This window comes from Coregonus lavaretus (assembly GCF_964263955.1).
Source record: "Coregonus lavaretus genome assembly, chromosome: 26".
Lineage (NCBI taxonomy): Eukaryota > Metazoa > Chordata > Actinopteri > Salmoniformes > Salmonidae > Coregonus > Coregonus lavaretus.
Window position 1 is genome coordinate 38,720,557 of NC_140013.1, and position 125,622 is coordinate 38,846,178.

At 44.4% G+C, this 125,622-nt stretch overlaps 5 protein-coding genes and 1 pseudogene across 6 annotated transcripts; 1 reads left to right on the plus strand and 5 right to left on the minus strand.

The window, feature by feature from the left end:
• Positions 1-1,718: 1,718 nt before the first annotated feature.
• olfcv3 (olfactory receptor C family, v3) lies at positions 1,719-12,223 on the minus strand (the record flags this gene model as incomplete). Its single annotated transcript, XM_084142484.1, has 8 exons — positions 1,719-2,617; positions 7,916-8,039; positions 8,325-8,543; positions 8,707-9,255; positions 10,042-10,233; positions 10,429-10,515; positions 11,348-11,636; positions 11,988-12,223. 8 exons carry the CDS (start codon positions 12,221-12,223, stop codon positions 1,719-1,721), a joined length of 2,595 nt encoding a protein of 864 aa, XP_083998610.1.
• Positions 12,224-13,023: 800 nt separating this feature from the next.
• On the minus strand, positions 13,024-24,917 carry LOC311102029 (extracellular calcium-sensing receptor-like; the record flags this gene model as incomplete). Its single annotated transcript, XM_084143246.1, has 6 exons — positions 13,024-13,919; positions 19,411-19,534; positions 20,034-20,258; positions 20,400-21,215; positions 23,990-24,278; positions 24,694-24,917. 6 exons carry the CDS (start codon positions 24,915-24,917, stop codon positions 13,024-13,026), a joined length of 2,574 nt encoding a protein of 857 aa, XP_083999372.1.
• Positions 24,918-27,499: 2,582 nt separating this feature from the next.
• Positions 27,500-31,851, plus strand: LOC311102030 (extracellular calcium-sensing receptor-like; the record flags this gene model as incomplete). The annotated part of the gene is made up of 8 exons (XM_084143247.1): positions 27,500-27,726; positions 27,824-28,148; positions 28,999-29,286; positions 29,366-29,914; positions 30,071-30,292; positions 30,505-30,628; positions 30,725-31,197; positions 31,426-31,851. The coding sequence occupies 8 exons, from the start codon at positions 27,500-27,502 to the stop codon at positions 31,849-31,851; spliced, it is 2,634 nt and encodes an 877-aa protein (XP_083999373.1).
• Positions 31,852-32,391: 540 nt separating this feature from the next.
• On the minus strand, positions 32,392-92,232 carry LOC311102031 (vomeronasal type-2 receptor 1-like; the record flags this gene model as incomplete). Its single annotated transcript, XM_084143248.1, is given in 17 exon segments — positions 32,392-32,481; positions 32,483-32,681; positions 46,619-47,028; positions 47,891-48,081; positions 61,082-61,990; positions 62,200-62,323; positions 62,588-62,815; positions 62,975-63,787; positions 63,963-64,251; positions 64,759-65,171; positions 83,536-83,569; positions 85,921-86,177; positions 86,436-86,716; positions 86,719-87,058; positions 87,296-87,488; positions 87,812-87,949; positions 92,222-92,232. Coding segments are annotated over 17 exon segments (4,920 nt in total).
• On the minus strand, positions 39,344-40,389 carry LOC311101464 (vomeronasal type-2 receptor 1-like; annotated as a pseudogene). Its single transcript has 2 exons — positions 40,138-40,389; positions 39,344-39,927 (listed from the first exon to the last, which is right to left on the minus strand). The product of its transcript is annotated as a vomeronasal type-2 receptor 1-like (transcript).
• Positions 92,233-93,133: 901 nt separating the features above from the next.
• On the minus strand, positions 93,134-109,609 carry LOC311102032 (uncharacterized protein; the record flags this gene model as incomplete). Its single annotated transcript, XM_084143249.1, is given in 13 exon segments — positions 93,134-94,050; positions 94,191-94,314; positions 94,546-94,695; positions 94,697-94,774; positions 95,007-95,807; positions 95,906-96,206; positions 96,492-96,763; positions 105,648-106,543; positions 106,952-107,075; positions 107,301-107,528; positions 107,930-108,754; positions 108,849-109,137; positions 109,398-109,609. Coding segments are annotated over 13 exon segments (5,217 nt in total).
• Between the last annotated feature and the right edge of the window lie 16,013 nt (positions 109,610-125,622).

A 125,622-nucleotide genomic window follows, 5' to 3' on the forward strand; every position in this document is an offset into this window, starting at 1 on the left:
GCTGGCTCTACGCAGTATTTCCATTACAGTCTAGTCCTCTTGGCACGCTGGCTCTATACAGTATTTCCTCTACAGTCTAGTCCTCTTGGCACGCTGGCTCTATACAGTATTTCCCTTACAGTCTAGTCCTCTTGGCACGCTGGCTCTACGCAGTATTTCCCTTACAGTCTAGTCCTCTTGGCACGCTGGCTCTATACCGTATTTCCCTTACAGTCTAGTCCTCTTGGCACGCTGGCTCTACGCAGTATTTCCCTTACAGTCTAGTCCTCTTGGCACGCTGGCTCTATACAGTATTTCCCTTACAGTCTAGTCCTCTTGGCACGCTGGCTCTACGCAGTATTTCCCTTACAGTCAAGTCCTCTTGGCACGCTGGCTCTACGCAGTATTTCCCTTACAGTCTAGTCCTCTTGGCACGCTGGCTCTACGCAGTATTTCCCTTACAGTCTAGTCCTCTTGGCACGCTGGCTCTATACAGTATTTCCCTTACAGTCTAGTCCTCTTGGCACGCTGGCTCTATACAGTATTTCCCAGAAAGTGTTGTTTTCTAAAGCCATGAATAGAATGTGAATCCTGAGTGATGCTCAAATGAAGTAGTTTGTAACCATAACAACTAGTTCATGATCATTCTGTGCTCTAATTTTTATATTTTCGATGAGGTTTTGATATTTTTGTATCCCAAGTGCACCAATTAATTAGAGTAACAACAATAACTCCAGATGAATAAATATACTTTTTTTTTATAACACCTAATATGCATGCAGCAAGATTCTACTCAAAGGTTGGTGGGTGGAAGATACAACTGTTAAACAACTTTTCCAACATAGTACATAAACAGAGTTTACCAAACATTAGGAACACCTTCCTGATATTGAGTTGCCCCCCCCCCCCCTCCCCCCTCCCCTCCCTTTGCCCTCAGAACAGCCTCAATTCGTCGGGGCATGGACTCTACAAGGTGTCGAAAGCATTCCACAGGGATGCTGGCCCATATTGACTCCAATGCTTCCCACAGTTGTGTCAAGTGGGCTGGATGTCCTTTGGGTGGTAGACCATTTTTGATAGACACAGGGGGCGGCAGGTAGCTTAGTGGTTAAGAGCGTTGTGCCAGTAACCGAAAGGTCGCTGGTTCTAATCCCCGAGCCGACTAGGTGAAAAATCTGTCGATGTGCCCTTGAGCAAGGTACTTAACCCTAATTGCTCCTGTAAGTCACTCTGGATAAGAGCGTCTGCTAAATGACTGAAATTTAAATGTAAAATGAAACTGTTGAGCGTGAAAAACCCAGCAGTGTTGCAGTTCTTGACACAAGCCGGTGCGCCTGGCACATACCACGTTCAAAGGCACTTCAATCTTTTATCTTCCCCATTCACCCTCTGAATGGCACACGTACACAATCCATGTCTCAATTGTCTCAAGGCTTAAAAATCCTTCTTTAACCTGTCTCCTCCCCTTCATCTACACTGATTGAAGTGGATTTAACAAGTGACATCAATAAGGGATCATAGCATTTCTCTGTAAGGTCTACACTTGTTGTATTCGGCGCAAGTGACAAATAACATTTGATTTGATTTGATTCACCTGGTTCGTCTATGTCATGGAAAGAGCAGGTGTTCCTAATGTTTTGTATACTCAGTGTGTATTGTAGCCTATATGATATATACTGTACATTTTATGTTACAAAAGCATATACATAAGGAAAAATACATTTTTCATTACTCATTAACTACTTTTTATTCCCCATGATATGTTGTTTAATGTTTCTCTCTGGTCTCAGGAGGATGATGTAACACTTCGGAGCAAACAGACAGAACAGCAGCCCAAAGCTGGAGGCCAGGATGGCAAAGATCTCTACAGCTACTGTGTACTTCCCAGGAGAGCTGACGTAGGCTGGGATGAAGGAGATCCACACGGCACAGAAGATCAGCATGCTGAAGGTGATGAACTTGGCCTCGTTGAAGTTGCCCGGCAGTTTCCGGGCCAGAAATGCCAGGATGAAGCACAGACAGGCCAAGAGGCCGATGTATCCCAGAACGCACCAGAAGGCCAGTGGAGAGCCCACACTGCACTCCAGAATAATCTTAGAGCGTTGGTCCTGGGTGTTTCTGGATGGGTAGGGAGGGGCAGTGATGAGCCAGGCAGCACAGATCAGCACCTGAACCAGGGTGCAGCAGAAGATGATGACCCTCTGCTGTTTGGGCCCCAGCCACTTCATGATGTTGTTCCCAGGCCTGGTGGAAGTGAAGGCAGCCAGGACCACCAGAGTTTTGCCCAGGATGCAGGAGATGCAGAGGGAGAAGGTGATGCTGAAGGTGGTGTGGCGCAGCATGCAGGACCAGGAGGTGGGCTCCCCGATGAACATCAGCGCACACAGGAAGCACAGGGTCAGGGAGAAAAGGATAAAGAAACTCAGCTCAGAGTTGTTGACGCGGACAATGGGAGTGGTCCTGTGATGGAGGAAGACCGCCAGGACGGACACGGTCAGACAGGCGCCCACTACAGCGATCACCGTCAGGGCTATCCCCATTGCATCATGGGAAAGGAACTCCACCACTTTGGGGATGCACAATGTTCCATCAGCGTTTGACCAGTAGTCCTCGGGACATTCTGTGCAGTCTATAGAATCTACACAGAAAAACAGAGAGAAAGAGATTAGGAATTGATCATTGATGGGTATGTAATGCAGTCGTGATATCCTACACATAAGTGACATTTGGCGGCAGAAGTGGAACTGGTGGGCAGAGGTTAACCCTTAAAGTACCAACAAGGGTCAATTCTTTTTTCTGAAATGTCAGGACTTTGTCAAGCAACTGGTTACCGAAGAAAAAACACAATTTACCATGATTTCTGTGTTAATAAAGAGAAATGAAAAATAATCTATATTTTGTATACTGGTGGTGTAAAATGAAAATACACAACAGAGGTAGATGTATATAGAAGTAGATGTATGTAGAGGTAGAGGTATATAGAAGTAGATGTATGTAGAAGTAGATGTATGTAGAAGTAGATGTATGTAGAGGTAGATGTATATAGAAGTAGATGTATATAGAAGTAGATGTATGTAGAAGTAGATGTATGTAGAAGTAGATGTATGTAGAAGTAGATGTATGTAGAAGTAGATGTATGTAGAAGTAGATGTATGTAGAGGTAGATGTATGTAGAGGTAGATGCATGTAGAAGTAGATGTATGTAGAAGTAGATGTATGTAGAAGTAGATGTATGTAGAAGTAGATGTAGAAGTAGATGTATGTAGAAGTAGATGTATGTAGAAGTAAATGTATGTAGAGGTAGATGTATGTAGAGGTAGATGTATGTAGAGGTAGATGTATGTAGAAGTAGATGTATGTAGAAGTAGATGTATGTAGAAGTAAATGTATGTAGAGGTAGATGTATGTAGAGGTAGATGTATGTAGAAGTAGATGTATGTAGAAGTAGATGTATGTAGAAGTAGATGTATGTAGAAGTAGATGTAGAAGTAGATGTATGTAGAAGTAGATGTATGTAGAAGTAAATGTATGTAGAAGTAGATGTATGTAGAAGTAGATGTATGTAGAGGTAGATGTATGTAGAGGTAGATGTATGTAGAAGTAGATGTATGTAGAAGTAGATGTATGTAGAAGTAGATGTATGTAGAAGTAGATGTATGTAGAAGTAGATGTATGTAGAAGTAGATGTATGTAGAAGTAGATGTATGTAGAGGTAGATGTATGTAGAGGTAGATGTATGTAGAAGTAGATGTATGTAGAAGTAGATGTATGTAGAAGTAGATGTATGTAGAGGTAGATGTATGTAGAGGTAGATGTATGTAGAAGTAGATGTATGTAGAAGTAGATGTATGTAGAAGTAGATGTATGTAGAAGTAGATGTAGAAGTAGATGTATGTAGAAGTAGATGTATGTAGAAGTAGATGTATGTAGAAGTAGATGTATGTAGAAGTAGATATATGTAGAAGTAGATGTATGTACCCTGAAAAGATATACAGTGCATTCGGAGAGTATTCAGATCCCTTGACTTTTTCCACATTTTGTTGCATTACAGCCTTATTCTAAAATTGATTAAACAGTTATTTTTCAATCTACACACAATACCCCATAATGACAAAGCAAAAACAGGTTTTAGAAATGTTTGCAAATGTATTAATAATAAAAAACTTAAATATCAAATTTACATAAGTATTCAGACCCTTTAGTTAGTACTTTGTTGAAGCACCTTTGGCAGCGATTACAGACTTGAGTCTTCTTGGGTATGACGCTACAAGCTTGGCACACCTGTATTTGGGGAGTTTCTCCCATTCTTCTCTGCAGATCCTCTTAAGCTCTGTCAGGTTGGATGGGGAGCATCACTGCACAGCTATTTCTGGTCTCTCCAGAGATGTTCGATCGGGTTCAAGTCTGGGCTCTGGCTGAGCCACTCAAGGACATTCAGAGACTTGTCCCGAAGCCACTCCTGCGTTGCCTTGGCTGTGTGCTTAGGGTCGTTGTCCTGTTGGAAGGTGAACCTTCGCCCCAGTCTGAGGTCCTGAGCGCTCTGGAGCAGGTTTCATCAAGGATCTCTCTGTACTTTTTTCCGTTAATCTTTCCCTCAATCCTGACTAGTCTCCCAGTCCCCGCCCGCTGAAAGACATCCCCATAGCATGATGCTGCCACCACCATGCTTCACCATAGGGATGGAGCCAGGTTTCCTCCAGAAATAACACTTGGTATTCAGGCCAAAGAGATCAATCTTGGTTTAATCAGACCAGAGAATCTTGTTTCTCATGGTCTGAGAGTCCTTTAGGTGCCTTTCGGCAAACTCCAAGCAGGCTGTCATGTGCCTTTTACTGAGGAATGGCTTCTGTCTGGCCACACTACCATAAAGGCCTTATTGGTGTAGTGCTGCAGAGATGGTTGTCCTTCTGGAAGGTTCTACCATCTCCACAGATTAACTATGGAGCTCTGTCAGAGTGACCATCGGGTTCTTGGTCACCTCCCTGACCAAGGCCCTTCTCCCCCGATTGCTCAATTTGGCCGGGCGGCCAGCTCTAGGAAGAGTCTTGGTGGTTCCAAACTTCTTCCATTTAAGAATGATGGAGGCCACTGTGTTCTTGGGGACCTTCAATGCTGCAGAAATGTTTTGGTACCCTTCCCCAGATCTGTGCCTCAGCACAATCCTTTCTTGGATCTCTACGGACAATTCCTTCGACCTCATGGCTTGGTTTTTGCTCTGACATGCACTGTCAACTGTGGGACCTTATATAGACAGGTGTGTGCCTTTCCAAATCATGTCCAATCAATTGAATTTACCACAGGTGGACTTCAATCAAGTTGTAGAAACATCTTAAGGATGATCAATGGAAACAGGATGCACCTGAGCTCAAACCATTTACTTGTGTTACAAAGTGTTAATCAAATAAAAAGTGTTACTGCTTGACAGAAAGCGGCACAGGTCCTAATCCAGGCACTTGTCATCTCCCGTCTGGATTACTGCAACTCGCTGTTGGCTGGGCTCCCTGCCTGTGTCATTAAACCCCTACAACTTATCCAGAATGCTGCAGCCCGTCTGGTGTTCAACCTTCCCAAGTTCTCTCACCTCACCCCGCTCCTCCGCACACTCCACTGGCTTCCAGTTGAGGCTCGCATCTACTACAAGACCATGATGCTTGCCTATGGAGCTGTGAGGGGAACGGCACCTCCTTACCTTCAGGCTCTGATCAGACCCTACACCCAAATGAGGGCACTACGTTCATCCACCTCTGGCCTGCTACTTCCCCTACCTCTACGGAAGCATAGTTCCCGCTCAGCCCAGTCAAAGCTATTCGCTGCTCTGGCACCCCAATGGTGGAACAAGCTCCCCCATGACGCCAGGATAGCGGAGTCACTGACCACCTTCCGGAGACACTTGAAACCCTACCTCTTTAAGGAACACCTGGAATAGTATAAAGTAATCCTTCTACCCCCCCCCCCCCCATAAAAAAAAAGTGGTTGTCCCACTGGCTTTCATAAGTTGAATGCACCAATTTGTAAGTCGCTCTGGATAAGAGCGTCTGCTAAATGATGTAAATGTAAATGTTGACAGACAGTGTCTCTTTGCAATCATTACCAATTTGGGGTAAATTAGGGTATTACCAGTTGGCACTATTCAACCAAAAATACGTTGGTGCTTTTAATGTTAAAGGAGGCTACAGGAATAAGACAAGTGGAGGAGGACATGCTCCTGGACAAAACAAGGCCCTTTCTGTCAGCATCAACACAACACATGGACAAGATGAGCATAGTGCACTCATCTGTATCTAGGGTAGAGAGTCAGAGTCCTCACCAAATCAGAGTCCTCACCTGTCTGATTACTAATCTACAGATAAGTCATTCTATTGATTAGGGTATATCAGAGTCCTCACCTGTCTGATTACTAATTTACAGATAAGTAATTCTATTGATTAGGGTAAATCAGAGTCCTCACCTGTCTGATTACTAATCTACAGATAAGTCATTCTATTGATTAGGGAATATCAGAGTCCTCACCTGTCTGATTACTAATCTACAGATAAGTCATTCTATTGATTAGGGTATATCAGAGTCCTCACCTGTCTGATTACTAATCTACAGATAAGTCATTCTATTGATTAGGGTAAATCAGAGTCCTCACCTGTCTGATTACTAATCTACAGATAAGTCATTCTATTGATTAGGGTAAATCAGAGTCCTCACCTGTCTGATTACTAATCTACAGATAAGTCATTCTATTGATTAGGGTAAATCAGAGTCCTCACCTGTCTGATTACTAATCTACAGATAAGTCATTCTATTGATTAGGGTATATCAGAGTCCTCACCTGTCTGATTACTAATCTACAGATAAGTCATTCTATTGATTAGGGAATATCAGAGTCCTCACCTGTCTGTTTACTAATCTATAGATAAGTCATTCTATTGATTAGGGTATATCAGAGTCCTCACCTGTCTGATTACTAATCTACAGATAAGTCATTCTTTTGATTAGGGTAAATCAGAGTCCTCACCTGTCTGATTACTAATCTATAGATAAGTCATTCTATTGATTAGGGAATATCAGAGTCCTCACCTGTCTGATTACTAATCTATAGATAAGTCATTCTATTGATTAGGGTATATCAGAGTCCTCACCTGTCTGATTACTAATCTACAGATAAGTCATTCTATTGACTAGGGAATATCAGAGTCCTCACCTGTCTGATTACTAATCTACAGATAAGTCATTCTATTGACTAGGGAATATCAGAGTCCTCACCTGTCTGATTACTAATCTACAGATAAGTCATTCTATTGATTAGGGAATATCAGAGTCCTCACCTGTCTGATTACTAATCTACAGATAAGTCATTCTATTGATTAGGGTATATCAGAGTCCTCACCTGTCTGATTACTAATCTACAGATAAGTCATTCTATTGATTAGGGAATATCAGAGTCCTCACCTGTCTGATTACTAATCTACAGATAAGTCATTCTATTGATTAGGGAATATCAGAGTCCTCACCTGTCTGATTACTAATCTACATATAAGTCATTCTATTGACTAGGGAATATCAGAGTCCTCACCTGTCTGATTACTAATCTACAGATAAGTCATTCTATTGATTAGGGTAAATCAGAGTCCTCACCTGTCTGATTACTAATCTACAGATAAGTCATTCTATTGATTAGGGTAAATCAGAGTCCTCACCTGTCTGATTACTAATCTACAGATAAGTCATTCTATTGATTAGGGTATATCAGAGTCCTCACCTGTCTGATTACTAATCTACAGATAAGTCATTCTATTGATTAGGGTATATCAGAGTCCTCACCTGTCTGATTACTAATCTACAGATAAGTCATTCTATTGATTAGGGAATATCAGAGTCCTCACCTGTCTGATTACTAATCTACAGATAAGTCATTCTATTGATTAGGGTATATCAGAGTCCTCACCTGTCTGATTACTAATCTTGCCGCTGTCACATGGTACACAGTCAAAGCAGCACAGAGGCTCCCCACGACGGACAGCCTTCCTGGATCCTGGAGCACAACTGGCGCTGCACACGGAGACCACCACCTGAATACCACAGAGACAACGCTGATTAGGCTGGTTCACCATGAACCATGAACCAGTTTAATACATTTAGCATAAAATGTATCGTTGTCTTCATTAATACAATTTTTTTTACTTAACACTATGTGAGAGGGAGACATTGCAAGACCAACATGCATCTTACATTGGAATCACAGTATTTCATCAAATCCCAACCTATCCCATTCCCCCTACTTACCTCCACCTCACCCTACAGAACGTCAACAGTTGGCATCTGATGTGGTTAAATACACAGTGTGAGCAGCTTGCCTTGCTCTGATGCCCCGCCCACACTATCTTCTCTTCCTGGATCACCAACTCCTTCCCAGAGTCCTTTGCACCGTCGAACAGACCCACGTTGATGAACTCCATGTTCCCACCTGAGCCTCTCTGCCAGTTGATGATGTCATAGTAGGGGATGGAATCCCCTTTCAGGTCAAAGTTCACCTCCTCCCCAGAAATGGAAAAGGCAACTTCCTGTATATAGTGCTGCAGCTTTGAAAAAAAAAGAGATGTGATATATTTGCAGAGTGGTATGAAGCCCTATAGCTGGCAGTTACCATATGGATGTGCTAGAGAAGACAGATTTTGAACAGTTACTGTACATGAGCTGTTGTATACTTTTTTCAAACGGTCCAGATAGTTACTATACCTGTACCTGCCAGGGTTGTACGTTGTTGCTGTGAGCGCAGGTGTGGTTGTTGAAGGGTCCTGCCCTTGGCTGGCAGTGGAGGAGGTTTTTCAGGGAGTGGGCGATGGCGTACACAGCCTTGTACACATTATAGGCCACCCTGGGGCTGGACGTGTTCATGTAGGCTGAGTGTTGCTTCAGGAGAGTCTCCTGCCCTGAGCAGGGGGGCAGCAGGGGGCTGGAGGGGGACAGAGAGGGAGAGGGAGAGCAGCCGTACAGAGCCTCCCACAGCTGCTGCACCAGGGGGTTAGAGGGGTACCTCCCGGGGTTCACCGTCTGCAGGTAGTCCCTGAGCCCTGGGACTTGTCCCGTCCTTATCCCAAAGCCAATGGTGCCCCCCAGGTAGGGGAAGTACTCGCTGGTGGTGAAGAGAGAGGCGGTGACCCAGGCCTCGCTGGCCACCCACTGGATCCCTGTAATGTTCTGTGCCATGTAGTCCTTCAGGAAGGGAGTCATTTCCCCCTCAGCAGAGAACACCACCACTACCCTGGCTGTGGAGCTACGCATGACCTAGAGAGAAGAGAGAGAGGGAGACAGGGGAATAGAGAGAGGGGAGAAATGAGAAGATAATGGAGGGTAGAGGTGGGAGAGATGGAGGAAGAATAGAGGGGAGAGGAAGGAGAGAGAAGGAGACAGGGTGAGAGGGGAGTTAGAAGGGGAGAGAGAGAAGGAGACAGGGAGAGAGAGGAGTTAGAAGTGGAGAGAGAGGAGTTAGAAGGGGAGAGAGAGAGGAGACAGGGAGAGAGAGGAGTTAGAAGGGGAGAGAGAGGGGAGACAGGGTGAGAGAGGAGTTAGAAGGGGAGAGAGAGGAGTTAGAAGGGGAGAGAGAGAGGAGACAGGGAGAGAGAGGAGTTAGAAGGGGAGAGAGAGGGGAGACAGGGTGAGAGAGGAGTTAGAAGGGGAGAGAGAGAGGAGACAGGGTGAGAGAGGAGTTAGAAGGGGAGAGAGAGGAGACAGGGAGAGAGAGGAGTTAGGAGGGGAGAGAGAGGAGTTAGAAGGGGAGAGAGAGGAGTTAGAAGGGGAGAGAGAGGGGAGACAGGGTGAGAGAGGAGTTAGAAGGGGAGATAGAGAGGAGACAGGGTGAGAGAGGAGTTAGAAGCGGAGAGAGAGAGGAGACAGGGAGAGAGAGGAGTTAGAAGGGGAGAGAGAGAGGAGACAGGGAGAGAGAGGAGTTAGAAGGGGAGAGAGAGAAGGAGACAGGGAGAGGTATTTTGTAAAGTACTAAGGTTGTTTTGAATATGCAAGACACATTTCCGTCAGGGACAGAACAGTCCCTCTCCCGTCCTCTCTTCGTACCTCTATGATCTCCAGCGCCCTCTGCTGGTTATAGAGTAGAGGGATCATCTCCTGGTAGGCCACACACACCCCCGTCCCCTCCAGCTCCCTCAGCAGCCCCTGTAGGGCGAAGTGCCCATATTCATGGTCCCCACGTACCACCCCCACCCAGCGCCAGTCATACCGCACCAGCAGCTGAGCCATAGCCTTCACCTGGGATGGGAGAAAGGAGGATCAGTCAGAAACTAGGCCATAACAGACCAGGAAGTGAACATACGTTGCTTCACTCCATTTAGTTGACTGCAGGGAGATCCATTTGGCTCCCACTTCAGAAAAATACTTCTTGAAGAGTCTTGAGATTTATGAGATCATTGCCTAATCCTTTTTGATTTAATTCCAGGCTTTCACCTGGTAGTCATCGTTGGGGATCACTCTGAAGAAGGTGGGGTACTCCCTCCTGTCACTGAGGCACGCACACGACGAGAAGTAGCTGATCTGAGGAAAGACATGGTTAGTGACACACTCCTTCTTTCTATAGCGCTCATATGAAGAGTTTCATTCCAAAACGCTATATATACATTTTCAGAAATGTTGGTAAATTAGCTTTTATTGTTGAAAGAAATGATGAAAGAGATTGGTGTGTTTTTTCACTATCTAATCATGGCATGGGGTTGTTCAATGACACATGTATTTGTTTAAAATCTATCACTTGTTTTTTTTGCTAAATGCTATACATCCGCCTCACTCTCAGAGAAATAAGTAGGACTTCTATGTTGTAGACAGTCATGTATATAATCATAATAATAATAATAATAATAATAATAATAATAATAATAATAATAATAATAATGATAATAATAATTCAATACAGTAATATGAGATCTGTATGTAAAACATTTATATTTTACATTTGAGTCATTTAGCAGATGCGCTCTTATCCAGAGTGACTTACAGTAAGTGCATTTATCTTAAGATAGTTCAGTGAGACAATCACATATCACAGTTAAATAGACATGATATGTACATTCCATTCCAGCTAAACAATGGATATATAGCGTTTTTCGAATAAACACATTTTCTCAAATCTATGAAAAAAAAAATTTGAGAACAGTAATATTTTACACACACATGAAGGTACCCATAAGCAATCATTTCTGATTTAATGTGTGGATATAGCATTTTGGAAATGACCTTTTCATATACATATTTACACACAGAGAATCAGAAAGGTTATACAGTATCCCAAGTCTGTAGTTGATCGATAAGTCAAATAATACAAAATAAAATAAAAATCCTTAACATAGCTGAACTCTCAGTGGAGCCCTACCATGGGTATTTTAAAGGGCTGCAGGATTCTGGACACAACAATAGACTGAGCAGAACCCGATTCTCCAATGACGGCCAGGAGAGGAGAGGCACCAGAACACATGTGACTGTGCGCCTGGTCCAGTCCGTTCAACACAGCCAGTGCAGCCCTCTGCCCCGTCAGAGGATAGGCACACGAGTCAAAGATCTTGTAGCCCAGCGTGTGGTTGGGCAGCAGCTGCTCATTCTGGTTGATCTCCTCCACTGCCAGCCTCATGGTCTGAGCCCAGCGGAACGCCCTCGGGTCAAACCTGAATACACAGAGAGAGAGAGAGAGAGAGAGAGAGAGAGAGAGAGAGAGAGAGAGAGAGAGAGAGAGAGAGAGAGAGAGAGAGAGAGAGAGAGAGAGAGAGAGAGAGAGAGAGAGAGAGAGAGAGAGAGAGAGAGAGAGAGAGAGAGAGAGTGACAAACAAAACAGAGTCATTAGTGAGAGAGTAAAGTAGACGGAGAGTGAGAGTAGGAGGAGGGGAGGAAGGATGAGGAGAGAGTGTTAGAAAAACAGAGAAAGTGACAATAAAAGGAGGGAAAAGAGAAAACTAGAAACTAGAAGAGGGAAAGATGGTTAAAGGTCAAATAGTCTATTACTGGTTAACACTGAAAACTCACCGTTGCACCTGACTGCTGTTGGTCTGTAGGTGTAGTTGACGTCTGGCATCTCCTGGTTGTAGTGCAGGGGGAAAATACCCCCAATGACAAAGTCACCATCAGCCACGAACACAGGCTCAAAGTCACTCTGCAGAACACACTCTGTGTCTGGGGCTAGGGTGGAGGAGGGGGTGAGTGTGAGGGAGAGGGAAGAGACTGAGGCAGATAGAGACCACAAGAACAGCAGAGACATCCTCACTCACACCTATCCCCTCTAACAGTCAGAGAGAGGGAAGGAGAGCAGTTATATATATAGCCCTATCGTATGTCTGCATCTCATTACTGACAAGACAGGCCCTGGATTGGACATCTGTTAAGAAGGCCTATGACATCGTCACAAACAATGCAACCCCCCCCCAAAGATGTTTGACTGACCAACGTTTGACAGATGTTTATGCTGTACCATAAAGTGGTATCTAGGCTAGAGATGAGGGTATGATTACAGTTTGTTTACCAACGCTACCACCTAGCATTAGTGTTATTGTGTTTACGTAAGACCTCTGGTAGCATGATTCAAATGCTGTAGCGTTTAATTATTTATTTGAAAATTTTCAGGATGAAAACTCTTTGAGATGCACCATTTTGTTTTTAAAGGACAAAAAAAGGAGAAACAAATGATGCTTAGTAACCAGAATAATATGACAAAAGGAAGGGGAAACAGTAAAATTACTAAATTAAAACAATAATTAAGATACTGCAAAAAACAATAACATCTATAATAACCACTGTCTAATGATAATGAAATAATCATTGTTAAAACAAAAACATAGCATGACTCTCTCTAGATACAGTAACCATAAAATTAGCTAATTTGGGTGAGCTATATCTTTGATCAGGAAAATGGTACAGTAATAAATCATAATTTCTAGCTTACCACATTCCACAAAAATGTCCCGAAGACACTATGAACATCTATTTCATTTATGGGTTTACGGTAGGTAAGTCAACTTAAAACTCTAACAATTAAAGGTGTCCTCATTGATCTATACATTTTTATTTCTTCCCCATGATATGTTGTTTAGTGTTCTTCTCTGGCTTCAGGAGGATGATGAAACACTTTGGAGCAAACAGACAGAACAGCAGCCCAAAGCTGGAGGCCAGGATGGCAAAGATCTCTACAGCTACTGTGTACTTCCCAGGAGAGCTGACGTAGGCTGGGATGAAGGAGATCCACACGGCACAGAAGATCAGCATGCTGAAGGTGATGAACTTGGCCTCGTTGAAGTTGCCCGGCAGTTTCCGGGCAAGAAATGCCAGGATGAAGCACAGACAGGCCAAGAGGCCGATGTATCCCAGAACACACCAGTAGGCCAGTTGAGAGCCCACACTGCACTCCAGAATAATCTTAGAGCGTTGGTCCTGGGTGTTTCTGGATGGGTAGGGAGGGGCAGCGATGAGCCAGGCAGCACAGATCAGCACCTGAACCAGGGTGCAGCAGAAGATGATGACCCTCTGCTGTTTGGGCCCCAGCCACTTCATGATGTTGTTCCCAGGCCTGGTGGAAGTGAAGACAGCCAGGACCACCAGAGTTTTGCCCAGGATGCAGGAGATGCAGAGGGAGAAGGTGATGCTGAAGGTGGTGTGGCGCAGCATGCAGGACCAGGAGGTGGGCTCCCCGATGAACATCAGCGCACACAGGAAGCACAGAGTCAGGGAGAAAAGGATAGAGAAACTCAGCTCAGAGTTGTTGACGCGGACAATGGGAGTGGTCCTGTGATGGAGGAAGACCGCCAGGACGGACACGGTCAGACAGGCGCCCACTACAGCGATCACCGTCAGGGCTATCCCCATTGCATCATGGGAAAGGAACTCCACCACTTTGGGGATGCACAATGTTCCATCAGCGTTTGACCAGTAGTCCTCGGGACATTCTGTGCAGTCTATAGAATCTACACAGAAAAACAGAGAGAAAGAGATTAGGAATTTATCAATGATGGGTATGTGATATAATAATAAAAATAATATGCCATTTAGCAGACGCTTTTATCCAAAGCGACTTACAGTCATGCGTGCATACATTTTTTTTTTGTGTATGGGTGGTCCCGGGGATCGAACCCACTACCTTGGCGTTATAAGCGCCGTGCTCTACCAGCTGAGCTACAGAGGACCACAGATGCAGTCGTGATATCCTACACATAAGTGACATTTGGTGGCAGAAGTGGAACTGGTGGGCAGAGGTTAACCCTTAAAATTCCAACAAGGGTCAATTGTCATAATTTCTAAACTCTTTTATTTTATCCTTCTGAAATTTCAGGACTTTGTCAAGCAACTAGTTACTTATTAGATTTCTGTGTTAGTATGTAAGAATGACAAATTATCTCTCTGTATACCAGTGGTGCGTGGCTAAGCTGAAAATGTGAACTAAAAAGTTAAACCTTGAAAAAATACATATTTACAATAGCTTCCAGTCAGTGTCTCTATACCAAGTCCAGAGTCTCATCTTTCAGATGCAATTGGAATGGAGTTGATAGCCCATAGCATTCCAAAGTTAGAGCTAAAAATCTGATGGCACCGGTGCTCAAATCGCCTATATCGCCCATATCAGTGGCCATCTTAAGTCGTACCGGTATGTCAGATTAGCTCAATCGGCAATTTCTCAGCCTCTGAGTATTACAGAACATTTTGAATGAATAACAGACAAATGTTCATAACAAGTGGCAATGGATGATATATATCAAATGTAAGCACACACAATCTACATGTTAACGTTTTTCAATGTAAATTGTAAAGTATTTTGTCTTTTTTTGTTATATGTCGGACCCCCAGTAAGACTAGCTGTCACCATGGGAATCCTAATAAATCAAATCAAATCAAATTAAAATATCTGTCCAAAACATAAAAAAATACCAAAACTTTTATTTTGAAAAGATGGGTAAAAATTTATAAATATACAGTTCCAGTCAAAAGTTTGGACACACCTACTCATTCAAGGGTTTATTCTTCATTTTGACTATCTTCTACATTGTAGAAATTTAGTGAAGACATCAAAACTATGAAAAAAAACATATGGAATTATGTGGTAACCAAAAAAGTGATAAACAAATTCTTCAAATAGCCACCCTTTGCCTTGATGACAGCTTTGCACACTCTTGGCATTCTCTTAACCAGCTTCATGAGGTAGTCACCTGGAATGCATTTCAATTAACAGGTGTGCCTTCTTAATGCGTTTGAGCCAATCAGTTGTGTTGTGACAAGGTAGTGGGGGAATGGAACACCCAGATTTACCTCTGCTGCAGAGGATAAGTTCATTAGAGTTACCAGCCTCAGAAATTGTAGCCAAAATAAATGCTTCACAGAGTTCAAGTAACAGACACATCTCAACATCAACTGTTCAGAGGAGACTGTGTGAATCATGCCTTCATGGTCGAATTGCTGCAAAGAAACCACTACTAAAGGACACCAATAATAAGAAGAGACTTGCTTGGGCCAAGAAACACGAGCAATGGATATTAGACTGGTGGAAATGTGTCCTTTGGTCTGGAGTCCAAATTTGAGATTTTTGGTTCCAACCGCCTTGTCTTTGTGAGACGCGGTGTGGGTGAACGGATGATCGCTGCATGTGTATTTCCCACCGTAAATCATGGAGGAGGAGGTGTTATGGTGTGGGGGTGCTTTGCTGGTGACACTATCAGTGATTTATTTAGAATTCAAGGCACACTTAACCAGCATGGCTACCATAGCATTCTGCAGTGATACGCCATCCCATCTGGTTTGGGTTTAGTGGGACTTTCATTTGTTTTTCAACAGGACAATGACCCAACACACCTCCAGACTGTGTAAGGGCTATTTTACCAAGAAGGAGAGTAATGGAATGCTGCATCAGATGACTTGGCCTCCACAATCACCTGACCTCAACCCAATTGAGATGGTTTGGGATGAGTCGGACCGCAGAGTGAAGGAAAAGCAGCCAACAAGTGCTCAACATATATGGGAACTCCTTCAAGACTGTTGGAAAAGCATTCCAGGTGAAGCTGGTTGAGAGAATGCCAAGAGTGTGCAAAGCTGTCATCAAGGCAAAGGGTAGCTATTTGAAGAATCTCAAATATAAAATATATTTGTATTTGTTTAACACTTTTTTGGTTACTACATGATTCCATATGTGTTATTTCATAGTTTTGATGTCTTCACTATTATTCTACAATGTAGAAAATAGTAAAATTAAAGAAAAACCCTTGTATGAGTAGGTGTGTCCAAACTTTTGACTGGTAGTGTAAGCTTATTTTAGATAATTGAAACAATTTTCTTGTGTTGCAAATAGTTAGTAAAATAAAAAGATGAGCATAGTGCACTCAACTGTGTCTAGGGTAGAGAGTCAGAGTCCTCACCAAATCAGAGTCCTCACCTGTCTGATTACTAATCTACAGATAAGTCATTCTATTGATTAGGGTATATCAGAGTCCTCACCTGTCTGATTACTAATCTACAGATAAGTCATTCTATTGATTAGGGAATATCAGAGTCCTCACCTGTCTGATTACTAATCTACAGATAAGTCATTCTATTGATTAGGGAATATCAGAGTCCTCACCTGTCTGATTACTAATCTACAGATAAGTCATTCTATTGATTAGGGTAAATCAGAGTCCTCACCTGTCTGATTACTAATCTACAGATAAGTCATTCTATTGATTAGGGTAAATCAGAGTCCTCACCTGTCTGATTACTAATCTACAGATAAGTCATTCTATTGATTAGGGAATATCAGAGTCCTCACCTGTCTGATTACTAATCTACAGATAAGTCATTCTATTGATTAGGGTATATCAGAGTCCTCACCTGTCTGATTACTAATCTACAGATAAGTCATTCTATTGATTAGGGAATATCAGAGTCCTCACCTGTCTGATTACTAATCTACAGATAAGTCATTCTATTGATTAGGGTAAATCAGAGTCCTCACCTGTCTGATTACTAATCTACAGATAAGTCATTCTATTGATTAGGGAATATCAGAGTCCTCACCTGTCTGATTACTAATCTACAGATAAGTCATTCTATTGATTAGGGAATATCAGAGTCCTCACCTGTCTGATTACTAATCTACAGATAAGTCATTCTATTGACTAGGGAATATCAGAGTCCTCACCTGTCTGATTACTAATCTACAGATAAGTCATTCTATTGACTAGGGAATATCAGAGTCCTCACCTGTCTGATTACTAATCTACAGATAAGTCATTCTATTGACTAGGGAATATCAGAGTCCTCACCTGTCTGATTACTAATCTACAGATAAGTCATTCTATTGATTAGGGAATATCAGAGTCCTCACCTGTCTGATTACTAATCTACAGATAAGTCATTCTATTGATTAGGGAATATCAGAGTCCTCACCTGTCTGATTACTAATCTACAGATAAGTCATTCTATTGATTAGGGAATATCAGAGTCCTCACCTGTCTGATTACTAATCTACAGATAAGTCATTCTATTGATTAGGGTAAATCAGAGTCCTCACCTGTCTGATTACTAATCTACAGATAAGTCATTCTATTGATTAGGGAATATCAGAGTCCTCACCTGTCTGATTACTAATCTACAGATAAGTCATTCTATTGACTAGGGTATATCAGAGTCCTCACCTGTCTGATTACTAATCTACAGATAAGTCATTCTATTGATTAGGGAATATCAGAGTCCTCACCTGTCTGATTACTAATCTACAGATAAGTCATTCTATTGACTAGGGTATATCAGAGTCCTCACCTGTCTGATTACTAATCTACAGATAAGTCATTCTATTGATTAGGGAATATCAGAGTCCTCACCTGTCTGATTACTAATCTACAGATAAGTCATTCTATTGACTAGGGTATATCAGAGTCCTCACCTGTCTGATTACTAATCTACAGATAAGTCATTCTATTGATTAGGGAATATCAGAGTCCTCACCTGTCTGATTACTAATCTACAGATAAGTCATTCTATTGATTAGGGAATATCAGAGTCCTCACCTGTCTGATTACTAATCTACAGATAAGTCATTCTATTGATTAGGGAATATCAGAGTCCTCACCTGTCTGATTACTAATCTACAGATAAGTCATTCTATTGATTAGGGTAAATCAGAGTCCTCACCTGTCTGATTACTAATCTACAGATAAGTCATTCTATTGATTAGGGAATATCAGAGTCCTCACCTGTCTGATTACTAATCTACAGATAAGTCATTCTATTGACTAGGGTATATCAGAGTCCTCACCTGTCTGATTACTAATCTACAGATAAGTCATTCTATTGATTAGGGAATATCAGAGTCCTCACCTGTCTGATTACTAATCTACAGATAAGTCATTCTATTGACTAGGGTATATCAGAGTCCTCACCTGTCTGATTACTAATCTACAGATAAGTCATTCTATTGACTAGGGAATATCAGAGTCCTCACCTGTCTGATTACTAATCTACAGATAAGTCATTCTATTGATTAGGGAATATCAGAGTCCTCACCTGTCTGATTACTAATCTACAGATAAGTCATTCTATTGATTAGGGAATATCAGAGTCCTCACCTGTCTGATTACTAATCTACAGATAAGTCATTCTGTTGATTAGGGAATATCAGAGTCCTCACCTGTCTGATTACTAATCTACAGATAAGTCATTCTATTGATTAGGGTAAATCAGAGTCCTCACCTGTCTGATTACTAATCTACAGATAAGTCATTCTATTGATTAGGGAATATCAGAGTCCTCACCTGTCTGATTACTAATCTACAGATAAGTCATTCTATTGACTAGGGTATATCAGAGTCCTCACCTGTCTGATTACTAATCTACAGATAAGTCATTCTATTGATTAGGGAATATCAGAGTCCTCACCTGTCTGATTACTAATCTACAGATAAGTCATTCTATTGACTAGGGTATATCAGAGTCCTCACCTGTCTGATTACTAATCTACAGATAAGTCTTTCTATTGATTAGGGAATATCAGAGTCCTCACCTGTCTGATTACTAATCTACAGATAAGTCATTCTATTGACTAGGGTATATCAGAGTCCTCACCTGTCTGATTACTAATCTACAGATAAGTCATTCTATTGATTAGGGAATATCAGAGTCCTCACCTGTCTGATTACTAATCTACAGATAAGTCATTCTATTGACTAGGGTATATCAGAGTCCTCACCTGTCTGATTACTAATCTACAGATAAGTCATTCTATTGATTAGGGAATATCAGAGTCCTCACCTGTCTGATTACTAATCTACAGATAAGTCATTCTATTGATTAGGGTATATCAGAGTCCTCACCTGTCTGATTACTAATCTACAGATAAGTCATTCTATTGATTAGGGAATATCAGAGTCCTCACCTGTCTGATTACTAATCTACAGATAAGTCATTCTATTGATTAGGGAATATCAGAGTCCTCACCTGTCTGATTACTAATCTTGCCGCTGTCACATGGTACACAGTCAAAGCAGCACAGAGGCTCCCCACGACGGACAGCCTTCCTGGATCCTGGAGCACAGCTGGCACTGCACACGGAGACCACCACCTGAATACAACAAAGACCAATATTTTCCTGCTACCTCAATACTCATAGTCCCTCCTATAGTTCAGTTGGTAGAGCATGGCGCTTGCAACGCCAAGGGTTGTGGGTTCGATTCCCACAGGGGGGGCAGTATGAAAAATGTATGCACTCACTAACTGTAAGTCGCTCTGGATAAGAGCGTCTGCTAAATGACTAAAATTTAAAATGTAATATTATACCAGCCACTAGAGGGCACTCAATATGAGATAATTTGAGAAATCTCCCTGACAGTGCATGGTCAGAGAATAACAAAGGAGAATCAAGCATTGGAACGCATAAACTGGGTTACCTGCAATACAAGCTTTGGAGAAACAAAAATATTTCAGGACAAATAAACCTGTTTAAAAAAAACTATAATAATGAGTTTACATTCACCATGCAGAGGCACTTACATAAAGGTCTCTCTACAGAACGTCAACAGTTGGCATCTGATGTGGTTAAATACACAGTGTGAGCAGCTTGCCTTGCTCTGATGCCTCGCCCACACTATCTTCTCTTCCTGGATTGCCAGCTCCTTCCCAGAATCCTTTGCGCCATCGTACAGCCCCACTGTGACAAAGCGGGGACCTCCGTTTGGCTCCCTCTGCCAGTTGATGAGGTCATAGGACGGGATGGCGTCCCCTTTCTGGTCAAAGTTAATATTTTCTCCTGATACAGTGAAGGACACGTCCTGGAGATATTGCTGGAGCTATGATAAGAGGAAAATAATTGTCTCATTCTTTAACAAATTACATTTGTTGACACACCTAAATCTTTTAAACATTCATCTGTTTAGTTATTTGCATAATTATATGCTTTTTTTCCCCCACTTTAATTAATTGACACATACCTGCCAGGGGTGTACGTTGTTGCTGTGAGCGCAGGTGTGGTTGTTGAAGGGTCCTGCCCTTGGCTGGCAGTGGAGGAGGTTGTTCAGGGAGTGGGCGATGGCGTACACAGCCTTGTACACGTTATAGGCCACTCTGGGGCTGGACGTGTTCATGTAGGCTGAGTGTTGCTTCAGGAGAGTCTCCTGCCCTGAGCAGGGGGGCAGCAGGGGGCTGGAGGGGGACAGAGAGGGAGAGGGAGAGCAGCCGTACAGAGCCTCCCACAGCTGCTGCACCAGGGGGTTAGAGGGGTACCTCCCGGGGTTCACCGTCTGCAGGTAGTCCCTGAGCCCTGGGACTTTCCCTGAGCGGATGGCGAAGCCAATAGTCCCATCCAGGAATGGATAAGTCTCTGCCAGCACATTGGCAGTGACCCAGGCCTCGCTGGCCACCCACTGGGTACCAGTGATGTTCTGCTTGACAAACTCCTTGAGGAAAGGGTATAACTCTCCCTCCCCAGAGAAGACTATCACCACACGCGCTGTGGAGCGCCTCATCACCTCCAGGATCTGCAGGACCCTCTCTCTGCTGTAGTCTTTAGGGATCATCTCATCGTAGGCCAGACACACATCTGTGTTCTGGATCTCCCTCTTCAGGCCCTGCAGGGCGAAGTGGCCGTAGTCGTGATCCTCCCGGACCACACCGATCCACTTCCAGCCGAAACGCTGGAGGAGCCTGGCGATGGCCTTCACCTGGTAGTCGTCATTTGGAACCACTCTGAAAAACGTTGGGTATTCTTTCCTGTTGCTCAGGCATGAGCAGGTGGAGAAATAGCTGATCTGAAAGAAAATATAACACCTATTTTAAGCAAATGTTAGTTACACTTTATTTCAAGGTGTGCATGTAAACCACTTATATACCATTATTACAAAATGTAAAATACATGAATATATACAGTGCCAGTCAAAAGTTTGGACACACCTACTCATTCCAGGGTTTTTCTTTATTTGTACTATTTTCTACATTGTAGAATAATAGTGAAGACATCAAAACTATGAAATAACACATATGGGATCATGTAGTTACCAAGTGTTAAACAAATCCAAATATATTTTCTATTTTTCAAAGTAGCCACTCTTTGCCTTGATGACAGCTTTGCACACTTTTGTCATTCTCTCAACCAGCTTCACCTGGAATGCTTTTCCAACAGTCTTGAAGGAGTTCCCACATATGCTGAGCACTTGTTGGCTGCTTTTCCTTCACTCTGCGGTCCGACTCATCCCAAACCATCTCAATTGGGTTGAGGTCGGAGGATTGTGGAGGCCAGGTCATCTGATGCAGCACTCCATCACTCTCCTTCTTGGTAAAATAGCCCTTACACAGCCTGGAGGTGTGTTGGGTCATTTTCCTGTTGAAAAACAAATGAAAGTCCCACTAAACCCAAACCAGATGGGATGGCGTATTGCTGCAGAATGCTATGGTAGCCATGCTGGTTAAGTGTGCCTTGAATTCTAAATAAATCACAGACAGTGTCACCAGCAAAGCACCCCCACACCATAACACCTCCATGCTTTACGGTGGGAAATACACATGCGGAGATCATCCATTCACCCACACCGTGTCTCACAAGACACGGCGGTTGGAACCAAAAATCTCAAATTTGGACTCCAGACCAAAGGACACATTTCCACCAGGCTAATGTCCATTGCTCGTGTTTCTTGGCCCAAGCAAGTCTCTTCTTCGTATTGGTGTCCTTTAGTAGTGGTTTCTTTGCAGCAATTTGACCATGAAGGCCTGATTCACACAGTCTCCTCTGAACAGTTGATGTTGAGATGTCTCTGTTACTTAAATTCTGTGAAGCATTTATTTGGTCTGCAATTTCTGAGGCTGGTAACTCTAATGAACTTATCCTCTGCAGCAGAGGTAACTCTGGGTCTTCCATTCCTGTGGCGGTCCTCATGAGAGCCAGTTTCATCATAGCGCTTGATGGTATTTGCGTGCACTTGAAGAAACTTTGAAAGTGTTTGAAATGTTCCTGATTGACTGACTTTCATGTCTTAAAGTATTGATGGACTGTTGTTTCTCTTTGCTTATTTGAGCTGTTCTTGCCATAATATGGACTTGGTATTTTACCAAATAGGTCTATCTTCTGTATACCCCACCTACCTTGTCACAACACAACTGATTGGCTCAAATGCATTAAGAAGGAAATAAATTCCACAAATTAACTTTTAAGAAGGCACACCTGTTAATTGAAATGCATTCCAGGTGACTACCTCATGAAGCTGGTTGAGAGAATGCCAAGAGTGTACAAAGCTGTCTTCAAGGCAAAGGGTGGCTATTTGAAGAATCTCAAATATGAAATATATTTTGATTTATTTAACACTTTTTTGGTTGCTAAATGATTCCATATGTGTTATTTCATAGTTTTGATGTTTTCACTATTATACTACAGTGTAAAAATAAAGAAAAACCCTTGAATGAGTAGGTGTGTCCAAACTTTTGACTGGTAGTATATACAAATAATGTATTATTTATGAGAGGGCTAATCATATTTACAGTAGTCATAAACAAAAGACAACATATTTAGTTGCTGAATTCAGTATTTAACAAACTATGTAATTATAGTTACAAGTTGTTAATAAGCACTTTTAAATATGTGTTCAGAGTCACAGACACACCTCCCTTTTGAATAGTAGATTAGCTATTTACACTAAAATAATTCAACAGTTTTGAATTAGAAAACGGATCCACAGCTTCTGAATTTTATTTTATTCTAGTTCCCCTTATTTCAGCAGTGGATCTTAACTTAAAAACAATAAATGCCTTTTCATCTGCTCCAGTGGTGTAGTGGCATTTTCTGAGGTACCGGAGCCCACATCTAAGGAAATTAAGTCATCATTTCTCAATCAAAGTTTGTACCGACAGATGTAGACTATTGAATATTATTTTTAGAATATGCATAAAATGCATCCTCCAAATGCAATGTCTGTTCACACCCACACATATTGTCTCAATAAATTGTTCTGTTTTTAATACCATCAAACACCAAATTAGACATGCCTAATTTTAAAATAGGCCATCTGTCAATCGTAAATAATGATTATTCTCGTTTTCCCGGTGAAATGCATCTCCAGCCAATCATTTGAGCTTAATCAGTTTCATGGGAATATGCATTTAGATCTTCTTGAATGATGTAGGCCTAACTATGGTTTCTTGAGCGAATGGGAGCAGATGGTGGTAACAAATAGCATAGGCTTATTGTACCTGGATTTTGTTTCAATCAAAGCACATATTTTGCCACTCAATGTTGAGTTTTGGCCGCATGAGAAAGAAAAATGTGACCACTCAGCTTATCATCCTAAAATCTCATGAGAAATGAAGTCGTGTTTTTTGATCTAACAGTCATGTTATACTACGCTATTCAGTTCTGTTATATAGAATACTAATAGAACATTACTTTAATTTTCAGACGTCGATTCAGATTTGATCTAACTGTGGTAAACAGGCACCACTGTGAGAAGTGGCAGAGCAATGCTCCGGTGCACTCTGGCAGCACTACAACCCTGATCTGCACCCTGCAAAAACATCTCCTCAAAACATTGTCACTTACCATGGGGATTCTGAAGGGCTGCAGAGTTCTGGACAAAACGATGGACTGTGAGGAGCCAGACTCCCCTACCATGGCTATTAACGGGCTGGCACCGGAACACATAGGGCTCTGTTCTTCACCCTGTCCGTTCAGCACCGCCAGGACTGCTCTCAGAGCCGTGACTGGCGTGGCACACGAGTCAAAGATCTTATAGCCCAGCGTGTGGTTGGGCAGCAGCTGCTCATTCTGGTTGATCTCCTCCACTGCCAGCCTCATGGTCTGAGCCCAGCGGAACGCCCTCGGGTCAAACCTGAATACACACACAGAGAGAGAGAGAGAGAGAGAGAGAGAGAGAGAGAGAGAGAGAGAGAGAGAGAGAGAGAGAGAGAGAGAGAGAGAGAGAGAGAGAGAGAGAGAGAGAGAGAGAGAGAGAATGTATCCCCGTTCCACTTCCACTGGTGGGCAGCCTGGTCTGAACAATACAACTAGACAGAGAAATATGACCTCAATGAATGTGGCAACAATCCCAGCACAGGACACGGTGTTAAGGGATTAGGAGGAAAACACAGAAAAGGAGAGAAGAGGAAAAGCCATTAGACTAGAGTTCACAGTAGGGGTCAAAGGCCCCCAATGGGACGTGACAATCAGAACCTATCCACTACATACTCTTGTTTTCTACAGTAGGACTTGAGCCACACATCCATGCCCCCTGTGACTCGGCTTACCCTTCACACTGTGCTGCCAGGGGCTGGTGGGTGTAGTCCGTCCCAGGCAGCTCCACCCGATAGTGAAGGGGAAAGATCCCCCCCATCATGAAGTCACCCTGGGCTGAAAACCCAGGCAGCTCAAAGGCCCCCTGCGGGGAGCAGGCAGGCTGGGTAGAGGTGGCTTCTGTCAGAGGGGAAATAGAGACGGGGCAGTACAGGGACCACCACAGAAGAAGAGACATCCTCAGACTGGTCCGATAGATGCAGAGAGATCCTCCTGTTCATAGACAAGCTGATATCCTCCCACACAGACTGGTCCAGTATAGACGGACTGTTCAGGTTGTTCAGTTTTATACTCCTTGGTCTCGTCATCATTTCATCTGGTTTAATTTGGTATCTCCCTGGATTTCACGTGATCCTCACCCCTCCCTCCCAAACACTCACAGTGGCTTGGAGAAGCACACTGGGACTTTTATGGTAGACAATATGTGTGATAGGTAATAAGAATCCCACTCAATATAACACACTTCACATTGTGTTTTAAGTGATTGTAATTTGTTTCATGATATTTTAGTAGGATGCCTATACAAAGGTATTTTGAATCCCTTTCCTGCATTCGAATGACCAAATCGCCCTTTAGTGGCCTCATGGGTGGAATGTTAGTAATATTCTTCCTAATTTCCTAATTAATAAACATTATATATTTTAAAATAATAATCTGGTGTTTCCATGTCGAGCGGTTTTGTTATATTTCAGTCTTCTGTGATGTACAGTACCAGTCAAAAGTTTAGACACACCTACTCATTCCAGGGTTTTTCTTTATTTTTACTATTTTCTACATTTTGTAGAATAATAGTGAAGACATCAAAACTATGAAATAACACATATGGAATCATGTAGTGACCAAAAAAGTGTTAAACAAATCAAAACTAATTTTAGATTTTAGATTCTTTAAAGTAGCCACTCTTTGCCTTGATGACAGCTTTGCACACTCTTTGCATTCTCTTAACCAGCTTCACCTGGAATGCTTTTCCAACAGTCTTGAAGGAGTTCACACATATGCTGAGCACTTGTTGGCTGCTTTACCTTCACTCTGCGGTCCAACTCATCCCAAACCATCTCACTTGGGTTGAGGTCGGGTGATTGTGGAGGCCAGGTCATCTGATGCAGCACTCCATCACGCTCCTTATTGGTCAAATAGCCCTTACACAGCCTGGAGGTGTGTTGGGTCATTGTCTTGTTGAAAAACAAATGATAGTCCCACTAAGCGCAAACCAGATGGGATGGCGTATCGCTGCAGAATGCTGTGGTAGCCATTCTGGTTAAGTGTGCCTTCAATTCTAAATTAACCACCAACAGTGTCACCAGCAAAGCACCATCACACCTCCTCCTCCATGCTTCGTGGTGGGAACCACACATGCAGAGATCATCCATTCACCTACTCTGTGTCTCACAAAGACACGGCGGTTGGAACCAAAACTCTCAAATTTGGACTCATCAGACCAAAGGACAGATTTCCACCGGTCTAATGTCCATTGCTCGTGTTTCTTGGCCCAAGCAAGTCTCTTCTTCGTATTGGTGTCCTTTAGTAGTGGTTTCTTTGCAGCAATTCGATCATGAAGGCCTGATTCACGCAGTCTCCTCTGAACAGTTGATGTTTAGATGTGTCTGTTACATGTTAATTGAAATGCATTCCAGGTGACTACCTCATGAAGCTGGTTGAGAGAATGCCAAGAGTGTGCAAAGCTGTCATCAAGGCAAAGGGTGGCTACTTTGAAGAATCTCAAAAAAATGTTGGTTACTACATGATTCCATATGTGTTATTTCATAGTTTTGATGTCTTCACTATTATTCTACAATGTAGAAAATAGTAAAAATAAAGAAATACCCTTGAATGAGTAAAAGTGTCCAAACTTTTGACTGGTACTGTATATAAATAATGTGTGATTTTGGGATGCAAACTCAAAATGTAATACATTTCAACTCTATATCTGACATGGTACAGATGTCTTCTTTTTTTTAAATGACCATAACCATGTGTGTAAGGTGTATATTTTTGTTTCAAAGTAGATTTGTTTAAGACTACCAATGCACATTTGTAAGCATGGCTGTATTCATGTCCTCTTATCTTTCATTGATGGACTGATAGAAATTGTGGTGACATCACACACAGACGATTCAACACAGCTTTGTTCTAATGCAGTGCATATGCTGACACCTACTGTTGAGCAGGAAATCTGGTACGTAAATGTCTGAAATCCACTTTGATTATGGGGTGAATGATCCCTTTAAAGCTAGATTCCTTTGTTGCTACATCTATTTTTGGAATTAAATTAATGATATATACCCATTGATTCTAGAAGAACATAACTTATAAATGCCTCATGAGCTTATTTCAACTGTCGTACCCCATCAGAACACAAAATATAAACACATTTTACTCCAATGTTTGTAAATAATGTACATGGAAACAAACACTGTATAGCCAAACAATATGGTTAAAACTATAATGTTAATATCATGGATGGTCAGTCCTTGCATCCATAGCTCTGTCTATGAATTTGAGAGTGGTTACATTTGACCAACACAGAGGTGGGGTAGGGGCTTTGTTATTGTTACAACTACGGATTCTATCTTTAAGATCCACTCATTAGAGAACGCACTGCAATAAAAAAAAAAAAAAAAGTAGGACTTTGTATGCAGTGATGTCATCACAACCAGGTTTCCGGGGCCTATATAGGGAGCAAGCCTCCTACCCCACAGCCACACAAGTGGACTGGAAGCCCTGACTGATCTCACATCATACATCCACTCTCTGCCTGCCATGGCACACCTCTCTGCAAGACTCCTGCTGCTGGGGCTTCTCCTGTGGACCACCAGGGTTCGCTCTGCCACAGCCCAGGAAGGGTGCACTTTCCTGGGGGAAGAGGAGATGAGCAGCTTCTATCAGGAGGGAGATGTGGTTCTTGGGGGCTTGTTCCCTCTCCACTATAGTCCTGTGTCCTCTGTGACATCATTTCAGTGGGAACCGCAACAGACTACATATGAATAGTAAGTGATGAGAAATGAAGAATGTTTTCTGTCTGTCTGTCTCTTTCTCTCTCCACGTGCATTGATTCTAAGCCACTTGCTATCCTCTTCCCTGCAGTTTCAGTTCCAGGGCCCTGCGCTGGATGCAGACCATGATGTTTGCAGTGAGAGAGATCAACCAACGAAAGGACCTGCTCCCACACCTGACACTGGGGTTCCACATCCGGGACAGCTGTGACCACGTGCCTGTGTCCCTGAGAGGCTCTCTGCTGCTGGTCAACGGGCAGCCCGACAGGGGAGCAGGCTCCAGGGGTGCAGGTCAGGGTCCAGGCTCGGACTGTGCTGCTGTACGCAGGGCCGAGTCCCCTGTTATCATAGGAGACGCCGCCTCTGGGGTGTCTATGGCTGTGCTCAGAACTCTGGGCTCCTTTCACATACCCCTGGTGAGACTACCTGTGGCCTACCTAGGGTTACGTACATTGTGCTTTTATCATTGTGTAATCATCTTCTTATAGTTGATAAATGGCTTTTGATGGAGGTAGGGCCTTGGTAAAAGTAAGACTCATAATAGTAGCCGAAATGGAAATACCCTTAAAATATAGACGGCTTGACGCTACTACATTTACATTTCAGATTCTTACTGTAAATACTGTTACTTTGACAGGAGGCATACTATTTCATAACTTAAGACTACATTCGAAATTCTATACATTTTGTCATGGAATTGCTTTCCTTGACTGCTATATGAAAATGAAGGGCTATATGCAATGCTTGAGTACATCTTACGGAGTGGACCTTTAACCTGCTGTTCTCTCTGCTTTGGACTGGCTTGTAGATCATAATACACAGATAAGGGATCTTAATTTGATCACTCTTTTGTTGCTGAGAATTGTCCTGCAGCGTAGGAAGTACAGATGAGCTTTGTGATTTACATAAATTCACTGAAAACCCACGTTAACACACGGTTATATTAACAGTGTTGCACTTTTCATGTGGGCTAATTTGGGACATCTAATAGCCTGACTGCAGATCAAGCAACATTATGGACTAAACGTTGAAATCCTGTTGCTGCAGGATTCTTTTGCTGTGACAATACTAGTCAAATTAAGATCCCACATCTGTACTGTATTTTTACTTTGGCAGGAAACATGTTATTTCATATCTTCAAATGTTTATTTTTTATTTTTATCATGACATTGAGTACAGATATATCGTAAATATTAAAAGCTCTATGCAATGCTTGAGGACATCTTGCAGAGTGAACTTTGAACCTGCTGTTCCCTCTTCTTTCAGGTGAGCTACTTTGCGTCCTGCAGCTGTCTGAGTGACCAGAAGCAGTTCCCTACGTTCATGCGCACCATGCCCAGTGATGCCTTTCAGATACGCGCCCTAGCTCGCCTGGTACGCTACTTCCACTGGACCTGGGTGGGCGTCATCGGCGTGGAGTCTGACTATGCCCGCTTTGCCATCCAGTTGTTTCTACAGGAGTCCGTCCAGTATGGTGTGTGTGCTGCCTACGTCCACTTCTACCCAGTGGTCCTTACCCAGCAGGCTGTGGGGCGGCTGGTGGACACTATCCAGGTGAGTAAAGAAATAAAACTTAGGAGGTCTTAAAAGTACATGATTATACATTTTTGTTATTATTGTCATTGTTACCCAGGGCTCATCCTCCCGAGTCCTCCTGAATTTCTCTGGTGAGTCGGAGCTTCGGAGTATCCTCAGGGAGTGTCTGCAGCGGAATGTCACAGGGCTGCAGCTGATTGCCAGCGAGGCCTGGGCCACCTCCAAGTCCCTGTGGGGAGAGTTCGGAGATCTCCTGACGGGAACGCTGGGATTTGGGATACGGAAGGCTGATGTTATTCCCGGGCTCAAAGACTTTCTGACCAGACTAGGACCGTCCCACGGACGTCAGTCGGCTTTCCTGGCAGAGTTCTGGGAAGAGACGTTCAACTGTAGAGTGAACGGATCCTTAAACACCCACTCTCACTCTGCCAGTTACCTGGACAGAGAGCCCTGTAGCGGAAGAGAGGTCCTGGGGGATGTGTACACACCCTATGCTGATGTGAGCCAGCTCAGAGTGTCCTATAACGTGTACAAGGCTGTGTATCTCATCGCCCACGCCCTGCAGCATATGACCAACTGTGTGGCTGGCCAGGGGCCTTTTATCAATGGCACCTGTGGGGACCCAATGCATGTTAAACCGTGGCAAGTGAGTCTATAGCTGAAGATACTCTGCTCAGTGTTGCTGAATAGATATCAATGCCTGTTTCTCATTCACACGCATGCAGATACACAAAACACACACCAGTAGGTGGAGTAGAGTGTATCGTTTCTTGTCTCACCCTCTCCACTCCTCTCTCCCCAGCTACTACATTACATGAAGCAGGCGAAGTTTTCCACACTCGGGGAGGAGGTCAGCTTTGACCACAACGGTGACCCCATCGCTTCCTATGACCTCATGAACTGGCAGAGGGGGCATGATGGCTCCCTGCGATTAGTCAAAGTGGGGTTCTATGACGCCTCATTGGCCGATGGCCTAGAACTGGTCATAAATGACTCAGCGATTCAGTGGCCTGTGGGAAAGCAGGTGTGGCCTATATCACAGTCTAGGTGCTTGGTTCTACGTTTACTTCTCAGTCTGTTCTTTGTTGTCTTCTTAACGTCACTGGAGAATATCAAGTTGGCATTTTATAAACTACATTTGGCTAGTTTGAAAAGCGTTCTGAAACACTTTCCCTGCACACCCCTTATTACATGCAATCAGTATATCTGAGTGGTGCCACTGCCTCTGCCCCCCAGGCAACTCGCTCAGTGTGCAGTGACAGCTGTCCCCCAGGCACCCGTGTAGCCAGGAAGAAGGGGGAGCCTGTCTGCTGCTTCGACTGCATCCCCTGTGCTGAGGGGGAGGTCAGCAATCAAACTGGTGTGTTTTCCCTCATATCCCTCCTTTCTCACCAGTCATTGGTCAGAACTAAAGAACAGTGTTGCCATTCCCTATTTTCTCTCTCCTCTCTGTCAGATTCTTTAAACTGCATACGCTGCTCTGACGTCACATGGCCAGACGAGGCCAGAGACCGCTGTGTTCCAAAGACCATAGAGTTCCTGTCCTATCAGGAGTCCATGGGTATCGTCCTGAGTGTGGTATCCATTCTTGGGGCCGGTGCCTCACTCACTGTCTTGGCAGTGTTCGTTGCCAACCGACACACTCCCATCGTCCGCGGCAACAACATGGAGCTGAGCTTCCTTCTCCTCCTCTTCCTTTCCGTCTGCTTCCTGATTGGCTTGTTGTTCATCGGGGAGCCGTCTGATTGGCTGTGCCGGATCCGATACCCAGCGTTCGGGGTGAGCTTTGCCCTCTGCATCTCCTGCCTCCTGGCCAAGACCATGGTGGTCCTCATGGCCTTCAGGGCCACCCTGCCACGAAATGATGTCATGAAGTGGTTCGGCCCTGCCCAGCAGAGAGCCAGTGTTGTGTTGTGCACCGCCGTCCAGGTACAAATCTGATCTTGTTGCTTTTGTTTTCATTGACTTCTACCTCTAAGGCTACGTTAACACAGCCAGCCAGCCTTTTGACCAATCAGATCTGATCTTTTGCCAATAACTGGGCAAAAGATCAGATCTGGGCTGCCTGACTTAACGCAGTAAAAGACACTAAAATTAATCAGACTAATGAATCACTTGATCAATATTAACACTGATATGGTTCCCTCTGCCCAACAGGGATTGATCTGTCTCATCTGGCTGCTGACCAGACCTCCCTACACCAACCTCAACACAGGCCACCTCAGCTCTGTCATCATCATAGACTGTGCCATGGGGTCAGAAGTCGCCTTCTGGTGCGTTCTGGGATACATCGGCCTCTTGGGCTGTCTGTGCTTCATCCTGGCATTTCTGGCCCGGAAACTGCCGGACAACTTCAACGAGGCCAAGTTCATCACCTTCAGCATGCTGATCTTCTTTGCTGTGTGGATCACCTTTATCCCTGTGTATGTGAGCACAGCAGGGAAGTACACTGTGGCCGTCCATATCTTTGCCATTCTAGCCTCTGCCTTTGGCCTCCTTGTCTGTATATTTGCCCCTAAGTGCTACATTGTGATGCTGAGACCAGAAAAAAACAGTAGGAAACACATGATGCTCAAAGGATAATAGATTTCTATGTGATGATTCCTGATCAGCATGTTTAATTTATTAGTTTATAATGCATTCATCACTGAGTTCTATGCAATATTGACCATGTATAATATGTTAAATATGTATCTTAGGTTAGGAAGAAGTTGCATAACATTATATGAAATTGAATAAATGTACACATGTGCTCTTTATTCTGAAATAAAACGAGACACACTTAATGAGATTTTATGATGTGTTATTTATTAGCATTTTACTTAACTGCACACATCTTGGTAAAACAAGTATATATTGGAATAAAACAAGCAGTACATAGAAGGCTGATTATGAGTCATTAATGGTAATGTAATAAATCACCTTCCATAGAAAAGTGATAAATCACCTTCCATAGAAATGTGATAAATCACCTTCCATAGATTTGCTTGGCAGTAGCAGCACTCAGCGATCCGAGAAGACATTTCTTTACACTGCTAGCTACATGAAAGCAAAGATAATAATAATAAAAAAAGATAATCAAGGCATACATACTTTTGATTTTAATAACCATAGCTAAGTACATCACTGGCGTTTGTTAGAATTCTTCCCCATGACATGTTTTTTGCTGTTTTCCTCTGGTTTTATAAAAATTATGTAACATTTTGGAGCAAAAAATACAAATCAACAACCCAAAGGCAGAAGACAAAATAGCAAATATCTCCACAGCTACGGTGAACTTCCCAGGAGAGCTGACATAAGCTGGGATAAAGGTGATCCAGACTGCACAGAATATGAGCATACTGAAGCTGATGAATTTGGCTTCATTGAAGTTATCAGGCAGCTTTCGAGCCAGAAAAGCCAGAACCAAGCATATCCCTAAAATTATACCTATATATCCCAACACTGCATAGAACGCAGCCTCTGAACCAGTATTACATTCTAGAACGATCTTCCTATGACTATCTCTGAAGTCCCTGTATGGGACCCCGTGTGGTCCTCTGTAGCTCAATTGGTAGAGCATGGCGCTTGTAATGCCAGGGTAGTGGGTTCAAACCACCCATACGTAAAAATGTATGCACACATGACTGTAAGTCGCTTTGGATAAAAGCGTCTGCTAAATGGCATATTATTATTGATAAGGTGGTTTCAGGTTTAGCCAGAGCACACGGATAAATATCTGAACCACCGTGCAGGAGCCATGGATTACAGGCAACATCCACACTGAGCTAAAGGGTAGAGCTGCTGCTTTCAAGGAGCGGGACTCTAACCCGGACGCTTCTAAGAAATCCCGCTATGCCCTCTGACGAACCATCAAACAGGCAAAGCGTCAATACAGCACTAAGATTGAATCGTACTACACCGGCTCTGACGCTCGACGGATGTGGCAGGGCTTGCAAACTATTACAGACTACAAAAGGAAGCACAGCTGCCAGCTGCCCAGTGACACGAGCCTACCAGACGAGCTAAATAACTTCTATGCTTGCTTCGATGCAAGCAACACTGAAGCATGCATGAGAGCATCAGATGTTCCGGATGACTATGTGATCACGCTCTCCGTAGCCGATGTGAGTAAGACCTTTAAACAGGTCAACATTCACAAGGCCGCAGTGCCAGACGGATTAACAGGACGTGTACTCCGAGCATGCGCTGACCAACTGGCAAGTGTCTTCACTGAAATTTTCAAGCTGTCCCTGACTGATTCTGTAATACCAACATGTTTCAAGCAGACCACCATAGTCCCTGTGCCCAAGAACACTAAGGTATCCTGCCTAAATGACTACCAACCCGTAGCACTCACGTCTGTAGCCATGATGTGCTTTGAAAGGCTGGTCATGGCTCACATCAACACCATTATCCCAGAAACCCTAGACCCCATTGCAATTTGCATACCGCCCCAACAGATCCACAGATGATGCAATCTCTATTGCACTCCACACTGCCCTTTCCCACCCGGACAAAAGGAACACCTACATGAGAATGCTATTCATTGACTACAGCTCAGCGTTCAACACCATAGTGCCCTCAATGCTCATCACTAAGCTATGGACTCTGGGACTAAATACCTCCCTCTGCAACTGGATCCTGGACTTCCTGATGGGCCACCCCCATGTGGTAAGGGTAGGTAACAAAACATCTGACACGCTGATCCTCAACACGGGGGCCCCTCAGGGGTGCGTGCTCAGTCCCCTCCTGTACTCTCTGTTCACCCATGACTACATGGCCAGGCACAATTCCAACACCATCATTATGTTTGCCGACGATACAACGGTGTTAGGCCTGATCACCGACAATGATGAGACAGCCTATAGGGAGGAGGTCAGAGACCTGGCCGTGTGGTGCCAGGATAACAACCTCCTCCCTCAACATGATCAAGACAAAGGAGATGAGGACCGAGCACGCCCCCATTCTCATCGACAGGGCTGTATTGGAGCAGGTTGAGAGCTTCAAGTTCCTTGGTGTCCACATCACCAACAAACTATCATGGTCCAAACACACCAAGACAGTCATGAAGAGGGCACGACAAAGCCTATTCCCCCTCAGGAGACTGAAAAGATTTGACATGGGTCCCCAGATCCTCAAAAAGTTATACAGCTGCACCATCGAGAGCATCCTGACTGGTTGCATCACTGCCTGGTATGGCAGCTGCTCGGCCTCCGACCGCAAGGCACTACAGAGGGTAGTGCGTATGGCCCAGTACATCACTGGGGCCAAGCTTCCTGCCATCCAGGACCTCTATACCAGGCGGTGTCAGAGGAAGGCCCTCAAAATGGTCAAAGACTCCAGCCACCCTAGTCATAGACTGTTCTCTCTGCTACCGCACGGCAAGCGGTGCCGGAGTGCCAAGTTTAGGTCCAAAAGGCTTCTTAACAGCTTCTACCCCCAAGCCTTAAGACTCCTGAAATGCTAATCAAATGGCTACCCGGACTATTTGCATAGTTTTTTTTTATTTCACCTTTATTTAACCAGGTAAGCCAGTTGAGAACAAGTTCTCATTTACAACTGCGACCTGGCCAAGATAAAGCAAAGCAGTGCGATTTTATTTGTTGTAGCCCAGATATAACAATTGTATTGTCTAAAAACCTAGGCCTAATGAATAGTGGAGCTTTGTGTGCCCGGGAACTACAGAGCACATCCTGGAAGAACGCACTACAGATATGCCATTTCATAATCTGTTAATACATTTTTATTGCAAATATTTAGCCTATATCCCTAATATTTAGCTAATGAGTGGCCTAATATCTAGCTAATATTTAGCTTCTTACTTCGGCTACACATCACTAGCCTCTCTCTTCCAGCTGTTCCAGTGTGCAACAGGCTATAGGCTACACAAGCCTCTCCGAAATAAGCCTCTCCGAAACAGTCATCTTCTCGTGAAATCCCAGGAAAAGCTATAGGCTACAAACGCTACAGGACATATTTATTCATTTATTATTTTGATAATTTTTTATACTAGACCTAATAGCCTATTAGGGGAAAGAAGCAGGCTTGCTCTTGCTAATTGCTGAATTTAAAACAGACCTACAGCAGCGTGGAAGATGCATGTCTGGGAAAGTTGAGGAGAGAATGTGCATTGGTGTGATCACTTTTGGCCGGTTATATCATTGCTGCACTGATGCATTGCAAATAGTTGCACGGGACAAAACCGTGATGAGCACAGTGAAAAAGAAGACCCATAGGAATTGACAACCATTAGAAAAAATTGAAATCACTTGCAAACAACTTTAGCAACGAGGCAATGGCATGCTTGCCGTAAAAGATGTGCAGGCTATACGGCATTTGTTGTTGAATTGCTGCATTTAAATATGATTTATTATGTTGTAATGAAACAGGCATGGAGCAGGTCTCGAACCCTCAACCTTCTGGCCCGAAGTCCAGCTTGCCATCGACTGTGCCCCAAAAACATGCTCACGTGGCAGAGTCGATATCCTCGCTTATAAACCGCAATAAGTTATAAATAAACCGTTGTAACCGGGTCGTTACAATATTATTTTTCATTAGGCCTACATGTACATTTAAGTATAATTTCCAGTTGTCACTATGACAATGAACACACCCTGAAAGCACTGAATGGTCTGAACCAGTACGTCAGAGACCTCATGAATGAAAAGGTCATTCTTGTGTTACCGCTTTATTAAATAGGCAGTGTGCAGTAGGGTGCGTTGGTCAGTTGATTGACAGGTGTAGGACTGTGGAAGCTTTCCTCTAGTGTGACTGCTCACCAACGGTTTATATTTCCAGTGTAGACTATAGCTTGTCATCATAGTTATCGTTATAGTTATTGGCTTGGCGGATGGCCCTGCCTTAATTAACTCTACCTCAACACAACTAACGTTATTATCACAACAGAACTAGCCTACTAGTAGGTCTAGCTAACTTGAATGAAATAAATATCAGATTACACTTAAACATTTTTTCATTTGACATTTTAGTAATTTAGCAGACGCTCTTATCCAGAGCGACTTACAGTTAGTGAGTGCATACATTATTTTTTAAATTATTTTATACTGGCCCCCCGTGGGAATTGAACCCACAACCCTGGCGTTGCAAACGCCATGCTCTACCAACCGAGCTACATCCCTGCCGGCCATTCCCTCCCCTACCCTGGACGACGCTGGGCCAATTGTGCGCCGCCCCATGGGTCTCCCGGTCGCGGCCGGCTACGACGGCCGGCTACACTTATATTGTTTACTTGACTGTTATATTCTATGAATTGACTCTTTCAAATAATTTACTATATCAAGTTTGCCACCAGCAAGCTGCAGTAGGGAAGTAAAGCGGAAGTCGAATCCATCACTTCCGTTGTTTGGCTGTGCCCATAGCAACGTTCGAAAGTTAGGTGGATACCTACAGTATTTAAGCAATAAGGCCTGAGGGGTGTGGTTTATGGCCAACGTACCACAGCTAAGGGCTGTTCTTAAGCACGACGCGATGCGGAGTGCCTGAATACAGCCCTTAGCCGTGGTATATTGGCAATATACCACAAACCCCTGAGGTGCCTTATTGCTATTATAAATTGGTTACCAAAGTAATTAGAGCAGTACAAATAAACGTTTTGTCATACCCGTGGTATACTGTCTGATACACCACGGCTTTCAGCCAATCAGCATTCAGGGCTCTAACCACCCAGTTTATAATATGTGTTATACCATGGCATTGTTGAACACTCATTTCTGATTGGCTTGAAGGGCTTTCTAGACCGTGCATTTTTCCCCCGCACCAAGCCAGTGGTGCGTATTCCCATTCCAGCCCGGCCTGTTCCTGTCCCTCGCACCAAGCCAGTGGTGCGCATCGCCAGCCCGGTCCGGCCTGTTCCTGCCCCTCGCACCAAACCAGTGGTGCGCGTCGCCAGCCCGGTCCGGCCTGTTCCTGCCCCTCGCACCAAGTGGTGAGAGAAAGTGGTGGTTACGCCCGGAGCCGGATCCGCCTCTGAAGCGGAATGCCCACCCGGCCCCTACCCTGTTATGTTTATGGGGCGCGGTCAGAGTCCGCACCTTTGGGGGGGGTACTGTCACGCCCTGACTCTGGGGACTCTTAAATGTTGAGCCAGGGTGTGTAGTTTCTATGTTTAGTTTTCTATGTTGAGTGTCTAGATCGTGTAGATCCATGTTGGCCAGGGTGGTTCCCAATCAGAGGCAGCTGTAGCTCGTTGTCTCTGATTGGGGACCATACTTAGGCAGCCTTATGGCACCAGTCTGTGTGGGATCTTGTTCCGTATAGGTATGTTATTAGTCTACCTTGGACTTCACGTATCGTTTGTTTGTTGTTTTGTTCGTGTTCAGTACGTTAATAAATATGTACGCTTATCACGCTGCGCCTTGGTCAGTCTCATCCGTAAACGATCGTGACAGTCGAATTGAAATCATTATTGGCATTGTTGAATTCAATTTTCATAATAGCAAGCCAGGACTGATGGTTTGGTTAGCTAGCAAGTCTGTTTGTTTGGTTACCAAGGCAACTACTGTAGCTATCTCATAAACTTGCTAGCTACTTCAGTGGATGTTGAACACATTCCTAGTGTCAAATGTGTTAAATTATAGCCATGGTATAAAAGGGATGATCAACGAGGGGCTCTGCGTTCTCTGGAAAATAATGCAACTCCATAGAAGGTTAGTTCCACTCCGCTAGCGTGTCGTGGAACACACCTTCCACGTTGGTCATTATTTTCCATAGAACGCAGAGCCCCTCATTGATTATCCCTTACATTTTCCAGTCTGTTGACTGTAAGCCTACCTGTTGATATTCCAGTGTGTGGGCTGTAAGCCTACCTGTTGATATTTCAGTGTATTGACTGTAAGCCTACCTGTTGATATTTCAGTGTGTTGACTGTAAGCCTACCTGTTGATATTTCAGTGTGTTGACTGTAAGCCTACCTGTTGATATTCCAGTGTGTGGACTGTAGGCATACCTGTTTGTTTTGGCTATTGTCTCATCAGCACAGGGGATGCAATCAAAAACAGCAGACAGCTTTTCCTTTGATTTGGGCTTTTCTGGTTCCAACAGGGCAGATTTGAGTGCACACTGCTACAGGAATCTAATGAGGAAAATAAATAGCATGTTAACAATGTATATATTTTGTGCTATGAACTGAGAACTGATTTTCCATGCAAAGACAGTAAATAAATAAATAATATTTAGTAAAATGTGTGTTGCTGTAGCTACCGATTTCCCTGTCCTCCAGACTATGTTATCTTCCTGGATGCTGAGCTTGTAGGCCAGGTTAGCAGCTAAGCCAAACTGGCCCACAGTCAAATGCTGAACCTGCCCTGCCCTCAGCTGCCAGTTGATGATGTCATACGAGGCAGGGGGTTCTCCATTTTTGTCAAAGAACACGGCCTCACCAATTTGATTTTATGAAATGCACCGTCTTTAGTTTATCACTGACCTAACGATGACGAGATGGAGAAAGATGTATGTTATTGCATGAATGTAAATAGGACAAGAAAGAAGCCAATCCTTCCGGCCGCGACCGGGAGACCCATGGGGCGGCGCACAATTGGCCCAGCGTCGTCCAGGGTGGGGGAGGGTTTGGCCGGCAGGGATGTCCTTGTCCCATCGCGCTATATACGACCCCTGTGGCGGGCCGGGCGCAGTGCACGCTGATTCGGTCGCCAGGTGTACGGTGTTTCCTCCGACACATTGGTGCGGCTGGCTTCCGGGTTAAGCGGGCACTGTGTCATGAAGCAGTGCGGCTCGGTTAGGTTGTGTTTCGGAGGACCTTCGCCTCTCCCGTGTCCGTACGGGGGTTGCAGCGGTGGGACAAAGACTGTAACTACCAATTGGGGTGAAAAAGGGAGGTAAAATACCAATACACAAAAAAATAAAAATAGAAAAGAAGCCAATCCTTTTCCCCCAGCTCACCTCAGTAGGCTGTATCTGTGATAGATTCACACACTGCCTTGTGATAGATATACACTGCCTTGTAGACATCATAAGACACTGTCAGCTGTGTGACATTGAAGAATAGATATTGTGAGTCCACAAGTGTCTCCGCTCCAGTATATGCGTGTTACTGCTCCTCTCAGAGCCTGAGGGCTCACCAGCTGAGCGAGGATGACAACCCACCACCTTCTCCCAGAAATCCCTCACAAAGGGCAGCCTTTGGATCTGTGTAGGGACTGATGCCCATGGGAAAGTGTTGTCGTTTTGGGATGGCCATCTTCCGCACCACAAATCCTATGACCCCCACCGAAGGAGCTGTATATTTCTGGGGTGGAGGGCCGGGCTGCAGTGATCCAGGCCTCGCTGGTGAACCACGGAACGTCTGTTTTGTTCTCTCGCCACCTCACTCATCAGGAATAAATGACAAGATGACTTGGACTGTTGATTGTTTGATCATGTCCACCACATCAAGTTTTTTTACGGCTTTGGTACGTTCGTAACACTGTCCCAACGAACGCAATGCAAACCCCTAGTTTTTTTTACCTGTTCAGTGAAGGCTAGGACCCCATTCCGACCATAGTCATTATTGGACTGTATCGCCCCAATCCAAGTCCAGCCGAAGTGCTTGACCAGGGCTGCTAAATCTTTAGCCTGGTGGTAATCGCTAGGGATGGTGCGAAAAAATGTGGGGTATTTAGCTCTATCACTCAGACACATACATGTAGAAAAGTAACTGACCAGATAAAATGCAGTATGAAGAATGAAGAAGAATGTAAATTAAAATATTTATATCTTCACTCTGGGCATTATTAAGCTTTGCAATTATGAGAACACATCACACACCTGACATGCAAACATTACAGGCTATCATGTACAGCAGTATTGCACATCTTTTCAATTTAGCTAGACACCCATCACAAATGAAGTGTGCAGCCCTTGGCCCCTTACCATTGGCACTCTGAGTGGTCCCAGTGTTCCAGGCATAGCCAAGGACTGAGAAGAGCCTGATTTAGCTATAAGGGCAGATATAGTAGGGGGGCATGGGGCAGTAGGCTCTATCTCCTCTGGCATGTTAACCAACGTCAGAGCAGCCCGTAAAGTATTGGTGAGAGACGCAGACGAGTCAAGGATCCTGTAGCCTTGGGATACGTTGGGCAGTAGACTACTGTCTTTGTTTATTTCATCAATCTTAAACATCATCATTGGGTCCAGGGAAAGGCCCGAGAGTCAAATCTGCCAGAGCAGATTTTCAGGAGAAGAAAAGGTCAGAAAATGAGTTAATAATCAGAATGAACAGACTATGAGAGAGACACAACCGTTATCTCATGGTACAGATTGGTTTCACACTTACCCAGCACAGTTACATTTTAGTCATTTAGCAGACGCTCTTATCCAGAGCGACTTACAGTTAGTGAATGCATACATGTTTATTTATTTTTAAAAATCATACAGGCCCCCTGGGAAACAAACCCACATCCCTGCCGGCCAAACCCTCCCCTACCTTAGACAACGCTGGACCAACTGTGCGCCGCCCATGGGTCTCCCGGTCGCGGCCGGCTGCGACAGAGCATGGACTCAAACCAGGATCTCTAGTGGCACAGCTAGCACTGCGATGCAGTGCCTTAGACCACTGCGCCACTCGGGAGTCAGTTCAATTCAGCAGGCTCCTTCACAAAAGAGGTATTGCTGTTCTCTTGTTTGTTGAATACAGGGAAAATCAAATCAAATCAAATTTTATTGGTCACATGCGCCGAATACAACAGGTGCAGACATTACAGTGAAATGCTTAATTACAGCCCTTAACCAACAGTGCATTTATTTTAAACAAAAAAAGTAAGAATAAAACAACAACAAAAAAAGTGTTGAGAAAAAAAGAGCAGAAGTAAAATAAAGTGACAGTAGGGAGGCTATATATACAGGGGGGTACCGTTGCAGAGTCAATGTGCGGGGGCACCGGCTAGTTGAGGTAGTTGAGGTAATATGTACATGTGGGTAGAGTTAAAGTTACTATGCATAAATACTTAACAGAGTAGCAGCAGCGTAAAAAGGATGGGGTGGGGGGGCAGTGCAAATAGTCCGGGTAGCCATGATTAGCTGTTCAGGAGTCTTATGGCTTGGGGGTAGAAGCTGTTGAGAAGTCTTTTGGACCTAGACTTGGCACTACGGTACCGCTTGCCGTGCGGTAGCAGAGAGAACAGTCTATGACTAGGGTGGCTGGAGTCTTTGACAATTTTGAGGGCCTTCCTCTGACACCGCCTGGTATAGAGGTCCTGGATGGCAGGAAGCTTTGCCCCAGTGATGTACTGGGCCGTACGCACTACCCTCTGTAGTGCCTTGCGGTCGGAGGCCAAGCAGTTGCCATACCAGGCGGTGATGCAACCAGTCAGGATGCTCTCGATGGTGCAGCTGTAGAATTTTTTGAGGATCTGAGGACCCATGCCAAATCTTTTTAGTCTCCTGAGGGGGAATAAGCTTTGTCGTGCCCTCTTCACGACTGTCTTGGTGTGTTTGGACCATGATAGTTCGTTGGTGATGTGGACACCAAGGAACTTGAAGCTCTCAACCTGTTCCACTACAGCCCCGTCGATGAGAATGGGGGCGTGCTCAGTCCTCTTTTTTTTCCTGTAGTCCACAATCATCTCCTTTGTCTTGGTCACGTTGAGGGAGAGGTTGTTGTCCTGGCACCACACGGCCAGATCTCTGACCTCCTCCCTATAGGCTGTCTCATCGTTGTCGGTGATCAGGCCTACCACTGTTGTGTCGTCGGCAAACTTAATGATGGTGTTGGAGTCGTGCCTGGCCATGCAGTCATGGGTGAACAGAGAGTACAGGAGGGGACTGAGCACGCACCCCTGAGGGGCCCCCGTGTTGAGGATCAGTGTGGCAGATGTGTTGTTACCTACCCTTACCACCTGGGGGCGGCCCGTCAGGAAGTCCAGGATCCAGTTGCAGAGGGAGGTGTTTAGTCCCAGGATCCTTAGCTTAGTGATGAGCTTAGAGGGCACTATGGTGTTGAATGCTGAGCTGTAGTCAATGAATAGCATTCTCACGTAGGTGTTCTTCTTGTCCAGGTGGGAAAGGGCAGTGTGGAGTGCGATAGAGATTGCATAATCTGTGGATCTGTTGGGGCGGTATGCAAATTGGAGTGGGTCTAGGGTTTCTGGGATAATGCTGTTGATGTGAGCCATGACCAGTCTTTCAAAGCACTTCATGGCTACAGATGTCAGTGCTACGGGTCGGTAGTCATTTAGGCAGGTTATCTTAGAGTCCTTGGGCACGGGGACTATGGTGGTCTGCTTGAAACATGTTGGTATTACAGACTCAGTCAGGGACATGTTGAAAATGTCAGTGAAGACACTTGCCAGTTGGTCAGCACATGCTCGGAGTACACGTCCTGGTAATCCGTCTGGCCCTGCGGCCTTGTGAATGTTGACCTACTTAAAAGTCTTACTCACATCGGCTACAGAGAGCGTGATCACATAGTCATCCGGAACAGCTGGTGCTCTCATGCATGCTTCAGTGTTGCTTGCCTCGAAGCGAGCATAGAAGTGGTTTAGCCTTGAAAGCGGCAGCTCTACCCTTTAGCTCAGTGCGGATGTTTCCTGTAATCCATGGCTTCTGGTTGGGGTATGTACGTACGGTCACTGTGGGGACGACATCATCGATGCACTTATTGATGAAGCCAGTGACTGATGTGGTGTACTCCTCAATGCTGTCTGAAGAATCCCGGAACATGTTCCAGTCTGTGCTAGCAAAACAGTCCTGTAGCTTAGCATCTGCGTCATCTGACCACTTTTTTATTAACCGAGTCACTGGTGCTTCCTGCTTTAGTTTTTGCTTATAAGCAGGAATCAGGAGGATAGAGTTATGGTCAAATTTGCCAAATGGAGGGCGAGGGAGAGCTTTGTATGCGTCTCTGTGTGTGGAGTAAAGGTGGTCTAGAGTTTTTTTCCCTCTGGTTGCACATTTAACATGCTGGTAAAAATGAGGTAGAACGGATTTAAGTTTCCCTGCATTAAAGTCCCCGGCCACTAGGAGCGCTGCATCTGGATGAGCGTTTTCCTGTTGATTAATGGCCTTGTACAACTCATTCAGTGCAATCTTAATGCCAGCATTGGTTTGTGGTGGTAAATAGACAGCTATGAAAAATATAGATGAAAACTCTCTTGGTAAATAGTGTGGTCTACAGCTTATCATAAGATACTCTACCTCAGGCGAGCAAAACCTCGAGACTTCCTTAGTATTCGATTTTGTGCACCAGCTGTTGTTTACAAATATACACAGACCGCCTCCCCTTGTCTTACCGGAGTCAGCCGTTCTGTCCTGCCGATGTAGCGTATAGCCTGCTAGCTGAATGTTATCATTGTTGTCGTTCAGCCACGACTCGGTGAAACATAAGATATTACAGTTTTTAATGTCCCGTTGGTAGGATAACCATAATCTTAAATCGTCCATTTTATTTTCAAAAGATTGAACATTGGCTAATAGGATTGATGGAAGAGGCAGTTTACTCGCTCGCCGTCGGATCCTTACAAGGCACCCCGATCTGCGTCCGCGATATCTCTGTCTCTTCCTCACGCAAATGACGGGGATTTGGGCCTTGTCGGGTGTCTGTATGATATCCTTCGCGGCCGCCTCGTTGAAGAAAAAATATTTGTCCAATACGAGGTGAGTAATCGCTGTCCTGATATCCAGAAGCTCTTTTTGGTTATAAGAGACGATGGCAGAAACATTATGTACAAAATAAATTACAAATAACGCGGAAAAACACACATAATAGTACAATTGGTTAGAGGGCTGTAAAACTGCAGCCATCTTCTCCGGTGCTGTTCTGTCTGACATCCCCTGCCTTGAACAAACTAGGCATGTCAAACCGGCCCAATAGTTCACAGGCAAACGCTGTGTGGATGCAGCGCAATGGCAATGAGCCGAGTATGACCCTCTGTAGTCCACACATGATCACTCAGCATCTTGTGAGCGGGTTCCGTTCTATGTCTGGGTCTTATATACACCTCTGTTCCTGTTGGGGATGTGTGTGTGGGTTTGAGTCTAGACAGGCAGGAGGTGTGCCCACTGGAAAAACTACTCAGTGATGCTTCTCCCTGAGGGTTCAGCACTGGCAGTCTTGGATTGGCACCACTTGGTGGGTACAAAGATATTATATCCTGTACACATAGCTTAAAAGTGACTGTAGGACAATAGAAAGGTATATTGAGAAAGCTGAAGCCTGTATAATCACTCTCTAATGCACAGAGAGGGAGACTAGAACCTTTAAAAAAAAGGAATTGTCATTAAAAACATTTGAACGGCTTTATGGAACGATAAACAAGTAACACTTCACAGTAAGGATCTTTAAACAGCTACCACAAACTAAAGCTAACTATACTGGCACTGACATTACTTTAGCCACCTTTAGCTAAAAATCCATGGGAGTGATTCCGGGGGGAATGCGGTGCCTGTTAAAAATGTAGCAGTGGCTAAATTTAGCTGAAGTTTGTTGCGGCCGTTTTAAGAAAAGTGGAGAATGGATTACAGTTTCTCCTGACCCTCAGGGTGAGGAACCACCTAACATTTCTTATCAAGGGTATGAAGCATCATGGCCACATTTGTAACATATAGCTATGACTATTTATGCATATTTAGCAGTGTGTGGTGTAGTGCCGGTGTGTCCAGTTGTGAGGTTGCATCACTTCTACTAGACAAGACAAACATATTTTCACGATTTCACTAATATCATCAAAATCAATAAATCATCACATTTTTGGGGGGGGCTCATTCAGTCGTTTTTACATGATTAAGTCGAATCCTGTTGAAAAATTGTGTGAAACCAAAAAGGGTTCTACCTGGAATCAAAAAGGGTTCTCCTTTGGGGACAGCCAAATTGTCAACCCTTTTTGTCAAGATGTTATGTTGTGTTTTCTCGTTTTTTTGACTTAATGAAAGTCCGCTAGCCTTCCCTAGCAAGGGATTTAGAAATCCAGAGAGTGAAATGTTACGTTACTAGCTAGAGAATGAAACAAATTTAACTAGATAATGGAAAAATATTACTTTGATGAATTGTATTCCTTGTTATTGTCACGAACGTTGACTGATGACTGGTGGAACCAAGGCGCAGCGTGATAAGCGTACATTTTATTTAGTACACAACACACGAACAAAACAAACGATATGTGAAGTCCTGAGGTTACAACAACACAAACCTTTACGGAACAAGATCCCACAAACTAACTGGTGCCAACAGGCTGCCTAAGTATGGTCCCCAATCAGAGACAACGAGCTACAGCTGCCTCTGATTGGGAACCACCCTGGCCAACATAGATCTAAACGATCTAGAACAAAAAACATAGAAAACTAAACATAGAAAAATCCACACCCTGTTATGTGTTTTCTTGTTTTTATGAGTTAATGAAAGTCCGCTAGCCTTCCCTAGCAAGGGATTTAGAAATCCAGAGAGTGAAATGTTACGTTACTAGCTAGAGAATGAAACAAATTTAACTAGATAATGGAAAAATATTACTTTGATGAATTGTATTCCTTGTTAGGTTGATGAGTGTACGGTATAGTCTATTGTATTTACTGTGAGATTTATTGTGAACTTGTGTTGTTAGCAGCAGCTAAACAGGCTGTTTCATCAATTAGGCCTAGCTAACATTATGTCAATCTATCAATTAATCTCAATGGCCAATACCACATACATTTGAACTAATCAGGACATAATTCCAAACCAAATACATTTTAACGAATAAAGATAAAATAGCCCGAACCCTAGAACATTCACAGGTCGACCATACAATATAACTTAACATTTAAAACAACGTTGTTAAACTTTCTTCTTGCGAGTGATAATTGATATAGCTACAAATGTGGGACATGTCTAGCGGTAGAAATATGCTTGAAAACGCTAGAAACTTGAACATTTGGAAACTGTGTTTGGCGCTATATTAGGGGATAACAATGGAGTGAAATGTCCACGCTCCAGTTGAATGAGTTTCCAGTAGCATAGTTTAATGTTGAAAACAAAATTGATGTAATTTATTGAAGAAAGGAGATGGGAGCCTAGGGAATTCTGAACACATATTTATACAATATATATATATATTGTAGCATACAATTTATGTCAAGAAGCTATCCATGTCGATAACAAAACATTTATTCATTTGGTCTTGGATTGCATATTAACCATCATAAATTTCTTTGAATTGAATACTGGCTTCAAAAATATTATAGAACACTTTGGTACAAATATGCAAAACTGGAGGCCAGAATGGCAAATATCTCCACAGCTACAGTGAACTTCCCAGGAGAGCTGACATAAGCTGGGATAAAGGTGATCCAGACTGCACAAAATATGAGCATACTGATGGTGATGAATTTGTCCTCATTGAAGTTATCAGGCAGCTTTCGAGCCAGAAAAGCCAGCACAAGGCACAAGAGAGCCAGGAGTCCTATAAACCTCAACACAGCCCAGAAACCAATAGCTGAACCCACATCACACTCTAGAATGATCTTTTCCTTATAGGTCTTCATATTATTGTAGGGGAAAGGAGGGGAGACTGTTAACCAGAGAACACAGATCAGGACCTGTATGAGAGTGAAAGCCAGAACACTGAGTCTCTGCTGTGGAGGCCCAAACCATTTCATGACATTACTGCCTGGAAGTGTAGCCCTGAAGGCCATCAACACCACTATTGTTTTCCCCAGAACACAAGAGATGCAGAGGACGAAGGTGATCCCAAACGCTGTATGGCGCAGCATACAGGACCACTCAGAGGGCCGGCCAATGAAAGTAAGAGAACACAGAAAACACAGAGTCAAGGAGAAGAGCAGCAGGAAGCTCAGCTTCAAATCAAATGTTATTTGTCACCTGCGCCGAATACAAACAGGTGTAGACCTTTACAGTGAAATGCTTACTTACAAGCCCTTAACCAACAATGCCATTTTAAGAAAAACATACCAACAAAAACAATAAAAAAATGATAAGAAATAAAAGTAACAAATGATTAAAGAGCAGCAGTAAAATAGCAATAGCGAAGCTATATACAGGGGGTGCCGGTACCGAGTCAATGTGCGTGGGCACCGGTTAGTCAAGGTCATTGAGGTAATATGTACATGTAGGTAGAGTTATTAAAGTGACTATGCATAGGGACGTACCCTATACCCTACCCTCTGTAGTGCCTTGTGGTCGGAGGCCGAGCAGTTGCCATACCAGGTGGTGATGCAACCAGTCAGGATGCTCTGTTGTAAGGGTTGGGGTGAGGTGTGACCCAGGTGCGGTGCAGGTTAGACAGTAGGCAGTAGGCAGAGATGGTGAAACAACGATCTTTACTGATGGTCCCGAAGCCAGGATACAAAAGAACGGACTTTACACGAAAAAGAAAGGCGGAGCAAATAAGACTCCAAAAAACAGACAGACAGACAAAAAAACAAAATACTAACTATGACTGAAATAATAAATAAACAGGGAGAACACTTCTCACGTACCTGTCCATACGTCCCGCGATCAGACACTGATTAGTACTGCTTGGCATAGTGAAACTAGCAGAGAAAACTGAGCAAGAGAACACAGGGAAGTGAGGGCATAAATACACAGGTGAATCAGATAGACACAGGTGACACCAATAGGAAGATGATTCGTGCAGACTGTGAGTGAGGAGGTGCCTAAGGTTGTCGGAGGATGACACCTAGTGGGTCGCTCCGGAACTGCGACCCACTCCTGTAACACTCTGTAGACAGGGGTGTCTCTGTGAGACATGGTCACCGCTGTACTGGTGTCGATCCCAAGCCAGAACAGAGCTGTTAGCAGTAGTCCTTCCACCCAGCCATAAGAGACACACTGATGGCTACTCTCCTCAATCTTGCTGTGCAGGATATGTGGGATATATTCAATAGCATCTGGTAAAGAAACACAGGATTTAGAACAATGTGAGAATTTTACATGGTCAATAAGCAAAACATTAAAAAGGCCACATTGTAGCCTGAATAGATCATTTGTTATTTTTTAATATGATTTATGGTATTCAGGTTAATATTACACTGACTTAAATTGTTGCAGAATTCACAAAATTTGATACATTGGCTTTCGGCCTGATCTTTTCTTTTAGCATGATCAACGACAAAAAAAGTTAGGTTAAATCAAATGCTTGATCACACATTTTATTCAAACTGATTATTTATAAACAATTGCAGTTCATGATTTGTTACACAAGCAGAACCATTGTAATAGAGGAAGTCAACAATAATATCATTCACAGCTATAAGTGTTTTTTTCCCCTCACCATTATTTTTTATCTCCGTGTTCTCTGTCTGTCGTCACTTTTAGGTTAAAACCACATGATACTTTTTTTGTCAGCATCCCTCCATCTTCCCAGTGGAGATATATTTTATGCACGCCGTCTTTGGTTGCTGTCAGTGGAATATTACAATAGTTACCACAATGTGGACACACAAGCTTTAAATACTTCCTATTATTAAATAACTAAGATATCTACACTACCGTTCAAAAGTTTGGGGTCACTTAGAAATGTCCTTGTTTTCGAAAGAAAAGCAATTATTTTGTCCATTAAAATAACATCAAATTGATCAGAAATACAGTATAGACATTGTTACCGTTGTAAATGGCTATTGTAGCTGGAAACGGCTGATTTTTAATGGAATATCTACATAGGCGTACAGAGGCCCATTATCAGCAACCATCAGTCCTGTGTTCCAATGGCACGTTGTGTTTGCTAATCCAAGTTTATTATTTTAAAAGGCAAATTGATCATTAGAAAACCCTTTTGCAAATATGTTAGCACAGCTGAAAACTGTTGTACTGATTAAAGTAGCAATAAAACTGGCCTTCTTGAGACTAGTTGAGTATCTGGAGCATCAGCAATTGTGGGTTCGATTACAGGCTCAAAATGGCCAGAAACAAATAACTTTCTTCTGAAACTCGTCAGTCTATTCTTGTTCTGAGAAATGAAGGCTATTCCATGCGAGAAATTGCCAAGAAACTGAAGATCCCGTACAACGCTGTGTACTACTCCCTTCACAGAACAGTGCAAACCCGCAAAACACCAGTCTCAACATCAAGAGTGAAGAGGCGACTCCGGGATGCTGACCTTCTAGGCAGAGTTGCAAAGAAAAAGCCATATCTCAGACTGCCCATATTAATCTTTTCTTTTTATTGGCCAGTTTGAGATATGGCTTTTTCTTTGCAACTCTGCCTAGAAGGTCAGCATCCCGGAGTCGCCTCTTCACTGTTGACGTTGAGACTGGTGTTTTGCGGGTACAATTTAATGAAGCTGCCAGTTGAGGACCTGTGAGGCGTCTGTTTCTCAAACTAGACACTCTAATGTATTTGTCCTCTTGCTCAGTTGTGCACCGGGGCCTCCCACTCCTCTTTCTATTCTGGTTAGAGCCAGTTTGCGCTGTTCTGTGAAGGGAGCAGTAGGGTTGTACGGGATCTTCAGTTTCTTGGCAATTTCTCACATGGAATAGCCTTCATTTCTCAGAACAAGAATAGGACTGACGAGTTTCAGAAGAAAGTTATTTGTTTCTAGCCATTTTGAGCCTGTAATCGAACCCACAATTCCTGATGCTCCAGATACTCAACTAGTCTCAAGAAGGCCAGTTGTATTGCTTCTTTAATCAGCACAACAGTTTTCAGCTGTGCTAACATACTTGTAAATGGGTTTTAGCAAGAAGCAGTGCTTCTCAGGGTGTCCAGATTAATAATAAAGGATTAGAAACTCGCATTTCTCAATGAATCATTATGTAGGAGGGTAGGACTGCACAATATGTACTGCTGAGTATCACACTCCCTGTCAGTCTCACCTGTAGCCAGTGTGAGGGGATGCTGGGTCCAGAGGAGGAGTGTCCCACCACCGCTGCAGCGCTGCAGTCATGTCGGCTCTCTCTGCTCCCCTCCATTCAAATCCTCCAGAACGGCTCGCGGGCAGTTTGTTGCTCCCACCGATGGCATAGATGTCGTAGCCCAGACTCACACCTGGTAGAATATCAGGTTTTCTGTTGATCTCCTCCACAGTGAATATCACTATCCATTCCTCTTGAATTGTGCTGGAGAATGAAACAGCATAAGATATCTTCACACGACTGCGCATACCCTCCCTAACTCAAAATCTTTGGAACAATTTGAAAGGCACCATGTTGAAGACAGTAAGATCACCCTCTGACAATACTGAACAAAAACTAAATGTACCCTACATTTGAAATGGATCCACATGTTGTGATCTGGATAGGATTTAAAATACCTTTAATACAGATGTAACCAGCTAATAAGAATTCAAGCTGAGTGCAGTCAATTTGTATGTATACATTTAGTCATCAATGCAATGAGAGAGAGAAATCTGGAGTGACTTCAGTAGAAACTAGCACATTTCTCCGGCATCTTCTGGAGTTTCCCATCAGGTTGTTTAATTGCCTTTTTAGATGTCCCATGATATGTAATTTAGAGTCCAATCATTGGATCTCAGTTTCCCACTGAGAGAATTAAAACAATTACAAACTCAGTACTGATTAAACAAACAAGAGTAACATTTCAATTCAGGTCCTCCAAATCCTACAATAGAATATATTATAATAATACGTTATATGTGTTATACAGACAAAAAATGCATCAATGATTCCTAAATGTAATGTTCCTTGAGAGAGAAATTGTTAGTGCTTGTCACGGATTCTGCTGAGGCTGCCCCTCCTCCTTGCTCGGGCAGGCTTCGGCGTTCGTCGTCACCGGAGTACTAGCTGCTGCCGATCTATGCTCTATGTTTCTATGTTCTACCTGTTGTTGTCTGATTGTCTCACACCTGTTTCCCATCGGGCAATTACTCCTTCCCTATTTAACACGGTGGCTCCCGTTGTGTTTTGTGCGTGTTTGTTATTTCGTTTCGTGTGTCGTTTGGTGAGCGGGTTTACTCCTCCCTGTGTGGAGGTATTTTGTATTTGTTTCTTTACTTGTTAGCAAAGTACGTTTTCATTGAGTTCTGTGTCCTGCGCCTGACTTCGATCCACCGCATTACACTGACACTCGTGACAGAAACACGCACCACTATGGAGTCAGCAGGTACAGCCAGTCAGTCCGGATCGATGGAGGAACGCGTCCAACGACAGGAGAGCATGATCCAGGCTCTCGGCACCGCTATGGAGAGAGTGGTAAATACTATGGAACGATGGGAGAGACGTGGCTTTCCTACACCTCCTCCAACCACTCAACCACCCACACCACTGTCCACCCCTTCGCCACCTGGATCCAGTGGGATTCGGCTCTCGCTCCCGAGGGCATACGACGGAACACCAGCCGGGTGTCAGGGTTTTCTTCTCCAGGTAGAGCTCTACCTGGCAACCATTCACCCGGCGCCCTCGGGATACGAGAGCGTGTCCGCCCTCATCTCCTGTGTGTCGGGGAATGCGCTCGAGTGGGCCAACGCCGAGTGTGGAGGTATAGACGCTACATCAGTCCGCTACGAGGATTTCACCCGTCGCTTTCGGGCGGTATTCGATCATCCACCAGAGGGGAGAGCGGCGGGCGAACGTCTGTTCCACCTAAAACAGGAGAGGAGGAGCGCGCAGGATTTTGCGCTGGAGTTCAGGACTCTGGCAGCCAGCACAGGATGGAATGAGAGGGCCCTGATCAACCACTATCGATGCAGCCTAAGGGAGAACGTTCGTCGGGAACTGGCCTGCAGGGATACCAACTTCAACCTGGACAACTGGTGGATATGTCCATCAGGCTGGATAACCTGTTGGAAACCCGCGGACATTCTGATCGGGGCCCGTCCATTCCATCCCCCAGCACCTCCGACCCTACCCCCATTGAGCTCGGAGGTGCTGCGCTTAGTGAGACCAGGAGAGGGGCCGTCCCGTGCACCAACTGTGGCCGCAGAGGACACACTGCTGGTCGGTGCTGGGGAGGGTTCCCAGGGAGTCGAGGCAGTAGACAGGTGAGTAAGCACCCGACTCACCCAGAGCTCCCTGTTGCTCATATGTGTATTGAGGTTGTTTTCCCAGAGTTTTCTCTTCATTCCCAGCATAAGGTGCTAGTAGATTCAGGCGCAGCTGGGAATTTTATTGATCGTCAGTATTCACTTAGTTTAGGGATTCCCACTGTACATGTTGATGTGCTCTTCCCTGTGCATTCATTAGATAGTCACCCGTTAGGGTCAGGCCTAATCAGGGAGGTCACCGCTCCACTCTTAATGAGGACGCAGGGGGGTCATGAGGAGAGGATTAGTCTCTATCTGATTGATTCTCCTGCGTATCCTGTGGTGTTGGGACTTCCCTGGTTAACCACTCATGACCCAACTATTTCATGGCAACAGAGGGCTCTCAAGGGATGGTCCAGTCAGTGCTCAGGGAGGTGTGTAGGGGTTTCCTTGGGGGCTACTATGGTGGAGAGTCCAAACCAGGTCTCCACCATGCACATTCCCTCCGAGTATGCCGTTTTGGCTCTCGCCTTCAGTAAAAAGAGGGAGACTAAATTAACACCCCATGCGATAAATCTCCAGGTAGAAGCTGCACTTCCCCGGAGTCACGTGTATCCTCTGTCACAGGCGGCTATGGAAACATATGTCTCCGAATCTCTGAGACAGGGATACATTTGGCCTTCCACTTCACCTGTTTCCTCAAGTTTCTTTTTCGTGAAGAAGAAGGATGGTGGGTTACGCCCGTGCATTGATTACCGTGGTCTTAATCAGATCACCGTCAAGTACAGCTATCCACTACCTGTGATAGCTTGTATGACGGAGTCATTGCACGGGGCACGCTTCTTCATGAAATTGGAGCTCAGGAGCGCGTACAACCTGGTGCGTATCTGGGAGGGAGATGAGTGAAAAACGGCATTCAGTACCACCTCAAGACACTATGAGTACCTCGTCATGCCATACGGGTTGATGAATGCTCCATCAGTCTTCCAATCCTTTGTCGATGAGATTTTCAGGGACCTGCACGGAAAAGTTGTAGTGGTGTATATTGATGACATTTTCATATACTCCGCTACACGGGCCCAGCATGTGTCCCTGGTGCTTAAGGTGCTTGGACGACTGTTTGAGCATGACCTGTATGCCAAGGCGGAGAAATGCCTGTTCTTTCAGGAGTCCATCTCCTTCCTAGGGTACCACATGTCTGCGTCTGGGGTGAGGATGGAGAGTGATCGCATTTCGGCTGTGCGGGGGGGGTGGGGGGTGGGGTGGGTACTGTCACGTATTCTGCCGAGGCTGCCCCTCCTCCTTGCTCGGGCAGGCTTCGGCGTTCGCCGTCACCGGAGTACTAGCTGCTGCCGATCTATTTTCTATGTTCTACCTGTTGTCTGATTGTCACACACCTGTTTCCCATCATATAATTACTCCTTCCCTATTTAACCCGTTGGCTCCCATTGTGTTTTGTGCGTGTTTGTTATTTTGTTTTGTGTGTCGTTTGGTGAGCGGGTTTACTCCTCCCTGTGTGGAGGTATTTTGTATTTGTTTCTTTACTTGTTAGTAAAGTATGTTTTCATTGAGTTCTGTGTCCTGCGCCTGACTTCGATCCACCGCATTACACTGACACTCGTGACAGTGCTGAAAAGAGATGATCAGATCTGTAAAAATGTACATCAGTAAAAACATGTTTTGCCAACAATTACAATTCCGTTAGTATACTCACCTTTCATATTTTATAACCAGATTAATTCTACAGTGAGTGAGAGCATCTCCAGTGGAGTTGTTGTGACGACCCTCCCACTCTGTCTGCCGTATTCTCTCTTTGCTCTTGTTTCCTTATTAGGATGCCGGTGGGCGGAGTTGGGAGGGTCGTCAGCTACATGGGAAACACCTGGGCCGAGTGTGTCCCAGCATAAATGGACCTCTTCCACATTCATTGAGGAGACTCTCTCCAGGCAGATACTTTGACTTTGGTTGTGGTATTTTTGTGGCTTCTTTGGTTGTTTGCTTTGGCACCTCTCAACACTTTTCCATATTACATTTATGCATGCAAACACTCACTTACACTACTGACTACTGATTACACACACCATTGTTATTTGATTTAGTTTACATCAGTTAATAAATATATACTTTGAGTATTCCTTGTCTCCACGTGTCTCCCTTTTGTTACGAACTTGAGCCGGTTCGTGACAAGTGGGGGCTCGTCTGGGATCTTGAACTGGTTGTGTTTGGGAGAACGTGGAGTTAATGTCCAATTCTGTAGGTTTTTTTTTGTAAATTTTGTTAGTTTGGTTGAGTTTGATAGGCCCAATATTGGTTTCCTTTGGGTTGTGTACTGCGTTGGAGAGAGTACATTGGTTAGTTTCCAGTCCCTGCCCAGCCTGGAAACTCTTGCTCTACTCGCTGTTGGGGCATCGGTCTGAGGAGGTGAGTACAATCGGCTGTGTACCTCAGTGGGAGATTGGGTAGGGTAGTGACATTTTCTACCCGGAGCTATAGCTTTTTCCCCTGATAGGCTTAGTGACGTGTTTTGTTTTGGGATACGTTGGGCATGGTTAAATGTTTGTTATTTTTGTGTGGTGTCTGTGGACTGAGCAGTTGTCTCGGGGGCACATCCGTGGCTTGGTGGAATCTACCAGCGTGCTGGGGGGTTTAATTCCTTGCCAGCGGGCTACAGTGCGTAATTACCCACTGCGAATCTGCACGAAGACTAGGGTTGAGTTATTGTAGGTTTTGGGGAAGCTCCATATCCCAGCTCTCTTCTGTGGTACTCGGTGTGATTGTCATTTCTCTTGTGTCTGGTGTGCTCAGCAGAGGGGTTGAGCAAGATTATTATGATATATATATATTTAATTTTTTTCCTGATTATGGCGTCTAATGTAGACGAGTTCATTCGCTTTCCATCAGAAGAACTGTTAGAGTTATGTACTAAAGAACAGCTGTTGAAGGTTGCTGAACACTACAAGGTTGAAATTAGTGATAAACGTCAAAAAAATTATATTAGGTTAATATTGAAGGCCAATTTGATGGAGAGTGGTATTCTGGATGTTACCACTGGGGCAGCCTCTGCTGAGGACACGTTGTCTCCCCGATATGTTACAATGACCGCTCCATCGGTTAGTCATAGTGGTCTTCTTTTTGAACAGCAGAAAGAACTGCTTCTGTTACAGCTAGAGCATGAAAAAAATGGACAAAGAGCTAAAATAGAGCATGAACAAGCTAAAATGGAGCATGAACAAGCTAAAATGGAGCATGATCGTGTAAAATATGAAAGGGAATTGGAATTTAAACAGGATATGGAGCGTGCTAAAATCAAGCTGCAACAAGAGCGACTAGAGTTGGTTAGGGAAGGAAAGCTCTCAGGGGAGAGTTTGCTCTGGGAAGGTGACCCAGAGTTACCTAGGGGTCGTTCCTCTTTTGGTCGTAATCCAGACACATTTGATGTTGTAGGGAATTTACGGTTGTTGCCCCAGTTTAATGAAAAGGACCCGGAGACATTCTTTTCGTTGTTTGAGCGTGTTGCTGACGCTAGGAGTTGGCCTGATTCTGATCGCACTTTGATGTTGCAGTGTGTGCTGACTGGTAAAGCGCAAGAAGCATATTCAGCTCTTAGTGTAGCAGACAGTGTTAGTTATGAGAAGGTTAAAACGGCTGTGTTACAGAGTTATGAATTGGTCCCTGAGGCTTACCGCCAACGATTTAGAACTTTAAAAAGGGATGATCAGCAGACTCATGTTGAGTTTGCGCGAATATTATCTTCACAGTTCAATCGCTGGTGTTCTGCCTCTGCAGTTATGACTTTTCAAGGGCTGTGTGATCTGATTATGTTAGAACAATTTAAGGACACAATCCCTGAACGAAAAATAAAGACTGTCGCTGAAGCTGCGGTTTTGGCAGATGAATATGTGTCTACTCACAATTTTTTTTTGCAGGACCCCGTATTCGGAGTGAGTGGGGGCGTTCGCAGAGATTTGGGCCGCGCTCGCCGAGATACTTCGGTTCCCGGGCAGAGTTTCATTCAACTAGGGTTGAGCCTGATACCCGTGGTAAAACTGACGTTGGTCAAGAGTGTCACTACTGTCAAGAATTAGGTCATTGGAAAAATGAATGTCCGATTCTTAGGTCTAGGGGTAAATTCAGTACAGGTGCTTATGGTAAATCGAGGCCTGCAGCGTTAGCAGCTCCTGTTCCACATCAGTTCACTCCTGACGCATTGTCTCATGCCCAGAGCCAGGTGAAAGGTTATATTGATCCCGACTATTTACCTTTCGTTACGGAGGGTTTTGTGTCTATGGTAGGAAGTAAGAACCTAGTGCCAGTAAAGATCCTAAGAGACACAGGTGCCTCTGAATCATTTGTGTTGGAATCTGTTACCCTTCTCTGCGGAGACTGATTCGGGGAATAGTGTTCTAATTAGGGGAATAGGTTTGAACACTCTGTCAGTTCCATTGCATAAACTGATGTTGGATTGTGGACTGGTGAAAGGTGAGGTTGTTGTGGGGGTGCGTCCTTCATTGCCTATTGAGGCTATTGATGTGATCCTTGGAAATAACTTGGCTGGGGAGCGTGTGTGGCCTATCGCGTTTCCATCTTTAGTGGTTTCCACTAAGCCGTCAATTGTAGGGATTCCTGATGAGAGTGCGCAGAATTTCCCAGAGGTGTTTTCTGCGTGTGCAGTGACGCGTTCTATGATCCATGACGACCTGGTCACGGAGCTGGCTAACGAGAATACCACAAAGAAGTCTGTTACTGTTTTCCCTGTTATCCCGTTATCTATATCCCGCTCCGATTTAATCGAGGCGCAACGGACTGACCCTACATTAGAAGAGTTGCGGGACCAAATTGTGCCTGTGGAACAGTTGGGAGATGTCGCACAGGGCTATTTTCTCCAAGAAGAGGTCCTGATGAGAAAGTGGATGTCTCATGGTAGTTGTTTTCTGGGGGAGGCGATTAGTCAGGTGGTGGTACCAGTTAAGCTTCGTGAGTTGGTGCTAACAACTTCTCACAATGACGTTGCTGGGCATATGGGTGTGAGAAAAACCTACAATCGTATATTACGGCATTTCTTTTGGCCAAGATTAAAGAGGGATGTTTCTGATTTCATCAAAACTTGTCACACCTGTCAATTAACTGGTAAATCTAATCAAGCTATTAAGCCGGTACCACTGTTCCCTATTCCTGTACTCAGTAAACCTTTTGAGTATTTGATTATTGACTGTGTTGGTCCTCTGCCTCGTTCTAGAAAGGGTAGTAATTATTTGTTGACGGTGATGTGTCAGACCACTAGGTTTCCTGCTGCCTATCCTCTCCGGTCTATCACGACTAAGGCTGTGTTAAAAGCTTTGACTCAGTTTCTCTCATTGTTTGGAATCCCTAAGGTCATTCAAAGTGATCAAGGATCTATTTTCACCTCTAATCTCTTTGGTCAGGTTCTCCAACAACTCCATATTAAACACAACTTGTCTAGCGCCTATCTATATGGGCGCTACAACACTTTGAAGTGTATGTTGGGTCGGGTGTAGTACCTATTGTGGTCTACACCGACCATAACCCTCTCACCTTTTTGAGGTCCATGAGGTGTCCAAATCAGAGGATAATGAGATTGTGTTTATTTTTACAATCCTTCCATCTAGATGTGCGGCACATCCGGGGGACTGATAACGTGATTGCTGATGCGCTCTCTCGTGCGCCCTGTTCATGAATATTGATGTGACCGACCATTGTTTGATTTTGTCATGTTCTATCTTTCCTGTTTGTCCCCTCCTAGTCTTGGGTTCTTCTTTCCTCTTAAAGGTTGCTTCCTGTGTAAAGGTTGCTGAGGTCTGGAGAGGAGGATGATGGGTGGGGCAAGTGGAGGTGTGAACATGTACAATTTGTCGGTTTGGGACACAGGGGCTGGTACGTTGGTCCGGGGTCCTTGTTGGTCCCCGGTCTCATGGGGGGGGGGGGGGTGTGACGACCCTCCCACTCTGTCTGCCGTATTCTCTCTTTGCTCTTGTTTCCTTATTAGGATGCCGGTGGGCGGAGTTGGGAGGGTCGTCAGCTACATGGGAAACACCTGGGCCGAGTGTGTCCCAGCATAAATGGACCTCTTCCACATTCATTGAGGAGACTCTCTCCAGGCAGATACTTTGACTTTGGTTGTGGTATTTTTGTGGCTTTTTTGGTTGTTTGCTTTGGCACCTCTCAACACTTTTCCATATTACATTTATGCATGCAAACACTCACTTACACTACTGACTACTGATTACACACACCATTGTTATTTGATTTAGTTTACTTCAGTTAATAAATATATACTTTGAGTATTCCTTGTCTCCACGTGTCTCCCTTTTGTTACGAACTTGAGCCGGTTTGTGACATTGTTTAAATTGAAACCTCTTTTCTCTCCATCCTCTCCACTGTGTGTTAGCTCAGTGCTCGGGTCCAGACTCAGAGTCTTCTGCAGCAGGGAGTCACTGCCCCGGTGAACAGAGCTAACAAAACAAGTGTGACTGGCCTCCTCTCAGAGCCTTGGCACAGTCACCATCCTGGACAGTCTCTGTCTTTTCTAGCCTCCTGTCTCCTACCCAGCTGTAGGAGAAATCTTACGGAGGACAGACTGACAAGTAAACACAATTATTGCATAAGGCTTCCAGAACTTTGGAGAACAAACAACTTGAGATCTGATTCCTTTATCAACTGACGATCATTTCCATGTATTTACCACAGTATCTCTTTCAAGCCCTCCTGTAGCTCAGTTGGTAGAGCATGGCGCTTGCAACGCCAGAGTTGAAAAAAAAATGTATGCACTCACTAACTGTAAGTCGCTCTGGATAAGAGCGTCTGCTAAATGACTAAAATGTAAGTGTAGTTTTCCCGTTCACCGTGTGGCCTAATATAAGTGACCTTTCCATTCCAGTGTGCACAGGAAGATGTGTTATTTTCCAAGTCATTTGGCATTAGCTGACCTTTAATTTATTGCACCATCTATTTGAAATGGGTTACACTGGTTTCCAACTACAGATAGATATCATTCACAAAGCCGAGCGCATCAGCTGCAAAAATAGTTATTGATTCTGTCCACCGTATTATTACATGTGCATTACAACTAGAGTATCTGACATCTAATTGGCTGGCTACCTCTTTGTTATCCGTGTTCTGTCTGGGGGTATCTGGTGTCGGAGGTCTTAGGTCCAGTCTGGTGGTTCTCTGTGGTGTCGGAGGGCTTAGGTCCAGTCTGGTGGTTCTCTGTGGTGTCGGAGGTCTTAGGTCCGGTCTGGGGGTATCTGGTGTCGGAGGTCTTAGGTCCAGTTTGGTGGTGCTGGAGGTGAATGGCCTAGGTTCAAGGTCTTGAGGCCTTAAATAAGAGAACACTAATAGGCCTGTGGTAGGAGATAGCAAGGCCTACTGCCTGGCTCAGTGACACATCCTCCAGAGTGTGACATCACGCTGGCACCCTCCATGAGCAGAGGAGGGGATACTGCTGGGAATCAGTACACTGTAGAGGCTGTTGCTGCAATATGGAGGCAACTCATTGTAATGAGGATGACACATCCGTTGTTTGTTACAGGAAGCTCACAGCTGTGCCCAGTGAATGGCTGGTCATTGAAATTATCTTGACACCAAATGCTCCTTATTGAGAAGTCTAAATACTTAAAGCTAAAATCCTTAATTGAAACAATAACAAAGCGTAATCCCCCGCCTATGTTTTGGTAAAAAAAGCTGAGGGACGGGCCTCTCAAATTCATGGACAGACCTATGGACGCAAGGACTGACCATCCATAATATCACAATTACAGTTTTAACCATGTGTTGAGGCTGCACAGTGTTTGTTTGAGTTGTTTACAAACATTGGAGTAAAGCAAGCTTATATTTTGGGTTCTGATGGGGTACGCCAGTTGAACTAAGCTCATGAGGCAATTGTAAGTTATATTCTTCTAAAATCAATGGGTATGTCATTAATTTATAAGATATGTTCTTCTAGAATATATGGGTATATATCATTAATTTATTAGTTATATTCTTCTAGGATCAATGGGTATATATCATTCATTTATAAGTTATATTCTTCTAGAATCAATGGGTATATATCATTCATTTATAAGTTATATTATTCTAGAATCAATGGGTATATATCATTCATTTATATGTTACATTCTTCTAGAATCAACGGGTATATATAATTAACTTATAAGTTATATTCTTCTAGAATCAATGGGTATACATAATTCATTTATAAGTTATATTCTTCTAGAATCAATGGGTATACATCATTAATTTATAAGTTATAGTCTTCTAGAATCAATGGGTATACATCATTAATGTATAAGTTATAGTATTCTAGAATCAATGGGTACTGTATATTGAACAACTAAGGCTTTAATCTAATTCAAGGACATTTATTCTGTTTTATTGTGATTGTTTTTTATATATTTGTTTCAAAATATATATTTTTCAATGAATGTCTTTGTAAGTAATTGATTATGATACGTCTCTTTCACATTTGATGAATATCAGATTTATGCATCAGATCTGTATTTTTCATATTGTACACAGAGAGAATATATTAAATTCAGCCAAGGCTAAGCTTGTCTGTAGATTGTGTAGATGTCAATAAATGAGCTGAGGTTGTTCTTTAGTTTATATCCACTACAGGGTGGATAGTTTTCTTTTCCTTCAGGATTGTCGGTGTATAATACATCGTCTCAGGTACACTGAGCTGCTGGTGTTTTTGTTATATGAGAAAAAAACACTGTTAGATATACAAAGATGAAATTACACAGTTGGATATTTATTTAACATTATGTGGGGCAGATGGGTACAGTTTGAATCCTAATAAAACATCAAACCTAGAGAACCCACAGAATAGCTTTTAACTAACTTTAATTAATAAGATTGATTGACAATTGTCAGTTTTAAATCAACAGTCAATAAATAACTTTAATACATTTTACATGTCGTTGTTTTTGTATTTAGATGACCCAAAAGTTAATAACGCATATCATTGGTCTTCTTCCCCATCATGTGTTTTTTGGTGTTTTCCTCTGGCCTCAGCAATATAATGAAACATTTTGGAAGAAAGATACAAAGTAGCATTCCATAACTAGAGGCCAGAATAGCAAATATCTCCACAGCTACAGTGAACTTCCCAGGAGAGCTGACATAAGCTGGGATAAAGGTGATCCAGACTGCACAGAATATGAGCATGCTGAAGGTGATGAATTTGGCCTCATTGAAGTTATCAGGCAGCTTTCGAGCCAGAAAAGCCAGCACAAAGCACAAGAGAGCCAGGAGTCCTATATACCCCAACACAGCCCAGAAACCAATAGCTGAACCCACATCACACTCTAGAATGATCTTTTCCTTATAGGTCTTCATATTCTTGTAGGGGAAAGGAGGGGAGACTGTTAACCAGAGAACACAGATCAGGACCTGTATGAGAGTGAAAGCCAGAACACTGAGTCTCTGCTGTGGAGGCCCAAACCGTTTCATGACATTACTGTCTGGAAGTGTAGCCCTGAAGGCCATCAACACCACTATTGTTTTCCCCAGAACACAAGAGATGCAGAGGACGAAGGTGATCCCAAACGCTGTGTGGCGCAGCATACAGGACCATTCAGAGGGCCGGCCAATGAAAGTAAGAGAACACAGAAAACACAGAGTCAAGGAGAAGAGCAGCAGGAAGCTCAGCTCAGAGTTGTTGGCCCTGACGATGGGTGTGTCTTTATATTGGAAGAAAATTGTTGCTATAATAATAGTTACACAAACCCCAATCAAACAAAACAGAACTAAGACGACCCCCATGACCTCAGTGTAGGACAGGAATTCAATCTCTTTTTTGACACATCTATCCCCTCTCCCATTGGACCAGTATTGGACTGGGCACTTCATGCACTCGGCTGAATCTGTTTAGAGAAAAAACAAAAATAAGAAGAAAAAACACAATGTTAATGGTTCAGGAAAACGTGCCGAGCATTTAACATATTATATGCTGTGTTGGTTCTACACATTTTCAGTTAAGAGGTTTAAGTGATTTGTGAAGGCCAGTCCCGTATTTAATCCAGCATGTATTCACCTCACCAACTGTATTTTTTGATGGCTGGGTGTAATTTACCTGTGGTATTACTGATCTCTCCCTCTGCACATGGTACACAGTCATAACAGCAGACAGGCTTTCCTTTCTGCACAGCCTTACGAGTGCCTGGGGGACAGATCTCACTGCACACTGACACAGGCACCTGGCACACAGAAAACAGACTCACATAGGGGACCAAGGAGAGTCTGTGTATTCATGTTCGCTCATGTACATATTAATCCTGTTTATCGTCAATCAGCAATGTCGGTGCACTGTAGAGTGACTTGACTTGTATTGATACTGTACATACCAACAGGGGCTGAGTGGCTGAAGGTTAAGTGCAATTGTTGCGTTATTGAATACAATGCAGGATAGCATTCTGACTCCCCAGCCAGAGATACGACAACAAGACAATATGAAAATGTACCGTCTCACTCCTTCCTCCCCAGACGATGCTAACATTGTTCACAGTGAACTGGTGGTCTTCAGTCAAAGAAGCATCATAGAAACCGACTGTGGCCACTTCCATGGTTCCCGATGTGGCACTTTGTATATTAACAAGGTCATATCTGGCTGGGGAATCTCCATTGCTGTCAAAAAAGACTCTCTCCTCCTCTCCCGTTGTGAAATTGACAGACTGTAGGTAGTGCAACAGCTTGAGAGGAGAAATGGTAAAGAGAGAAAAGTCGTTTTTATATGTGGCGTTTGCATTCATCGTTCTGTTGTTATCAGTCTACAGTGAAATCATTTATTTTACTTTAACTGATTTGCAATAGACAAAAGGTCACATTTTTAGAGGTATATTTCTGCTCACCTGCCATGGCTGGATGTGTGTGGGTTGAGGACAGTTCCCATTAGAGAAGGGGCCCTGGCTCTCCTCACATGTCAACAGGTTGTGGAGGGCGTAAGCCACGGCATACACAGCCTTATACACATTATTAGTGAATGTCAGCTTGGACACATCTGTGAACGTGTTCTGCACGCCTCTTAAAGTCTCAGAGCCGTTGCATGGCTTCCTCTTAGATTCTGTAGTCATATTGAGAGAGCAGTCGAACACAATCTCCCAGAAATCCCTGAGAAACATGCTGTTGGGGAAGCGAGAGGGGTGGACGTCCCTCAGATGCTCTCCCAGCCCAGGGATGTGAGCCCTGCTCACCGTGAAGCCTATGGCGCCCACCAGGGTACCGTGTCCCTCGCTGGCAGTGAGTGAAGGGTCTGTGATCCAGGCATCACTGCCGATCCACTGCAGTCCTGTGACGTTGTGCCTGTAGAGCTCACTCACCAGAACCTTGATCTCCCTGTGGGTCATGAAGGCCATGATGACCTTTGAACTGGACTGTTTAATAATCTCCACTATCCTGAGAAGCTTGTGGCGCGGACCTGTCTGCTCAAATGCCTCAGAGTATTCTATACACACTCCCTCCTCCTGTGCAGCTAGCATGAACGTGGCTAGGCCGCTATTTCCGTAGTCATTATCACTGCTTATAGCCCCCACCCAGGTCCAGCCAAAGTGCTTGACCAGCTGGGCCAGGGCTCTGCTCTGGTAGAAGTCACTGGGGATGGTTCTGAAGAAGGACGGGAACTCCTTTCTGTTACTCAGACACGCACAGGTGGCAAAGTGGCTGATCTGTGTACAAAATAATAAAATGTTATTTGAAACTTAATGACACACTGTGCAGTAGTTTCGAGACCAAAAGCAATTTTTTTGTTATCTTTAAGACAACGATCCACAAAAATAAGACCTGTATAAAAGTCTATATTATACTGTATGAGTGCATAGAAAAGTGAATGGGACTTCTTACTACGGGTATATGAAAACTCCCAATGATGCGGACCAATCCCATGGTTGGTGTGGAGGCAGAGTGGCCAATGACAGCCTGAGCCATGACAGCCTTGGTGCAGTTCCCCTCATCAATAAACTCCTCCTGGCCACTGGCTAAAGCCACACCAGACTTCAGGATGTTGTCGTATCCACACGCATTGTGGATTGTGTAGCCAAGAGTATGGTTTGGGAGAATTGCAGGATTTCGATTGATTTCTTCAATTGCAAATATAAGTGTTTGGGCAAATTGGAATTCTCTGAAATTCATACTAAAGAGAGATACATTTAATAAATAATGTGCCATAAAAAAAGGCAAAATATATCTCACCAGTCTTACACACAACCCAAAACCCTAGGAGATAAATATCAGATGGACAGTAGATTTAAAACCCTAGGAGATAAATCTCAGATGGACAGTAGATTAAAACCCTAGGAGATAAATCTCAGATGGACAGTAGATTAAAACCCTAGGAGATAAATCTCAGATGGACAGTAGATTAAAACCCTAGGAGATAAATCTCAGATGGACAGTAGATTAAAACCCTAGGAGATACATCTCAGATGGACAGTAGATTAAAACCCTAGGAGATCAACCTCAGATGGACAGTAGATTAAAACCCTAGGAGATAAATCTCAGATGGACAGTAGATTAAAACCCTAGGAGATCAACCTCAGATGTACAGTAGATGAAAAAAATCACTCATAACATCGAAAACAGTGAAAGTCCCATATTTGAAACAAAAAGAAGTTATCTTCAACTGAGAGAGGATACTCACTTCTTACACCTTGGTGGGTCTGGCAAACTCTGGAAATTGGGCACCCTCCCGTCGTATTCCGTCTGGAAGGTGAAGATGCCTCCGATGACGAGGTCCCCGTCCTTGGCCAGCTCTGGCAGCTTTGCCCTGCTCTGCAGTCTGCACACAGGCTCTCCCTCCCCCATCACCATCAGCAGCACCAACAGGACCAGCTCCAGCTGTGGCATGGCTCCTTGCTCCGTGGTGCAGTCTGGAGTTAGGGCTGGCTCTTGTGGCTCTGTGCCGCTCACAGCCCCTCTCTTTATACTCTCACAACCCTGTGTCTGTCTCAGAGCCTTGCCACAGAGGCCCTGTCTGTCGGTGCTCCCGTCCCCGTCCACGGCCTGCCCACACCCCCGTTCAACCTGGCATGTAGGGGGTGTGTGACAGGGTCTCTGAGGTACAGAGAGAATGACGTAGGGGGGTCTTAAGAGAGCACAGGAGAGCCCGCCTGGCGCCGGCAACCCCATGTCCTCACAGTGAGGACGCGTGCGCCAAGCATGATTTAGCCCGTAGGTCTCTTTAACTACTGTACCATAGGTAGTGCTGTTCACAGTGTAATGTAACACTGGCAACATGTGGCACGTATGTATCCGGGCTCTTTGATTGGGTTTAAAGCTCTTTTACAGCCGCTCAAATTCCCAGATCGATGAGTGTGTGGCGGCTACAGTGTGTGAAACGTACAGAAATACATCAATACAAACTATTGCAAAACATGAAAACTGGACTCATTGAAGATATATAAATGTGTACCCATAACTAGATCCCCGTTCTTCACCAGTTGGGGCTATTGAGGCTTTCAGTCTGTAACGTCAACAATCCTTTTAGAAGAACTTTATCAGCAACCAGGAGAGGATGAGGCATCACCCTGGGCTCTTATAGTCACCTGTTCAACCCCCGTCATCCAGTAGGTCCCATTTGTATTACAATGGGTGGGATAAAGTGACAGGCTGATATCTGGGTGCATGGTTCATTTGATAGTATAGTGTATTATTTGCAGTATGATTGCTAAATAATATTTCTACAGATTCTGTCAAATATACTGCCCTGCCCTGGGTTGGGCCTCTTTGTATTTAAGGAGAGAGCAGCATTTTCTTGTGTTTATCTACAAAGCACTCATGCAGAAACTGCCCATGTATCTATCATCATTAATTCAATTTAGACTTACAAATTACCAAACCTGGTCTCAGGCTTGGATAAAACTGGAAGCATATTCGGTGTCCACAGAGTTGGGTAAAACTGCTTTCAGTTTTTATGTGGAACAACTCACAGAGCTCTCTGAAATGAGATGTTCTGGTCCCCTTTGGTCAGTTCAGAGTAATGATCAGAGACCTCTGTGTTGATAACTGTGTCTAGTCCCCTTTGGTCAGTTCAGAGTAGTGATCAGAGACCTCTGTGTTGATAACTGTGTCTAGTCCCCTTTGGTCAGTTCAGAGTAATGATCAGAGACCTCTGTGTTGATAACTGTGTCTGGTCCCCTTTGGTCAGTTCAGAGTAATGATCAGAGACCTCTGTGTTGATAACTGTGTCTGGTCCCCTTTGGTCAGTTCAGAGTAATGATCAGAGACCTCTGTGTTGATAACTGTGTCTGCTATTCTTAACATGTTTTGTCATGTTGTATATTGTATATTATATGTGTTTGATGTATTTATGTAGCACTCATCTGTGAAAGAGACCCTAGTCTCAGTATGACTTCCCTTTAAGAAATATATATATTTGACATCCTTGCGCTATACAATGGAGTGCAATGGACCAGAATGTTCTGTTTTTCTTTTCAAAACTGGTTGAAGACTATTTTTATCCTGTCGGCACCTGCAACTGACCACAGGTGAGTTAAATTACACAGTAAACGAGGATCATTGCTTCCAACCAAATTAATTTGGACTATTTCATTTTTATTGGTCCTGTGCAGTAATAAATCAAATGTAAACACCAAATGTTTCTATTTCAATTTCAACTTACTTTAGAATAAATAGTGAATCATGCAAAGGTGGCCAATATTTGACGGCATCTGTATACGACACTGTGTCCCTGGATGGGGATGCTGCTACTGTTGTTGTTGTGTTAGAAGATGAGCTGTGGGCCTTGAGGTGTTTCCTCCCCTGGGGCTGAGATCTGTGGCATTGGCAGCAACTCCTCTGTACCTGGAGAGAGACGTCCTACTGTGTGGCCCCGTGTAGCTCAGTTGGTAGAGCATGGCGCTTGCAACGCCAGGGTTTTGGGTTCGATTCCCACGGGGGCCAGTATGAAAAAATTAAACAAAAAAATTTATGCACTCACTAACTGTAAATCGCTCTGGATAAGAGCGTCTGCTAAATGACTGAAATGTAAGTGTGTGTTTGTCAAAGGCCCTGCCTGTTTGTCTGTCTGACTGTCTGTCAGTTCGTTTGTCTGCATGTCTGCCTGTCTGTCTGTCAGTTCATTTGTCTGTCTGTTTGTCTGCCTGCCCTGTGATTTCGTTTACACAATAACTTTTTTTTATTTTTTAAATTTTTTTTGGTCATTTAGCAGACGCTCTTATCCAGAGCAACTTACAGGAGCAATTAGGGTTAAGTGCCTTGCTCAAGGGCACATCAACAGATTTTTCACCTAGTCGGCTCGGGGATTAGAACTAGCGACCTTTCGGTTACTGGCACAACGCTCTTAACCACTAAGCTACCTGCCGCCTATCTTGAGATAGCCTGTCTATCTTTGACAATGTTCTAATGTTCATGTTTAAATATCTGTTATTTAACAAAAGGTAATAGTCAATACTCATGTTGAATGTGATTTATTTAAAAACACACAACACTAAAAACACATTAGTGACTTATATTATTTATTAACGTTCGAACACACGGCAGCTGTTGTCTCACAGTTTATTGTATCAGTTAGTAGGCCCAACATTTTCTAAAATATGTTAATAACTGTCACGGTTTCGGCCGAGGCGGCTCCTCCTCATTGTTCGGGCAGGTTTCGCCGGTCGTCGTCTCCGGAGTTCTAGCTGCCACCGCTCGATGTTTCGTGTTTGTTTGGTTTTGTCTGTTAGTCACACCTGTTTTGTGTTAGGTCTCATTTAGCACCCTATTTAGTTTCCTTGTTGTTAGGTTTGTGTTGTGTGTGATTGTTCGTGTCGTGGTTGCGCTACCCGTGTCGGTAGGCTATTTTCCTGAGCTTCCTCCTTGTGTTGTGAGGAGAGATTTACGCACCTGTGTGTGCGCTAGTTTTACGCCTGTGTGCGTCTTTTGCCTCCGGGCTGTTTTGGATTACTTTTCGTGCACAGTAAAGTCTTGTTGGACTTACCCTCTGCTGCCTGCGCCTGATTCCACACCACACCCATACACAGCACCGTGACAATAACGGATATCATTGGACGTCTTTCTCATCATATGTTTCTTGGTGTTTTGCTCTGACCTCAGCAATATAATGAAACATTTAGGAGCAAATATGCAGAAAAGTAAACCAAAACTAGAGGCCAGAATGGCAAATATCTCCACAGCTACAGTGAACTTCCCAGGAGAGCTGACATAAGCTGGGATAAAGGTGATCCAGACTACACAAAATATGAGTATACTGAAGCTGATGAATTTGACCTCATTGAAGTTATCAGGCAGCTTTCGAGCCAGAAAAGCCAGCACAAAGCACAAGAGAGCCAGGAGTCCTATATACCCCAACACAGCCCAGAAACCAATAGCTGAACCCACATCACACTCTAGAATGATCTTTTCCTGATAGGTCTTCATATTCTTGTAGGGGAAAGGAGGGCCAGGTCATCTGATGCATCAATTTGGTTGAGGACGGGTGATTGTGGAGGCCAGGTCATCTGATGCATCACTCTCCATCTTGGTCAAATAGCCCTTACACAGCCTGGATCTGGGTCCTCAGATCCTCAAAAAGTTATACAGCTGCACCATCAAGAGCATCCTGACTGATTGCATCACCGCCTGGTATGGCAACTGCTCAGCCTCCGATCACAAGGCACTACAGAGGGTAGTGCGTACGGCCCAGTACATCACTGGGGCCAAGCTTCCTGCCATCCAGGACCTCTATACCAGACGGTGTCAGAGGAAGGCCCTAAAAATTGTCAAAGACTCCAGCCACCCAAGTCATAGACTGTTCTCTCTGCTACCGCACGGCAAGCGGTACCGGAGCGCCAAGTCTAGGTCCAAAAGGCTTCTTAACAACTTCTACCCCCAAAGCCATAAGACTCCTGAACAGTTAATCATGGCTACCCAGACGATTTGTAATGTACCCCCCCCCCCCCCCCCCCCGCCCCCCACACCCCCTCTTTTACGCTGCTGTTACTCTGTTTATTATCTATGCATAGTCTCCTTAACTCTACCCATTATTAGCATGTTTTAACCACTTCTACAGTGGGGAAAAAAAGTATTTAGTCAGCCACCAATTGTGCAAGTTCTCCCACTTAAAAAGATGAGAGAGGCCTGTAATTTTCATCATAGGTACACGTCAACTATGACAGACAAAATTAGAAAAAAAATCCAGAAAATCACATTGTAGGATTTTTAATGAATTTATTTGCAAATTATTGTGGAAAATAAGTATTTGGTCAATAACAAAAGTTTCTCAATACTTTGTTATATACCCTTTGTTGGCAATGACACAGGTCAAACGTTTTCTGTAAGTCTTCACAAGGTTTTCACACACTGTTGCTGGTATTTTGGCCCATTCCTCCATGCAGATCTCCTCTAGAGCAGTGATGTTTTGGGGCTGTCGCTGGGCAACACGGACTTTCAACTCCCTCCAAAGATTTTCTATGGGGTTGAGATCTGGAGACTGGCTAGGCCACTCCAGGACCTTGAAATGCTTCTTACGAAGCCACTCCTTCGTTGCCCGGGCAGTGTGTTTGGGATCATTGTCATGCTGAAAGATCCAGCCACGTTTCATCTTCAATGCCCTTGCTGATGGAAGGAGGTTTTCACTCAAAATCTCACGATACATGGCCCCATTCATTCTTTCCTTTACATGGATCAGTCGTCCTGGTCCCTTTGCAGAAAAACAGCCCCTAAGCATGATGTTTCCACCCCATGCTTCACAGTAGGTATGGGGTTCTTTGGATGCAACTCAGCATTCTTTGTCCTCCAAACACGACGAGTTGAGTTTTTACCAAAAAGTTCTATTTTGGTTTCATCTGACCATATGACATTCTCCCAATCCTCTTCTGGATCATCCAAATGCACTCTAGCAAACTTCAGACGGGCCTGGACATTTACTGGCTTAAGCAGGGGGACACGTCAGGCACTGCAGGATTTGAGTCCCTGGCGGCTTAGTGTGTTACTGATGGTAGGCTTTGTTACTTTGGTCCCAGCTCTCTGCAGGTCATTCACTAGGTCCCCCCGTGTGGTTCTGAGATTTTTGCTCACCGTTCTTGTGATCATTTTGACCCCACGGGGTGAGATCTTGCGTGGAGCCCCAGATCGAGGGAGATTATCAGTGGTCTTGTATGTCTTTCATTTCCTAATAATTGCTCCCACAGTTGATTTCTTCAAACCAAGCTGCTTACCTATTGCAGATTCAGTCTTCCCAGCCTGGTGCAGGTCTACAATTTTGTTTCTGGTGTCCTTTGACAGCTCTTTGGTCTTGGCCATAGTGGAGTTTGGAGTGTGACTGTTTGAGGTTGTGGACAGGTGTCTTTTATACTGATAACAAGTTCAAACAGGTGCCATTAATACAGGTAACGAGTGGAGGACAGAGGAGCCTCTTAAAGAAGAAGTTACAGGTCTGTGAGAGCCAGAAATCTTGCTTGTTTGTAGGTGACCAAATACTTATTTTCCACCATAATTTGCAAATAAATTCATAAAAAATCCTACAATGTGATTTTCTGGAAAAGAAATTCCTCAATTTGTCTGTCATAGTTGACGTGTACCTATGATGAAAATTACAGGCCTCTCTCATCTTTTTAAGTGGGAGAACTTGCACAATTGGTGGCTGACTAAATACTTTTTTTCCCCACTGTATGTAAATGGTAGATTATCAGACACTCAAGAAGAAGGCCTGATTTAATTATTACTGAAACAGGATACAAGTGGAAAATCTAAAGATCCAGTCCATTAAAAAAATTGGAGGCCCCTTACACTTCAGTGTTGTGATGCAAACTGCAAACATTCTAGCAAAATGTATAGCGCATAGAATTTAAAAGGTATTGTCAGACATTATTCATTCTAATCAGACAGGTTTTTTACATGGAAGATACATTGGAGATTATATAAGGCAAGGACTGGAAACAATAGAACACTATGAAAAATCTGGGAAACCAGGCCTGCTATTCATAGCAGACTTCGAAAAGGCATTTGATAAAGTACGACTGGGGTTTATATATAAATGCCTGGAGCATTTCAATTTTGGACAATCTCTTATAAAATGGGTTAAAATAATGTATAGTAACCCTAGGTGTAAAATAGTAAATAATGGCTAGTTCTCAGAAAGTTTTAAACTGTCAAGAGGAGTGAAACAAGGTTGTCCACTATCGGCATATCTATTTATTATGGCCATCGAGATGTTAGCTATTAAAATCTGATCAATAATCAAATCAAATCAAACAATAATATCAAGGGATTAGAAATCCAGGGCTTAAAAACAAAGGTGTCATTGTACGCTGATGATTAATGTTTCCTTTTAAATCCACAACTTGAATCCCTCCACAGCCTCATAGAGGATCTAGATACATTTTCTAACCTCTCTGGATTACAACCAAATTATGATAAATGTACTATATTACGTATTGGATCACTAAAAAATACAATTTTTACATTACCATGTAGTTTACCAATAAAATGGGCTGATGGTGATGTGGATATACTTGGAATACAAGTACATTTTAATAGAAAGTTAGCAAAAACAGATAAGATCTTGCTACTATGGAAAGGTAAATACCTGTCAATTTGTGGAAAAATCACCCTGATTAACTCTTTAGTATTATCCCAGTTTACCTATTTTTATATGGTCTTGCCGATGCCTAGCGAACAGTTTTTTTAAATTATATGAGAAAAAAATATTCCATTTTATTTGGAACGGCAAGCCAGACAAAATTAAACGTGCCTATTTATATAATGAATATGAATTCGGAGGACAGAAATTATTAAATATTAAAGCATTAGACCTATCACTAAAAGCTTCAGTCATTCGAAAGTTATACTTAAATCCGAACTGGTTCTCTAGCAAATTAGTAAGATTGTCTCACCCAATGTTCAAGAATGGCATTTTTCCCTTTATTCAGATTACAACCTCTCACTTTCAGTTATTTGGAAAGGAAATAATCTCCCAAATATCACTATTTCTAAAACAAGCCATAGAAAGTTGGTTGCAATTTCAATGTAATCCTCCAGAAATGACAGAACAAATATTGCAACAAATATTGTGGTTAAACTCAAATATACTAATTGATAAAAAACTATTTTTTTTGACAAAATGTTTTGACAAGGCCTCCTGTAGCTAAGTTGGTAGAGCATGGCGCTTGCAACGCCAGGGTTGTGGGTTCGATTCCCACGGGTGGCAGTATGAAAAATGTATGTACTCACTAACTGTATGTCGCTCTGGATAAGAGCGTCTGCTAAATGACTAAAAATGTAAATGTGAATGTAAAAAAGGTATAATCTTTGTAAATGATATTATCGGTAGGACTGGTGGAGTTATGTCGCACATGCAGCTAACAAAAACATATGGAAATGTCTGCTCTACCCAAAATTACAACCGAATAATTGCAGCATTACTGCAAAAGTGGAAGGGGGAAAATGTAAGGAACTTGTCTGTTGGCCTTCTATTCTACTCTATTTAGTCAATGCCACTCCGACATTGCTCGTCCTAATATTTATATACAGTTGAAGTTTACATACACCGTTGCCAAATACATTTAAACTCAGTTTTTCACAATTCCTGAAATTTTATCCTAGTAAACATTCCCTGTTTTAGGTCAGTTAGGATCACCACTTTACTTTAAGAATGTGAAATAGTAGAGAGAATTATTTATTTCAGCTTTTATTTCTTTCATCACATTCCCAGTGGGTCATAAGTTTACATACTGTACATACATATCCTTTAAAAATATATATATTTCCCTTTATTACTTTCCAACCCCACCATCCCTTCCCTAATTGGAGTAAACTAGTGAACAACATTGCTTAGGCCTCTACTTCATGCTTATACATACTATATACATTTTATGGACACAGTCAATAATTATATTTTGTTTGTTTTTACTCCTGAACTTCCTCCGATCATTTTCATGATGTCCATCTGGTATGCTTCTATATGCCATATCTTTCTAACTGTGCTCTTTCACAAAAGCTCACAATATATAACCTATATACTTATTATGGACACAGCATGTCTTACACTAGTTATCTTGTTGTTATTAGTTGTTGTTATTAGTCACACCTCCCATCTATCTCTTACAGTTTTTCTCAGTCGCTTTGGTGCATTTCTTAGATCAAAAGTGCAATTCTTGATACTACTTGTACAAATTCCAAATCATCTAGTCACTTGTGCACATCATTAAAGCAATTTCTTATTCCTTTGAACAAATTGCAATTGCTTTTGTACATATTGCAATTGATAATGTACAAGTGTCAGCTTTTTTCCACATTTTCAATTGCTCATGTCATGTTGATCAAAATATAGTAGATGGTTCTCTGTTGAATAGTCTTACCCCTCAAAACATCTAGGCATTAGTTCCTTGCATAAGCCATTACATGCAAAATTGTTGAACTATTTGTCATAAACTGTCAAGCATAGTTTTACACATTTCTATTAGACCTTTTGTACAAAAACGTAAATTGCTGAATCGTGCAGGTGAAATTAACCCTCACTCATGAAGGAATGTAAAGTGTTAGTTCAACCAACAATCAACCAGTTGTCTAAATTGCTCAAAGGTGCATCTCATGAAGAATCAATTGGCAAGCATATATAGACAGACCACAACACAGAGTTGCAATTTTCCAATAATGGATGGACCAGGAAACGAACAGGGTCAACAGCCAAGAGGAGGAAGAAGAGGAGCAAGGATGCGTGGTGGAAGGCAAAACAGAGGAAGAGGCAGAAGAGGACATAGGCGCATATCTGATGACATAAGGGCCACTATTGTAGACCATGTTGTCAATCATGGCCTTACAATGGCTGAGGCGGGTCGAAGGGTGCAGCCGAATATTGGGAGATCAACCGTGTCCTCAATAGTACAAACGTTTCGAAGAGAGAACAGGTATGTCCACCAATGTACAGTGCACTGTTACTGTATATAAGCAGTATACTGTATACTTCCTACAATGCTTCATATTACAGTAGTCCACTTGTATTTCACAGCATACAGAAATATACTCTATACAGATACATACTGCACCTTACATGCACCCACCTGTATGTTTTACAGTAAAATGTGTGTTCGCATAGTTTTTGTCTATGTGAAAGTGTGCGATGCATCACTGCATTTTTCCACACGTAGGACTGCAAGATTACCTCAAACCGGCGGCAGAGGACGCCTTTTCACACCTCAACAGGAGGAGGCTATTTGCACCATGGTCCGAGCAAACAATGCCATGAGACTCAGGGAAATACAAAGGACCATTATAGAAGACAACGATGTCTTTGAAAACATCCATACGGTTAGCATCTCAACCATCGACAGGGTGCTGCATAGAAACCAGATGAGTATGAAACAGCTGTACCGTGTACCATTCCAAAGGAATGAGGACAGAGTTAAGGAGCTACGGTACCAGTATGTACAGGTAAAACATATATCTATGTAACTACTTTACAGCAACATTTTATAGTGTTACATAGTACAGTAAGCATAAACTGCACACATTTCCATTGCTGTGGAAGGAACATGCAATATATGTACATTTTATGTCACTCTTCCTTACCAAAACAAATTCAACTGTGTGTTCTGGGATATAGCGTATAATGGAGTTGGAATCAAGTGAACCCTCTCACAACTTTGTATACGTGGATGAGGCTGGCTTCAACCTGACCAAATGCAGAAGGCGGGGTCGGAATATCATCGGTCACAGAGCTACTGTGGATTTGCCAGGCCAACGGGGAGGAAATATCACCATGTGTGCTGCTATTTCGGAGCATGGTGTCCTAACCCATATCCCCCTTTTAGGGCCATACAACACCCAGCATCTACTCAACTTTTTAGAGACTCTCTACAGGGCTCTCATCCCTGATGATGAGAGGGGTCTGTTTAGAGAGGATTTGCCAAAGTATGTGGTCATTTGTGATAATGTGAGTTTCCATCGATCAAACATCATAAGGCAATGGAGGAGGATGCTCATAGAATTCCTCCCACCTTATTCACCATTCCTTAACCCAATTGAGGAGTTCTTTTCAGCATGGAGGTGGAAGGTGTACGATCGTCAGCCACACACACAGATGACCCTGCTGGCTGCAATGGATGCAGCATGTGAGGACACCACAGTAGACGCCTGCAGAGGATGGATAAGGCATTCCAAAAGATTCTTTCCACGTTGCATTGGAAGGGAAAATATCCAGTGTGATGTGGATGAGAATATGTGGGCTGACAGACAGGAACGTCTGGATGTGTAGAGACAGCACTAGAACAGTGCTGTGGGCAAAGTTGTGCCTTAGGGGTGGTTTCCTGTGTTTCTTTCTAATTTAGTTTTTTTTCCTTTGTGCCCCTTGGGTTGTCCAGTCTCTTTCAATCAATAACCCACATACAGTAATATGTAAATAGTACTGTTGAAATTGATATATGCCATAGAAGTGCAGCCTTGTGCATTTTCAATACAGTAACTGTCATCCAAACTGTAGCCTAAGTTTACATCAGGTAATACTGTCAAAGTACACAGTTCCATTGACAACATGCCTAAACATTTTGACAACCTTGTTCGTGAACAATGACTCAATGACTTATCATTCTGATGACACTGACATGATCATTGGCATGAATATTTACTTTTGAGAGATGTACTAAGGATTTTTAGTGACTGACTAGCTTTAGAAACATATCTATTGTATATTGCAGTTTGTACAAATTGTTCTGAGAAATGCACTTATTATTTTGCACATGTTAGGGATGATGTGAAAAATGCACCAAAGCGACTGAGAAAAACTGTAACACCATCCATATTGGATTTCTATTTGCCATATATTTTTCAACTGTACTGTGATGTTTTACAAAAGTTCAGAACCTTTCTATTCTCATTGTTTCTACAGTTTGTGAATTGAAATTAATTTTTTTTGCTAAAAGTGTTATTATATTATTGATCGATTGACTATGGCTTTTTTATCAATTAGTATATTTGAGTTTAACCACAATATTTGTTGCAATATTTGTTCTGTCATTTCTGGAGGATTAAATTGAAATTGCAACCAACTTTCTATGGCTTGTTTTAGAAATAGTGATATTTGGGAGATGATATGTCACGGTTTCGGCCGAGGCTGCTCCTTCTCCTTGTTCGGGCAGGCTTCGGCGGTCGTCGTCTCCGGAGTACTAGCTGCCACCGTTCTATGTTTCATGTTCGTTTGGTTTTGTCTCTTTGTAACACCTGTCCCTTGTTTGTGTTTGATTGTGTTCCCTATTTAGTTTCGTGTGTTTGGGTCAGGTGTTATGCGTGATTGTTTATTGTCAGCCTGCCTCCGAGGAGTTTGTATATCTCGTTGTTGTTTTCGAGAGTTCGCACTGCGTGCGCTTTTCTTGTTTTTTCCGCACTGTGTTTGTGCGTAATTGTTCGCGCCGCCCGGTTGGGTTGGCGACTCATTGTTCATGTGTTGGACCTTACTAAAGTCTGTTGAAGTCATCCTGGTTCCTGCGCTTGATTCCTTTCACTCATCCACACACAGCACTCTGACAGAATCACGCATCCTTCCATGGAATCAGCAGGAGCGACCGCGCCAACAGCAGGTATGGAGGAACGTCTTCGTGGGCAGGAGGACCGGATTAACCAGGTCTGTCATGCCCTGGAGGGGGTGATGAACACTCTCCACCGATGGGAAACCAGCGGGGTACCCACGACCCCACCTACCGAACCATCCCCATCGGTCAGTCCTCCTGTCCCATCTCCGGAACCCAGTGGGATTCGGCTCTCGCTCCCGAGGGCGTACGACGGCTCCGCTGCCGGGTGTCAAGGGTTCCTGCTGCAAGTGGAGCTCTACCTCGCCACCGTACACCCGGCGCCCTCGGGACACGAGAGCGTCTCAGCCCTCATCTCCTGTCTCACCGGCAAGGCGTTGGAGTGGGCCAACGCCGAATGGAGGAGAATGGACGCCGCTACTACTACCTATGCGGAGTTCTCCCGCCGCTTCCGTGCTGTGTTTGACCATCCACCAGAGGGGAAGGCGGCAGGGGAGCGTCTGTTCTACCTCCGACAGGGGATGAGGAGCGCCCAGGACTTTGCCTTGGAATTCCGGACTCTAGCGGCCGATGCAGGGTGGAATGAGCGGGCCCATATAGGCCACTTCCGTTGCAGCCTCCGGGAGGACGTCCAGCGAGAGTTGGCATGCAGGGACACCTCGTTGACCTTTGACCAACTTGTCGACATGGCCATTCGGCTGGATACCCTGCTCGCCACCCGTGGACGTCCCGGGTGGGGTTCGCCCATTCCACTCTCCAGCACCTCCGAGCCGAGCCCTATGGAGCTCGGGGGTGCTGGCGCTAGAGAACGGAGGAGTAGGAACCCGAGGGGGGCCGTTCCCTGCACTAACTGTGGCCGTGGAGGGCACACCGCGGCTAGGTGTTGGGGAGGGTCCCCCGGTGGAGGAGAAGGCAGGTCACGCATTGGGGGGTCCCCCCAGGTGAGTAGGCACCCTACTCACCCAGAGCTTTCTGTCGTTCACCTAACCTTGCCTGTTTGTTTTCCACAGGTTGCACCTCGTTCCCAGCATAAGGCGCTGGTAGATTCAGGCGCAGCTGGGAATTTTGTAGATCGCCAGTTTTGTATAGAGTTAGGGATTCCCCTCCTTCCAGTTGATAAGCCTTTCCCTGTTCATGCCCTAGATAGCCGTCCGTTAGGGTCTGGGTTGATTAGGGAGGTCACAGCACCCCTTCAAATGATGGCGCAGGAGGGTCATGAGGAGACGATTCAGCTCTATCTGATTGACTCTCCTGCGTATCCGGTAGTGCTGGGCCTTCCCTGGTTGATGACCCATGACCCTACTATTATGTGGCGAGAGAAAGCTCTTAAAGGGTGGTCTGCCCAGTGTGAGGGGCGGTGTCTGGGTGTTTCCATAGGGGCGACCTCGGTGGAAAGTCCGAATCTAATGACAGCACTGCATATTCCCCCCGAGTATGAGGATTTGAAACTGGTGTTTAGTAAAACTAGGGCGGCGCAGCTGCCGCCTCATAGACGGGGGGATTGTGCGATAGATCTCCAGTCAGGAGCAGCTCTCCCGCGGAGCCATGTGTATCCCTTGTCTCAAGAGGAGAGGAAGGCAATGGAGACGTACATCGCTGAGTCTCTGAGACAGGGATACATACGGGCCTCCACTTCACCCGCTTCCTCGAGTTTCTTTTTTGTGAAGAAAAAGGATGGAGGTCTGCGCCCGTGTATTGATTACCGCGGTCTCAATCAGATTACGGTGAAGTACAGCTATCCACTTCCTCTGATTGCGACTATGACGGAGTCACTGCACGGTGCGCAGTTCTTTACAAAATTGGATCTCAGGAGCGCATATAACTTGGTGCGCATTAGAAAGGGCGATGAATGGAAGACAGCGTTTAGCACGACTTCCGGACACTACGAGTATCTAGTCATGCCATATGGGTTAATGAATGCTCCCTCAGTCTTCCAATCCTTCGTCGATGAGATTTTCCGGGACATGCAGGGACAGGGAGTAGTCGTGTACATCGACGACATTCTGGTGTACAGTCCTACCCGAGCAGAGCATGTAGCCCTGGTGCGCCGAGTATTGAGGAGGCTGTTGGAGCATGACCTATATGTCAAGGCAGAGAAATGTCTGTTTTTTCAGAAGTCGGTCTCCTTTCTGGGTTACCAGTTGTCTGCGTCAGGGGTGAAGATGGAGGTAGACCGGGTGTCAGCTGTGCGTAATTGGCAGACCCCAACCACTGTGAAGGAGGTGCAACAGTTCTTGGGTTTTGCAAATTATTACCGGAGGTTTATCCGGGGTTTTGGACAGGTGGCAGCTCCCATAACGTCTCTGTTAAAGGGGGGTCCGGTGCGCTTGCGGTGGTCAGCTGAGGCGGACAGGGCTTTTGGGAGACTGAAGGACCTGTTTACCTCGGCGCCGGTGTTGGCGCATCCGGATCCCTCTTTACCTTTCCAGGTAGAGGTGGACGCGTCAGAGGCCGGTATAGGGGCCGTTCTTTCCCAACGGTCTGGCACACCACCTAAACTCCGTCCCTGTGCGTTTTATTCTAAAAAGCTCAGTCCGGCGGAGCGGAATTATGACGTAGGAGACAGGGAGCTGTTAGCCGTGGTACAGGCCCTAAAGGTGTGGCGGCATTGGCTCGAGGGGGCTCAACACCCTTTCCTCATTCTAACTGACCATCGTAACCTGGAGTACATCCGGGCAGCTAGGAGACTGAATCCTCGCCAGGCCCGCTGGACTATGTTTCTAGCCCGGTTTGTGTTTAAAATCACATACATCCCTGGGTCCCAGAACGGGAAGGCAGATGCTCTGTCTCGGCGGTATGACGCGGAGGAGAGGTCCGTTGAGCCCACACCCATACTACCAGAGTCTTGTCTGGTTGCACCGGTGGTGTGGGAGGTTGATGCCGAGATCGAGCGGGCGTTACGCACCGACCCAAGTCCTCCACAGTGTCCAGTGGGTCGGACGTACGTTCCGCTCGAGGTACGCGATCGCCTCATTTGTTGGGCTCATACGTCCCCCTCCTCTGGCCATCCGGGTATCGGCCGGACGGTGCACTGCCTTAGCACGAAGTACTGGTGGCCAACGTTAGCTAGGGATGTGAGGATTTATGTCTCCTCCTGTTCGGTGTGTGCCCAGTGTAAGGCGCCCAGACATTTGCCCAGGGGTAAGCTACAACCCCTGCCTATTCCACAATGACCCTGGTCCCACCTCTCGGTGGATTTTGTTACCGACCTTCCCCCCTCACAGGGGAATACTACCATCCTGGTCGTTGTGGATCGGTTCTCGAAGGCCTGTCGTCTCCTTCCCATGCCGGGTCTACCCACTGCCCTACAGACCGCTGAGGCTCTGTTTACCCATGTCTTCCGGCATTACGGGGTACCCGAGGATATAGTGTCTGACCGAGGCCACCAGTTCACCTCCAGAGTGTGGAGAGCGTTTATGGAACGGTTGGGGGTTTCGGTAAGCCTTACCTCGGGTTACCACCCGGAGAGTAATGGGCAGGTTGAACGTGTTAACCAGGAGGTGGGTAGGTTTCTGAGGTCTTATTGCCAGGGCCGGCCGGAGGAGTGGGCGAGATACGTTCCGTGGGCCGAAATGGCACAGAACTCTCTCCGCCACTCCTCCACCCAACTAACCCCTTTCCAGTGTGTGTTAGGGTACCAGCCGGTTCTGGCACCTTGGCACGAGAGCCAGATCGAGGCCCCTGCGGTGGATGAATGGGTACGGCGCTCGGAGGAAACATGGAACGCTGCCCACGTACATCTGCAGCGGGCCATCCGTCGGCAGAAAACGAGCGCCGATCTCCACCGCAGTGAGGGGCCTGTGTACGCACCTGGAGATCGAGTCTGGCTCTCGACCAGAAACCTGCCCCTCCGCCTGCCCTGCCGGAAGCTGGGTCGGCGGTTTGTGGGGCCATTCAAAGTCCTGAGGAGGTTGAACGAGGTGTGTTACAGGTTAGAACTGCCTATTGACTATAGGAATATTAACCCCTCGTTCCATGTGTCTCTCCTCAGGCCGGTGGTAGCTGGTCCACTCCAGGAGTATGAGATAGAGGAGACTCCTCCGCCCCCGTTGGACATCGAGGGGGCTCCGGCGTACACCGTGAGGTCCATCCTTGATTCGAGACGCCGGATGGGGGGTCTTCAATATCTCGTGGAGTGGGAGGGGTACGGTCCGGAGGAGCGGTGCTGGGTGCCAAGGAGGGACATATTGGACCAGTCCCTGCTGACCGAGTTCCATCGGGGTCATCCTGCGCGCCCTGCTCCGCGTCGTCCGGGTCGTCCCCGAGCCCCGGGTCGGCGCACGGCTGGAGCCGCGCGTCAAGGGGGGGGGGTACTGTCACGGTTTCGGCCGAGGCTGCTCCTTCTCCTTGTTCGGGCAGGCTTCGGCGGTCGTCGTCTCCGGAGTACTAGCTGCCACCGTTCTATGTTTCATGTTCGTTTGGTTTTGTCTCTTTGTAACACCTGTCCCTTGTTTGTGTTTGATTGTGTTCCCTATTTAGTTTCGTGTGTTTGGGTCAGGTGTTATGCGTGATTGTTTATTGTCAGCCTGCCTCCGAGGAGTTTGTATATCTCGTTGTTGTTTTCGAGAGTTCGCACTGCGTGCGCTTTTCTTGTTTTTTCCGCACTGTGTTTGTGCGTAATTGTTCGCGCCGCCCGGTTGGGTTGGCGACTCATTGTTCATGTGTTGGACCTTACTAAAGTCTGTTGAAGTCATCCTGGTTCCTGCGCTTGATTCCTTTCACTCATCCACACACAGCACTCTGACATGATATCATTTTCAAATACCTGAAAGTGAGGGGTTGTAATCTGAATAAAGGGAAAAAGTCCCTTCTTGAACATTGGGTGAGACGATCATACCAGTTTGCTAGAGAACCAGTTCGGATTTAAGTATAATTTTTGTATGACTGAAGCTTTTAGCGATAGGTATAATGCTTTAATATTTAATAATTTCTGTCCTCCTAATTCATATTCATTATATAAATAAACCCGTTTAATTTTGTCTGGCTTGCCATTCCAAATACAATGGAATATTCTTTACTCACATAATTTAAAAAACTGTTCGATAGGCATAGGCAAGACCATAAGCAAATAGGTAAACTGGGATAATACTAAAGAGTTAATCAGGGTGATTTTTCCACAAATTGACAGGTATTTACCTTTCCATGGTAGCAAGATCTTATCTATTTTTGCTAACTTTCTATTACATTTTTTGGGAGTGAGATCATTTATTTAATTTGGAATATGTATTCCGAGTATATCCACATCACCATCAGACCATTTTATTGGTAAACTACATGGTAATGTAAAAATTGTATTTTTTAGTGATCCAATACATAATATAGTACATTTATCATAATTTGGTTGTACTCCAGAGAGGTTAGAAAATGTATCTAGATCCTCTATGAGGCTGTGGAGGGATTCAAGTTGTGGATTTAAAAGAAAACATGAATCATCAGCGTACAATGACACCTTTGTTTTTAAGCCCTGGATTTCAAATCCCTTGATATTATTGTTGGATCTGATTTTAATAGCTAACATCTCGATGGCAATAATAAATAGATATGCCGATAGTGGACAACCTTGTTTCACTCCCTCTTGACAGTTTAAAACTTTCCCATAATGTCAAGCAAAGAGGCACTGAGTTTGAAGGTAGGCCTTGAAATACATCCACAGGTACACTTCCAATTGACTGAAATTATGTCAATTAGCCTATCAGAAGCTTCTAAAGCCATGACATCATTTTCTGGAATTTTCAAAGCTGTTTAAAGACACAGTCAACTTAGTGTATGTAAACTTCTGACCCACTGGAATTTTGATACAGTGAATTATAAGTGAAATAATCTGTCTGTCTTGTTGGAAAACGTACTTGTGTCATGCGCAAAGTAGATGTCCTAACCGACTTGCCAAAACTATAGTTTGTTAACAAGAAATTTGTTGAGTGGTTGAAAAACGAGTTTTAATGACTCCAACCTAAGTGTATGTAAACTTCAACTGTATTTCTTCATTCCATTCTTTTACTTTTAGATTTGTGTATTGTTGTGAATTGTTAGATACTACTGCGCTGTTGGAGCTAGGAACACAAGCATTTCGCTACACCCGCAACAACATCTGCTAAATATGTGTATGTGACCAATAAAATGTGATTTGATTTATTAAATACAGCTCCTCACCCTCCTTTGTCTTGAAACACTTTTTTCATATATTTGAGAATCCAAGGAGACATAACATATCAGGAATGTATATAACACAGTTTTTTGCACAAACCGCCATTTGAACGGAGTGTATGACGTATGAATTCTGAGCTAAACTGTGATGAGGTGTGAATGAAGGAGTCAGGCGCAGGAGGTAAAACACTGAAGTCCAGAGTTTATACCGTTTACATAAATAAAACGCACCAAGCGTCAAAATGAAACTATCACAAGGGAAATATTCCACCTTGGAAATAACAAATGGAAGAGTAGCTCAACCGAGCTACTCACTCTCACAATGAAACAATCACTCACAAAGACAAGGGGAACAGAGAGAACACTTATACACATACTAATTAGGGGAATGAGCACCAGGTGTGTGTGATTGACAAGACAAGACATGACAAGTGGAGTGATGAGAATGGGATCGGCAGTAGCTAGTAAGCCGGTGACAACGAACGCCAAAACCTGCCCAAACAAGGAGGGGAGGCAGCCTCGGTGAAAGTCGTGACAGTACCCCCCCCCCCCTCCACTTGACGCGCGGCTCCTGCGGGGACGGCCAGGAGGACGCGGAGCAAGGCGAGTCGGATGGCGACGGTGGAAATCCCTCAACAAGGAGGGATCGAGGATGTCCCTCCTTGGGACCCAGCACTGTTCCTCCGGAGCATACCCCTCCCACTGCACGAGATACTAAAGGCCCCCACCCGACGCCTCGAATCCAGTATGGAACGGCCCGAGTACGCCGGGGCCCCCTCGATGTCCAGAGGAGGTGGAGGAACCTCCCGCACCTCAGACTCCTGAAGCGGATCAGCTACCACCGGCCTGAGGAGAGACACATGAAACGACAGGTTAATACGGTAATTAGGGGGGAGTATCAACCTGTATGTAACCTTGTTTATCCTCCTCAGGACTTTAAACGGCCCCATAAACCGCGGGCTCAGCTTCTGGCAGGGCAGGCGGAGGGGTAGATTCCGGGTCGAGAGCCAGACCCGATCCCCAGGTACGAAAACCGGGGCCTCCCTGCGGTGGTGGTCAACATTCGCCTTCTGACAACGCACAGCGCGCTGGAGGCAAACGTGGGCAGCATCCCAAGTCTCCTCCGCGCCGAAACCAGTCATCCACCGCAGGAGCCTCGGTCTGGCTCTGGTGCCACGGTGCCAGGACCGGATGGTAACCCAAAACACATTGGAAGGGTGTTAGGTTAGTGGAGGAGTGGCGGAGAGAGTTCTGCCCATGGCAGGAACACCGACCACTCCCCCGGCCGGTTCTGACAGTAGGTCCGCAGGAACCTACCCACATCTTGATTCACCCTTTCCACCTGCCCATTATTCTCGGGGTGAAATCCAGAAGTCAGGCTGACCGAGACCCCCAGAAGTTCCATGAACGCCTTCCAGACTCTAGACGTGAACTGGGAACCTCGGTTGGACACTATATCCTCTGGTACCCCGTAGCGCCGGAAGACGTGAGTAAACAGAGCCTCCGCAGTTTGTAGGGCCGTGGGGAGACCGGGCAGAGGAAGGAGGCGGCAGGACTTCGAAAAGCGATCCACAACGACCAGGATAGTGGTGTTACCTTGGGAGAGGAGAAGATCAGTAAGAAAATCAATACTAAGTTGAGACCATGGTAGTTGTAGAACTGGTAAAGGTTGTCGCTTACCCACTGGGAGGTGCCTAGGTGCCTTACTCTGGGCGCACACTGAGCAGGAGGAAACATACACTCTCACGTCCTTAGCCAAGGTAGGCCACCAGCACTTCTCGGTCAGGCAGCGCATTGTACGACCGATACCTGGATGACCAGAGGAGGGTGACGTGTGTGCCCAGTAGATCAGACTTTCCACCGTGGTCGCACCAACGGAAACACCTAGACACCTACCCGGACACTCACGCGACCACCCCGTAAGAACCCTCTGCGGCCATGAAAAATTGGGGTTGTGAAGGGCTAACCACGGAATACCTAAGACTACAGAGTAAGCAGGAGACTCAATAATCAAAAAAGTGATCTGCTCAACATGCGTCTCCTATGTAATCATGGTGACTGGTACAGTAACCTCCTTAACCAACCAGAGTCGTCCGGAGTGGGAACGGGCAGACCCCTACCAGGACTTCCTCTGGCTGCTAGCAGATTGTCCAGCCGGATGGTAATGTCCACCAGTTGGGAGAACGATAGCATGGCATCACGGCAGGCTAGCTCCCATCGGACGTCCTCCCTTAGGTGGCACCGGAAATGGTCGATCAGGGCCCGCTCGTTCCACCCGGACCCCACTGCCAGCGTCCGGAACTCCAGCGCGTAGTCCTGTGCGGTCCTCGTCCCCTGCCTTAGATGGATCAGTCGTTCACCTGCCTCTCGACCCTCAGGCGGGTGATCGAAAATGGCCCAAAAGAGGCGAGCAAACTACCTGTAGTCCTCCAAAGCGGCGCCTCCCTCGTTCCACACCGCATTGGCCCACTCCAGGACTCTCCCACAAAGGCAGGAAACGAGGACGGATACCTTCTCCCGCTCCAGTGGTGCCGGCCTCATGCTGGAGAAATACAACTCTAGTTGGAGCAGAAATCCCTTACATCGCGCTGCCGTCCCATCAAACGCCAGTGGCCGGGATATCTGGATCCCTCCATGGGCTGGGGTGTAGGTGGCTGGATCCGGTTGACCAGCTGGTCTCGATAGATCGGGTCCTCTCCTCTCCAGGTGTTGTACTACGGGAAATATTCCACCTTGGAAATAACAAATGGAAGAGTAGCTCAACCGATGAAGAAATCACTCACAAAGACAAGGGGAACAGAGGGAACACTTATTTACATACTAATTAGGGGAATGAGTACCAGGTGTGTGTGACTGACAAGACAAGACATGACAAGTGGAGTGATGAGAATGGGATCGGCAGTAGCTAGTAAGCCGGTGACGACGAACGCCGAAACCTGCCCGAACAAGGAGGGGAGGCAGCCTCGGCGGAAGTCGTGACATACACATGCATTTCAAAATGTGTGCTTAGCTACTCACCGTCTGTGGATCAGGCTGTGTCTTGTTGCCACATGTTTCCCCACATCTCCATATATTATGGAGGTCATGGGCCACAGCCAGCACCCCTTTATAGACATTATTAAAGATAGCCATTAGAGACAGATCAGGTGAAGATGTTCTGCAGCCCAGAGAGATCAGTGATGTTCTCCAGCCCAGACAGATCAGTGAAGATGTTCTGCAGCCCAGACAGATCAGTGAAGATGTTCTGCAGCCCAGACAGATCAGTGAAGATGTTCTGCAGCCCAGACAGATCTGTGAAGATGTTCTGCAGCCCAGACAGATCTGTGAAGATGTTCTGCAGCCCAGACAGATCTGTGAAGATGTTCTGCAGCCCAGACAGATCAGTGAAGATGTTCTGCAGCCCAGACAGATCAGCGAAGATGTTCTCCAGCCCAGACAGATCAGCGAAGATGTTCTACAGCCCAGACAGATCAGTGAAGATGTTCTACAGCCCAGACAGATCAGTGAAGATGTTCTGCAGCCCAGACAGATCAGTGAAGATGTTCTACAGCCCAGACAGATCAGTGAAGATGTTCTGCAGCCCAGACAGATCAGTGAAGATGTTCTGCAGCCCAGACAGATCAGTGAAGATGTTCTGCAGCCCAGACAGATCAGTGAAGATGTTCTACAGCCCAGACAGATCAGTGCAGATGTTCTGCATCCCTGCCTGTACACTCTGAGTCTGACCCCTCTCTGACTCTGACCTCTCATCCTGCCTGAAGCGACAGTCAAACAGAGCCTCCCAGAACTTAGTGAACAGGCTGCTGTCAATGCCGGAGGAGTTAAAGGGCCTCACATCCAGGATGAACTCCCCTAGCCCTGCGACGTGGGCTTTGGCGATGGACAGGCCTATGGCTCCGTTCAGGACGTGGTGGCTCTCCACCCTTGCGATGTAGGAGTCAATGATCCAGCCCTTGGAGCCCACCCACTTGTAGCCTGTCCAATTGTGTCGGGCAAATCTAGGTCCAGGAATGAGAGGAAGGTGACACTGACCTTGGATTTGGGCGTCTTGATGCCCTCTATGACCCTCTGCAGCTTCTCCTCCAGGTCTGTCCTGTAGAAGGCCACAGAGTACTCCAGACAGATCCCCAGCTGCTCTGGCGTCTCAGTGAACATGGCCATGCCATTGTTGCCATAGTCGTCGTTGGTTCGGATGGCACCCACCCAGGTCCAGCCAAAGTGCTTGACCAGCTGGGCCAGGGCTCTGCTCTGGTAGAAGTCACTGGGGATGGTTCTGAAGAAGGAGGGGTACTTGACTTTGTCACTCAGACACCCATATGTAGCAAAGCGGCTGATCTGAGGATAAAAATGACACAGGAGTCACGATAAACAACCAATTAGGACTTACAACTATCTACCTACAGTATAAGAATAGATAACATATCCAAATACTCTTAGTTATTTTTGGGAAAAAGCCTTGGTCAAAAGGTTGTTCATGACTACCAACGAGCATGTTTTGAGTTAATTAACATCTTAATAAAACATCTTAATGCACTGATGCCCTCTTGACTCCTAACCCTTCCCACTGCCTACCATTGGGATATGGAAAGGTCCGAGGATGGTAGCAGTGGCCACGCTGAGTGAGGAGGAGTCCTCCCCCATGATGGCCTGAACCTGGGCTGATCTGGAGCAGCCTGGCTCCTCTGAGGCTGTATCCTGGTTCCCGTTAGCCAGGGCCAGGGCCACCTTCACCTCCCTGGCTATGGAGCCACACGAGTCATAGATCCTACGGCCATAGAGACACCGGGCAGCAGGACTGTGCTTTTGTTGATCTGCTCTATGGAAAACAGCATAACCTGGCAGGTGTTGTGTTCATTATGTTCCCTGACTAAAATGAACAATATCGTTGTGCTATAAATATTGGAAATAACATTTTAATATAAATTGTTCTAGAGATACGTTATTGAAACTGATAGTTGTTGATTACTGTAATAAAAAAGAAGGAATTCCTAATTTTCTGACATCTGTATATTATTATTGAAAACTAACCCATAGAATTTTCCCCTGATTTTCAATATTATGCCAACCCCATCCCTGCTAATAGTTTACCTGGTGCACTGCAGAGGTGGTGGGCTCTGTGTGTAGTTCAGCTCTCTGTTCTGCCAGCTGCTGTGGAATGAAAAGATGCCTCCTAGAATGATGTCTCCGTCATTGGCCAGCTGGGGGTACTCTGGTCCTCCTCTCCACCTGCACACCACCAGGCCCTCTGGAAAGTTACAGGCATATTTAATGTGACTTGATTCAGCAGTCACACTTTAAACCTTGTACTTGTTTACTTACAGTGTAGTTGTTATACTTTGGAACACTACTCCTCTTACACATTTAAGCTAGAAATGCCATTCAAACTTTAAAACATGCAGACTGTTCTGGAATAGAGTGCTTAAATATAACTTTTTTAAACTATTTGTACTTTTTAAACTATTAAGCTTTTTGTCCTCCTAAAAAACCTCCATCCGCTTTAATGGGATTTCTTCAACCTTCTAAAGCTCCCATTGTTGATAAAAGGCAGAATCTACCGCACACCCAGAGCTGATCAGAGAAGGTGTCGGAGGCTAAAGGCAAAACTGGAGAAACAGGAAAAAGTCTGCACACTTCCAGTCAGATGCAAAAAAACATTTCATTCTAGCTGCGCTTTTGGTCAGTTGACCTCCATCAAAGCTCCAATTGTTAAAAACTCTATTTTTTAAGGCTGCTTTATACTTGGTCTATCGACATGTCTGTAGAGAGTGACATCATTAATATTATATTGTCGGCCGACATCAAACTTGTCGTTGTCGTTATGAAAAAGTATAAACACACAAAACGACAGGAAAATAAACTCACTACAAGATCATTATTTACAAGGTAATGGCAGGCTAATAACAGAAAATAGTGGGATGAAATAAAAGCAGGGTATTCTACCGAATAATTGTTGAACTTCTGCACTGTCTCGATGCTGTTGCAGGCAGGTAACCATGACAACTGATGCTGCGACAGGGTCAAAGTTGAATTTTTGTTAATGTGTCTGCGACAAATGAAACCGACAGTCACATTCTAATTGTCTACAGACATGTCGTTAGACCAAGTATAAATCAAGCTGTGACTTCCAACATTCTTCACTGTAAACACTGTGACTTTTGACACAAATCAGCTACCCACTGGGCACACACTGGTTCAATCAACACTATTTCCACTTCATTTCAATGAAATTACATTAAATCAATGTGGAATAGACGTTGAATTGATGTCTGTGCCCAGTGGGTACTTTGACCACTTTCCCAAAAATTTAGACAACAATTTACACAGTATGAGATCTTAATCTATTTCTCTGCTATTTAAATCTGACATATCCATATATCTATTACCAATCAAATAATACAATTGTTTTAGTAACAACATCAACTACTTTTTCTCTCAACTTTTAAAAACAACTGAACGTTTGACCACTTTCCCAACAATTTAGACAAAAAATTAGAGCATATGAAATATTGGCAAGTTTATATTGTATTCAAATCTGAACTCAGAACTAGAAATAATTTCTACCAATCAAGAGGTGCAGATGTTTTAGTAACCATGTGAATTACGTTAATTAAAGGAATAGTTTACCCAAATTACAAAATGACACATTGGCTTCCTTACCCTGTAAGCAGTCTATGGACAAGGTGTGACAGCAATCAATGCTTTGGTTTAGTTTCCACATGCTAAGATTTTAGCATTCGTGGCACAATTCCCATTCAAGTCATGGGACCGACATAAGCATTTTTCCAAATCATCGGAAAGTATCTAAAATGTATTATGAATCTCAACAAAGTCACCTATATATGATTTGAACATAATGCATGAAAAATTCAAATATTGGTCCCATTACTTGAACGGGATTTGTGCCACAAATGCTATAATGTTAACATGTGGAAACAGTGCCAGGGAAACTAAACCAAAGCATGGATTGCTGTCATACCTTGTCCTTAGACTGCTTATAGGGTAAGGACACCACTCATTTTGTAATTTGGGTGAACTATCCCTTTAAGATAATCTTCCAATATTGAATTAACTGCCAAGGAACTTTCAGAAATGTCAAATTATAGCTCTGGGGGAAGACAATTCTAAGAATGTTAGTCAATAATGTGACTTTTTACACAAATCCGCTACTTTTACCACCTTCCCAACAAGTTACACACACATTTAGAAGGTATGACATCTTAATTTACTTCTCTGCTATTCAAATCTGAAATCAGATCAGAAATATATTCTACCAATCAAACGATACAGCTGTTTTAGTAACCGCATCAACTGCTTTCATTAAGCTAATTTATTCAGTCTGTAATCCCAACATTTTCAACCTCCCCTTGTCCCAGTCTGTAATCCCAACATTTTCAACCTCTCCTTGTCCTAGTCTGTAATCCCAACATGCTGACCACCATTATTCCTGTTCCCAAGAACTCTAAGGTAACCAGCCTAAATGAGTATCGCCCCGTAGCACTCACATCTGTAATCATGAAGTGCTTTGAAAGGCTGGTCATGGCAAACACTCTAATTCACACTGATTCTATGCACACAGCACTCTATCCACAAATTCAAACACACTTACATTCTCGCAAACACACACACACACACACACACACACACACACACACACACACACACACACACACACACACACACACACACGTGCGCACACACACACACACACACACACACACACACACACACACACACACACACACACACACACACACACACACACACATACACAAACACACACTTTCACACATGTACACATTCGCTCATCATATACGCTGCTGCTACTGTTTAATAGTTTATTATTATTATTATTATTATTAATATTATTATTATTATTGTTATTATTATTATTGTTATTATTATTGTTATAATTATTATTATTATTATTATTATTATTATTATTATTATTATTATTATTATTATTATGATCTATCCTGATGCCCAGTCACTTTACCCCTGCCTACATGTACATATCTACCTCAACTGCCTCATACCCCTCCACATTGACATGGTGTTGGTACTCCATATACAGAATATAGCTTCATACTTGTGTGCTTTATTTCTCTTGTGTTTTTACTATGTTATTTTTTAACTGCATCATTGGGAAAGAGTTTGTAAGCTGATGTAGACTATTGTTTTAGTATGATGTATTACTCTATTCCTGTTTGGACCCTGGGAAGCTAATAAGGATCCTAATCAATACTAAAATACTAAGCATTTCACTGTAATGTATTCAGTGCAAATATATTTGATTTGATTGGCTTCACAAGACCACCCTAGATATTCAAAAACAACAACAACAACTACTACTACTACTACTACTACTACTACTACTACTACTACTACTACTACTACTACTACTACTACTACTACTACTACTACTACTACTACAACTACTACTACTACTACTACTACTACTACTACTACTACTACTACTACTACTACTACTACTACTACACTCTCAGAAAAAGTTCCAAAAGGGTTCTTTGGCTGTCCCCACTTTTTGGTTCCAGGTAGAACTCTTTTGGGTTCCATGAATAACCCTCTCTGGAAATCCAAAAGGGTGATACCTGGAACCATGAAGGATTTTACAAAGGGTTCTCCTATGGGGACAGTCAAATAACCCTTTTCGGTTCTAAATAGCACATTTGTTTCTAAGAGTGTACTGCTGCTACTATTACTGCTGCTACTACTACTACTACTACTACTACTACTACTACTACTACCACATACAAATACATTTGGCCAGCTGAAGCAAGTCACACAATTATTCTTAATGGAAAATTACCATTCTAGTGTTTTCATTTATTTGTGGACAATTAGGCTGTCCTTCACTAGCGTTGTGATAATGCAAGGAAGACTGTAGATCCAGAGATATTAGACAGTTGACTTGTTTATTACAACGCCTGTAACATTACAGAATGGGTAGCCAATACGTACAATATAGACATTTATTCATTATAACACATTTCACTGAGATCTTGTTTTGCATTGATAGTGGTACGAACGCCACATGCCCATTGGTGTATTGACACACATTGGGTTGTGGGCCCACAGGCCTATGCGGTGAGGTTTAAGAAGTCAATGTCGTTTTTGATGAGATAGTAGACCATGCTTGTCCAGAGCAGGCCTGTGAGACAGAGGCTCAGTAAGGGGCTGGTGTGTGGGCTCCTGATCTGGACCTGGCCTGGACAGCAGCAGTCACTGGGGGGGTCACTGGGGGGGTCACTGGGGGGGCCTGTGGAAGCACACCAGGCTGTCAGTGGCCGCTGGGGCAGAGTAGTGAGTTAAAACATAGACGGTGGCAAAAATGGGATTTTCTTTCTGCTTTATTGTTCTGCTTCATCATTGTGCGGACCACACCCCTGTAGATATGGCTGCTTGGTTATAATGGGCTGTTTATTAGTGCACAGGAAGTGGTGGTCCTGTTGGATGAGTGTTCAGGAAAGGTGGAATTACTGAACATCCATGCGCCCATGACAGATCTCGTCCACCTGCCGGCTCTTTCTCTTTTGAACCGTCTGGTTTCACATTGTCTCAGAAAGAGACTGGAATGGATCCCCATGGCAGGGGCAGGGAAAACTCCCGCTGGATTTACATTGGCTGATCTCTCAGTCCATCACCATCTAGCATAACCCTCTACATTGTGAATTTCAAAGCGCGAGCAGTGCAAATGATGTAGGCTTAACAAGGAAGTGAGATCACATGTCAACTTTATATGCCCAAACTCAAGAATCAGTTGGGCTTCCCAAAAGTAATACGGTCGCTGTGATAGAACATGTATTTTTATTGGAGATTTTCAGAATTTTTCAAAGTGAAACTGTAGCAGGCTCTCTCTCTCCTGCCTTGATTTGATCCCTTCCCCTTTCAAGTCCCACTTTATTGCACAGTGTTTCCAGGCTCTATATTTGGTGTCAATTGAACTTGGGGAAGAGGTTAACCCATGACTGATTTTGAAATGATGTTTCTGTGTCCGTGTTTATCATAGAAATAATTTGAATAGGCCAATGGTCAGTATTCATCCTAAAGGGCTTTGGATGACGCCTTTCCCAAAATATGTTTCTTTAATAACGTATATCATTGGATGTCTTCCCCATCAGAACTTTCTTTAATATCGTGTATCATTGGATGTCTTCCCCATCACATGTTTCTTTAAAATCGGATATCATTGGATGTCTTCCCATCATAAGTTTCTTTAATATCGGATATCATTGGATGTCTTCCTCATCATATGTTTCTTTAATAACGTATATCATTGGATGTCTTCCCCATCATAAGTTTCTTTAATATCGTATATCATTGGACGTCTTCCTCATCATATGTTTCTTTAATAACGTATATCATTGGATGTCTTCCCCATCATAAGTTTCTTTAATATCGGATATCATTGGATGTCTTCCTCATCATATGTTTCTTGGTGTTTTGCTCTGGCCTCAGCAATATAATGAAACATTTAGGAGCAAATATGCAGAAAAGTAAACCAAAACTAGAGGCCAGAATGGCAAATATCTCCACAGCTACAGTGAACTTCCCAGGAGAGCTGACATAAGCTGGGATAAAGGTGATCCAGACTGCACAGAAAATGAGCATGCTGAAGGTGATGAATTTGGCCTCATTGAAGTTATCAGGCAGCTTTCGAGCCAGAAAAGCCAGCACAAAGCACAAGAGAGCCAGGAGTCCTATATACCCCAACACAGCCCAGAAACCAATAGCTGAACCCACATCACACTCTAGAATGATCTTTTCCTTATAGGTCTTCATATTCTTGTAGGGGAAAGGAGGGGAGACTGTTAACCAGAGAACACAGATCAGGACCTGTATGAGAGTGAAAGCCAGAACACTGAGTCTCTGCTGTGGAGGCCCAAACCATTTCATGACATTACTGCTTGGAAGTGTAGCCCTGAAGGCCATCAACACCACTATTGTTTTCCCCAGAACACAAGAGATGCAGAGGACGAAGGTGATCCCAAACGCTGTATGGCGCAGCATACAGGACCACTCAGAGGGCCGGCCAATGAAAGTAAGAGAACACAGAAAACACAGAGTCAAGGAGAAGAGCAGCAGGAAGCTCAGCTCAGAGTTGTTGGCCCTGACGATGGGAGTGTCCTTATGAATTGAAAACACAATAGCTACCAGAGTAGTAACACAGGACCCCAATAAGGAGAAAAATACCAGAACTATGCCCATGATTTCTTCATAGGAGAGGAATTCAACTGGTTTCAACACACAGCGGTCCCTTTTCTCATTTGACCAATACTCCAAGTCACATCGATAGCAGCCGTTAGAATCTGTAGGGAGATTGGAACATCATCATTCATTCTATGAATCAGGCCACTGTGTCATGTGTTCTTTGATATCTATTGGGCCTGTTGGGCAGTGATTGAGCTTGAAAGGTATTGTAGGCAGCCCTAAATGCATTATATATTACCTGTGATGTTACTGATCTCTCCCTCTGCACATGGTACACAGTCATAACAGCAGACAGGCTTTCCTTTCTGCACAGCCTTACGAGTGCCTGGGGGACAGCTCTCACTGCACACTGACACAGGCACCTGTAGAGAAATACAACACGGGTGAATATTGGTGTATTTTATATAAATAATTGTGCAGAGATGTTTTAATGTCACTACTTGGTGAAGTTATATGACAAATAAAAGAAAATACAATTGAGGTAGACTATGTGGTTATGTATACATTATAGAATGCATGTTTTACATTTGCAGTGGTTTGAGGTTTGCATGTGTTATGCTTTTGCAACATAGTCAACATGTATTTAGTCCTACCTCTGCCTGGCCCCCTGCCCAGACCAGTTCTCCCTGATTGATGGTAAAGCGCTGTTCAGGGGGCATCGAGGAATCATACAGCCCCACGGCATGGAACTGCAGGGTACCATCCTTCTCCTGCTGCCAGTTCACCAGGTCGTAGCACGCCACCCGCATCCCCGTTAGCATCAAACCAGATCTCCTCTCCTGTCTTTACTCTAAACTTCACCTCCTTCAGGTACTGTAGAACCTGCTCAACAACATGGAGAGAGAGAGAGAGAGAGAGAGAGAGAGAGAGAGAGAGAGAGAGAGAGAGAGAGAGAGAGAGAGAGAGAGAGAGAGAGAGAGAGAGAGAGAGAGAGAGAGAGAGAGAGAGAGAGAGAGAGAGAGAGAGAGAGAGAGAGAGAGAGAGAGAGAGAGAGAGAGTGGGTTGATTCATATGATATGGTATTTCTGTTTTGGTGAATCTGGAGCTTGCTCACCTGCTGTGGTGTGTAGAATGGTCTGTTGCCGCTGTCTGTGTCATTCTTTAAATCTGTCAGTAGGTTGTGTAGAGCGTGTGCGATGGCGTATACAGCTGTGTAAACCTTATTGGGTATTCTCAGTTCTGACACATCAGTGTATTGGTTCTTCAGCTCTGCTAAGCTCTCTGTTCCTGTACACAGCGTGCTGCTGCCCTGCTCGATGCCACCCTCGAAGGAGCACTGGAACACAGTCTCCCAGAACTCCCTGAGCAGGGTGTTGTCTGGTGCCTGGGAGGGGTGCACCTTGTCTAGGAAGCCCTCCAGACCATCCAGCCTGGCATTCCTGATGGCAAAGCCCACCGCCCCGCTCAGGAAGCTGTAGGCCTTGTTCTCCGCCAGCAGTCTGGCTGTGATCCAAGACTCACTGCCCACCCACTGCAGCCCTGGGTCTCCCTCCAGGGCCAACTCATTCAGCAGGGGGATGAGGTCCCCCAAGCCCAGGAACAGTACCACCACCCTGGCTGTGGCCCTCCGGATCACCCTGACCGCTTCCAGGAGCCTCTCTCGGGGGTCTGTGCGGTAGATGGCCTCTTGGTACTCTACACAGACCCCTTCATGCCTCGCTGCCTCCATGAAGGTGGCCATGCCGTTGTTTCCATAGTCACTGTTGCTGTTCACCACTCCCACCCAGGTCCAACCAAAGTGTTTGACCAGCTTTGCCAGGGCTCTGCTCTGGTAGAAATCACTGGGGATGGTTCTGAAGAAGGAAGGGAACCTTTTTCTGTTACTCAGACAAGCACAGGTGGCAAAGTGGCTGATCTGTGTGGAAGGAAAAGGGAAGATTTGAATTGATGTTTCACACATAGCTGACATTGAGTATACTACATCTAAAGAGCCAAAACCTGAAGGTGTCTCACCACGGGGATGCTGAATGGTCCGACCAGGGATGATATTCCGATGGTGGGTGTGGAGCTTGACTCCCCTACGATGCCCAACACGGCTGGAGGTCTGGAACAGGAGGAGGGGTCACCCAGGCTGTCCTCAGGCTCAAGGCTGTTCATCAGGGCCAGGGCTGAGTGGATGGCCAAGGGGACAGAGCCACAGGAGTCATAGACCTGGTAACCCAGAGACAGCCCTGGCAGCAGATCACTGCTGTTGTTGATCTCCTCCAGGGCAAAGATCAAGGTCTGGGCAAACTGGAACTCACGTGGGTTGAAACTGGACAACGGTAACAAATGAAAAAATAAGTTAGTTGAAGCTAGGAATCACATATGCCAGCATATGAACTAAAACTGATATACTCGGTCGAGATGATTTGAGTATTGTGTTTAGTATAATAGAAACAATTTGTATATTTGTTTTGTCCAAACATAAACACACAGATCATCTACAATTGTTTTATTCAGCCCTATGCCTAATTCCACTGCTAAGAAACATCTATCTTGATGAGAAATATTCCCAAACAGTGAAAAGAACTCACAGACAGTTGTTTTCAACACATACCTGATACAGGGTGTTTTCTCTGGTCTGAAGGTGAAGGAATGGACCTTGAAGAGGGCATTCCTATGTAGGGAGAACACTGCCCCAATGTTGATGTCCCCCTCGGCAGACAGGAGAGGCAGAGCAGGTTGGCCCAGCAGAGAGCAGGCTGGGGCTGCAGCAACCATGCCGCTCACCCCCACCACCAGCAGCAGCTGAACCACATCTGTTCTCGGTGCCATGCCAGCCTTCAGCAGGGCAGCTGTGTCTGACAGGGCAGACAGAAGGGTTCCTCTCTTTATAGAGGTGAGACACTGGGACTGCCCGTACACTCCCTCTCAATGAGTTGGATGTGGTTCCAGTGTTTATTGTATCCCATGGGTACAGGATGAGAGAGGGAGGTGAGATAGTGACAGAGGTTTGGCCTATGCTGCTAATATGAGCAAGCAGTGGATAGATAAGTGCAGGCTTCTGACATTGTGGGAATAAAACATCATATCCGTCATGCTTTCCCATATGTTTTTTTTTTGTGTGTGTGACAATTTCAACACACATAAAACAATAGAACAAAATAATATTTATTTCAAACCCATAATTGTTCTATTGTTTCATGTATGTGTTGAAATCACACAATGTCCCAAGAACGTCCCAAAAACGTCCTCGGGGGCGTCCCCGGGACAAACCGGGAACTAGACAAAACCTCCAGGGGACCATGACACAACGTCCAAAGTACGTCCTAAAAACGTCCTAGGGGACGTCCCCGGGACCAACCAGGAACTAGACAAAACCTCCAAGGGACCATGACACAACGTCCCAAGAAGGTCCTAAATACATCCCGGGTCAAAACGGGAACTATAAAAAGGTCCCCCAGAGAACGTTCCCTTGGGACCATCATGCAACATCCTAAGGAATAATAAAATGTAGTTCCTGAGAATGTCCTGACATGATCCTCAGTGAAGTCCTTGGAACTTACAGGGAACTATAAAAAGCTCCCCCAGAGAACGTTCCCTTGAGACCATCATGCAACATCCTAAGGAATAATAAAATGTAGTTCCTGAGAATGTCCTGACATGATCCTCAGTGAAGTCCTTGGAACTTACAGGGAACTATAAAAAGGTCCCCCAGAGAACGTTCCCTTGAGACCATCATGCAACATCCTAAGGAATAATAAAATGTAGTTCCTGAGAATGTCCTGACATGATCCTCAGTGAAGTCCTTGGAACTTACAGGGAACTAGACAAAGGTCCCCCAGAGAACGTTCCCTTGGGACCATCATGCAATGTTCTTGGAATGTTCTCAGAATGTTGCACCAAAACCCTTAAGGGGCAGTGCAGTTAGATTAACAAGAATTTTAACTTTCTGCCCGTATAAGACATGTCTATGTCCTTGAAAGTTTGCTGTTGCTTACAACAGTCATGCTAATCACATTAGCGCAAGTTAGCTCAACCGTCCAGAATACGGGACACTGATCCCTTAGAGGTTAACAAAGAGCCCGAAATTAGTTTCAGAATGTGTGGCAAGAAATAAGTTACTCCTAAATATTTCAAAAACTAAAAGCATTGTATTTGGGACAAATCATTTACTAAACCCTAAACCTCAACTAAATCTTGTAATGAATAATGTGGAAATTGTGATCAGACAGTATGCTAAGTGTTCCTCTTCTCAAATGAACAGCACACATTTTCCCATGCTAATCATCAATCAATGATTAATCCATTAATTTTGATAATGTAGCTCTTTTTACAAATACGTTGATTATGCAGAGGTATTGGCGGGCAGGATAACTTCATTGAGAGGAACCAAACTAAGCAACCTGGATTCAGGGTTAGACGTAACATAGTACACGAAAATCCACCCTGACCAACCACTCTCCTTTCGTTTTTGCCTTAACCTTTTCTCACGTGAGTTCCAATTATCTCTCACGGTCGCCCCAGACCTAGAGGTTAATATAGGGCTATAAACAAGTTCCCTACTTTCTCCCCTATTTACTTGCCTGCATTTCTGCTGCAATCAGTTGGTTATAACTTTGAATTGAGCAAACATTCCAATATATTTTTGATAGCTGCACGTGTGACATAACTTCACCATTCCTATTCATAATATAATTAGTAAAGATAATACCATTAAAAAAATCCATAAATAATGTTTTTTCATCAAGAGGTATATTTGAGTTTAACCATAATATTTGTGGTAATATTTGATCAGGCTTTTCAGGAGGATGAAATGGAAATTATAATCAGCTTTGTATTGCTTATTTTAGAAAAGACGATACTTTGAGGTTTCATTTTCAATTAAACAAAAATGTGAGGTTGTCATCTGGATGAAGGCAAAAAGGCCATTTTTGAACAGAGGGTGAGCCATTCTTATTAATCTGCAGGAGAACCAGTTTGGGTTTAAGTATAACTTTTGTATGACTGAAGCTTTTAGGGTTTTAATGCTTTAAAATGTAGTATGTTTTGCCCCCCAAAATTAGTACTCATTGTATAAATAAGCATGTTACATTTCGTCTGCCTTAAGGCTCCAAAATAATTGAAATATGTTTTGCTCATTTACACTACCAGTCAAAAGTATTTTCTTTAATTATTTTTAATTATTAATAATTAATTTTTTTTTTGGGGGGGGGGGGGTAGATCAGCTTCAATATTGCAGATAGATTGTAACTTCCATCAATGTAATTGTCTGCATCACTTCCAATCCCTCATTAGTTTTTTGTCTCGCAAATATATATATATATATACAGTTGAAGTCGGAAGTTTACATACACCTTAGCCAAATATATTTAAACTCAGTTTTTCACAATTCCTGACATTTAATCCTAGTAAAAATTCCCTGTCTTAGGTCAGTTAGGATCACCACTTTATTTTAAGAATGTGAAATGTCAGAATAATAGTAGAGAGAATGATTTATTTCAGCTTTTATTTCTTTCATCACATTCCCAGTGTGTCAGAAGTTTACGTACACTCAATTAGAATTTGGTAGCATTGCCTTTAAATTGTTTAACCTGGGTCAAACGTTTTGGGTAGCCTTCCACAAGCTTCCCACAATAAGCTGGGTGAATTTTGGCCCATTCCTCCTGACAGAGCTGGTGTAACTGAGTCAGGTTTGTAGGCCTCCTTGCTCGCACACGCTTTTTCAGTTCTGCCCACACATTTTCTATAGGATTGAGGTCAGGGCTTTGTGATGGCCACTCCAATACCTTGACTTTGTTGTCCTTAAGCAATTTTGCCACAACTTTGGAAGTATGCTTGGGGTCTTTGTCCATTTGGAAGAGCCATTTGTGACCAAGCTTTAACTTCCTGACTGATGTCTTGAGATGTTGCTTCAATATATCCACATAATTTTCCTTCCTCATGATGCCATCTATTTTGTGAAGTGCACCAGTCCCTCCTGCAGCAAAGCACCCCCACTGCATGATGCTGTCCCCTGTGCTTCACGGTTGGGATTGTGTTCTTCAGCTTGCAATTTACCCAATTTTTCCTCCAAACATAACGATGGTCATTATGGCCAAACAGTTCTATTTTTGTTTCATCAGACCAAAGTACGATCTTTATCCCCATGTGCAGTTGCAAACCGTAGTCTGGCTTTTTTATGGCGGTTTTGGGGCAGTGGCTTCTTCCTTGCTGAGCGGCCTTTCAGGTTATGTCGATATAGGACTCGTTTTACTGTGGATATAGATACTTTTGTACCTGTTTCCTCCAGCATCTTCACAAGGTCCTTTGCTGTTGTTATGGGATTAATTTGCACTTTCCGCACCATATCTGTATCTGAGATGTATAATGATTCTAACTGTCCTCCTTTGTCCCTCCACTAAACAGTCCCCCATCAACCCAAGAAAAGCCCTATCAATCGAGTAGCTTTTTTTGGTTGTCCATGTGTGTTCCATCACATGGATCCTAGGGCCCATAAGAAATTGGGACCCTTCCGTTGAAAAGAGCTCAAAGTGCCACTTACAGAACAAAACCAGGTTAGAGCAGTAAGCATTACTATCCGCTTCACCTCAACTTTGGTATATATTTTTAAATATATATATTTTTCTCCAAATGCATGAATTCCTTTCAAATTAAACAGATTACACGTAACACTGTAGGTACTTCCTACAAAATATAATTACCGGCAGTATGGGCAGTAGAAATTTGACATTTAAGGAAGCAAATATTATTTTATATTACAACACGAGATTCAACGTAATCTGTGTTTCTGGTCATACCTCATACCAATAATAAATATAAGTATGAACAGAAATAATGATAATAGTAATAGTAATAGTAACTATTATATCAATCATGACAATACCAATAATGATAATAATATCATTAAAATTAATAATACTAATAATACCAATAAATGTAACAATAATAGTGACAATAATATTAATAACAATAATAATAATTACATAAATAAATAAAAGTAACTATAGTTGTAATACAGATTGTCATACCATACCAATAGCTGAGAGGATTTGGTGTAGGAAATATTACCATTCCTATTTCTATCCCATCCCAGTCCCTATCATCATCATCACCCAATGGCAGCAACTGCGGAATGCATACAGGCACACACCTCCAGCCGCACTCACACACCTCTCCCCTCCCACACATACACCCACACCCACACTCACACCCACATACACACACAAGAGTAGGCTTGCAGTGCTATGTGATTGTGCACACAGTTGTAACCGTTTGAGCGTAATGCCAATTGTGCAGGGATGGGTGTGTTCTGATTGCCCAATGTCTAGTCCTGGCTGATGAAGTTCGGTAAGCCTAGTTAGCTTTGTTGAATAATGGTTTATAAATACACTTCAAATCATCATAAGACAAACTCTTACTCCATCATGTAACCCTGCAAGGGTTTCACTGTTGAGGAACATTCTCACTTTTGGATGGGATGCATTGGTGCAATTATTTATTTATCCCAAGAATTGAGGCATCATGTCAAGATCTGCCCATCTGTGCAACACGCTCGAACGTGCCCACGTGTGTTGAAACTGACGTTATGTGACAGTACGCAAAGAACATCGGTCGAGAAGATCTGTGTGCCAAATGTAGAACGATTGCCGTGAAAGAAACTGTCACGCCCTGGCTCTAGGGACTCTTTTATGTTGAGCCAGGGTGTGTAGAGTCTATGTTTTGTGCTCTTTGTTTTCCATTCTAGGTCTTGTATTTCTATGTTGGCCAGAGTGGTTCCCAATCAGAGGCAACGAGTGTCAGCTGTTGCTGGTTGTCTCTGATTGGGAACCATATTTAAACAGTCTGTTTTCCCTCAGTGTTTGTGGGATCTTGTTCCGTGTTCCTAGTAGGTTGTATTTGTCTAAGGACGTCACGTTATCGTTTTGTTGTTTTGTTCGGTAAATCACTAATAAATATGTTCGCAAATAATGCTGCGCATTGGTCCTCTGCTCCCGACGAGCGTGACAGAAACAAAGTGTTGTAGGTCAAAAACGTCAACACAGGAGAGAGAAAGTACGTTTTCCATGCAATTTGTTTTGGTTTATTGGACACATGAATTATGCTAAACTATTTAACATATGTAGTTAGCTAGCCTAGTGTTGGGTAGCTAGCTAACTGTAGCCAGAGCCATATATTAAGAGAATTAGCCCTACTTTTAGAATTGTTTTTATTGTTCTAGCTAATTTTAGACATTCAGTTACATAGCATTGTTTAAATATGCCATAGAATCTAGAAGTGTCATGTAAATGCATTATAATGCAGAAATCATATTGTTCCAGCTCTCTAAAAAATATGTCTCTAGCAAATGTTAGCTGGCGTTTTTGTTCGACCTACCAACTAGGCTAGCTAGCTAGCTAGCTAGTTAACATCTACAGAATAGATTTTCCATGCAATCTGTTGAGTTTTTTGAGATTAGATAGTTAGCTAGTTCCTAGCTAAAGCTGGCAATTTTGCTATGGTCGCTACCTGCTAGCTAACAAGTTAGCTAACGTTAGCTGGGCTCGGTGGTCTTATCTTCTCTGAACCTTGTTCTCAGAGTATCCGTACCCCAAGAGTAGTACGTGAGACACACCCAGCATGTTAACGTTAGCTAGCTAGCTACTTGTGTCAACACACTATAAGTCATTTTCAATGTAGCTAAACACAAGCTAATTTATTAGTGTTAGCATGCACTATTATTGCTAGCTCAATAACACAAAAGGTAGCTAGGTAGGCCTAGCTACATGACTAAACGATAGAAATCATGATGATGACAACTAGGGGTAATGTAGAGTGTCTATGCTAAATGATCATACATTCTTCTTCTCTACCACATATTCCTATAATGTCTCAGACTCCAGGATGGGAACATGCTTACAAGAAAGAAACAGAGGAAGACAGAGACAGAGTTGTCGATTTCCATTTTTATAATGTTAAAAAGGATAGAAAAAGACAACCCTGCTTTTCTAAATGAGCTATCCAGGCCAGTGTTTCCCAACTCCTGTCCTAGAGTACCCCCAAAACACCTGATTCAACTTGTCAACCAATCTTGAATCAGGTCTGTTTGTCCGGGGCTACAACAAACATGTTGTACTGTTGGGGGTACTCCTCGACTGGAGTTGGGAAACAATGATCAAGGCCAAGGATTCCCAAACTTCTTTGCTTCATGACCCACCAATTGAGGTGTCTTGAGTCGCGACCCACCATATGGGTTGAGCAGTGAAAAAACGTACACAGACCAAAGAATAAGTACAAAATATAATCTTGGCAGCAGATAGAACATTTTGTAGTTTTAAAGCTAATTTCCTGCAATTCTACCCATTTTGCCATGGAGCTGAAATAAAATGTTGTAGTTTTAAAGCCACATTTTCTGCAATTCTATACATTTTGCCATGGCAAAAACTGTGTTCTTATGCTCAAACATTATAACAAAATCAATGGTGGCTTGATTGTCTAGTTTCTATTTTGTTGATTGTAAATTCTCAAAGATTACAGGCTATTATTTTAAAATATATGGGTCCATCATATTTTCTACAAGCTTTCTATTTGGTTTTATTCATTCAAGTTTACACTGAAAGTGTTTTTCCATTGCGAAAATCTATTTAAAAAAAAATATCTAACGACCATCCTGCGACCCACCTGGACCCCTGCCGCGACCCACAAGTGGGTCCTCACCCACAGTTTGGGAACAACGGATCTAGGCTACTCACCATACTGTGGGCTACAGATTTATGTTATTGAGTAGGCCTATATCTTTGTTTAATCTAATTCATCCATTTATTAACAATAAAAATCCTTATTATTTTGTAAGGGAATGTAAGGTCTTTTTAAGTTTCAATAAAGTTGACTGAAGTAGAAGCTAATTTCCACTTAGTAATGAGTAATAAGTAATTACATAGAAATACACTTGATTTTAACTATCTAAATCCTGTGTAACACATAGTAATTACATTGCACTTATGCATATATTACATGTACTCCTGAGTGGCGCAGTGGTCTAAGGCACTGCATCGCAGTGCTAACTGTGCCACTAGAGATCCTGGTTCGAATCCAGGCTCTGTCGCCGCCGGCCGCGACCGGGAGACTCATGGGCGGCGCCGTCTCAATTGGCCCAGCGTCGTCCAGGGTAGGGGAGGGAATGGCCGGCAGGGATGTAGCTCAGTTGATAGGGTTGTGGGTTCGATTCCCACGGGGGGCCAGTATTTAAAAAAAAATTATTCACTAACTGTAAGTCGCTCTGAATAAGAGCGTCTGCTAAATGACCAAAATGTAATGTAAAAATGTGTACTTGTGTGTTTATCCCTTAAAATAAGTGCCAGGTTCTCAGGATGGGTACTGTATAAGTACACATTCATTACAAGTAAGAACCCCTCAAGATACACTTCATTTTATCTAGCTAAATCCCGTGTAACACCAAGTAATTACATTGTACTTTTATGTGATAACGCCCGAGAAGCCGGTGTTTTGGAGGATATATTGGCACGGGTGTTGTTAGGCCCGAGACGAAGTCGAGGTCCTGCAAACCGTGCCAATGTACACTACCAGTCAAAAGTTTGGACACACCTTCCATATGTGTTATATCATAGTTTTGATTTCTTCACTATTATTCTACAATGTAGAAAATAGTAAAAATAAATAAAAACCTTTGAATGAGTAGGTGTTCTAAAACGTTTGACTGGTAGTGTATATTTTTTAAATACAGGCTTTCCTGGGTATTTTACAGCTTGTTTCTAGCATAATGCATCGCAGACCAAAGCGCCGTAATAGATCACTTTATATAATCGGATACGTTTTATTTTATTAAAAATCTTAAGCTAACAAGGGGTAGGCCTATGCTTTTTTTTGCCATTTTCTTTAGCAAGATGTATGGTATACACTCACATAACCCCTCAATTCGAGTCCTGATTTTAAATTGGTTTAACTTGGTTTTTAACCTGTTTCTAACCTGTTTTTAACACACCGCGCATTTCACTGACACAGAGGCTTAACGAGTGCATGGTGGGTGGAGGAATTGGGGACAAATCTATTGATAGCATTTTATAATTGCGTCTGTCAAACAGGTATGCCTACCTCTTATTTCTTAAATGGTAAGAAACAGGCTCCAACACAAAACCCTCTTGTTGTTAATAAAGTTGTTTTTATTCAAATCAATTCTAGCAGTAGCAAGCTTACCTCCGGTCCTCCTCCTCATCTTCACGCTCTCCCTATCAAACTGGACAGGACACCAGTAGTCCACGCGCACGATATATACTTTTTTGGACTAAGAAAAAAATATTTGCAGAACTGCCACCGTACACAGATCAGCCATTGGTTAGGCAGCACAAAAAAAGGTTTTGGATCAGCAAATGCAGGGCAGGCCAGGCCTCAGGGTTGGAATATCCATTGCAGTGTGTAATGCAGCCTAATTCTATTCACACCATCCCAGCTGCGCAAAAAACTCAGGATGCAACTTAATTTTCTTAGAAATATAACTTTGCCCTGTGCTTCTCAGAGCATGCACTTCGTATAGCCTAGCCTAAGGTAAGGATAATTTTATTGAGACCACACTAAATAGCCTATAGACGCACTTGATATTGCGCGGCATCGGGCACACAAAGCCTAATTCTAAAACAATGAAAAATATTGAAATGTCATCAATTACAAATTACATGTCCCTCCCCTGGACTAGATAAAAAAATAAAAAAAAACCTCGCCCTGAATGAAATCGAAAGCATTTTCCTCCAGGTCCCTAATTACATTATTGTGATTTTGCATGACTTTTCCCCATCAAGTGTTTTTTTGTATTTTTCTCTGGTTTAAGTAATATGATATAACACTTTGGAGCAAATATACAGAAAAGCAACCCATAACTGGAGGCCAGAATGGCAAATATCTCCACAGCTACAGTGAACTTCCCAGGAGAGCTGACATAAGCTGGGATAAAGGTGATCCAGACTGCACAGAATATGAGCATACTGAAGCTGATGAATTTGGCCTCATTGAAGTTATCGGGCAGCTTTCGAGCCAGAAAAGCCAGCACAAGGCACAAGAGAGCCAGGAGTCCTATATACCCCAACACAGCCCAGAAACCAATAGCCGAACCCACATCACACTCTAGAATGATCTTTTCAGTGACGTGGGCTGTGTTTTTGAATGGGAATGGAGGGGCGAGAGCCAACCAGAGAACACACATAACCACCTGTAGGAAGGTACAGCTGAACACACTCACTCTCTGGAGAGGAATAGAGCACTGGGGAACTATATTGCCTGGCATTGTGGCCTGGAAAGCTATCACCACCGCTATGGTCTTCGCCAGGACGCAGGACATACACAGAGCAAAGGTGATCCCAAACACTGTGTGGCGCAGCATACAGGACCACTCAGAGGGCCGGCCAATGAAAGTAAGAGAACACAGAAAACACAGAGTCAAGGAGAAGAGCAGCAGGAAGCTCAGCTCAGAGTTGCTGGCCTTGACGATGGGAGTCTCTCGGAAGCAAAAGAAGACCAATGACACCACTGTGGTTAAACACGCTCCGACCAATGAGATTGCAGCCAGGAGGATTCCCATGATTTCGTAAAATGAGAGAAATTCCACCATCTTCGGGACACAGAGAGTCTTGTCTCTGTTTGGCCAGTATTCCAGGGAACACTGTGTGCATTCAGCTGAATCTACAAGGAAAACGCTCATGTCACAACACTGATCTACAGTCAAGCAGTGTATAACATTCTAGAAGTTTACAAATTCTACATGTGATGTATCTTTTTGGTCAGTAGATTTGGTTAGTATCAGTCAGAGCGACATAAGAGGCCATTAGAGAGCCCCCAGACCATACATAAATACATTTTGCTAAGGGGTCCCAAAAGTTGCTATCTAGAACCTAAAAGGGTTCATCGGCTGTCCCCATAGGAGAACCCAATTTACCTAGAACCATTTGGTTCTAGGTAGAACCCTATTTTGAGTTCGATATGGAACCCAAAAGAGCTCTACCTGGAACCAAAAAGGGTTCTCCTATGGGGACACCCGAAGAACCCTTTTTTCTAAGAGTGTAGGGCCAGCTGTGGTATCAGTTGTCTCACCTGTTAGGTTGCTGATCTCCCCAGCAGCACAGGGAATACAGGAGAAACAGCAGACTGGCATTCCTTTGATCTCTGCCTGGCGGAACCCTGGGAGGCAGCTGTCACTACACACAGACCGAGGCCTCTGAAACACAATACAACACCTGCTCACTCCCTCTCTCTGTCTCTCTCTCTTTACTCCTTCAGTCACATTATTAACCCCTTGGTCACTCAATCATTCAATTAAATTCATTCTCACAGTATGTGTCATCAGATTTCTCCCATCAATTCAAATATCTTCAATCTAATTATCTGTGTTGTCTGAATGTACCTGTAACTTCTACCATGTGTTTTCTGTGTAACTGTGTACCTTTAAGGAATTGCCAGCCCATGCTATCTTTATCCTATTCATGGAAAACTGGTCTCCATTAGGGAGAGAGGCATCGTAATTCCCCACTGTGACAAACACAGTCTCTCCTGCCTGGTCTCTCTGCCAGTTCATCAGCTCATAGGTGGCTGTGGGGTCTCCGTTCTCATCAAAATAAACTCTCTCCCCAGACTTCATGGTGAAGTTTACGTCTCGCAGGTATCTCAACACCTGCATGAGTTAAAATACATACACAACACAGTGTAAAATACAGAAACAACACTGTCCCCATAGGAGAACACTTTTTGGTTCCAGGTAGAACCTTTTTTGTTTCCAGATAGAACCCTTTGGGTTCCATGTAGAACCCTCTGTGGAAAAGATTTTACATGGAACCCAAAAGGGTTCTACCTGGAACCAAAAAGGTTTCCTCAAAGGGTTCTCCTATGGGGACAGCTGAAGAAACGTTTTAGGTTCTAGAAAGCACCTTTTTTTCTAAGAGTGTAGAATTCACGTACTTTAGAAATAACATGGTGTGATTGTAAATATTTGCCATTTTCATAAAACCAGTCAGTCAATTATCAAATCAGTTGAACAGAATTAACTACCGGTGACCTATAGAGGTAGCTGCTCACCTGTCCTGGCTCGATGCTGTCTCTGTCTGAACAGTTCCTATTCCCACCTTGGCCTTTACCATGCGTGCAGGTCAGCAGGTCATGTATGGAGTGGGCCACAGCATACACTGCCTTATACACATTATTAGAGAACCTCAGCTCAGACGTGTCAGTAAAAGAGTTATTGATTTCCTCTAGTCTCTCAGACCCAGAGCACTGACTCTGACTAGGCCCACCGTCACTCTCCTCCTGAGGGGAAAACCTGCAGCTGAACGTGACCTCCCAGAACTCTCTTAGCAGGGTGTTGTTTGGGTCCTGGGCTGGACCGACCCGGAGCAGGAACTCTCTCAGGCCCGGGATCTTAGACTTACTGATGGTGAATCCCAGAGCGCCGCTGAGGACAGCAGATCTCCTCCTGGTGGCCAGGCGATCAACAGTGATCCAGGACTCACTGCCCACCCACTGCAGCCCGGTCAGGTTCTGGGCCAGAGCCTCCTCCAGCAGAACATCCATCTCCCACTGGGTCACAAAGGCCACCACAACCCTGGAGCTGGCCCTGCCAATCACCTCAACCACCCTAGCTATCTGCTCCCTGGGGCTGTTCCATAAGATAGCCTCAGAGTACTCTATACACACCCCCTCCAGACCTGCGGCCTCCACGAAGGTTGCCATGCCGTTGTTGCCGTAGTCGTTGTCACTTCTAACAGCCCCCACCCAGGTCCAGCCAAAGTGTTTGACCAGCTGGGCCAGGGCTCTGCTCTGGTAGAAGTCACTGGGGATGGTTCTGAAGAAGGACGGGAACTCCTTTCTGTTACTCAGACACGCACAGGTGGCGTAGTGGCTGATCTGGATGGAACGGGAGGAATAAGACAATAGTTGTCATTTTTCATCAGCCAGTATGGTTAAACTAAATGAGTGACTTGAATTTGATTAACATTACCACTGGTATTTGAAAAGCTCCTGTGGATCGTGACATCACTATGGTGGAGGAGGAATCAGAGGCTCCGATGATGGCGTGGACTGCTGATTGGCCAGAGCAGGTCTTTCCCACTGTCCTCTCCTGACCGTTCATCAGGGCCATGGCCACATGCATGGAGGACAGAGTCGAGCCACAACTATCATATATCCTGTAGCCAATAGAGATGTTGGGGAGCAGAGAAGTGCTGTTGTTGATCTCTTCGATGGCGAAGATCATGGTCTGAGCAAAATGAACATCTTGGAGGTTCATGCTGCGGAAACAAAAAGGAAAAAATGGCATTGCATTAGGTTAATCTGATATACGATATGAAACTGCAGATATAACCATGGTCTGATTTCATTGTCAGGTTTAGTTCTTCTTTGAATCATATGATTCCAATCATATTTTCATTTTGTCCAAATAATTTTTGTCACATCAATGACATATAAATCCATCAGAGAGACTGGGTGTCTGTGAAGGAGCTTACCTGGAGCAGGTAAGAGGAGGTGGTGTGTCTGTGAAGGAGCTTACCTGGAGCAGGTGAGAGGAGGTGGTGTTTCGGTGAAGGAGAGCGGGGTCTCTGTGATTTTGGTGTGGATGGAGAAGGCTCCTCCGATAGTCACGTCTCCTTCCTTGGACAGCAGAGGGAACTCTGGGCTCCCCAGTATCCGACAGAGAGCCTGCTCTCCCTCTGCCCCAAAGACTCCTAACACCCCCACAAATACCACCCAGAGCAGCTGCATCACACACTCTCAAACATACTCTTTAAAGGCCTGAACGGAACAGGGAAGACCTGACCCCCACCAACTGAAATGTCTGGGTTTTATACATGATCGAGACTGTGACGCTTTCTTCTAAGCAAATCAGAGAAGGATGAGGTCATAAGGGCTTTGTTTTAGCTGAGCTGCTTCTAAAAATACACCACACAACTGTTTTATAACAAATACCCTTGATTATATATTCAAACTCCTGCATATTTAAGTTTGACCAATGTTGTTAAACACATTTTCCTAGTGAGTGATAACGAATACAGGTTGTTTGTGTTTTATGTGTTTTTGGGGACTGTTAATGCCAGCACATACAGGTGGATGAAGGTGTCAAATTCAAGTCCTTTGTGTTTATAGTTGTGCCCTCCCTCTCAACCCTGCGTGTTTCCTAAGCCTTGACCTCCAGATGTAATCTCTCAGCGTACACCCTAATCACCGAACCTTATTAGAAAACAGGTGTTCACACACCATGCTCACAAGTTTGTATGTGTCTGCGTCTGAGAGGGATATGGGGGTGCATACTGAGAGGGATATGGGGGTGCATACTGAGAGGGATATGGGGGTGCATACTGAGAGGGATATGGGGGTGCATACTGAGAGGGTATGGGGGTGCATACTGAGAGGGATATGGGGGTGCATACTGAGAGGGATATGGGGGTGCATACTGAGAGGGATATGGGGGTGCATACTGAGAGGGATATGGGGGTGCATACTGAGAGGGTATGGGGGTGCATACTGAGAGGGTATGGGGGTGCATACTGAGAGGGATATGGGGGTGCATACTGAGAGGGGTATGGGGGTGCATACTGAGAGGGTATGGGGGTGCATACTGAGAGGGATATGGGGGTGCATACTTAGAGGGATATGGGGGTGCATACTGAGAGGGATATGGGGGTGCATACTGAGAGGGATATGGGGGTGCATACTGAGAGGGATATGGGGGTGCCCACTGAGAGGGATATGGGGGTGCATACTGAGAGGGATATGGGGGTGCATACCTAACTAACTTACAGTAAAACTGAAATATGTCTGATGTTGACTTACTAGTTTAATTTACGTTCCACGAAATGATCCCCTTTTGCGTCCCTTTAATATTTTAAGTAGAAATTGTGCACCATTATTGCGTTTTCAAAAGCCTGTTGTATTAAATGAATCAGATATTTTTTTTATGAATTAGATATTTTTTTATATGAATAAAGACTTGCTAAAGTGTCAGAATTCATCATTTTGACATGTCCCTCTGTGCACCCTGTGCCTTTTAGGAAGATTTTAACCCACTTAACCCCAAAATGTCTCCAGGTTTTCAGCATCATTTTAAAGCCCTAGTTATTTTGTTGATTATTATTATTTATTTCATGTGATTAGCGATAAATTTTAAGGAAGAAAAAATAACTGTCCCTCATTGTAAGGTCAACCCTGTTACATGAACTGAACTCTCGTTTTAATATGGTGAAACTATTGCTTTTTAAATCTGGTAAAATCAGGTGATCTGGTTGACTCTTTTTGGCAATTTTATGGTGTTTTGTGGTGGAAAACTGAGTGGGTCAAGCATTACATGTCAACCCTTTCACCCATAAATAGACAGGCTAGAAATGTCTTAAAAATGTAATTTATTTTGTGAAGTTTGCATTCAATTGCCCCTCCCTGTTGTACTCAACAAGCCTGCACAAGGGGACTCATGGCTGATTTAAGATGAAACAATCAACCCTGTTACGGTCAACCATGTTGCTTTATTTGGCGCTTAAAGCTAGAATTCTTAGGGCTGGATTCAATCCGTATCGCAGAAGTATCGTGCTCTTTAATTATTTGTAACTTTTATTTCTATGTCATTTTTTTTTTTTTTTTTTAGTATTTTTTCTTTAAACTGCATTGTTGGTTAAGGGCTTGTAAGTAAGCATTTCACTGTAAGGTCTACACCTGTTGTATTCGGCGCATGTGGCAAATAAAATGTGATTTGATTTGATTTGATTTGAAGATCCGCATTCTAGCTCGATTGAAATTTAAGGGCAATATTCCCTTGTTCGCAGAGACTGCATTCATGGTAAACGCTGCATATCTCAGCTCAATCGGAAATCACGATTACTACGATTAGTAGTAAAGTAGAAGACATGATTTCATAATCTAGACGTTACATTGACCAGGAACTGAACCCTGAAAAACTGGATTAGGGCACACGGAGAGCAATTTGAATAAGTTCTGTGAAGGTTGATTGTTGGGCTTGTGGTACGTGTAGCGTTGCTGATCTCCCCCCTTGCACATGGTACACAGTCATAACAGCAGACAGGCTTTCCTTTCTGTGCAGCCTTACGAGTGCCTGGGGGACAGCTCTCACTGCACACTGACACAGGTATCTTTAGGGGACAGAGAGCATACATGGTTTACTCTAAATGTTTTTACTTCAACAGGGTTTGTTAAATAAATGTTTTCAATTGGAATATTGAGCCAAACAATATGGAAGAAAATGATGTTTTATTGTCACGTATAGGTGCAGTGAAATGTGTTGTTTTACAGGACTAGCCACAGTATAAAGCGCCCTCTTTGGCCTCATGGGTGGAAAGTTATAAATATTTTTCATAATTTCATAATTGATTAATATTATTACATTTTTTTACTAACGAAAATCCTGTGTTTCTATGTCAAACAGTTTTTTTTTATATTTCAGTCATCTGTGATGTAAACTATATATACAAAAGTATGTGGACACCCCATTCAAATTAGTGGATTCGGCTATTTCAGCTACACCCGTTGCTGACAGGTGTATAAAAGTCGAGCACACAGCCATGCAATCTCCATAGACAAACATTGGTAGTAGAATGGCCTTACTGAAGAGCTCAGTGACTTTCAACGTGGCACCGTCATAGGATGCCACCTTTCCAACAAGTCAGTTCGTCAAATTTCTGCCCCTGCTAGAGCTGCCCCAGTCAACTGTAAGTGCTGTTATTGTGGAGTGGAAATGTCTAGGAGCAACAACGGCTCAGCCGCGAAGTGGTAGGCCACACAAGCTCCCAGAACGGGACCGCAGAGTGCTGAAGCGCATAGAGCGTAAAAATCGTCTGTCCTCGTTTGCAACACTCACTACCCGAGTTCCAAACTGCCTCTTGAAGCAACGTCAGCACAAGAACTGTTAGTCGGGAGCTTCATGAAATGGGTTTCCATGGCCGAGCAGCTGCACACAAGCCCAAGATCACCATGCACAATGCCAAGCGTCAGCTGGAGTGGTGTAAAGCTCGCCGCCATCGGACTGGAGCAGTGGAAAAGCGTTCTCTGAAGTGACGAATCAGCTGCAGGGCATGGTGGACTAGAGTTAACCAATCAGAGACAGGCGTGATGGGACGGTTATTATTGCCTCAATTGTAATAATATATCATCACTCTGCTGCTTTAAAAACAGGATTACTTTTTACGGCATGAGGGACATCATCAGTGATCATTAACTTTCTGGAGTTGGGGGGTACTATTTATTATATTCAATTACACTATCCTGTAGGTCGATAGCATAATGAAGGGGAATGTCCTCTTTCACAGTTTGGCTTCAGCTGTGTGGTAGAGCTCCGGGGCTTCAGCTGTGTGGTAGAGCTCCAAGGCTTCAGCTGTGTGGTAGAACTTCAGGGCTTCCGCTGTGTGGTAGAACTCCAGGGCTTCAGCTGTGTGGCTCCGGGGCTTCAGCTGTGTGGTAGAGCTCCGGGGCTTCAGCTGTGTGGTAGAGCTCCGGGGCTTCAGCTGTGTGGTAGAGCTCCAGGGCTTCAGCTGTGTGGTAGAGCTCCGGGGCTTCAGCTGTGTGGTAGAGCTCTGGGGCTTCAGCTGTGTGGTAGAGCTCTGGGGCTTCAGCTGTGTGGTAGAGCTCCAGGGCTTCAGCTGTGTGGTAGAGCTCTGGGGCTTCAGCTGTGTGGTAGAGCTCCGGGGCTTCAGCTGTGCGGTAGAACTCCATGGGCTTCAGCTGTTTGGTAGAGCTCTGGGGCTTCAGCTGTGTGGTAGAGCTCCGGGACTTCAGGACTGAATGCATCTCAATAGTCTGACATGACCGTGTTTCCTTGTCTCCTCCTCTTTCATCTGCACTGATCAAAAAATACCGGACCGATGAATGAAAGAAGGCAATTGGCTTTCAATTGTCTAGTTATTTTATATCAGTGCAGAAGAGGGAAAGGAGAAGGCAAGGAGATGCACCCAGTGACTGTAAGGTAGGGTCAGCTGTGGAGCTGAGTGGGTGGTCTTAGGCCTTGAGTCTGTGGGGTAGGCCTTGCTGTGGAGCTGAGTGGTTAGTCTGCCCTACACTCTTAGAAATAGATAGGATAACCCTTTTTGGTTCCAGGTAGAACCCTTTTGAGTTCCATGTAAAACCCTTTTTTGTAAGAGTGTAGGCCTAGAGTCTGGGGGTCAGCTGTGGAGCTGAGTGGGTGGTCTGTCCTAAGCCTAGAGTCTGGGGGTCAGCTGTGGAGCTGAGTTGGTGGTCTGTCCTAAGCCTAGAGTCTGGGGGTCAGCTGTGGAGCTGAGTGGGTGGTCTGTCCTAAGCCTAGAGTCTGGAGGTCAGCTGTGGAGCTGAGTGGGTGGTCTGTTCTAAGCCTAGAGTCTGGGGGTCAGCTGTGGAGCTGAGTGGGTGGTCTGTCCTAAGCCTAGAGTCTGGGGGTCAGCTGTGGAGCTGAGTGGGTGGTCTGTCCTAAGCCTAGAGTCTGGGGGTCAGCTGTGGAGCTGAGTGGGTGGTCTGTCCTAAGCCTAGAGTCTGGGGGTCAGCTGTGGAGCTGAGTGGGTGGTCTGTCCTAAGCCTAGAGTCTGGAGGTCAGCTGTGGAACTGAGTGGGTGGTCTGTCCTAAGCCTAGAGTCTGGAGGTCAGCTGTGGAGCTGAGTGGGTGGTCTGTCCTAAGCCTGGAGTCTGGGGGTCAGGGCTCAGGGGACCTTGGGCCCGAGGCTCAGGATGGGCCAGGGCAGAGCCTCAGGAGTCTGGGGGTCAGGGCTCAGGGGACCTTGGGCCCGAGGCTCAGGATGGGGCAGAGCCTCAGAACTGATCGTCAGAGCTGATGGTTGAATAACTGTGATGTTATGCACGTGCAGCAGATACTCTTCCTGGGGTCCACATAAAAAATACAAATACATGTGTCGTGACTTCACTTTAACATTAATCTGAAGACTGTTATTTATCTAATTAACTAAATATGTTTAATTGTTACCCGATTCAATTAATCATGTAACAATTTAACTCATTAGGATCTGGGGCACCACGAGAGCAGTTCTTTAAAGAGTCACCTGAATTAAACTCTAAAACGTCTTTACCTATCACATCTATAAACAGGCAACTTATTAATCATAACCTCGTATCATATCATCATTCTGAACAGTCAAAACCCGAGCCTTACTTATGATTCAGTACTACACAAATTGGTTTAATTATTGATTTACTAGTTAATTAAATGGGAACACAGGATAAACACACACACTGTCACGATTTAAACTGAATATGAACCCAAATGCAGACAACTACACCGAGCCAGAGAAGGTTTAACAGGTTTATTTCAAAGTTAAATTGTCCAGGTTTCCAAAAATAGGGGAAGAGCAAGTCCAGGTCTACAGGGAGGGTAACAGATCCAGGGTTCTGAGCAGGAGTGGTACCGTAACGTCCTAGTGTCCGTGGTGAGTCCAAATGTGAGGTCCAGTAGTGGAAAGCAGGATGGTGGTGGCAGGAGTGAAGCGGAGGCAGGAGTCAGGTTCCAATAATCTGTGGCACAGGAGAAAAGTAAATAGAACAGGCCAAAAACACAAAGAGCGAAAACAAGCAGGTTGAGTCAGCAGCGAGACTAACATGGTCGTCTTGACTATGAACTGATGATGAGTGGCAAGTTTGACCGGGTCTTTAAGGCTGAGGTGATTATGGTGAATGAGCTGCAGCTGGAACCCTGACTCCCGCACACCAGACTTCACTCCTGCAATTAAGAACAGACAGAGGGGAGGGGGAGAGCAGAGAGAGAGAGCTACCTAGCAGCAGTAGGCCTAACACACACTCTGCACCGGTTATTGACTTGAGACTTAATACGCTGAAAACAGGTCCCTAGCGGAATGGCAACAACATGGATGCTGGTTAAAGAAGAGATGTAGAGGAAGAGAGAGGTCTAATGTGTTAATTCGTAACCCCATCATTTATACCTTTTTGATCGAAAGGGGTGGTTGCGGCAGGCTGTTACGCTCCCTGACCTCACTTCGAGGCGGTTATTACTCACTGTGCAAAGTTATGGAAAACAATTATCTCTTACAGCTTCTCAAATCACATCCCTCTCTTAACAAAAAACACTTTCATCATTTTTCATATTACATGCACAACGCATAGTATGGAAACTTCATCTATGTAGTGGGTATACTTTCCAAGTTACAGTATTTCCTTTATAACATTTTTAATGACATCACAAAATAACAAACAAAATGACATTAGTGTTCTATAGATCACCTCTGACCTCCCCTCGTTCTACGTTAGAAATATTGTTCCAGTATTCGCTTTTGAATGTGTTAGAGTTTCAGCGGGGGAAAAAGGGTATTTTGAGACAAAGAACATTCCTTTGGTGAATTTGGAGAGCACAGGCCTGGATCTTCTCCCTTGATTTACAACAGGACGTGAGTTGTTAATCCCCAATAGTTATTTCCTTCCCCCTCTACGGGTGAGAGGGGGTCTGATTGAAGTTATTAATTGCAAACCTGATATGACCTATTTGTATTCTCGTGATCAGTCATGACACATGACAAAGTACAGAACAGTACTAGACAAAAACAACATAAGATATTACATTAAATAAAACATAAATATAAAATAAGAGTTCTGTATAAAGAAAGACAACCAAGAAATAGCAAAAATACTATTTACACATTCTTCATATATACAGTAAAGTACATATTCATATTCTTATATACAGTACTGTTAAATTAGATCTTTAAAAAGAGGAGAGGCGCTGTGATACAATATGTTTTTTATCTGTTTAAAAAAAAAAACTAAACTTGCTTCTTGCCTGAGTAACCTCTGGTGGCAGAGCATTCCACGATGACATGGCTCTATACATAACTGAGCGACGCATTAAATCTGTTTTTGGTTTGGGTACCGTGAAGAAAACCCATAGTGGCGTGTCTGGTGGGGTGTGTCTGTCTGTTTTGAAGTGTATGAAAATATATTACACAAGTGGTTAGGCATTTTCAACACACAAATTGTTCTTAAAGACTAGAAGAGAAGTAGTACATTTCTCCTCAAACCTCAACCATGTCAAATCAAATCAAATCAAATGTATTGGTCACATACACATGGTTATCAGATGCTATTGTGAGGGTAGCGAAATGCATGTGCTTCTAGTTCCGACAGTGCAGCAATATGTAGCAAGTAATATCTAACAGTTCCACAACAAATACCTAATACAAACAAATCTAAGTAAAGGAATGGAATAAGAATATATAACTATATGGATGAGCAATGTCATTATCAGAGTGGCATAGGCGAAGATGCAATAGATAGTATAGAATACAGTGTATACATATGAGATGGGTAATGCAAGATATGGTCCTCCCTCTGCTGTTTCCTGAAGTCCACGATCATCTCCTTTGTTTTGTTGACGTTGAGTGAGAGGTTATTTTCCTGACACCACACTCCGAGAGCCCTCACCTCCTCCCTGTAGGCTGTCTCATCGTTGTTGGTAATCAAGCCTACTACTGTTGTGTCGTCTGCAAACTTGATGATTGAGTTGGAGGCATGCATGGCTACGCAGTCATGGGTGAACAGGGAGTACAGGAGGGGGCTGAGCACACACCCTTGTGGGGCCCCAGTGTTGAGGATCAGCGAAGTGGAGATGTTGTAGCCTACCTTCACCACCTGGGGGCGGCCCGTCAGGAAGTCCAGGACCCAATTGCACAGGGCGGGGTTGAGCTTGGAGGGTACTATGGTGTTGAATGCTGAGCTATAGTCAATGAACAGCATTCTTACATAGGTAGTCCTCTTGTCCAGATGGGATAGGGCAGTGTGCAGTGTGATGGCGATTGCATCGTCTGTGGACCTATTGGGGCGGTAAGCAAATTGAAGTGGGTCTATGGTGACAGGTAAGGCGGAGGTAATATGATCCTTGACTAGTCTCTCAAAGCACTTCATGATGACAGAAGTAAGTGCTATGGGGCAATAGTAATTTTGTTCAGTTACCTTTGCATTCTTGGGTACAGGAACAATGGTGGACATCTTGAAGCATGTGGGGACAGCAGACTGGGATAGGAAGAGATTGAATATGTCCGTAAACACACAATTTCCTATTGTAGTCCTTGATTGTCTGTAAACTCTGCCACATCTCGTGTCTGAGCCGTTGAATTTCAACTCCACTTTGTCTCGATATTGACATTTGGCCTGTTTGATTGCCTTGCGGAGGGAACGACCACTCTGTTTGTATTCTGCCATATTCCCCGTCAACTTGCCATGGTTAAATGCGGTGGTTCGTGCTTTCAGTTTTTCGCAAATGTTGCCATCTATCCACGGTTTCTGGTTAGGGTAGATTTTAATAGTCACAGTGGGTACAACATCTCCTATACACTTCCTTATAAACCCACTCACCAAATCAGTATAGTATTCTCAGAGGCTACCCGGAACATATGCCAGTCCACGTGATCAAAACAATCTTGAAGCGTGGATTCCGATTGGTCAGACCAGCTTTGACTAGTCCTTAGCACGGGTGCTTCCTGTTTGAGTTTCTGCCTATAGGAAGGGAGGAGCAAAATGGAGTCATGGTCAGATTTGCCAAAAGGAGGGCGGGGGAGGGCCTTGTATGCATCGCGGAAGTTCATGTAACAATGGTCCAATGTTTTTCCAGCGCGAGTGCTACAGTCAATATGCTGATAGAATTTAGGTCGCCTTTTTCTCAAATTTGCTTTGTTAAAATCCCAAGCTACAATAAATGCAGCCTCAGGATATATGGATTCCAGTTTGCATAAAGTCCAGTGAAGTTCTTTGAGGGCCGTCGTGGTATCGGCTTGAGGGGGGATATACACGGCCATGACTATAACCGAAGAAAATTATCTTGTGAGATAATCCGGTTGGCATTTGATTGTGAGGAATTCTAGGTCAGGTGATCAATATGACTTGAGTTCCTGTATGTTGTTACAATTACACCATGAGTCGTTAATCATGAAACATACCCCCCCACCCTTCTTCTTCACGGAGAGATGTTTATTCCTGTCGGCGCGATGTACTGATGGCTGTATAGACGGGGACAGCATATCCCAAGAGAGCCATGTTTCCGTGAAATAGAGTATGTTACAATCCCTGATGTCTCTCTGGAAAGCAGCCCTTGCCCTGATCTCGTCAACTTTGTTATCTAGGGACTGGACATTAGTGACTAATATACTCGGAAGCGATGGGTGGTGTGCGCGCCTCCTAAGCCTGACTAGAAGACCGCTCCGGCTGCCTCTTCTCCGGCGGACTTGTTTTGGGTCGGCCTCTGGAATCAGTTCAAATGCCCTGGGTGGTGCGGACAAAGGCTCCGCTTCGGGAAAGTCGTATTTCTGGTCGTAATGCTGGTAAGTTAACGCCGCTCTGATATCCAATAGTTCTTCCCGGCTGTATGTAATAACACTTAAGATTTTCTGGGCTAACAATGTAAGAAATAATACATTAAAAAAACTAAATACTGCAAAGTTTCCTAAGGACTAGAAGCGAGGCAGCCCTCTCTGTCGGCGCCATTTTTGTGTGTCTTACCATGTTGGAGTGAGTATGCGTGTGTATGTCACAGAGAATGTGGAATCATTTCTGTTCTTCCCTCTGCTGTGGTAAGTCCCCCTTTATCGTATGAATAACATGCGTTTAGCCCCTACGTAAGTCATAGTGTATAGGCCTGTATGACATTGTGAATTGACCTTCAAAGGCACATGACCCATTTATGAGGTAAGACATGCAATAATAACGGCCGTTTGGCATTGAAGAGACGACTTTAAAGGTGAGTCTAGACTGACTGATCTACAAATCACCTTGCATCATAAATAACTATTGAATATTATTTGTAGATCAGTCAGTCACAATTTACCCATCATACATCACGGTGTTAATGCTCTCGAACAGAGCCACTGTGTCACACCCTGGCTCTGGGACTCATTATGTTGAGCCAGGGTGTGTTCATTTCTATGTGTGTATTTCTGTGTTGGTGTTCATTCTAGTTTGTTGTATTCTATGTTTGCCTGAGTGACTCCCAATCAGAGGCAACGAGTGTCAGCTGTTGGCTGGTTGTCTCTGATTGGGAGCCATATTTAACTGTATGTTTTCCCTTTGTGGTTGTGGGTTTTTGTTCCGTGTTCGGTCATTGATACCGTGGACGTCACGAGTCGTGTTTTGTTTTGTATTTTGACGCTTTAACTAATTAAAGTCATGTTTGTTAATCACGCTGCGCCTTGGTCTACTCCTTACCTCGACCTTGACAGAAAAACCCACCAAAACCAGACCAAGCAGCGTGTCCAGGAGCCATCGCTAGCAGATCTCCGTGGCAACCTCGACTGGGTCAAGCCTAGTGAGGAGCAGAGAGGGTGGACTTGGGACCAGTTGAGGAAGAGCTTCGACTCGGTCAAGCCCATTGAGGAGCTGAATGGCGGGAGTTGGAGACAGAGGAGCGAGAGTTGGGCGAGAACGATGGAGGCCTGGCCCACGGGGAGGAGAGACCCCCAGAAATTTTTTAGGGGGGGCTCACGACGTCGGGGCAGCAGGAGGCCGCGATAGAGCGGTCCAGCGGGTTGGCAGAGGAGGCCGCCAGGTTACGGGAGTCACTGGTCACCAGGGGGAAGGAGGTTGTAGAGGCACGGCGAGAGGTACTGGCGTGTGTTGCCAGTCCGGTCCGGCCTGTTCCTGATCCCCACGTAGGGCCAGTGGTGTGTGTTCCCAGTACGGTCCGGCCTGTTCCTGCCACTCCCACCAAGTCAGTGGTGCGTTTCGTCAGCCCGGCGCGGCCCGTTCCTGCTCCCCGCACCAAGTCAGTGGTGCGCGTCGTCAGCCCGGTCCGGCCCATTCCTGCTCCCCGCACCAAGTCAGTGGTGCGCGTCGTCAGCCCGGTCCGGCCCATTCCTGCTCCCCGCACCAAGTCAGTGGTGCGCGTCGTCAGCCCGGTCCGGCCCATTCCTGCTCCCCGCACCAAGTCAGGGGTGCGCTTCGTCAGCCCGGTCCGGCCCATTCCTGCTCCCCGCACCAAGTCAGGGGTGCGCTTCGTCAGCCCGGTCCGGCCCATTCCTGCTCCCCGCACCAAGGCAGTGGTGCGCTTCGTCAGCCCGGCTCGGCCCGTTCCTGCTCCACGCACCAAGCCTACGGTGTGCGTCGACAGCCCAGCCCGGCCTGTCCCTGCTCCACGCACCAAGCCTACGGTGTGCGTCGACAGCCCAGCCCGGCCTGTCCCTGCTCCACGCACTAAACCTACGGTGCGCGTCGCCAGCCCGGTCCGGCCTGTTCCTGCCACCCGCACCAAGTCTACGGTGCGCGTCGCCAGCCCGACCCGGCCTGTTCCTGCCACTCGCACCAAACCTACGGTGCGCGTCGCCAGCCCGGTCCGGCCTGTTCCTGCCACCCGCAACAAGTCTACGGTGCGCGTCGCCAGCCCGACCCGGCCTGTTCCTGCCACTCGCACCAAACCTACGGTGCGCGTCGCCAGCCCGGTCCGGCCTGTTCCTGCCACTCGCACTAAGCCAGGGGTGCGAGAAGTCAGCCTGGTAAGGCCCGTTCCTTCTCCACGCACCAAGCCAGGGGTGCGAGTCGTCAGCCTGGTAAGGCCCGTTCCTCCTCCACGCACCAAGCCAGGGGTGCGCGTCGTCAGCCTGGTAAGGCCCGTTCCTCCTCCACGCACCAAGCCAGGGGTGCGAGTCGACAGCCTGGTAAGGATCGCTCCTGTTAAGTCCAGTCCTGCTCCAGCCGGCGGGGCCAGACTGGACCAGGGGCACTATGGGGGGTGTATTGGAGGGTGGTGGTCAAGGCCGGAGCCAGAACCGCCGCCGAGGAGGTATGCCCGCCCAGCCCTCCCCTGGTTTGTTTAGTTGAGGCGCGGTCGCAGTCCGCGCCTTTAGGGGGGGGTACTGTCACACCCTGGCTCTGGGACTCATTATGTTGAGCCAGGGTGTGTTCATTTCTATGTGTGTATTTCTGTGTTGGTGTTCATTCTAGTTTGTTGTATTCTATGTTTGCCTGAGTGACTCCCAATCAGAGGCAACGAGTGTCAGCTGTTGGCTGGTTGTCTCTGATTGGGAGCCATATTTAACTGTATGTTTTCCCTTTGTGGTTGTGGGTTTTTGTTCCGTGTTCGGTCATTGATACCGTGGACGTCACGAGTCGTGTTTTGTTTTGTATTTTGACGCTTTAACTAATTAAAGTCATGTTTGTTAATCAAGCTGCGCCTTGGTCTACTCCTTACCTCGACCTTGACACACTGTGTGTGTTTGCGTGCGTCCGTGAGAGAGTCATTGCATCTGTTCGTGCGTACCTGTGTGTGCACATGTCTGGCAGACAGTTTATTTGTTTATGTTTGTGTAATTTTGGCAGATTGCAGTAATTTTATTTGATGTATTCACTTCCATTATTTATCTTCACATCACCTCATTCCTTTGCAATTTAGGCCCATCATAATCATCTAGATAAGGATATTAATATCATACTTTTGACAGTCACACTAAATAAACAATTAATTCACTGTGCCTGATTTAGCGAGGTATTGAAGCATGCTGTGTTCAATTTGTTGTTATTATTTTTCCCAGCCCTGTGGTTGTTTAATGATCTTCTGATGTGGCTGTTAGGCCAGGTTTAATTAAAACCTGGGTTGTTTGTGTTGTGAATTTGTGCAGACGCCTGTCAGATCGTTTTCCAGGCGAGTGCTCTTCTGAGGGCCGTCCGTAGGGGAGTTAGATCTGAGCTCAAGAACACATGTGTTGAGGTGGAGGAGCCTGAGGCCTCCCCCCTGGCCCCCCCGTGGTTCCTTCTGGTTCCCCTCAGACCCCAGGTAGGCGTCGCCCTCTGACAAGCCCCCTGACTTACTGACAGAACTCCCCCATGACTGCCCTGAGTACCCCCTCACTGCCTCCCACCTGGCTCCAGCAGAGGAAGTCATGGCCTGCTCGTGGACCATTGTGGCATTGATAGTGGTCAACTCTATCTGGCCAATACAGACTGGACAGAGGAAGAGCACTTTCTAATCACAAATGCAATGTTAACTTTCAAACGTTCAGCCTCCCTGCTAAATAACACTGAACATTCAGCCTCCCTGCTAAATAACACTGAGCTTTCAGCCTCCCTGCTAAATAACACTGAACTTTCAGCCTCCCTGCTAAATAACACTGACTTTATTGTAAGGCACATAGAGTTGCATAGCTGGGCTCCCTGCCTGTGCCATTAAACCCCTACAACTCATCCAGAACGCTGCAGCCCGTCTGTTGTTCAACCTTCCCAAGTTCTCTCACGTCACCCCGCTCCTCCGCACACTCCACTGGCTTCCAGTTGAAGCTTGCATCTGCTACAAGACCCATGGTGCTTGCCTACGGAGCTGTGAGGGGAACGGCACCTCCGTACCTTCAGGCTCTGATCAGTCCCTACACCCAAACGAGGGCATTGTGTTCATCCACCTCTGGCATGCTGGCCCCCCTACCTCTGCGGCAGCACAGTTTCCGCTCAGCCCAGTCAAAACTGTTCGCTGCTTTGGCACCCCAATGGTGGAACAAGCTCCCTCACGACGCCAGGACAGCGGACCCACTCATCACCTTCCGGAGACACTTGAAACCCCACCTCTTTAAGGAATACCTGGGATAGGATAAAGTAATCCTTCTACCCCCCCTTACCCCACCACAAAAAATATATAAAAAAATATAAAAAATAAAAGATAAAAAAATAAAATGTATTGTAAAGTGGTTGTCCCACTGGCTATCATAAGGTGAATGCACCAATTTGTAAGTCGCTCTGGATAAGAGCGTCTGCTAAATGACGAAAATGTAAAATGTAAATGGACATAGAGTTGCAATGCATAGAGTTGCAATACATAGAGTTGTAATACATAGAGTTGCAATACATAGAGTTGCAATACATAGAGTTGCAATACATAGAGTTGCAATACATAGAGTTGCAATACATAGAGTTGCAATACATAGAGTTGTAATACATAGAGTTGTAATACATAGAGTTGCAATACATAGAGTTGCAATACATAGAGTTGCGATACCTATTCAATGAACATTTCCAGAATACTTTCCTCATTCATGTAGCTAAAACAAATCAAACCTAATCAAATTGTATTGGTCACATACACATATTTTGCAGATGTTATTGCAGGTGTAGCGAAATGCTTGTGTTCCTAGATCCAACAGTGCAGTAGTATCTAACAATTCACAACAATACAGACAAATCTAAAAGTAAAAGAATGGAATTAAGAAATATATAAATATTAGGATGAGCAACGTCTGAGTGGCATTGACTAAAATACAGTAGAATAGAATACAGTATATACATATGAAATTAGTAAAGCAGTATGTAAACATTATTAAAGTGACTAGTGTTCCATTATTAAAGTGACCAGTGATTCCATGTCTATGTACATAGGGCCGCGGCCTCTAAGGTGCAGGGTTGAGTAACCCGGTGGTAGCTGGCTAGTGATGGCTATTTAACAGTCTGATGGCCTTGAGATAGAAGACGTTTTTCAGTCTCTCGGTCCCAGCTTTGATGCACCTGTACTGACCTCGCCTTCTGGATGATAGTGGGGTGAACAGGCCGTGGCTCGGGTGGTTGATGTCCTTGATGATCTTTTTGGCCTTCCTGTGACATCGGGTGCTGTAGCTATGGGATTGATTACATTATGGTTAATGTGGGATAGTGAACAGATATGCTAATGACACAGTCTTGGACTGCTGTAAGACAATGGGACAGTCTTGGATTGTTCTAATACAATGGGACAGTCTTGGACTGTTCTAAGACAATGGGACAGTCTTGGACTGTTCTAATACAATGGGACAGTCTTGGACTGCTGTAAGACAATGGGACAGTCTTGGACTGCTGTAAGACAATGGGACAGTCTTAGACTTCTCTGTTGCCCAGTCCAAAATCAACCTCTTACAACTATCCCTGGACTCTATGAAAGGAAAAGAGATGGGGGTGTCAACGACATGAAATACCCCTCAGCAGGCCAGATGGAGTTTCCACCATATTACTTAGAACCAAACCCATCCAATCCTTTCACATGTCCATTCTGGCATGGGCTAGGGGTTAGGTGTTGGTTTCAGAGTATGAGCCTCTCTGCCCAGACACAGGTGTTGACTCCTAAAACATCTCAGTGAGACAGAGAGGCACAGAGGGCCTTATCATGGAGTCTGTCTCCCTCCACTGACTGTGTTGAATGAGAGCAGCCTCTCTAGATCCCTATTTAGTCAATGACAACATGCAGAAGCGTCCTCTCTATCGATCTGATGTTGACTGCGGGTAATACTATCTGCCATGTTATTCAGCACGGGTTGTATAGTAAAGTTTCCTAAAAGGGTGGGAAATACATTGTTTTTTTTTAATCACCATTATTAACTTGATTATTACAACAAATTATTATGTTCTCCCAATATTGTAGATACGTCTACTCCAGATAGACTCTCACGTGTGCATTAACATTCTCAACATTATTTGCCAAGTCTTGCTTAAAACCCTTTCCTGCAGTCAAATTACCAAATCGCCCTCTAGTGGCCTCATGGGTGGAATGTTATTAATATTTTTCATAATTTCATAATTTATAAACATTATTTAAGTAAATAAAAAACGCATAAATCCGTTTTTCTATGTCAAACAGTTTGCTGTATTACATGTCTTCTGTGATGTATATAAAGTGTACTATTGGGATGCAAACTCAAAATGTAATACATTTAAACTATATCTGACATGGTACAGGTGTCTTCTTTTTTTTAAGCCCATAACCATGTGTGTGAGGTGTATACTTATGTTTCAAAGTGGATTTGTTTAAGACTACCAAGAAACAGTAAAAGGTTAGGGGAAATCTGCAATTGCTACAT